A 101,457-nucleotide genomic window follows, 5' to 3' on the forward strand; every position below is an offset into this window, starting at 1 on the left:
GCTTTAAAAATTAAAAAAAGAAATATTTTTAAAAAGAAAAGAAAATTACTATAGTATCAGGAAAGATCAAGATACAAGCTAGCTACATATAGCAACAAACATGTACATATATACGTATAGCTACATACAAGATACAAAATATCAACATATGAAGCCACAAAGAAAAATATAAGTTGGTCTTAGGTCCAAAAAGAAATCCTGGAAGAACTTAAGGAGGATTTTGGTTTCCAGAGAAAGCTCTCACATTGCCATTGCAGGCACGTCTCTGATAAATTCTTGAAAAGTTCCAGCCATTTTGAGAATGTTCAGCACCAACATTGATGGACAGTAGAAAATAGTTTTTGCCTTCACAGTCATCAAGAGTGTGTATTGAAAGTATGCTCATATAGTTCTGAAGAAAGTAGATATTGACCTCATCAAGAGGGCTAGTAAGCTCACTGAAGATGGTGTAAAACAGGCAATCACCATCGTGCAGAATCCTCAACAATACAACTCTCTAGACTTGTTTCCTTAATGGACTAAAGGGAAAAAAGGATGGAAAAGATAACCAGGTTCTGGCCAATGATCTGGATGAGGATCTGAAATGACTGAAGAAGATTCAGTTACATCAAGAACTTCAGCATTTTGGAGATCTCTGAGTCCGAGATCAAGACTATAAGCCACAGGGATCACACTGTGGGTGTGTCCAAAAAGAAATAAACATCTTTACTGGCCTTTTCTATTAATAAATAATTTACATTTAAAAAAGAAGGATTTTTTAAAAGCCAATTAGAGGAGTAGAAGAAAATTAAGAAAAGAAATGAGAGTGATACAAGAGAATCATGGGGGGGGGGATAAACTTTATAAAAGAAACAAAATGGAAAAAATATGCAAAAATTCATCAAATAGTAATGGTCAAATGGAATATGAGCTACAAAAGCACACTGAAGAAAAGAATTCCTTAAAAATTAAAAGTGAGTAAGTGGAAGCCAATAATTCCCACAAAACATTAAGATAGGATAAAACAAAATAAAAAGAAGAAAATTTGAAATTTTTCAATGAAGAAAGTGCTGAGTGGAAAAAAGATCAAGGTCAAGGAAAAAATATTGCAAAACAGCCAGAAAGAAATAATGTAAATATGTGGACCCACAGTCAGGATTGTACAGAATTTAGTAATTTCCACATTAAAGAACCAGAGGGGTTAGAATATGATGCTCCAGAAGGCAGGCGTATTACAACCTAATACAATACATTTAGGGGTGAAGCAAGGATACCCATTTTCATCTCTTTCACTTAATATTGCTACTCTTTCCTGTATCACTTTGGTTTTTGAGAAAGGTGGGCTCAGTCAATGTAATGAATGTCTACATAACATTGATCCTACCGACTTCACTTTCAAATGTGGTATGGTTGATGGGTAGATAAGCCTTCGTTTCTATCGTTGTCTTAATGGACCATGTCTGAAATTTTGCTCCTCAGCTTTTGACTTCTAATAAATCTCAGAATGGACTCTGGCTTCCAGACCTTCTGATGGCTCATTCTCTGATGGCTCACTCTTTCAATTTTTTGAACTTCATAAAAACATACTCTTTCCCAATTTTCCCCCAATATAGGAAAAAATCAATGTGAAGAGGAAAGAACAGAAGTTCATACTCATGGCCAAAAATTGTTCTCAAATTGAGAAGACCTTTCCCCTTATAACAGAGTTATCAACTATATAGCCAATGTGCATGACTTGTGGCATTCCTTAAGGGAGAAGCCCAAACTAGATTAAAAGAAATTGAAAAATATTTATCAAATAAAAATATAATTAAACACAGATAATATTACATTTTAAAACTAAATCAATATGTGGCCTGCAGGAATCTTTACATACAGTTTATTGGCCCCCTTTTGTATTTTAATTGCCCACCACTGCTGTACATCATCATGTCTCTTTCTTGAACACAAGTTAAAGAGAAGAGTATCAAACCCAAAAGCCAAATTTTGGCTGACTAGTTCTGGTTCTGCTTATTAAGTGAATTGCAAAGGCTTCTGATCCCTCGTGGTTAGCTCCTTAGAATCCATTACAGAATGTCTGTAAGGGATCCGACTTGGGAAGCAGGGAGAAGACTTCGGTTCCCATTGTGCCTTCCTAGAAATAGCTCCCCGGCCTTTTCCATGTGTGAAATTGATCCACAATTCATTGTTACCATCTTTTTAATTTGTCTTTCTAGTGTAATGATTGAATACCATTGACATAGGAAGCCTGAGTGGACTGGAGGTTGCAGAATCAATAAAAGGAGTTCAAATTTATGACCTAGGAAATAAAATTGTCTATGCCAAATTTTTCTGAAAATTGGATCATTAGCTCATTCTTGGGAATTATTAAATTTTTTAAAACTTTCTTTATGCCACATAGTGTTAAAACTTTTCCTTTTTTTTTTCTCATAAGGTGGTGTGTAATGGAAACTTTTTACTGCCTCATCTGCCCCTTTTCCTCTTCCTTATTCACCAATCTTACAAAACTAATGTTTTCATTTCATAAGTTTCCATATTTACCTTCAATAAAGATTGTTTCCAGTGGAAACAATGACTAAAGTTGCTGAGTAAAGAAATAGTTTTAAATAATTTGTAGTGAAATTTGAATGAGTTTGGGGACTACTGGCCAAGAAGAGATTCTGGTGTTTTGACAATTTTTTTTCCTTGAATGTGTTTATAAAGTTTATAAAGTAAAATTTATAAAGTGAAAGTGTTTATAAAGTATAAAATTGGTCTCTCAGTCTTCTTGCTTTGCTTTTTTCTCTCATTTTCTTCCCCCTCTTCCTCATCTCCTATCCTTCTCCTTTCCTTCTCCTCCTCCCACCCCCACCCCTCTCCTGACCTAGATGATTCAGTAATGGAGATAGCTGAGAAGGCCACAAAGCCCGCCAAGGTGGACATCATGGGGCTGTACCAGGACATGTTCTCCAAGATGACCACATACCTGACCAGTGAGCTGACAGCCATCAGTGAAGACTATAATAGTTTCTGGAAAATATGAACAAACTAACCAACTTGAAGTATCTAGAAATAAAATTTCTAAATTTTATATAATATATAATAATATAATTTTATATCTTATATAAACAGAAACAGAAACCTAAAGGACCTAAACTAGAAATATGCAGCACTTCAGCCTTATCTGGATAAAATCATTTTAACTGAGGAGCAAGTAGCTGCTCTTGAGCAAGCAGCTTACAAGTAGGATGCATATTCAAAGAAATTAGAAGCAAAGTACAAGAAATAAGAGAGGTGATAAAAATTCTTTAGCACAAAGACTTTAACTCCATGAATATGTCATAAGAGCTGAAATGAGTGAGATGGAACTTATCAAGCTTCTATACTTCAGTTCCATCAAAGGTTGATGTACTGCAGGTCCACAAAGGCCCACCTTTGGTTGGAGGTATAACTTTAGTCACCCTTCACATCTTCCTAAAACTGTCCCCTGTGGAACTTCACCTTATTATGTGTTTCCTTGTGTGCCTTGGACCAAGATGCAGAAATCAGGATCAACCCCCACCAGAGCAGAAAGATGAGCCATTCTGATCTTCTTATTTCCTTTCCCTCTCCTCTTTCTTTGGCTCTTCTGAATGAGCCCTCACCCCCTAATTACTTGCTCTTGACCTTAAATAATAAATGCTGATTTGTGACCCCCGAAAACAATAAAGCATACCTTCATGTCTGAAATGAAAAGTTGTTAAGGGAAGGGGGGGAAATGTGAAGAAATCTTAACCAAGATACTCTAAAGGCAAATTATAAATTATAGATTTCAAGCTAGAAAGGATTTTAGAGTCATCAAAGTCAGCCCCACATCATTTTAAAAACAAGATAAGTACAGCCCAGAGAGAAAAATTACTTCCTTAGGGTCACATAGATAGTAAACAGTAGAACTAGGATTAGAACTTTGGTCCTTTAAATCTAAATCCAAAATTCTGTCCACCATCAGTTACTAATCAACACTGGACTGTTACCTCATTATAAATTCCCTCTTTCTCCTAGTCTTATCTTTGGAATCAAATGGAACAAGTCTTATTCTTGTTCCACATAACAATCCTTGAACTTCTTGGAGATGGCTGCTATACATGTCCCTTATTATTTTCTCCTTCACATTTCCAATTCCTTCAAGTGATCCTTCAACCAAAGAACCTTTCTTCCTCTGGACAGTCTTTAGATTACCAATGTCCTAACAAAAATTTTTACACTTAGAAATAAATCCATCGCTAGGGCAGAGTACGCAGGGACTATCACCTCAATTTTCTTGGATGTGATGCTTCTTTTGTTATAGCTCACATTGGCTTTCTTGTCTGCCTTATCCCATTATTAACTTATAGTGCACCAAAGCTGTTCCATAGTCATGAGATCCCTAATGCTTGCCAGCAAGTCTAGTAGCCGCTGTTACTTCATTACACTTAAATATTTCAAATTATCTATGATTTAATGCATTAATGTTCTTTATTATTTTATGCCTTATTATTTGTTTTTCATAACTAGCTATGGACAAAACAAGTCAACTAGTGGTCATTCTTCTGATAATGAACTTCTCTCAAACTAAACCATCTGAAAATGGAATCACTATATCATTAGGCCCGTACATGAAGTCTTTTTAGTCTTATAGGATTAGTTACAGTTGTGTTTCACTGATATGGTCTTCAAGTACTGAAGGCTACCTATTCCACATTTAGGTGCTGGAGTAGGATTTGAATGTATTCAGTCCTATTTTCTCTATGGAATTCTGGTCTTTTATCACCATCTGTCTGGTAGACATTTTCACCTGAGTATACCAAACAATAGGGATAGGGCTTGGAATTGAACCTGTAATTTCACTTGTATAAGGAACTACTGAATGAAGAAATTATCTCTACCCAAGCATGTCAGCATCTTCTCTGGGACCATCATTTTGGAGAGTTACTTAGAGCCCTGAAAGGTCAGACACCTTCTCTAGGATTATAGCCATCATGTATATGTTAAGAGGCAGAAATTAAATTCAGATTTTTCTGGCTTTCAGGAGATTTCTTTGACCATTGTGCCAGGCTATTTCATAGGTATCACAAATTCAATGTATATAAAATGGAAGTTTGTCAGAAAAACCCATTCTTTCCCTATTTCTTCTGAGAACATCACATCCCTTCCTCTAGAAATTCCTTGTACCTAATTTGTATTGACTTATTTATGTGCAAATTGTATATTCTTGGTAGAGTATAAGTTCCCTGAGAGCAAAAACTATTTTCCCTTTTTTGTCTTTGAAGGCCCAGGGCTTCAGTATCATGCACAGAATAAGTGTAAAATAAAATTTATTGAAGTAAATTGAACTGAATTGAATTCAGTGAGCTGAAAGAAAACAATGACATGGCACCTAACTTTTTTGCCTTTAATCAGGGTAAAACCTCTGGTCACAGTTGAGATTTGTGATCAATCCAGTGACCAACCCAGGACTTGGACTAGGTTTTTTTACTCCAATATCCTTTATACTATAATGGACTATTTCTCTAATGACTCTAGAAATATTTTGGGTTGATATTATATTAAGTATTATATCAAATAGTTATCAACCCTTTGTGTTTATTTTCTTAAGCTTCTTCTCAGGAGAGAAGTACTTCAAAAAACAGGTCTGTAAAGGATATTGGAAGAGAATTGATGTCCAAGTGGAGAAGGCCAGTAGAGCTTAGTTAGTAAAACAATTAATTTTGCAGCTGGCTCTTAAAAGAGATTTGCCTCCATACCTCTCACCCCTTCAAGATCTTTAAATCTCTCTTTAATTTCAGCCCCCAATTATAGATCATTTGTTTTAGAGAAACAAGATTTAGAATAAAGGTCTCAATACAGTAATTGCTTCAGAGTTTCTTTTTTTTTTTTTTGAGGCTGGGATTAAGTGACTTGCCCAGGGTCACACAGCTAGGAAGTGTTAAGTGTCTGAGACCAAATTTGAACTCAGGTCCTCCTGAATTCAAGGCTGGTGCTCTATCCACTGTGCCACCTAGCTGCCCCGCTTCAGAGTTTCTAAGAGTTAGCCTCTTATTCTAAACTCCATAATCAATTAACTTAGGACCATTTTCCTTGAGTTGTTTGGTCAATCAATGTCCTTCAGAAAACATTTTACAGCCTCATAGTGGTTATAAATAGAGACCAATGAAGACCACTTCTCCCTAAGATACAGTTAGCGGCTGTGGGGATGAGAGAATAAGTCAAAAGGAAAGTCTTTTACTTTTAAAATTTCACTAAGCAAATCTGGGCAGAGACAGAGACTTATTGCAGAAGGGATACCCTGGGGACTTTCATCCAAGGTTGGGTCTCTTGTGTAGGGAGGAACTATTCCCCCTGTCAGGTTGGTGCCCTGGGGAAATTCCAAATTGCTTTGTTTTAGTTATGACTCTGGTTGAACACCATGGTGGATTAGTAGCACAGCTTTGTCATTGCTATTCTGGGCACTCCTCATGCAACCCTAATTACTTTTGGATGCTGGGCAAACAGTCTGGATTCAAGGCGGATGGGTAATATAAGAGGCGAGGGACAATTTGGATGGCATCACGTCCTGGAAGTCTCTTGCAAAAAAAAAAATACTTTTAGAGGAAATTGAAAAGGGGAATTTTTGAAAATTTGACTAGGCTCACTAAGAAATCTTTTTTTGAACTAACAGGAAATGCAACAGAAAGCTGTTTACTCTGACTGTCTGACCAGGGGTGTGTGCTGAATGACTCGTGCTGTGCTTTAGAATGACCTCATTGATGCTGGCAGCAAATGCCCAAGTCAGCAGAGACCAGCCGCATTTGGTTAGTATGGGTTGCTGCCACTTTTCTCCTTTCCCCACAGCTCGATCTGGATCAAACCTGCATCTAGTCACAATGTCCTTTGTGCTTACTGTTTTCTCTGGCCCTTCCTGCCTTTGTGTTCAGCTTCTTGTCATTAATACAAATAATTCCTGGAAAGATGGACCATGAAGGATTAAGTAAGCACTAATAAGGAAGGCAATCTTCCCTCTGCCTTAAAAAAAACTAATAAAGCAAATCAGTGGCACTGTTTGATAAAGGATGAAAGGGGGTGTGTAAATGACTCAATATATCCTATGCTGCTTCTGGGAAAGTCACTTAATCTCTCTAAAACCCAGTTTCCTCATCTGTGGAATGAAGAGTGGAGTCTATGGTCCTAAGTTCCTTTCCAGTTCTAATGAGCTATGACTCAAAGCACTTTTATTCATTTTTTTTCTCCTTCAGTTCATTTTTTTCTTGGGAAAATTCATCTAGTATGATTTTTCTTGGCACTGTCATAAGTTGGGGGTGGGAACAATGAGAAAGACTTCCCAGTTCCCATGTAGTAATTGATTTAAGTTCAAAAAAGGTAAGTGGTATAAATAGGATAATGTTTGCCTTGGGGTGGGTTTTTTGGGGGGGTTGTTAGACACTTTTAAAATAGATACAAGAAGTTGTATGACATAGTGGCTGTCTTTGGAATCAGGAAATCCTGAATTCAAGTCCTACCTATGATACATACTAACTTAGTGACCATGGACAGGTCATTGAAGCTCTCATATATGGTCCCTTATAACTCTGTAACACTCAAAGTTTTAGACAAATTATACATCTTTGGCAGATAAGGGAGTTTCCTTGTTTGGAATATTTTGCATTGGTGAACTCATAACTCTTTGGCCCCTCTCTCCCTCAAAGACAAAAATTAAAATCTATGAACTTCTACAGTCTATTTTGCTTAACTTTTCTCATGTGGACCTATGGTGGAGTCATGTTCCCAGACTTAATATTATTATTATTGCTGTAATGTTTGTTATTACTAAATTCTTCAATTAGATTTCTTAGCCTACACAGAATTTTTACAAATTCTCATTTTCCCCCCCTATGGCTCAAATTTCTGAAAGCTTTCTTTTTAGCATAATTAAAATCTTTGTGCTTTGGCCACATATACTTCATGCATAAATTTGTTCTCTCCTCACTCATGCCTCTTAGCATCTATCTCTCATTTCCTTCAAATTCAAATACAGGGAAACAGAATTTAAGGGCTAGAAGAGACCTCAGTAGTTATTAAGTCCAACTCATACCCAAAAGGAATCCCAATGACAAATTGTCCAAATTCTACTTGAAAAATTCCAAGTGAGGTTCAGTCTAATTCTGGGGACACACCATTCCCCTTTTGGACAGCTGTAATTGTTAGGCAGTTTTTCAATGCATCATTAAAATGTGAACTCCTTAAAAGCAGGAACTGTCTGACCTTTCTATGTGTATCTTCTTAGTACATAATAGAGAGAAAACTGACTTCATAGTCAGGAAGATCTTGGTGAAAGTCTTTTCCTTGATATATATTGGCTCAACAACCATGAATAAAACAACCTCTCATGGTTCTAGGCTGGTGACATCAAGCTCAGATAGAAATAGGGGCTAAAAATCCCTGTGGCCTGCAGATTTACTTAGCTTGAAATATAATATTTATGTTTTATTATATTTATATTTATTAATTAAATATTTCCCAACTCTATTTTAATCTGGCTTAGGCAAAGAAACTTGTGAACTTGCAGGTAGCAGCATACTTGATACTTCTGCTCAAAGCAACTCTCCAAGGTTATAAATTACAGAGCAGTTGCCAGCCTATATTAACAGAGAGAGTTTCCTCATCTGAGAGTTCCCCATATCAGTAAAATCATAGTCCAGTCCCTATTTCAGTTCTTTCCTTTCTATATGAATATGCCATCTCCTCCACTAGAATGTAAATTCTTTTGCCTCAGCACCCACCCCAGTGCATGATAACGCAGGAATAGGTATCTAATAAGTGTTCAATTACTAATAAGTTGATTACTAGCTTCTTTTTTTGCTACTGGTTAGATTTGGATAGCATAACAACCTTATGTCTCATTGAGTTGTAAGGGTCATCAAGGAAAATTATTTACTATAGATGGGTATAAGTAAGCAGCTGGAAAAGATGAATACTTCAGGCTTATAATGACCTGCAAAATACTGTCTGTCTGTCTGTCTGTCTCTCTCTCTCACACACACAAACACACACACACACACTACTTTCCTTCCAGCCCCATCTTTTAGATTCTAAAAAAAAAAAAAAAAAGTATGGCAGGACAAGTTGTGAAAAGGTTAGAAAAAGCTGAGGTCCCTTCTACAGAAATGAAGATACATAATCTAGTGCACATAATAACTGGAGGGAAGGTTGGGGCTCCATGACCACTTGAAATATTGGGTTGAGGCATTAGGATGAAAAATAAAATATTCTGCCTTTTCAACTAGCAGATAGTGGACTTTGGATCAGAAATCTGTGTTTCAACTCCCAATTCTACCATGTACTAAGCTGAATGACTCCTAGCAAGACACTGAGAGAATCTCATGGAAGAGATCTCAGAAACCATCAAATTGATCTCTACTTGAATAAGAATGTCCTCCATAGTATCACCAAAGTGATTATGATATAATATAGCTTCTAGGGGAGCAATAATTTTAAGGTCCCCAGATCTTAGGGGGCTTCAGTTCTAACAATAAGTCGGTGATTCTAAGTCCTCTGGCTTTGAAATCTGACCCTGAGACCTCCCACATCCAACCTAAGAATACTATTGTTCTAACAATCTATCTGATTCTAAAGTCTTCTGGCATCAGGATAGTACCACAAATCGAACTCCTGAGACAATAGTGAACAGATCACTCCTCAGTTCATCACTGATTTTCAGATGGATAATCTGTTGGTCAGTGACAAACAAATTCCAGAGACCCCTCTTTGGTCCTACCTCTGGGCCATAAAATTAGCATATCTGTAACATGAAGAACTAGATAAATCTGTCTCCTTGCTTCTGTTTCTTTGCTAAATTATCTTGGAATTTAGACTGCTCCAATTGTTGTTATAATTACAATAATTACAATAATTCACTTGGAAATGGTTTCAAGCCTGCAAATTCTTATGAGAAACCTCAGAGACACCAGTCTGTGACCCCAATCTTTTGGGGCTTCTTCCCAACCTCAACAATTATCCAACCTCTAATTGAAAATCCCCAGAAACAGACCTCTCTACTTTTTTAAACTGTTAGAAACAGCCTAATTTTCTAATGTTATGCCTCAGTTTCCCTGAATTATTAAAATGCCCTGAATAAAATTATTATGGCCATGTACCTCCCTTCTTGGCCATTAGGACTGAGAGAATTAAAATCTCAATGATTGGATCACTTTACATTTCATTGTATTATAAAACTCTAGGTACCTTATCTCAAATCCTTGCTGGAATATTTCCCCCCTTCTTTGAGTATTGCCTCTCGCTTCATTGTCTTCTGCCCTCAACCTTCTTATCTTGTCCACTTACCCAGTGTCCTGGTCATCTTTACCATTATCCTGTCAGGATAAAGGATAAAAGATTCTTTCCTGGAATTATGGTTTGTCCCCCACCCAGTATCCTGATCCCACCTTATCTGCCTTTGTTTCCCCTAGCTATAAAAGTCTCCTGAATTAATTGCTTGCTGCTGAATGCGTTGAAACAAGAGTCCCATGCAGGCAATTAGTCTTGGCTAGTCTAAATTCTCCACAAAAAAATTATTAAAAATCAATCTCTGTCTTGCATAAGTTTCTTTAGCATTACATTAATTGTTAAGAAGTCTTCCTTCCAAAATGTTTTCCATTTTTCCTTTATAATTTTGGAAAATTTTTAATAAAGATTAATGAAAACACTGAAAAACACTGGTATTAATTGTGAGGCATTGGAGCAATGGCACAGGGTTGTCCAGCTTGCTATACATATATCAAAAAAAGGCACTGTCCTCAATAAGCAAAGGCAGCTCAAAAGAAACGTGAGATGCATTAACCTAGAGATACTTCCCTTCCAAATAGTCATATTGATGTGTGTTGAGGTCCCTTTAAGGTTCCTTTCTGATTCCCAATCCTCCCCCCCCTCCCCATGACTGAAGAAGCTAGCACCTTTGATTCACAAATCCTGGTCAAAAGCACCCTTTTGAATTCCAATGATATCCAGGCTTTCCCAGCCTCCACTGGATCTGAGCTAACTTGGGCTTTCCCAGACCCCACTCTAATAATCTGCTCAGGTTTCCCCTACCCCCACAACCCAATTATAAAAATGGGAACCCTGGAGCCCACTCTCTACAGGAGCCTCACACATGGTATTCTTCCAGCCATGTAAGGGTTCCTGTCTGCCCGGAGATCAGCTCTGGCCCTGGCATCTTTCTACCTTTACCCTTACTTCCAGATCCCTACAATAAACCTTTTTTTTTTATCAATCTAGGTTTTCGGGCCTGTAAATTCCTTTATAGGGGACTCTGCGCCATCACTAGACTGCATTTAACTATGTATCCTTGAGCAAACCAACAGGGGTTACCCCTTACCTAACTCTCATCAATATAAACAATTTCTGCTGAAACTATGGGTAGAGCCTTCTGAGCTCATTTTAATATCCTCAGCCACAACTGGACATACTATACATTGATCCTTATGCTATTTTGATCTTCTTTGAGCATAAAGGACAAACAACTTAGTAAGTACTTACTAGCTGATTGACTAACCTAGAAATTATGAATGATTTTATTAATCCTTGTTGGAATAGTTATTGTTGCTATTTACTTATTTCTTGCCAGTAACTTCAGAAACAAAAGTAATGATTCCAAAGCCGTTTGGGGAAGTCAGCACTCTATTCTGAGTTATTTTAATATTGTTACATATTTCTCCTCCTCCATCATGAAAATTTCCATATGGTTTGTTTTTCAGAAACAAAACAAAATAATATTCTTCCTAACTTAATAATGCTTATTGAATTAAATTAAATTTTAAGCCAAAACAAATTAAAATCTTGTGATTCAACACCATGCAACAGACATTTATTAGGTAATTAATATATTCAAAGCCCACCCCCATCTCTCTGTTGCTGCTAAGTGTAAAGAATATAAAAAAAAAATAAAGAAAAACCCAGTCCCTATACTCAACTGACTTGCTTTTCTACTGGGGAATTCTCCTGAGCAATATCCTGGGGAAATATGCATTCCTCCTTCCCACTTTGAAAAAAGACTACTTAAATGTATCTGACTATACATATCAACTTAACTTTTGTAAGCATATACCAACTTAAACTACACCTATGCAAGTTTCAGGGGCAACGTAGTGAATCTTATAGAAAAAGGACAAAAATCTTCCCCTTTATTATATACCAACAGATTAAGTGATTCAGCTTTGGAAAACTATTTAGTACAATAGGAGGAACAAAAGAGTAGAGAAGTGTATCAAACTAAAATTTCAATGAAAAATAGATAAAACAAAACAAAACAACAAGCCTGAAATCATAGTTTATCAGACCAATATGACTCTTGGGCAAGAAATATGAGATTAGTACAGTGCAGTGTACTGATTTTGAAACCTGGGGTCTGGGTTCCAGTCCTACTTCTGTCACTTAATCCTTAGCTTTTCTCAGGTGTAAATTTAGTTGAACTAGATGGGTTCCAAAGCTCTTCCAGTTCTACATCTATAAACCAAAGGAAGGGATGGAGTGGAGTCTGGAACGAGGAAGAATCCAGTGAAATTCAAAAAGATTTTGGGGAAGAGATTATTATCTTGGAGAAAAAAGAAAGTTGAAAAATCAAAATACCCTATTTATATACTAGTTCTTCTTTGTTTCTTAATTAATTGGTTTCTTAAAAAAAAAAAAATGGGCTTGCTCTATCCCCTGCTGCTTTGACTGGAAAAACCATCTTCATCTGCTCCCTAAAGGTTACCTGGACTTTTCTCCTGGGTTCCCAAATTCTGTATTTTGTATTTTACTTTTGTATTATACTGCCACTTCTCCCTGCTTCTTCCTTATATAACTCCTCTTCCCACTCTTCTTTATGTGTGTTATTGCTCAGTTGCATCTGGCTCTTTATAATTCATTTGGGGTTTTCTTGGCAGAGAAACTGGAATTGTGGCCATTCCCTTCTCCAGCTCATTTTACAGATGAGAAAACTGAGGTAAGCAAGCTAAATTGCCTAGAGTCATCTAGCAAGTAAGTGTCTGAATTGGGATTTGAACTCAGGAAGATGAGTTTTCCTGACTCTAAGCATTCTATGCACTATGGTGCCACCTAGCTACTCTTGCCTACTTTGTGTGTAGTCTTCCCCCCAAAATTCTTTTGAGTGCAGGGATTCTTTTGCTCACTTGTATTTGTCTTCCCAAGACTTAGCACAGTTCCTGGCATAGAAAGTACTTTAGAATGCTCTATAATCTACCTATCTTTGCATCTCTTTCTCTATTTGTCTTTCTCTATCTCTTCATCTCTTATCTGTGTATTCATGACTCAGAGTAATTGACAGCATCTTTTATAATGTTCTATAAATTGCAATGTATCATAGACATTTATGGAATATTCCTCTATGGAAATGGGATGGAAAGAGTTAGAGAAAATGTCAGGTTTGAGTGGGAGGTGAAGAGTTCCTGATTACACTTTTTGCTTCACAGAATTGACGACAGCAACCAAATGGAAGTGAGCTGCTTGGAGAAATAGGGGATTATAGCCTTTTTTGTAATTAAATGCTTCTATGTTTTCATTCCTGGCTTTAGCTTGTATTTGTTTTTCTTTGCTTATATTAAAGCAGCATGACATTCTCAGGAAGAGAGAAGACTTTCTTATAGTTGTAATGGAAATATTTACTGGCAGAAAACAGAAATACTGTATGTTCCTCTAAGCAAGAGGTTGTATCTATTACCGGGGCTGTTGGTTTTTTGTCCTCATTGCCAAGAATGGTTAGTTACTCTTAATTACCCCCCAAAGGTCAGCAACAAAAACATAAAATACCCATGTTATTTTTAAAAAATTGTTTCTGTCAAAAATTTAAATGTGAATGAGAATGACTAAGACCAATTAAATGGAAAATCAATACAAATGGTTTGGAAACTATTACCAAGAGTAACATCTGATGAAAAGAACATGTGCTTTATATCCCTATAAACACAGATGTAAGCTACATAGCATGGACTGCATTGTTTACAGCATCATGAAAATTCTAGTATTCACTGTAGGTTATGTATCAGACAAAACTTTGATTTTATGGGAAGGGCTTTTGGGAGAAGTGGAAATGCATGAACTGTTTGTAATAAATAATAAAAAAAACAATAGTGTTTATATAGCTCTTTAAAGTTTATAAAATACTGTGCCTATGTTACCTCATTTGATCCTCAAAACAAACTTGTGAAATAGATTCTGCTATTACTGTATTACAGATGAGCAAACTGAGGCAGACAGAGGTTTACTGATTTGTCTACCATTATATATATAGTAAGTATTTAGGGCAGTATTTGAACTCAGGTCTTCCAGTACAGATTGAACATTCTATCTATTGTGGTATGGCTGCCTCTGACATCATTTGGGTTTGGTAATGAACCCATAAGGACTTCGGCTTTTCTGCAAGTGATCTTATAAGAATATATATAGCACTCTATCAGGCATATCCATTAGTCTTCTCAATTTTCCCTGGGAGGAACTTTTTCTTCACTGTGGCTTTTGGTTGATCCCATCACTCTCTTCTCAGTTTCCTTCCCTTTTGCCTTCCCAGGGGAGCAGACTTGAGTGCATCATGCTAGAAAACTTTTGCAGGGAAGGATTCTAAGCTTTTGCCATACCCATGCTGAAATATAATGTAACATTCAAAAATTATCCCATCATCACCTCTCAGGGGTCTATTTATCATATTAGTTGGCTGAAAATAAGGGACCTTTGGGAATTGGGCTGTGTGAAAAGATGGGAAAGGGAGTGATGTTTAATAAGACAAAATAAAAAGGTAAATTTCAAGGATATTCAAGGAAAACAGGCCAAGGTATATTGCAATATCACACAATCTTTAGTCCTAAGACTAAGAGTATGAGAAAAAAAAAAAAAAAAGAATAAAGTATTGAAGGAGAAATGCCTGATTTGCTTTAAAACTTTGCCAAAGGTCAGCCCTGAATGCTATCCCCTATATGCTTTATAAGAATATTGTTCTTAAGTGATGGATGTTGTCTAAAACTTAGGATCCTTTTGCTACTTAGTCTTGCCATTTAATATTCAATCAGTATTGCAATAGAACTCTTCAAGAAGATAAATGCAATCCATATTATGTAGTCACATAGAGAAGCAGCATGCTGTCATGGATCTCAACTAGCGAGCCTCAATAATCATGAGCTTGTTTCAAATTCTATCTCTGACACACTGGCCAAGTCATTTATCCTTTTATGCCTTTGGCCCTTCTCTGTGACAATCAAATGGAGAGAAGGTAATTTGTATTGAGAGAGGAAGTTCCTCCTTGGTAAATAGATCACCAAGCAAATGAAGTCACAGGTTTCCCTCTCCTTTGTCTTCCCCCTTCAGAAATGGAGGGTAATATGCATTCTAGCTGAGCCTGGAGTCAAAATGAATATTCTTTGTTATTATCTTCAAACAACACTCCCTGTGACATCTTTGGCCAATGTCTGCCCAAGAAGTAGAACTGGGCGACTTCAGAAATCATTTGGCCTAGGTGGATGATTTTATGCTTAAGGGTTTTTTTTCCTTTTCACTCCATTATCAAAGTGTTTTGGAATACTAGGCTGGAAAGTTATTGTTGCTGTTGCTTGCTGGGTGAATCTTATAAGCACATTTTCTATACACAAAAATCCCAAAAATCTATAATCTTGGACATGTGAGCACCCCTCCCATGATGCTGAATTGGACCCAGCCATGCCTTCCTATATTGTGTGACTTTTGACCATGTCTTCCCATAAGTTCAGGACAGGGGGCTCACCCAATATAGTGGAGGTCATTCTTGATTTCTTTTGACAGATGTGTGGAGGTGAAGGATAACATGATCCCACTGGGCTTATTGTTTATTGACTATAAAAAAGCATTTGATCTGGTCTGGCAAAATTCCATCTTTAATCAAAGCATTCAGCCCAGCAAAACAAAGAGCAACCCAGGAAACAACTCTTATAAGCACAGTTTACAAAATTCAGGAACATTTTATTTACAAGTTTGAGGATACAAATAGAGCTCACAACAGAATTCATGGAAAATAATGACATCCACCAAGGGAGCCACCCTTCCCCAGAGACCTGTATAACCTTAGTCATGCACTAGATAAAGCTGCCAACAGATGTTGTCTCACATCTTCCCTCAGCAGGAAGCCCCTCCTGCAGCTCTCCACAAGTGCCAGTGATTGGGGTAGCCCCTCAGGTGTCACCAGCTCATTGCCCTAGAAAACAGTTCTCTTTCCAGCACTTTGTTCAAGTCTGGCGGATATGGCACATCAGCATTTGATGAGCTATCATTCTCCTGATTCAGATCAAATACAATGGCAGACAAAGGGCCCTACACTCTGAAGGACCCCCCCCCCCCCATCTTTATATTATGGTTCCCACTAAAGTCTCTTGTCCCTTGAAAATTCACTTTAGAGTTAATCAGGAATACAAGACCTTACTCCCATTTGTGAGAAGTACCAAAGAAAATTATGTTGTTGATCAATCATTTTGGACTCTTCATGACACTATTTGGGGTTTTCTTGGCAAAAATACTGGAGTGGTTTGTTGTTTCCTTCTCCAGCTCATTTCCTCAGCAAGGAACTGAAGTAAATAGGGGAAAGTCACTTTCCCAGGGAACCACAGATAGTAAGTTTCTAAGAGTGGCTTTGAATTCATGAAGATGAGTTTTTTGGATTGCAAGTCCAATACTCTACCCATACACCATCTAGCTGCATTTGGAGAAATGGTGGTTCTAATGAAAATGGGAATGGTGACTCCAAAGTCTAATCATTTCTCCCTCCAAGTACCTGAACAGCATGACTCTGATCCTTAGCAAATGCTCCCCCCAGGTCTAGAAACTTGGCAATCCCTCCAAAGTCATGCTTCCCACAGCCACCACCTTGTTTGTGAAGTCCATTCTCCTTTCCTCTAGAGGGGGACTGGTCAGGCTTATTCAACTTGATTATTGCACATTTGTTGAGGAAATAATTTCTGGTTTTCTGAGACTCATTATCCTAATCTTCACTAATGGCCAACTTGGATTCATTCTCACTGTGACTTAGAGATGATGACATATTCCCAAAGGCTATGCCGGGAGAGTACAAGCCTACTAACCTAGAAAGATGGTGAATGTAGACCCAGGAATGGAATAAATGCATTCATCATTTAAAATAGAAACTAAACAGTTTAGGTGGCACAGTGGGTAAAGCCATTGATCTTGGAGTCAGGAACATGTGAGTTAAAATGCTGCCTTAGACATTTTCTAGATGTATGATCATAAATAAATAATTTAACTTCTGATTACCTCAGTTTCCTCCACCTTAAATAGATACGACAATAATAGGACCTGATTCATATGGTTGTTGTGAACACCAAGTGAGATAAAATGCATATCAATTTGCCAACCTTTAAGAGTTATACAGAAGCTAGCTAATATTACCGGCGAGTTTTAATTATGCTCTCAGAACACTAGGTAACCTTAATTAATAATATCTATCTTCTAGGGTTGTTTGAGGTTTAATAGAGAGAATATTTAAAAATATATATATAACAGATGCAATATATATGCTTAGTAAAATTATTATTTATTTACACTCAAGGAAGTGAGCTGCCATTGATTAGATTAGACTTCAATTTGGAATTCTTCAGTTGGCTCTTGAAAATCATAAAAGATTGTGTATTTTTAAAGTCTTTCTGTTTTGCATCTTACTTTTTGTGATGTACCTCTATACAAATTTTAAATCTAGTGGGCAGAACCGTTGTGCTGGAATTAACACTAGAAAGGAGAGGAGTAACAAGGTTGGCACTCACTTTACTGTTCCTGCTACTTTTTCAAGGAAAAAAATGATTAAATCTCTGCCTCCAGTTTTAGTTTTTCTCAATTGGATAGCCAAGTGGCATACTGAATAGAATGCTGGGCCTGGAGTCAAGAGTTCAAATCTGGTCTTAGGATACTTCCCAACTGTAGGATCCTGAACAAGTCACATAACCCTCTATGCCTCAGTTTCCCCATCTGTAAAATGAGTTGGAGAAGGAAATAGCAAACCACTTCAGAATATTTGCCAAGAAAACCTCAAATGGGGTCATGAAAAGTTCCCCATTAGGATATAAGTCTCTGATGGCAGGAATTCTCTCTCTCTCTCCCTCTCTCTCCCTCTCTCTCTCTCTCTCTCTCTCTCTCTCTCTCTCTCTCTCTCTCTCTCTCGCTTCTCTTTACATAATTCCTGGAACACAATAAGAGATTAATAACTGCTTCATAAGGCTTTGCAAAAATTCATAGTTTAAAAGTATAGATAAGCCTTCTTAGGATGAAAGTTGATGAGAGAAATGAGAGAGATCACACAAGCAATTTGAATTTAACCTTAGATTCAACAGACTTTTGGTTAGATTTCCAGAAGGCCTGACCAAGGAGTTTTGACTGAAGTGATTGTTCAGTTCAATTCAATTCAGCAAACATTTGACATTTGCTGCTCTGCAAAGTTTTCTACCCATAAGAAGTTTGGAAGGAGATTTAAGTCAGACTTGCAACCTAGCATTACAGATAAGTACAAAAATAATAGTAAGTCATCCTTTCCCCAGGAAGTAAATGGGTAATAAATGAAGTCAAATCAATAGTCTCCATTATAAGTTCCACAGGAGTTCTCTCTGGCCCCAGGAAAATGGGCATGAAACTCTCAGCAAGGCTCATGTTGATTAAATAAAAAGTGGTCAGAGGAAATCTAATGTCACTTCACTGTATTAGCCACCAGTCCCCCATGGATAAGACCTAGCTGGAAATACCTTAAAATACATGCTACCCAGTCAAGAGCAGGAGCTGAAAGACAAGTATGATTATAACTTGGGAAAGTAAAATACCTAAAAGGAGAAATCACAAGTAAGATGTAAGAAGCCTTGTCAAAATGGCAGAGATCTATTTGGCAGTTTTAAATGGAAGAACTTTCCCAAACTTGGTATAGTTGGCTACATAACTATTAGGATGAAGCCCCAAAGGAGCTTGCTATAATCAAAATATAGTTGACCATTTGATCTCCATAAAATAGGCTGGACTAATACATGGCTATTTCAGTGTTACAGGTTCTTAGAGAAGTTCTGCACCCAAGAGTGATCATAACTGTGATCTAATGTTATAAATTTTACCTTTAAGAAAATTCAGATCCCACAGCAATAGTCAGACTCCTGCAAAACCAAATGATGTTGTTGGTTTTACTTATACATGTTGACAAATGGAATAGCTTCTCTCAAACTTGTTGTACATTAATAGGCAATCTGGAAATGTGCGCTCAGTCTGGAGACACATGTAGAAGAACAGTTCTGTACTTATAAATCCAGTTGTCTTCTCTTCCTCCAACTATTAACAACCACTTAAAAAAAGAGTAAACCAAGAATGTTTTTGCCTCATAAACAGCAATGTCCTCACTGAAACTACACAAAAGCTTGAAATAACACACTTGTCCAGAAAATGTTTTTCAGGGATTAGGATTTATTAGAAGATTCAGGCAAGTCCAAGATCATTTATCAGGAAAAAAACTAAAATAACTTTCCATTAGCTATATGCTCTTTGATCAAATATTTGTCCATCACCAACATTATTGTTAATTCTTTTCCCTTTATCCCACTTTATTGTTTGGTTCACTGCTATGAGATCTATTATGGGTTGTCCAAAAAAAAAGTCTTAAGGAAGCTTTAATATAGAAGTTAAAACTGTTCTAAGACTTAAGAAAAATATTGTTTTGAAAGGAACCATTTCTTTGAGATCTTTCAGTCTATTTGCTCTCCTCATCTGTGAAATGAGCTGAAGAAAGAAATGGCAAACCACTCTGGTATCTCCAGTGGGTCAGAAAGAGTGAGATAATTACTGAAAACGACTCAACAATAATCAAAGACTGTTTCCAAGATGGCAGCAAAGGATGTTTTGAGATTGGAAGTCCTACTCTCACCTTCTGCTTTACTTGTACATCTCTAATGCCCTTTCAGACAGCATTTGAGAGCTTAGTTATCAGAAGAAGGAGTAATTATTACCATTATAATACTTCACATATGAATATTACTTTATGTCCAGAAATGCTCTCTGGAAGATTTCCGTAGTTCTAATCCTGATCATGGGCAAGGAGTAAAAGGGCTGAACTCTTGAAGATGGTCAAAACAGGAATTCATTTATTCAAAATTCTCTCAGCCTTATATACTCTAATACCCTTACATAGCTATAGCATACTGCCCATGTGCTAACTATATACTGCACATGCAAGACCACATAAACAACTTGCTATTGTGTGCAGATATCTCTTTGCCACTTATATAACTCTGCTTTAATTATAACACAGCTTATCATGCCCCTGACTTCTTAGGAAAGCTGAGATGCCCCAGGAGTGATGGGGAGCCAAACTAGACACGTCAGCAGATTCCCTTGGTAGGCTGGAGGGTCTTATACTTCACCTAGAGTTTCCTCCACTTTCTGTGACCCTCTACAATTTTACAACTTACCAAGTATTTTCATAAGAATGAGTCATCTAATTTGAGTATCATATAAATTCTATGAAGCAAGTAGATGAGATTAACTATCCATTTTTCAAATGAGGAAACTGAGGCTTAGAAAAAGTTAAGGGATTTGTTCTAGATTCACATAATAAAGAAGTGGCAGAAACAGAATTCAGACCCAGATTTTATTTTGTTATAACACATATGAAGACCCATAACTAGAAAAATCAACTATCTGGAGAAAATAATGTGAAGTATGTCTTCAAATCTACATTATAATTCATGATGGGAAAATAATAATCAAAGTAAGAAATGAAGGCAAATTCGGAGGGAGAGTTTATTCCTATAGTAACTCTGGATTTAAAATCTCAAAGTTGGAAGAGACTTCAGATGTGACATAGTCCAATTCATAGAATTTGGGGTTCAACACTCTTTATATTCTGTAAGAGAGAACTTGGCAAAATATTCCTACCTAAAAGGTGAGAGGAATGATAGTTTCAAAATTATTCCTTCTCATTATTGTAGGGAAGTGTCTCTGCTTGCGGAGGGGAGGTAGGAGAAAGGGATTTGTTTCCTTGGAATTGAAAAGGGTAGCCCAATTAACAATAACAATTAATAATAATAATACTGATATATTACATACATTATACATATACCTTTATAATGATATAACTCCAACTATGTGCCAAGGGCTGTACTACATATGTTACAAATTATTATCCCATTTGATCCTCATATCAACTCTGCAAATTAGATGCTATTTTTTATCTCCATTTTACAGATGGAGAAACTGAAACTGAAAAAGATTAAGTGACTTTCCCAATCATAGGTAGTTAACTTACAGTTAGTAAGAGCCTGAGACTGGATTTGAACTTAAGTTTCCTGGCACTCTATTATTGTACCATCTAGATGCCTAAGAGAATGGGATTTCCATTTGGGATGTAGAGAGTAAATAAGCTACTGTATTATAACTTCCCAAGACTTTCACATTTTCTTCCCCACTCCTGGTCAATATTTGAACTTTAATTTTCATCACTTTAAAAAAAGCTGATGAAAGAATATGTATGTTATATTTTGTGCTTTGTAAATATCTTAGTCTGAGAAAAACTTTGGTGGCCCTGTGCTAGTTACTCATCTACTTCCCTACTTGTAACTGTTGTCAAAATATACAATTTTACCCCAAATTGGGTCATATTACATATTTGGTAAGAATTTCTTTTCTTTAAAAAGTTTTGAAATAACTAAATGTAAGTCAGACAATTATTTCTAGATAAGTAACTCAAAGTATATGCCCCATTGATAGTAATGGATAACAGCATCTCCAGAGGATGGACAGCACATCATTTTTCCCATTATTGGTGAAGAACCAGAGAATACAGAGAATTCAATCAGCTTCAATTTTCAAAGCTCTGTCTTGTTGGTGTTGTTATTCATTCTTGATCCTCAAAGAGGACTCTTCTTGCTAGTAAGGAGAAGGATAAGGATGAAAATTTCAGCTCTAAATTCTGAGGACTGATTGATTCTCCATAGATAAAAATTCACCTGCAGTAGCATTGGATTTTAGGTAGTTATCTTTGATAAGTTTTTGAAAAGTATCCAGGCTTTTTTGCTTTTTTTTTTTTTTTTTTTTTTTGAAAATGATCATGTCTTTAAGGTAGTTCTAGTCCAAGTTAAAAAAAAAAGAAAAATGAAAGTCTGGACATCTTTCAAGAAATGCTCAAAGAAAACTGCCCTGATATCCTGGAACTAGAGGGCAAAATAGAAACTGAAAGAATTCATCAATCACTATGTGAAAGAGATCCCAAAATAAAAACTCTCAGGAAGATTAGAGTCAAACTCCAAATTTCTCAGACCAAGGAAAAAGTACTACAAGCAGCCAGAACGAAAAAAAAATCAAAGATCATGAAGCTACAATTAAGATTACAAAGTGTTTGGCAGTTTCCACATTAAAGAACTAGAGGACTTGGAATATGATATTGTGGAAAGAAAAGGAGTTAGGATTACAACCAAGAATCACCTATTCAGAAAAACTGAATATGATCTTTTTGGGGGACATGGATTTTTAACAAAATAGAAGACTTTCAAGCATTCCTAATTAAAAGACAAGAGCTGAATAAAATATTTGGTTGAATATGAGACTCAAAGGAAATATAAAAAAGTAAAAATGAAACAATAAAGAAAGAAAAAAAACAGAAAAGATTCAGTAAGGTTAAACTGTTTATTTTCCTTTAAAGCAGGATAATATTTGTAACTTACAAACTTTAATACTATAAGAACTGTTAGAAGTATACATAGATAGAGGATGCAGACAAAGTCTAGTTAAAAGAGATAAGGAAGAAACTATACATTACTGAAAAAGTACCATAGACAATAAAGTAATATCAATACTAAGCATATATGTATTAAATGGTATTTTTGAAGGAGAGACAATGAGTTACAAGAAATAGACAATAAAACTATACTAGTGGGGGACCTTAACTTTATCCTCTCAAAACTAGATAAATCTAACTAAAAAATTAACAAGAAAAAAATGCTAAGGAAGTGAATAAAGTTCTGGAAAATTTAGATTTGAAGATGTCTAGAGGAAATTGAATGGAATAGAAAGGAATATACCTTTTTTTCAGCAGTACATAGCACCTACACAAAAGCTGACCAGGGCATTAAAAATGTCACAATCAAATGAAAAAAAAAACAGAAATAGAAATTCATCCTTTTCATATCATAACATAATAAAATTACATTTAATAATGGGCGATGAAAAAATAGATTAAAAATTACTTGAAACTAAATAATCTAATCTTGGAAAATAAGTGGGTTAAAGAACAAATCATTGAAACAACTGATAATTTCATTTTAAAAAATCATGAGATAACATACCAAAATTTATGAGAAGCAGTTAATGTGGTACTTAGGATAAAATTTGTATCTCTAAATGCCTATATCAACAACATAAAGATTGGACTAGTGAATTGCACATGCAGCTTAAAAAAAAACTTAAAAAAGACCAATTTAAATCCTGCTAATTGAGCACCAAATTAGAAATCCTCAAAATCAAAAGAAAGCTTAATAAAACTTAAAGAAAGTAAATCATTGAACTAATAAATAAAGCTAAAAACTGGCTTAGTGGATTTTCAGTATCAAAAATGAAGGAGATGAATTCATGGCCGGTGAAGAGGAAATTAAAACAGTTATTATGAGCTATTTTACCCAATTATGCATCAATAAATTTGATAATCTAAAGGAAATGGATGGATATATACAAGAAATATAAATTATCCAGGTTAACAGAAGAAGAAATAGAATATTTACCTAACCCAATCTTGAAAAAAGAAATTGAACAAGTCATCAATAAATTTTCTAAGAAAAAAAAAAAATACCTAGCATTCACAAGCAAATTGTACCAGACATTTAAAGAACAACGAATCTGAATAATATATAAACTATTTTAAGAAAATCGGCAAAGGAGTCCTACCAAATTCCTTTTATGATTCAAATATGGTGCTAATACCTAAACCAGAAAGAGCCAAAACAGAGAAAAAAATTATAGACTATTGAACTCTTGATATAAAAAATGTTAAATAAAATATCAGCAAGAAGATTAAAGCTGTATATCACAAGGATCATCCACCAAGACCAGATGGTATTTTCATCAAAAAATTCAGGGCTAGTTCAAAATTAGGAGAGCAGCTTGAGTGACCAAATTGGCAACAAAACCAATAGAAATAAAATAGTTATCTCAATATATGCAGAAAAGACCTTTACCAAAATACAGCAGCCATTCCTATTAAAAATATTAGCATACATAGGAATAAATAGAATTTACCTCAAAATAAGTAAATATTTATCTAAAAGCATCAGCAAACATCTATAATAAGCTAGAATAAGAAAGCTGAAGCTTTCTCAATAAGATCACAAGTGGACCAAGGAAGTCCATTATCAACACTACCCTTCAATATTACTAGAAATGTAAGAGAAGAAAATAAATTGAAGCAATGAGAATATGCAATGAGAAAAGAAAACTATCACCCTTTTTAGATAATATTATGGTATACTTAGAGAACCTTAGAGATCAAAAAAGTACTTTTTAGAGAGCTAAAAAACTGCTTGAAATAATTAAAAACTGTAGCAAAGTTTCAGAAAACAAAATAAAATCATATAAATCATCAGTATTTCTATATATTGCCAGCAGAGTTGAGGAGCAAGAGATAGAAAGAGAAACTCAATTTAAAATAACTCTAGACAAAATAAAATATTTGGGAATTTGCCTGACAAGACAAAAAACAGGAACTATATGAACACAATTACAAAATACTTTTCATACAAATAAAGTCAGATCAAACAAATGGAAAAATGTTCATTGCTCAGGGGTAGGTCAAGCCAATAAAATAAAAAAAAATGATATCCCACCCAAATTAACCTATTAGTTCCATACCAATCAGGATGACTATAAATTATTTTGTAGAGCTAGAAAAATAATAATAACAAAATTCATTAAGAAGAACAAAACAGCAAGGATGTCAAGGAAATCAACTAAAAAAAAGTGAAGGAATCTGGTCTAGCCATACCAGATCTCAAATTTATTATAAACAGGCAATTATCCAAATAATTTGGTACTGACTAAGAAATAGAGAGGTGTATACAATGGAATACATTAGTTATACATTACATTATACTAAATGACCGTAGTAATTTAGCATATGATAAACCCAAGGACCCAAGTTTTTGGAAGAAAAACTCATTCTTTGACAAAAACTGTTGGGAAAACTAGAAAACAATATGGCAGAAACTAGGTAATTCACACCATATATCAAGACAATGTCAAAATAAGTATATATTTTACACATGATACCATAAGCAAATTAGAAGAGGGAAAAATAGTTTACTTGAGAGATCTATAGATAAATGAAGAATTTTTAACCAAAGAAAATATAGAGAGCATTACAAAATAGAATATAGATAATTTTTATTATATAAAATTAAAATGTTTTGGCACAAACAAAACCAATGCAGCCAATATTGGAAGGAAAGTAGAAAATTGTGAATGGGGGAAGGGGAGTTAAACACGTATATCTGATAGAGGCCTCATTTCTCAAATATATATATAAAACTGAATCAAATTTATAAAACAAGTCATTTCCCAACTGATAAATGGTCAAAAGACATGAACAGGCAGTTTTTAGTCAAAGAAATAAAAGCTATCTATAGTCATATGAAAAAAAATGCTCTAAATCACCATTGATTAAACAAATGAAAAATAAAAGAACTTTGAGATATCACCTCACACCTATCAGATTGGCTAAAATGACCAAAAAAAAAAAAAAAAAAAAGGAAAATAATAAATGTGGGAGAGGAATGTAAGAAAACTGGAATATTAATGCATCGTTGGTGAAATTATGAACTCATCCAATTTGGAGAACTATTTATGCTGAAAGGGCAATAACATTGTGCATATCCTTTGATCCAACAATACCAACACTAGGTCTGGAAGGAGGGGAGGGGCCTATTAAATACAAAATATTTATAGTAGCTCTTTTTGTGGTGGTTAAGAACTGAAAATTGAAGAGATTCCCATCAATTGGTAAATGGCTAAATAAGTTGCTGCATGTAATTATGATGGAATATTATTGTATTATAAGAAAGTCAAGTAAGATGAATTCAGAAAAAAACCTGGAAAAACTTATGTGAACTGATGCAAAGTATAGTAAAGCAGAACTAGGAAAACATTGTATACAGTTATAACAATATTATATGATAAAGAATTGTGAATTTTCAGCAATATAATTATCCAGGACAATTACAAAAAACTAATGATAAAACTTATTAATGGCCTCCAGGAACAGAACTGATACTATCTGAATAGACTGAAGACTATTTTTCACTTTCTTTCTTTTATTCTTTTTTTTTTATTCAAGTCTTTTATACAAAATGACTAATATAGAAATGTTTTACATGCTTGCATATGTGTAAACAATATCAGCTTGTTTACCTTAATGAATGGGAAGGAGAGGGAAAGATAGAATTTGAAATTCAAAATTTTTTAATATTTAAAAATTGTTTTATCATGTAATTGGGGAGGAAAACAATATAATATAAAAAAATAAGAACAGATCTGAAAATACTCTTTGGAAGGAAAAAATCTTTTCCAAAGTTTCCTAGTTAAATATTGTAAATTGTGGTTGTTTGTCATTTATAAGGGTTGAATCAGCTGTTAATTGCTGAACTAAATAGAAATCCATTGGAAGGCTCTGAAATGGAACTAATGGACCTACACATAGCTTGTGTAATATTGATCCTCCCTTGTTTTCTGGTGCTGAGGCCCGGATAAATTGTTGATCACCGTCCATTCTCTGCTGCTTCTGCACTGCAGGAGCTTTGCCTCTGTTTTTCAAGCTTGCCTCTGCTAGTTTCATCAAGCTGTCTTTGCCAAAACTAAAAGGGGTCTAAGGTTTGGGTCATTTGGAACTCCCAAGTTGCACATGAAACTAATACATTTTTGTTTAGGAGAATAAGTAGTTAGGCTAAGATTTTTTGCAATGAATGTGATAACTTCTTGTCATGTTTTCCCTCATTCAAGGAATGAACTCAAATATTGAGAAACCCAGTAGAAGAAAGATGTGTCTCCCTTCCAAGAATTGCATACTTTATTTCTGCTTTCATTTCCTAATGATCTTTTGGAAAACTCCAGAATAATGAATATGCCCATTTCCTCAGTATGTGTTTTGTAAAAATGCCATTAAAGCATCACATATATGCTAACCACAAAACAAAACTAGACTTTGCACCATGCATCAGTCCTAGTTCCTTCTCCTCACCATTGCTCTGTAGCTGGAAGGAACTTCAGAGACTCTCTGGTCTTGCTCCTGAGGAGAGTGAGGTCATTCAGATTAAGTGACTTATCTGACACTGAATGGTCACAAAAGATCAAAAGTATAGTTTGAACCTGTCTGACATTAGAGCCAGTATAAAGATACTGAATTCCATATGCCCTCTTGTAGTCCTAGCTCCCAGCCCAAATTAGGAGAATCAAATCGAAGATATCACTTCTCTAAAATTAACAAATCACATATGTTCCAGTAATTCAATATCCATTGAGTTTTGGCTGGAGGCAAAGCCCTATCCCAGGAAAATGCAAAAATCTAAATGAGAAAAAGAGTAATCATTGGATGGGAGACAAGAGTGATGGGGCAGAGAGCAGGTAGACTTCAGATACCAGAACTGAAATATCTTGTCCCTTGGAGGTCTGGTGAAGAAAGCCCCTGAGAAGGACTATCCTGGCAATGGAAGGAAGCACACCCTTGGTACTCTGAGGAAAAGCTCTGGTTACCCTTATCCAGGTGTGGGACTGGTAATGGAAATGTCAGATTACAGAACCTGAAAAGCTAAGCAAGGAACTTGAGGGGATGAAAGCTGATTTAAAGTCTTGCTTCTTCTCTTGCAAATAGCCCATCTGTAACTCCTTGTACTTCCAGTTACTCTCATAATATACAGTAACAGATCTAATTAACAGTAGGCTCCTCCCCTGGCAGTGAGGGAGGGGCGGGGAGAGCTTCTTCTCCCTCTTATACTCTCCTCTAGGATGACCAACAACAACCAAAAAAACCCTACTTCTATACCTTGTACTTCTTCAATTTCAATATTTATTCTTGCACCAGTTCTAGCTCTTGCCCTTGACCAACAACCCCTAGAAACTTCCTGATGACCTTGAATCTTAGGAAAAGACAATCTGCTGTAAGAAGAGAAGAGTGTTTCTGGATAAGTCTGAGGGGAAATAAGTGAAGGAACACAACCTGTGACAAACACTGCCTTCCTAGAGTGAAGCTTAATAAGTCTGCCAGCTGAGTCAGTCATTCAAAATAGCATAGAAACTTTTGGCTCTTCTGTATCCCCAGCAATGCCCAAGATGTAGCTTGAAGAAGGAGCATTGCCAGCCTACCTGCCTTCCTAAAACAAAGCTGTCCCAGATTCAGATATTTCCTGAGGGTCTTAAGAGGCATCCCAATAGAGAAGACAAGGAGCTGAGACTGGACTTAGAAAGGCAAGTTCAAATCCCACGTCAGACCCTTAGCTGTTCAAACTTGGGCACTAGAGCTGTCCCATCAGTGTTTTTCCTTACCTACTCTCAGCTGATCTCACCAGGAGCATCTTCCCATCTTGCCTTCCCCTTTATTCAGGCTGCTTGACTGTGGAAGAGCCGAGATTTTACCATCTGCCCTGCTCCTGAGATCCTCTAAGCCATATCATCTGCCCTATCTCTTCACCACCATGGTTGTCCCTAGTGGATTCATCTCACCTGCTTATGTAGTCCTATGACTTCTTAAGCACTTTATTTCCATTTTCAAGATTCTTCCTCAGCTAGTTTACAACTTAATCAATGACTTTGCAATTAAAGTCCAGTTATGTGTAGTGTTTAAGCACCACAGTAAAGCCTTTTTCTCTGAGTCCATTTTTAGAAGCAGGGAGAGGATGGTTGCAAGTTTCAAAAAAATGACAATATATAGTATTAGCATTAGAAAAGTTTTTGGAAATTACCATGTCTAAGATACTTATGTTGATGACTGGAATCATAAAATTATCATTTGTTATGTTATATATGTCATATGTTATAAAGGACCTTAGAGATCATCTAGGTACCAGATTCTTAAACTTAAAATGCCCTCTACATCTAGAAAAAGAATTATGAAGACTAAATATAAATCAACATATGCTATATGTTTAAGTTTAAGACCCCCCATAAGGGGTCTCATAATTGAATGTGGGGGTTACAAAATTATGATTTGTTATCAGTGTAAATATTTGATTTGCACACCTATTTTATGTATTTAAGGTCATATAAAAATTTCTTGGGTGAAAAGGGGTCACAAGTGAAAAAAATTTAAGAAGCCCTGATCTAGGTCAATAGACCTCATTTTTTTTGCTGAGGCAATTAGGGTTAAGTGACTTACCCAGGATCATACAGCTATTCTGAGGCCAGATTTGAACTCAGATCCTCCTGACTTCAGGGCTGGCGCTCTATCCCCTGTGCCATCTACCTGCCCCAACCTCATTTTATAAATTAAAAAAACTGAGGTTCAGAGGGGTAATAACTTGCCAGTTAGTTTTTAAAACCGGGCTGAAATAGTTCTTCTAGCTCCCAGGCCAATTCTTCTCTCATCAAATCATTTTTCAGCTTTCTGCTCTTCTGAATCTTGACTTTTCCTCCCACAGAATATGTACTAGAATCTAATAAGCATGAAAGGATAATAATCAGTGCAACATTTTAGTTCTTCACAATTTGTATTTCTGATCCACCTGCCTTTAGGGAACTCAAAATTCTCAAAATTAAAGAAATCTAATTTCAACAACAACAAATCTGAAAAGGCGGGATGAGTGAGATTTACTTTCTTGGGGCCCAAGAGATAGCCTCTGATGATTTCCCAGTTTGCCTAAAATAAATGGTCTTTCTTAGATGCCTGCCCTTCTGCATATCATATATTATTTTTTACTGTTCAGTTTTGCCTCTTAATTTGTTTCATGGCTATCAGAATATGCAAGGGCTCATTTTTACCTTGAATAGACTGATCCTGATTTTTCATGGCTCTTTAGGTCATTTCTGAAAGTAATTACTTGTGGAAAAGAGGTGGAGATAACCAAATTAGGTATGAAATTATCCTTGCAGCTCCTATAATGGCATAGAAACTGATGATGTAGGGCATAAAGGTTCGGTTTTTGGGGTCTGGAACACCTGCGGTCAAGTCCTGTTTCAGACATATATTAATTGTGGGCCGATGGATAAAACCACTTAAACTCTCAATTTCCTCAGGCAATGCTGGCTTTAAATTACAGACATGTTAATAATCTACATCTGTGGAAATAGTTTCCATAGTTGGTCTTTCATATCTTGATTAAATTGTAGGTCAGACAAAAGAAACCTATTATATGTTGAATTGTGAGGTGTACATTTTCCATCCTTGTTTTATAAGAAAGCAAAGCCTTTTGAGGGCAGGTAAAAGTGGGGACATATTTATTTATCTCTATATATTTCACAGAACCTTGACGAGTAATTTTTATAGTGAACAGTATATTATAACTACCTAAAACTAATAGGGCACCTGCCCTCGAAGGGTTAGATTCTAGTAGATGAACAAATGAATGCTGACTATAATAAATACATATTTCAGAACATGTTCATATAACTTAGTAAAAACAGTAACAACATTTATATCTTCAAGGTTAGGTGCCTTAGGGAAGAAATAAAAGTAAAAGCACTGGCTTCATTTAGGATTTAATTTTATTTGTTGTTGATTCCTGAAGTGTGCTTGAATAGATATATGTTCCCATTGCCCAGGAATAATGAAATAAGAAGCTTCTCAGAGGAAATTGGGCAGATCATGTGGTTTAGATTAATAAGATTTAGAATTGGAAAGGATCTTAGAGAGCCAGTGATTCAACCTTCCCATTTTATAGATAAGATGATTGAGGCTCAAGTGATAGGACCAAGGACACAAAATATTGGGTGCATTGATTTTATTTGTACAAACTTTTTATTTTAATGTGATTGAAATGATCCATTTTATACCTTGCTCTGCTATTTCTTGTTTATTCCTAAATTGTTTGCCTGTCCATAAGTCTGATAAATGATATATTCTATGTTATTATTCTTTTTAACTCAGTAAAATAATTTCTGGTAATTTAATTGAGATGATATTGAATATATAAATATAGTTTAAGTAAAATTGTCATAGATGTTTCATACTGTCTAGAATTATTTTAAATGGCTATATATAATATGTATACACACACACAGATATGACTATCATTTGTTGGTGATACTGATGATTTATGGGAGTTTACATTCTGTTACTTTACTCAAATTAATCATTGTTTCAAATAACTTCTTAGTTCAGTTTTTAGGATTTTCCAAATATTATCATCATAGTCATGTGCAAAAAGAGATTGTTCTATTACCTTATTGCACCATCATCAGCATCAGGAATGCTAATTTCTTCTATTTCTTGTGCTTTTGAGCATCATGGCTGTCCCAAGGCACCGAGATTAATGTCATTTTCTGAATTCTGTCTGGGTGTTCAGCCTCAGGCCCTCCACTGCTCCCCTAAGCTTTGGCTGGACCCTACCCCCAATATGTTGTTCCATCTCTTCTTGGGCTTGACCAAGACACTGGATCATTTGCCATTTCCTCCTCTGGCTCATTTTACAGATGAGAAAAGTGAGACAAACAGGACTAGGTAACTTACCCAGGGGCATATAGCTAGAAAGCATCTGAATTCAAATTTGAACTCAGGTCTTCCTAGCCCCTCCCTTATGCTACCTCCTTTATGCCCCTGAGTAAAGTGAGGCCTTGAGTGCCTTACCCAGCCATAGAAACATACAAACAGAACATATAGAACCAGGAATATACTGTCCACAATAATAGCAAGAATGTGTGATGATCAACTATGAAAAACCTGGTTCTTCTCAGTGGTTCAGTGATTCAAAGCAATCCAGATAGATTTTGGACAGAAAATGCCATCTGCATCTAGAAAAAGAACTATGAAGACTAAATGTAAATCAACATATGCTATTCACTTCTTTTTTCTGTTTTTTCTCTCCTGTGGTTTTTCTTTTTGTTCTGCTTTTTCTTTCCCAAATGATTCAAAATGCAATTTGTATTAAAATAAATAAATTTAAATGATAATAACTTGTGTCTCTAAAGGACTTTAAGGTGAAATCATTTTGGGGGGATTTCTAGCAATATCAATCAGTTTTTATTTTTGCTATTTTATAATATATTTAATATCATATGATAATGATAATTATTTTAATTTTAATTTATTATTTTATTATTTAAAAAATATGTTGTATAGGACAGTTCTCTGTAAAGGATACTGAGGACAACAGTGATGATGAAGTAAGCAACAGAAGACATCAATACAAATTTATTTTTTAAAATCTTCAGTGAAATTGATTGCTCAAGCATCATTCTCATTTTACAGATGAAGAAACTGAGTCAAAGAAGCAATTTGCCTTCTCCACAGTCATGCTGCTCATAAGGATTAGAACCAGAATTGGAAAAAGGCTCCCCATGATCTGGAACCTGTTTCAATCACTCCTTCTTTTTACATGACTGACTTAAAATGCCATGTATTAACATTGTCTATGTTCCTATAGCACCTGGAACCTGACAATCTGGAAACCCTTTACATGATAACTAGAGATAAGAGAGGTGCCCAGGAACATGGAATGGGGCGGGAGGTAAAAGACTACTGAGGAACTAATGAAGATTCCAACACATTTTCCTTTGTCATGGGTTCAGTAAACCAAAGTTCAAAAAGTAAATTCTGTCTTCCAAGAACAAAGGATCATTCCAATACACAAAAGTTTCTCTTTTTTTCCATTTGTAGTTTAATTTTTTAAGCATAAGTTACTTTCAGGACTTATACATTTCTTAGTGTCAAAAGAGCTTTGATCCTTAAAAAGGATAGAAGGTCAGAACTACAATTCTAAGATTTTTAAGTGGGTCACCCAACTTGGCAAGTTGCCCACCCTGACTTCTGGCCAAAAAGTATTCTAAAGCTGCTTTAGCTCCCCTTGTCCATCCCCCAAACAGTGCGATTTATGACCAGATTTGATTTTTTTCAGTTCTCATTTTCCTGATGCTCTCTTCAGGTTGCCAGGGAAACAAATTGATTTGGTAACCTGCTGGAAGTCTAAGATTATCACCACAATGGAATGAAGAAAACCCTTTTCTGGTGGTGATGTAGGTCACTTTAGGGATTAGATTTTTAACTCTTTGTTACTGGGCAGAACTTTGTGGGGACAAAACATTCAGAAAGATTGACAAGGATAACTTTTTGAAATTATCTTATTAGAGAAACTTAGGGAGACAGCATGCTGCAGTGGAAAAAATGTTAGACTTGGAATCAAGACAGCCTTGAGTTCAAATCCTGCCTCTGCCTTTATCAGTTATGAAATCAGGGTAAATCATTTAATCTATGTCATCTTCAATTTTCCTGACTATAAAAGGGGGAAAGGATGGAAGGTGAGGCAGTGGAAAGTCACTTAATACTATTTTCCTCAATTTCTAATCTGTGAAATGAGCTGAAGAAAAGAATGGCAAGCCACTCCAGTATCTTTGCCAAGAAATGAAGTCACAGAGAGTTGCTCATGGCTGAAATGACTCAACAATGTATTCTTATATTGCCCTACCTTACAAATATCAACAAAACAATATGCATTTATTAAGGACCTACTATGTGTTGGAGATAGTAAAGCAAAAAAGAAATATTAACTTCCCTTAAGGAGATTCCATTTTCCTGAGGGAAATTACACATGTAAATAAGTAGATAGATAGATAGATAGATAGATAGATAGATAGATAGATAGATAATAGTTATAAATATATATGTGTGTGTGAATGTACATCTGTATAGCTATATTTGCAACTATTTATATGTAAAGTAAATACAAGATAATTTTAAAGGGAGGTACTGACATCTGATCAGGATCAGGAATGATCTCATTTAGAGGTGTCAGGTGAGTTGAATTCTAAAGGAAAAATGAGGATTCTAAGCAGCTAAGATAAGGAAATGATGCAGTCCAGTCATGGGGAACAAACTGCAAAAATATGGAGGCTAAAGATGGAGGGTTGTGTATGAGAAATAGTAAGAAGAACAGTTTGATTGAATTATAAATAATTGAAGGAAAGATATGCAGAGAGAGAGACACATGAACCAACTGTGTGAGCAGAGGCAAGGATGTGGGGATAAGCGCTGCACATTTGGAGGGCCAGAGAATAATCCAGTTTGGCCCAAGTGCATGGATGGGAAAAAATATTGTAAAATGGCAAAGTTAGGGTGGCACCAGATTTTGGAGACCAATCAAAGAAGTTTTGAATTTTTTTCCTCTGGAAATAGGGAAATAGGAAGTCCCCAAAGATTATTGAACTGAACAGGTATATGATGAGATCCTTGACTAAGGGATATTATCTTGGCTTTGGGCTGCAGCATGGATTAGAGGAATAGAGAAAGACATTGTTTTCCCCCATCCATAGTTAGCTGGTTGAAGTATGCCAAAATTTATGCTTCTTATAACCTAAAATGATTAATTAAAAATAGAAATATAATTATATAGTCATTAAAGCTCTTAAGGTTTTCATCTGAGAGATTTGGAACTCAGAGTTTCCCTTCTTTACATTTATACTCTTACAAAATAATTTTATCTGCTTTTAGATTTTGTAATGTGATAATAATGTTCTTTCATACATTTGGGTTATTTTTATGTAATTTATTTAATTTTTTTCATTTAACATTACTTTTTACTACTTCCCTCTGAACAAAACAAACAAAAACAAAACCTTTATAACAAATATTCATAATCAAGTTAAAAAGATCTAAATTTGGTCATGTCCAAAAAGCATCTGCCTCATTTTGTATCTGGAGACCATCTCCTTTCTGTCAGGAGTTGGTTACATTCTTTATCATTGATCTTTTGAAATTGTGACTGGTCATTCTTTCATGAATTTTGAAGTTCTGCCTCTTCTCCACTCTAATGGTTCTGAATTTGTTCCTTGGGATCCTTCTACATTTTTGTAAGCAATTACATAATTTTGTCAAAGTATTAGAGTTATAGTCTACAGCTAAGAAATCTCAAAACTTGTGAACTTTTCTCTCAAATGCTAGTGATTAGAAATATCAGTTAACTTTAGGACAGGGGTTCTTAATTACTTTTTATTGTAGTGCCCTATGGACCCTTTCTTAGAATAATGTTGTTAAATGTATAAAATTAAATACAAAAGAAACCAATTACATTCAAATACATTTATACCCCCCAATTTTTGAAGCTCATGAATCTCAGGTTAAGAACCCCAAATGCAGAGTCTAAATCATGATCCAAAAAAAGTGAACACAAGAGGCTGAGCAGGGTCAATAGCAAAATGATTGGGGTGGACTTTCGTTCATTGGTCACTGCTGAGTTTTCAAGCTAGGGAGACCTATACAGGAATTAGGAGACCTATGCTCAGGACTATTGGTGAAATGACTGCTTATCTGACATACTCTTTCACCTTCCTTCTTTTATGGAAATATGTTTATTCTACCCCCTTCTTTGTTCTGATGGGCCAGTGGTAAATTGTTGAGATTCCTTCTTTCTTTGTCATGTTGGTGGTTCCAAAACAAAACAAAACAAAAGGAAAAAAAGGCATCAGAAGAACTAACTCCATGGCCATCATGCCAATTATTTCAAAGGAAATTCAATCAACTGGCTGAAGCATTTATACTATGCAATGAATGTATCAGAAAATTATAGGATTTAGATTTAGAATTGGAAGGCACATTTTTATTGTTGTTCAGTTATTTTTCAGTTATGTTCAACTCTTCATGACTCATTTGGGGTTTTCTTGACAAAGATACTAGAGTTGTTTACCATTTCCTTCTCCAGCTCATTTTACAGATTAGGAAACTGAGGCAAATAGGGTTCAGCAATTTGCTTAGCATCATACAGCTAGTCTGAGATCAGATTTGAACTTAGGAAGATGAGTCTTCTGCACTCCAGGTCTGACACTCTAATCCACTGTGCTATCTAACTGGCCCAGAAGGAACTTTCCTTTTTTTTTTTAAAATTAATTTTATAATTATAATTTTTGACAGTACATATATATGCATGGGTAATTTTTTTTTTTACAACATTATCCCTTGTATTCACTTCTTTTCCAAATTTTCCCCTCCCTCCCTCTACTCCCTCCCCTAGATGACAGGCAATTCCATACATGTTAAATGTGTTACAGCATATCCTAGATACAATATATATATATGTAAAACCAAATTTCTTGTTGCACAATAAGACTTGGATTCCAAAGGTAAAAGTAACCTGGGTAGAAAGATAATAGTGCAAACAGTTTACACTCAATTCCCAGTGTTCCCAGAAGGAACTTTTTAAAGTCATCTATTCCAAAGGTATCAAACATGCAGTCTGAACCATAATGTGCTATATATTTTGTAAATGGGAAATACTTAACAAAAATTTTAAAAATACAATAGAACATAGATAATGTTAATATATGGCCTTCCTAAGTCAATCTGTGGTCCACAGAAATCCTTAGGTAAAGTTTAGTGGCCCCTCACTTTCTATATGAATTTGATACCATTGATTTGGTTCATTCTCCCTTCTTACAGGCTGTAGAAAGCTTTTAAAGGCCAAGCTAAGAATCATGTTCTATATCCTCAAAGCAAGAGGGAGCTGTAGAAGACTTTTTTTACAACAGAAAAAGTGAGATGATCAGGCCTACATTTTGGAAATATCAGACTGATGGCTTTGTGGAGGAATGATTGGAAAAAGAGAAAGCTTGGAGACCATTTAGAAGGTTATTACAAAATCCATCCTTACACTAGGGAGATCTAATCATGCCCATAATTCATTGCAAAAAGTTTGCAATTTTTGGAAATGTCATAGGAACATTTGTTACAACAATTGTTCACTGGGCACTTTTCTGCAGAGGAAATAGTTTTCTTTTTTTATGCTTTTCTGTGAGACATTTGTACAAAACTTTTGTGTGAGCAATTGAAGGCATCTATCTTTCCCATGTTTAAGTCCCTCAGCCTGAAATTCCTCATGGTTCGCCACTAAAGCCATGCTAATTAACTCACAAAGGTTAAAATTGAACACATTTACAATTATAGTCACACAGATGTTTTTAGTAATAAAAAAAATAGTTTCTAAGAAAGCCACCCATACTCTGCCAGGACATTAGACTGGGAATTTAGCCCCCAAGGCACAGCCCTAGTTCTTCAAAAACAGCAAGAGTCTCTCATGGGCAGCAATTATCATAAAGATTTATAAAGGTGACATTGGGGAAGACACTTAAATTCTCTGGGGCATTTTTTCTCATCTGTAAAAACAGAGATAATAATGGTTTTACGACTTACCTCATGGGTTATTATGAGAATTGTACTTTGTAAAACTTAAAATGGTATCCAAAAATAAGCATGGATAGGCTAGAGCAAGCTTGTACTGGCTCAAGGGAATTGCTATTGTTCAGTCATTTTAGTCATGTCCAATTCTCCATGACCCCATTTGGGTTTTTTTGGGTAAAGATAATTGTGTTTGCCATTTCCTTTTCCAGTTTATTTGACAGATGTGGAAACTGAGGCAACCAGGGTGATGTGGCTTGTCCAGGGTCACAGAGCTAGTAAGTAACTGAGTCCAGATTTGAACTTTGGTCTTCCTGATTCTAGGCTCAACATTCTATCCACTAAATTACCTATTTAATTATTAGATTAAACCATTTAGTTGTTAGTTCTAGCTAAAAGCTCTAATAGAGACATTAGATTCAATTGGGGCTCAAGCATAATTTTTTTTACTTCATAGATTGCACCAGAAGAAGACTGCAAAAGACTTGGATCTTCCAGAGGGATTTGATAATAATAATTGATATTTATTTAGCAGTTTAAGATTTATAAAGGACTATATATATAATCTCAATGATCTTTATGACCACCATATAAAGGAAGTATTTTAATTATTATTATTTTCATTTTACAGATAAAGAAACAGATTCAGAGAAATTATATACATAGATAGGTATAGATACAGACATAACTGAAAACTAAGAGGAGTTAAGTGATTTATTATGAGTCATATAGCTAGCAAATAATAAAGTGAGATTTGAACTCAATCCTCTTGAGATCAAGTCTAGTTCATTATCCTATGTTATCTCTAAGAGAAAAACAAAACAAAATAGTTATTTGTCCAGGAAATAGCTTTTAGGATGCACCTTACTGATCATCTTGTCCATTCTAATCCCCTCATTTTATAGATGAGGAAACTGGGGTTCCTTCATAGAGGGGAAGTGACTTGCCTCAAATTTCAAGGTCGAGTGCCCAGTTACTGTTGCTTATCTGCTTTGAAGTCAAGGGTTATCATGAATGAAGCAAATAAAAAAGAATGAGAGCAAAAATGGAAGGACCTTATGTTAAGAGAGGAAGAAGAGGCCTGAAAAAAGAGAAGAGAAGAAAACTGGAATGAAGCAAAAGAAGGAGATAGGCAGGTCAGAGCATGAAAACAAAGGAAGCAGAATCTTGAGGGTGAAAATACTTGATCTGAATTTATCTTGAATTGAAACAAGAAACCCGTTACTTGGGAGTTATTTACGTGAGAGGGATGGAGGGGGGTTGATGTGATCAGAGTCTTGGGAACAAGATAATCTTAGCAGCAATGGTTAAGACACAGCCAGGAGACTGCAGAATATTACCCTGCTGACATTTAAGTAGGGTGAGGTAGCAGACAGGCTCAGACGGCTGTAAGAAAGGTATCCAGGAGTGTTTCGGGAAAACCCTGAAATAGAAACGAGCACAGACTTGGTTAGAATGAAATGATATACCATTCTGGAAGGATTGCTGCTGAAATCATATGATTGGAGTACTTCCTTAAGCTGAGTGACTCTACTCCAAACATACCTCCTAGAAAGCTCCTAGAACAAGTTTGTTTGTTTTTTTTTTTCCAACTTTTTTTGTGTTATGTATATTCTGGACCCCTTTAACAGTTTGATGGACTTTATATGGACCCATTCTCAGAATAATGTAGGGATTTTTTAATTAATAGTTGAAGAAAATACTAAATTTCGATTAGAGGTTAATGAAAATAAAAATTTATTTGCATCATATCCAAGTCCATGGACCCTTGAATTCTATCCATATATCTATCAGTTCCAGTCTAAGGACCCTTGTTTTAGATAATATAATTAGGTGACTTCAGGCTATCTACTCAAGTAATATGTGGTATAAGTACAAAATTCTCATTACATCTGGATTAGATTCATCAGAGTTGTAGCAGATTGGCATTGTTCTGATTATTTCCATAAGTCTTTGTGGGAACAAGATATTCAAATCAATTGATCAGTAAGCAATTATTAAGTGACTATTATGTGCCAGACACTGGGCTAAATCTCAGGGCTATAAAGACAAAATTAAAACAGTCTCTTATTTCAAGTAACTTACATCTTACTAGAGAAGACAGGTATTCATTTAGAAGAAAAACAGTAGTCTGGAGATTGAGGGTTCCAGCAGGTAGGGGAATTAGGAAAGGCTTCATTAAAAAGTAGCACCTGAATGGAGTCAATCACTAGTCTCTTCTTTCTTCTCCTAGTTCAGGTGGGTGTAGGGGAAGCATAGAGACACAAGACCTGGGTTCAAATTCCAGCTGTTATTTACTGTGGAGTTCCAAAATTGTCCATCCTACAATAAAAAGATCCAAGGCAGTTCTGAGTCAATGGCATTTTGTTAAAGTGAATAAAATAAACCTCAGATCTTCCTCATCATCTGAGATGTCCCCTTCCTCCAGGACCTTAGTTTTACAGAGCTTGATACCTAGAAATATAAATGAAGCAAATAAAAATAAAGAATCTCATTGGTTGATTGATCTTGCCATTGATCCTCCAGGAGGGTTTACACAAAATACAGAGTGCCATTAGTTGACAAATGGGCTAATCTTGACCTTTCAGCAAGTCCTTCTAAGCCAATGAACAGACCCACAGACAGACTAATAAACAAACATCTTACATGGGCTTATGGGCCAGTGGATAAGAAGGCCAAAGGCTGGCAAACAGGGCTATTTGTTGGTCAATGCTTATGGACATCTCTATATATTGGGTAATAGAGAAATGATAGGGGATGGAGGACCAACAACAATAGCTGGGGTACTTTCCATGTAATTTAGTTACCTCTTCCATTCCGTGTTTCATCACCATAACAAGTAAAAACAAAGTCCTCTAGCTATTGTCCTATGATTGAGCAAGTGAACTTACAATACACATCTCACACCTTTGGGGCCTAATATGCAGAATTTATAATCACTACTCCTATGGAATCATATCAAATTGATTAATATTAATTGGAATAAAATAGGGGCCCAATTAATCATCTATCACATTACTACTTGTGTGTTTCAAAACAATTCAAGTCACTTCTCTGAGTCTCAAATTTCCTTATCTGTAAACATAAGAAAATTAAATTGGAAAGTTTTTAAGGTCTTCAATCTCTGACCTTTTCCCTCTTCTTAATCAGTTATTTTAAAAATCATCTTATTCATGTAATTTTTCACTAAATCACAATTGTTTAAATTTATCTCTCCAAATTGAGCCCTGTTTTATGAGAAAAAAAAAATTAAGTAAAATCAATTGCTACAGTTTCCAAATGGGCAAAACATAAAATATTCTATCCTATATACTATAACATATTTAATATGTATGGGAATGCCTGCCATCTGGGGGAGGGGGTGGAGGGAAGGAGGGGAAAATTTGGAACAACAGGGAATACAAGGGATAATGTGGTAAAAAAAATTATCTATGCATATATACAGTCAAAAATGTTATAATTATAAAATTAATTTTAAAAATTAAAAATATATATTCTATCCTAGAAGACCCCCACCTGTCTTAGAGGGCCTTTCAGCTGTTTTTCAACTATTTTAAATTTGACTTCTATTTAGTCATCAAATTTGCTGTACTCTCTATGTAAATATACATATTCCCACTTTTCTGAGAATCACTCACCAAACATTTAAATGTTAACTATGTGCCTAGCACTGGGCTCATATTCAACATATTCTGTTATATTCAATTGTTTTCTTCCAGTCATTCTCCAGTTGGTAGATACTTAGTTTCATTCCATTTCTTTGCTACTATAAGTTGCTACCATGAATATTTTAACATACAGAAGAATATCCTAAAAGTTTGAAGCTTTAATAACTTCAGCTACACTTACCAAAAAATCTGAAAGTTTCATAATCTAATTTATTTTTTCAAAGTCAATGTTTCTTATTTAAATTCAACATAACCATTTTCTCACCCTGTGTATTGCTCTAGTCAATTTTTGGACTTTGTAAAAATGTATTAATTGCTGCTCAATGAGTGATGAAATTACATTTGTAATTTAATATTCCATTATCTCTCCCATTAGATTGCAATCTCCTTGAGAGCAGATCTGAGTTATTTTTCATATTTATATTCCTTACCCCAAGATAGTTTTTTGCATGCAACTATTTAATAAATATTTGTTGAATTGAAATGCATTGAACTGAATCAAATTTCAATGAGTTAAACTTTGATTTTAAAAGAGGATCAATGACATGGGGTGATGTCCTGACTTATTATTAATAATAAAGATATTATTTGTGAGTATGTAGAAAGAGGAGATGATCACTCAGTGCTAGCCACCATGGCTTCATGAAGAAGAATTCAGGCTTAACTAACTTTATTTCCTTTTTTGACAGAGTAATTGGTTTCATAGGTTAGGGGAATAATGTGACAATAGTATACTTGAATTTCAGCAAAGTCTTTGGTAGAACTTATTGTCAAGATGGAGATGTGTGGTCTAAATGATGAAATAGCTAAGTTGACTCAAAGCTAGTTCAATAACTAATGACTGATTATTGACTTTCCGAGGTAGTCATTAATCAGTTAAAATCAACTCTGAAAATTGCCTCTAGTGCAGTGACCTAGAGATCCATGTTTGATCCTATGGTTTTTGAATTGTTATCACTAGATAGAATACTAACTCTGGAGTCAGGAGGACCTGAGTTCAAATCTGATCTCAGACACTTACCACTTACCACTAGTTGTGTGACCCTGGGCAAATATCCTAAAATTGCCTCTCAAAAAAAAAAGAGAGAGAGAGAGAGAGAGAGAGAGAGAGAGAGAGAGAGAGAGAGAGAGAGAGAGAGAGAGAGAGAGAGAGAGATTATTATCAATGATTTGGATGAAGTTATAGTTCAATTAAAAAGTATTTATCAATTAAGCATTAGATGGAATGTCATCAAATGTACACATAGTACAAAACTGGGAATAATAACTAAAATATTGGAACAGGATGGAGAAGTTAAAAACATCTCAACAGACTAGAATATTGGGTTCCTAGGATCAAATTTCATAGAAAGAAATGGGAAGTCCTAATTTAGCTTCAAAAGAACAACTTCAACAAGCTACACAAATTCAAGAAAAATGAAACAATGAACAACTTTTGTTCAAATGGAAGCTAATGCAGCTAACACAAATAGAGGGTAGATTAGGACATGCTTTATAACCAAAATACAAGAAGGACAAACCCACTGCACTCTGTCCTGGTCAAACAACATTTAGAGTCTTTGTTTTTATCTGTTTGGCCCATTTTATGAAGGACAATAATGGGGGGGGGGGCAGATATCCAGGTAAGGACAATTTCAGATAGTTTAAAGGAATGGGTAGTGGTTAGCCTGGAGAAGACAAGCCATGATAATTGTCATCAAATATTTGAAAGACTATTATATGGAAGAGGAATGATTAGATCCAAAGGTTAGAGGACCAATGAGTGAATGATACAAAGAGGATTTTTTAGCTTATTAAAAGAAAAAATCATCTTAATAATAGCACTGTCCAAAAATAGAATGGGTCATCTAAGTAGAGATGTATATGCTCCCCTTTAAACAGAGATCTAATGACTGCTTCTCATAGCAATATTAATAGGGATTCTTCTTCAGATCTCAACAAAGATTTATTAAGAGCATGTATTGCATTAGACACTAAGGATAAAAAGATAGAGAAGACAACACTGACCCCTCCCTCAAAGTCTCTTCTGATAACCAAGATTTTATGATTAGAAGATATAGAACACATAGGTACATATATATATACATATATATATATACATATATATATATATATATATATATATATTCCTTATTATCCTTTCCTCTTCAAAATCCAGTCTTGAACGTGAAATATTTAGTAAAAAATACTGAAGCTTAGCATCATTTTCTTATCTCTACCGTATACTTGGACCAAAATCAGCTCTTCCTCAAATCTTGAATTCATAAAGTAAGTGACTTAGAATCACAGTTATTGCTGTAAAAGATTTAGACAGAGGTCATGCAGCCCAACATCTTCATCTTACAGATGAGGAAAATGAAGCTGAAATATGTGAAGAAATATGAATATATATATATATATATATATACACACATATGATCTTTAAGGTTTTTCTAGGTTTAAACTAGAGTTTAGCTATGTCAGGAAAATGAAGACATGTTGGAAGAAAAACCATGTTTAATGGATCTACTATTACCTTAAAATAAAGATCTCAAACCTGGAACCAAATGGGATTTGTTTCCAACTCTTCATGAATTGCAATTTCTAGAAATCCCATTTTCTTAAACCCTTACTCTTAGAGGAGAATTTTTAAGTATCCATAATAAATATGGAGAGAGAATAAATAAATATAGGAGCCAAAGGAAGGAAAATAAAAAAAAAATAGAAGTCCAAATTACTTTTCTGCCTATCTTCTGGGATATTCCTCTTCCTTCTCTTCTTTGTTCTTTTCCTTCATCCCCCACTCCTTTCTGGAAAAAGAGGAGAGTAAATGAATTGGGAGATTGAAGATTACTAAATTATCTGGCCTGAGGGGTCTGGGCTAAAACCAAAAAGACTAGAGTTCATAACTCTCTAAACAAGTCCCAACATCCTGACCACAGCCTTGTACAAGTAGCAAAGGCAGCTCAAAGATAGTTATCAGTGACAAACCACCTTTGGCAAAACTGCAAGGCAACGTTCTTTCCCCAGAATTTCCCACTCCACCTACTTTATTCCCTTTACCCAGTTGCTCAGCCAAGTCACTCTCTCCATTCTAAGTTCCCAAGGCCCATCCTCCAAAAAAAAAGCCTCCTGTCTTTCAAATTCTCATTTCCTCTTCTCTTTTCATTCTTCCTCCACCCAAATCAGAACTCCCACTTGCTGAAGCTAATTGTAGGGAATTTCTTAAACACTTCATTTTCTTTCTCAATAACTTTCAGGATATAATCTTCCCAAGCTTTAAAAAATGACCCAATTCTATTATCCTTCCCTCTTCAAAGTCCCTGCAGTCTTGAATGTGAAATATTTAGCAAAAATACTGAGGCTTAGCATCATTTTCTTAGCCCTACCATATACTTGTACTAAAATCAGCAATTCCTCAAATCTTGAAATCATAAAGTCAGTGACTTAGAATCACAGAGTCATTGCAGTAAAGGACCTTAGACAAAGGTCATCTAGTCCAGCATCTTCATTTTATAGATGAGAAAAATGAGACTGAGAGAGGTAAAGAAATTTAGGGTACATAGTAGTAAATGGAAGCAACTCGATGGTATAGTTGATAGTCAAAAAAGCTCATCTCCTGAGTTCAAATCTGATCTCAGACATTAGCTGTGACTCTGAGCATGTCACTTAACCACAATTATCTCACTTTCTTCATCTATAAAGTAAGCTAAAGAAGGAAATGGAAAACTAGTCCAGTATCTTTGCCAAGGGAAAAAAAACTGAAAAATGACTTAACAACAATAAGGTACTAAAAGAAATGGGATTTGCGTTCAGTTTCTCTGACCCAAATCCAGCATTTTTTCTACTAAATTACACTGTAAGAAATTACTTCTAGACCTCCCCGTATAATCTGAATATTACAAACACACACACACACACACACACACACACACACACACACACACACACACACACAACTTCATAATCCACTCACAATGATAGCAAATTTTTTGTTAAACCTCCCTGGTCACTTCTTTGAAATCCCTTGAGTAGGGTTGATGTATAGAAATTATTAATGTTGGGGGGCAGGAGCAGGAATATGCTTATGTTGTTATCAATCTAAAACCAGGGATTCAGAAAATTGAGAGAAAATCCTTCCAATTCTAGAATCTAGAAGATTGAGAGATCTTTCTAATTCTAGAATCTAGAAGATTCAGAGAAAGTCCTTTGAATTCTAGGACCTAGAAGGCTGAGAGAAGAACTTTCCAGGTCTACAATATAGAAGATTGAGAGATCTTTCTAATTCTAAGAACCTAGAAAATTGAAAGTCACTTGAATTTCTAGGAACCTAGAAGGTGAGAAGAATAATCTTGCAATCTAATTCTGGATTAAAAGTGTCTTCTCAAAGCCTTAGGAATCAAGTTTCTTTAATTTACTCATATGCAATAGCTCAAGTTCTTAGGCCAGTCCCCTTGTAAGTATTATCAAGCCACAATGGTTCAAGACAATTAATTTTGTGAATGCATAGAAGTGAGATGTCACAGCCTGATGCAACATCCTTTCCCACTTAACTTTGTTTCTCAGCCATTCACTGGCAGAATCTTCCCCTACAAGTACAGTTACTATGGTTACCATCCAGATTGGCACAAGATGTGATCCAGATTGAACTTCAAAATATAGTACAACAAATACAATCACTCTCCAGTCAGAAGACCTGAAGATTTTCTTCTCCAAGCAATAAGTCAACATCAAAATACAGGAACCCAAGTTTCTGACAACCTCCCAGTCTCACAATGTTACAGCTGCCAAGTTAGGGAATTGAGAGAAAAGAAAGGATATAGAAAGGAAACAGCTGAGGGGACTGCTGACTACTTAACAATTCCTGTAGAAAACATCAGCAATAGTGAAATGAGAGAAATATATTCTGGCATTAACCCAACAGAACTAAAATAGTGAGGGGGAAAGGAAGAAAGGTGGGGAAGCTCAGAATGAGCTGCTAAAAGTACCCTATGAAAAGAGGTAAGAGACTCATTTATGATCTCTGACATCATCATTACTTTGAAAGGTAAAAAATCAGAAACCCTCCAAATTAAAGAATGGAACCAAAACAATTCAGGAAAAAAGGAAAAACCCACAGAGAATTGTTGAAGAAATAAGCAATATTTAAGATGAGATGTCAAAGCCACAATAAAAATAAATGGAGATTACAAGTGAAAAACTTTTTAAACATAGAAAAAAAAATCAGCTCCATAAAGTAAGTTGATATCCATGACTTAAATAATTTTTTAACAAATTCTACTTATTCAGTTTGCTTTGACAATGATTTGATTTTCCTATGAATCCATCCTTCCTTCAAGTAAATTTGTCATAAGCAAAGCTTAGTAATATGGCAGATTACCCATTTAGTTCTCCTTTTATTTTTTTCCCATCACTTCTGGGAATTCTCTGAACATTTCCTTATGATCTCTTTTATGCCACCAAATTTTGGCATTTCTTCCAACACTTACTACTTTGATATTTAAAGAAACAGATGTTAAGGATGACAGACAGTTTTACCTAATAGAGAGAGAAAGAATCAGGAATATCTTGATTTGAGTCTTGAGTTTGACACATTGAGTATGTAGCTAGCAGCCAAATCACTTACCCTTTCATTGTACCAAAATGTAAAATCTAGGACCTAAATTTTAAAATGAGCTATCAATTCCATCCTAATAGAAGGAAGTTCTCACATCTACATCTTCATATACCAAATAAATCAAAGGTCTGGTCACTTCTCTCATACCCAACCATCACCAAAAAAACAAAAAAACAAAAAACAAAAAACAAAAAAAAAACCCTTTGGATAAGTATTTTTATCAGTGTGGACATCCCATAAAATATAACTTTGGTATTATTAAACATGTTGAAGAATCTATAGGAAGCTCCATGTGTTCCAAGACTTGAATAATTCAGAGGCATAAAGACTAGGTCTGAGATTCTATTGGCACAGTGAATTTCTGGCTGAAGACCAGTCCTTCTACCAGTGTCCCTCAGAAAATTCTGTCAGTTATAGGCTTAGAGTGTTGCCAACAGTTCTGAAAAGTGAAGTGATTTATTCAGTTATATAGCCACTATGTGTCAAAGGCAGAATTGAAGGTAGCTTTTCCTGACATGAGGAATGTTTTTATAGCCATTGTGCTATACAGGATCATTTAGAACTTTTTTTATGTTTACATAACTTAGTAGCTATTTTTTTGAAAACTGCCTTAACTGAAAAAGTCATCATGCTGCAGTCAAATTGATGAGAAACCTCTGCAAATTTGGCCAAGTTGGCCTTTGGACAATAGGCATTTGGGCAGGCACCAAATGCCTACTTGAAGTCTCTGTAGCTTATTAGGAGCTGCCAGAACTTTCACTTCACTGGGTAGAGGGTCCCCTCTAAGTTACAATGAGTTCCAGAAGTAGGGTGAGTACTATAGGGTTGAAGGGTATTTAAACAAATCCTAAAATCTAAAATTTTTCTATGGAATTTTCCTAGATTAATCTGAGAAGACCAGATGAAAAGAGCTAACTAGATAAAGCAATGGACACCTAAAACCAAGAAGATCTGGGCATTTACTGTCACCATGAGCAAATCATTTATTCTCTCTTTGTCTTAGTTTCCTTCTTCATAAAATGGGGATAAAATGGCACCTACTTTCAGAGGATCAAATGAGACAGTATTTGTAAAGCACTTAGTATAATGCCTAGCACATAGTAGGTGCTAGTTATTATTATTATAAACATTCAGTGACTGAATTCCTATTTTGCTGATTGTTAACATCAGGGAAATGTCTTCATTGCTTCTTTAGAATTCTGAGAGTAATGAACAAATATGGACAGATGTTTGACCCCTTCATCTAGTACCATAGGCATCCCCCCTTCAGAGTCTATCATAGGCTTCTAGGAATAAAATGGGGTTTGAATAAAGCATCAGTTCCAAAGTGGAACACTCTAGGAAAAGAAAGAAGGTACCTTGTGGACATTAGGTATTAGGGAAGGAACATTTTAAGAAACTAAGAGATCTATTTTCCCCCTATCCCCTCAAAAATGACTGGGGACTGGGACTGTACAAAGGGTTTATTAAATCATAAGTATGATATCAAAAATGACTTTGTCTTCTTATTGCTACTTGGATAGTTGTTTTTATTTTTAAATTTTTAAACTGTTTTGGTAGTTGCCTTTAATATGATATAAGATCAGACTCCTTAGAGTCAATCTGGTTCCATTACTTTACAGATGAAGAAAATGAGGTCCAGAGAATTTAAATGATTGCCCATAAATCTCTGACTGGAGAGGAGAGAGATACAGTGAAAGAATTCAGTTGAACTGATGCTGCTGTAATGGATTTATGAAGCACTGGAGGGCTTTCTGTCTTTGTATCTCAAGCCCCTAACACAATGACTGATATGTAGCAGCCACTTAAATGCTGACAAATTGAGCTGAATTTAGAAAATTGCTTTAGAAAAGAAAGGAAGACTTCCCCTTTTGTGAATTGAGTTTGAGCAGCTCCAGAATGGAAAGGCTATGAGAAAGGTCTAAATATCAGAGAAATGAGATAGAGGAAAACCGGGATGATTTGGGGGCAGAGATCACAGGGACACTAGCTGAGTTGGTGAGGGATATCATTTAGGAGACAGTCATCCTAGCAAAAGACAAAAATTTTCCTGAGATCCAACAGGAGAGCAATTTATTCCTCCAGAGAGAAAAATCAACAACAACAAAAAAGGCAACAGCTAAGCTTGGAATAGAAAGTAAGAGTGGAACTGTAACCTGGAAGAGGGGCAAGGAACTGAAAGGGCAGTGGGTACATACAGAACCTGGAAGGAACCTATGCCAAGCTGATAACATGAGAATGTATCAGTGATTTGCACTAACTGTGTATAGTTTGAATTATAGAACTTCCTTGCATTTGTACTGCAGGTTAATTAATTGAAAGCATGACAGCTTGGAGTGAGGAAGACATACTGGCTGCCAGAGAACAATGGAAATCTGGTATAACCCACAAGTACAGGTTTGTGCCCAGCAAATCTTTTTTTGTCCCATTCTGAAGTGGCAGAAAAAGAATTGGCAGATTTAGGTTAGGGAATAAGACTAAGAATGGGTTCCATGCCCTCTGCTCCATTACAAATTTTAACTCCCAAATTTAGCTCAAGATGGACCCTTAGTGAATATTCATGTCTCAACTGAATGCTTTCTCCATCCTCCTCTCCACTGTTTTTATAATAATAGTTGCCACTCATAGAACACACAAAGTTGTTAAGTGATCTGTGTTTCATTTGAGTCACACAAGTGTACTTCAGAGTAGGTTATGTGATCCTGGGTAAGTCACTTTACCCTGTTTGTGTCGGTTTCTTCATCTGTAAAATAAGCTAGAGAAAGAAATGGAAAACCATACATCATCTCTAAAAATCACAAATAAGATTACAAAGAGCTAGACATGACTGAAACATTTTAATAACAAGAAAGGGGAAAAATCAGAAATCTCTGAGGCTTCCCACAAAAAAAAAAATTAAATGTACAACCAATCAAAAGTGTTCCCAAGTATTGTGCTAGGTGTTGGGGACACAGAGACCAAATGAACCAGTTCCTAAGCTTACATTTAATCAGAGAATGCTCAAAATTACTCCAAAGGAGGAATAATTGGCAGTGAAGACAAGAGAAGTAATATTCAATTTATTAGACTTGATCTGAAGTTAACACATTTTATAAGATGAAAATGATGGAGAAAAGACTTCTTGCTTTTTTATTACATATCATCTTGGGCACTTTAACTTGCAAACAGCTTGCCTTTAAAGTGTGAAACTAAGGCATGAAAGAAAATCTAAATTAAAAAAAAAAGAAATAAGCAATTAAAGGAAGATGGTCAATCAGTCAGCAAACATGTATTAAGTGTCTACTATGTGCTAGGCACTGTACTAAGAACTAGGAATACAAAAAAAGGCATAAAGTAGTCCCTGCTCTCAAGGATCTTGTAATCTAATGATGAAACTTTGTCGAGTTTCATAAAACTGAGTGGTGCTTATCTGCCTATTCTGACCTATTTGGGGGTATCCATTGACCTAGGGAAGCTCCAGGCTTCTTCTATTCTATTCTGGATCGCTTCCTCTCCTTCTTATTTTTTCTTCCTATCTGAGTTTGCCCTTCAATCTAGCTGAAAAAGTTCTCTTCTACATACTGACCCCATCTTGTCCCATCCCACATAGCCTCACAGAAGTTGCCCAAAGCCAACACCAATGACAATTAAAATTAAGATTATCAAGTTCTGACTTCAGTATCACTACACACTTTTCATATTGGCTAAGATAACAGGAAAAGATGATGATGAATGTTGGAGGGGATATGGAAAAGCTGGATCACTTGTTGGTAGGGTTGAGAACTGATCTGACCATTCTGGAAAGCAGTTTGGAACTATGCCCAAAGGACTATCTTTTCATCCATCAGTGACTCTATTGGGTCTGCATCTTAAAGAGATTATAAAAAAGGGAAAGGACCAACATGTGCAAATATATATATAAACGGCTTCTTTGTGGTGGCAAGAAACTGGAAATGAATGGATGCCCATCAGTTGGAGAATGGATGAAGAAGTTATGGTATATGAATGTAATGGAATATTATTGTTATATAAGAAACGATCGGCAGGTTGATTTCAGAAAAGCTTGGAAAGACTTTAATGAATTGATGCTAAGTAAACTGAATAGAACCAAGAAAACATTGAACATAGCAACAACAAGATTATGTGATGACAGACTCTAATGGAGTTGACTCTTTTCAACAAGGAGGTGATTCAAAGCAATTCTGATAGATTTGTGATGGAAAGAGCCATCCACATCCATTAAAAGAACTACAGAGTTTGAATGTGGATCAAAGTAAAGTATTTTCACCTTTTTGCTGTTATTGTTTGTTTGTTTGTTTTTCTTTCTCATGTTTTTTTTTTCCATTTTGATATGATTTTTTTTGCATGTGACAAATAAATATGTTTAGAAGAATTGAACATGTTTAATCTATATTGGGTTGTCTGCTGTCTAGGGAAGGAGGAAGGGAGAAGAAGGAAGGAGAAATATTTGGAGCACAAGGTTTTTCAAAGGTGAATGATGAAAATGCATGTATTTTTGCATATTATTTGAAAAAATAAAAAGCTGTTTGTTTGTTTTTTTTTTTAACAAGTTCTGACCTCAGCTCAACTTTTGCTGGTCATTATCTTTTTAACATAGCCATGTCCCAGTTTTATGACATAAAGCAGGACAGAACTTATTCCCATAATCAACTGTAATTTAGGCACTATTACTAATAAAGAAAAATCGTGGTGGAGATAATTCAAAACAGCAGCCTACTCTCCATCATCTGATTATTTTGAATTTACTATGGAATGTGCTTTATATGGGTAGTAATTATGTTTTGCTTAAGCAAATATTAAAATTAGTTTATATTCCTTGAGTCTGTCCAAGCTGAGTGGTATTGGGGTGATGTACCAAGAGCATGCTGAGTGGCAATGAAAAATGAATCTGGCTTTTGAAATTCCTAACTGCCACCCAGTCTTTTTGGTAAATGGAAAGACCTACCAGTGTGCATAGGGCAGGCTTTCCTGGAATCAAAATGGGTTTAGGCAGCATCACAGAGTTCCACTTAGGGATTCTGGAATTTAAAACAACACCCTTGCTCCTTCCTGGAAATCCAATTGAGTGTGAATAATAGAATGCCAGTGCTTGAAAAAATAAAGGTATCTCTATCATCCAAATCAGAATTGCTGTAACTGAGTTTAGCACAAATTATGTTTACTTGGAAGGAAATCAGGCAGTAAGTTGAGAAGCTGTGGATATCTAGGGGAAAAGGGATATAAAGACTAAGAATAGGCTGTCTAGTCTGAAACACTATGATAAACTTGGTCCATGGTTAATAGGGAAAGAGATTGTGTAAAAAGTTCTGGTGAGCCATTCTCCTAACTTTCAAAACTTACAAGGTTGTAGTCTCCAGGCTCCTTCACCTAAAATGAAAAAAAAAAAAGAATGCTGAGACATAAAATTAAGAATGATATTCATGATCCATATTTCAATATTAGGTTGGAAGGAGCAGAGATCTATCCCATTATAGCATTATCTCTTCTTTCATTGAAACTCCCACCTGGCAAGAAGACAGCGAAGAGAAAGAGTAAGATCTCTTCCATTCATGTTTTTTGAATGCTCCATCTTTAGCTACATCTACACAAGTGATCAAAGAGTATTTTCTTTACCATATAATTATCAGACAGTCACAAAATATATATTCATGCTCCAAAGTCCGCCTGGGGATTGCATTAAATAAACACTTTGGGCAGTTTCATAAGAACTGGGTTTATTAGCCCATTCTTATGGCAATCTTGCCCTCAGAGATTAAGACTCAAGGAGCACAGGGAATGTAGATCCCAAGTCAAATGATCAAGAAATTCAAGACATATGAAGGATTAAGCCTGTGGGCATGAGAATATCCTTTTCTTGTTTTAACAAGTTTGCCACCAAAGCAGGGAATTTCCTGCCAGGATTAGGAAAGTCTAAGACTCTGAAAAGAAAAATTCTGAGAAGGATTTCCCATTCTTTTTTTCCCTACCTCTCTCTAAGACTGCTAGTTTTATTGCTGAGAAAAGAACAGCTGCTTTTTTATTTTTTAAAGAGTTGGGCTTTCGAATTAAAAGAGCAGGGCAGAGTTCACTCTTCTCATAAGTTAAAACATGGCAGTATAATAAAAAAAATTAAACAAAGCAAGAAGTTGGAAGTAAAAACTCTACAATTATGTAAGTCCCAGTAATGCTCTGCCTAGCAATATCCAGCAAGACAGTATTAAGTGGACCAGAGATTGACAGAAACCATGTATCCAGCAAAGAAGCAATCAATAGAAATTATGAATCCAGTATATACTAGCATCGGGCACTCCATAGTAGCTTTTTATTTTCAAAACACATGCAAGGGTGGTTTTCAACATTCACCCTTGTAAAACCTTGGGTTCCAATTTTTTCTTCTCCTTTCCCCCTACCCTCCTCCCTTAGACAGCAAGTAATCCAATATAGGTTAAACATGTGCAATTCTTCTAAACACATTGTTCATGCATCGAGCACTCCAAATTTCACCAGCATGATAACATCTCTAGAAGAGGTATTGTATTATTGGAGGCATGAGCTGTTCCTGCAATAGCTTTCCCAAGCACATGGGCTTCCTCTACATATGTGTCTAGACTTGTGTGTATCCATACATCTTCCTATATATATCCACTCTGTTCACTGATAGTGTATTTGGGAGAAAGTATGTGGATTATAGGTTAATGAGAGAAATGTTTCATTGCTATTTTTGTAGATATATCATTTAACTAGATGCTGTTACCTAGAACTAATTATATTCTTTGTTGTTGTTCAGATGCTTCACTCCTGTCCCACTCTTCTTGACCCCATTTTAGATTTTCTCAGCAAAGATATTGGAGTAGTTGGCCATTTCCTTCTCCAGCTCATTTTATAAACGAGGAAACTGAGGCAAACAGGAGTAAGTGACTTGATTAGGGCCACACAGCAAGTGTTCAAAGCCAGATTTAAGTTCAGGGAAATGAGCCTTTCTGACTTCACACCTAGTGCTATAAGGTAAGGAAATTGATGATGGTTTGGAGTTTTGATTTGGGTAGTTATAGAGTCACAGAATATCCTGAAAATAATGGAATTTTCTTGGGCTAATAGCATTTTATTAATTGGGGATGTCTTGAAGCATAACATTTCAATAGAAGTTATCTCTTTCAGGGCAGCTATGTGGTGCAGTGGATAGAGCACCAGCCCTAAAGTCAGGAGGACCTGAGTTCAAATGTGCCTCAGACACTTAATACTTCCTAGCTGTGTGACCCTGGGTAAGTCACTTAACCCCAACTGCCTCAGGGGAAAAAAAGGAGAAGAAGAAGAAGTTATCTCTTTCTCCTGTGATTTATCTATTCCTTCTCATGTATCTAAGTTCAACTCAAAAAAAAAAAATTATCACCAGAAAGTGTCCTGAAGGATATTGGGATTTAAAAACCAATATGTTGTACAAGCATACCTCAGAGGTATTGAGATTCAGTTCCAGACTATTACAATAAAACAAATATCATAATAAAGTGAGTCACATGATATATTTTGGTTTCTAGTGCATGTGAAAGTTATGTTACTTATATTATAATATAACAATATATTTCATATACACTTTATTATGGCTTGTTATATACTGAAGTCTATGACTGTTGACTGAACAGTGTGGCTGTGATAATTTTTAAAAATAAAACAATAAAGTTAATGATTCTTCCTTTCACTTGAACACTTAGATCCTTGTAGGGTTAATTGCCCTAATTTCAATATTGTTTTGTCTCAAGGAAGGAGCCCTGAGGTGAAGGACAGTGAATGACCATTAGGTGGAGCAGTCAGAATATACATATTTATCAAGTAAATTTGTTATCTTTTATGGGTGTGGTTGGTGGCTCCTCAAAACAAACATAATAGTAGATCAGAGATGTTAAGTCATCATGACAAATGTAATAATAATGAAAAAGTTTGAAATATTGTGAGAATTATAAAAATGTGACAAAGAGACACAATGTAAGCACATGCTGTTGAAACAATGGTGCTTTGCTCACAGCAAAGTTGCCACAAAACTTTTAATTTGCAAAAAATGCAATATCTACAAAATATAATAAAATGAAGTATGCTTGTGATTTCTCTTCTTTCATCTATGTGGGGAATTCCTTTGTAAATGATTTCCTGGATTCTCACATTCTTCTCCAGTCTGTGGTTTGTCTCTATTATACACTGTTGCAAAGTTGAATTTCCCAAGATAGTCATATTTACTTTGGTCAAACTTGGCCTTAGTAGTTAATAACCTGTTCCATAATTATATGCTTCTTGGATTTTGTTGAATCAGTGAATCAGGGTGTTTGCTTTATAATAATAATAAAAAATATCTATCTATATATGGCTTACAAAATCTCTTTGTATGTTCTATTATTTCTTTTAAATAAGAAAGAAATGTACTTCAACTACTATGAAAATCTTAATTTAAATGCCACATGAAATGTTCACATTTATCATTGTTACTCTGGGACTGGAGCTTACCATCTGGGGAAGAACTGGCTTTGACTTCAGAGGACTCAGGTTTCAAATCCTAGCTCTGCTACTTACTCTCTATATGATCTTGTGCAAATCAACTTTGTGTTTCAGCATCCTCATTTTTATAGTTAAATATAATATAATCTATAAAGAAGAAGTTAGATTAGATGCTCTATAAGGTATCTTCTAACTCTTGATCTAGGAACCTAAAAACCAGTGAATTTGGTGATCTTTAAATTTCTGTCCAGTTCTATGAGCCTGTGACCTTCTATTATGATCAATGCCTAAATGGATTCTTTCTTTATGCTTTTTTTCTATATTTGTTACTTTTTCTTTTTCTTTTCTAATTTTGGTCCATTTATAATAGAACCTTTTCTCCCCTCTCTTCCATTAGTAAAGATTAGTTTCCTCTAGATAAAAAGTTAACATTCTACAAGGAGATGAGTTAAAATGTGACTATATAATAACACAGAAGCAACCAGTTCTGAAAGATGTAGTCATAAAATCATAAATAAAGACACAAAAACACTGGTTCAAGCTGGCTTTGTGATCCTGGACAAGTAATTTAACCTTCCAATGTTGCAGGTAGTTCTCAAAAGCTTTAAATTGCAGAGAATGTGCCAGTTTGTATAAGTAGAGGGAGTCTTTTTCATTTGAGAATTTGCTATAATAATAAAATCACAGGTCTCTATTCTGATTCAGTCAGGCCTTAAAAGTGTATGGATTTTAAATTATATTCAGACATTTAAAAAAAAAATAGAGGCCAAACTCTGAGATGAGCACACAATAACTAACTTATAAAATGCCATTTCATGAACAATTGGATCTAGTAATAAATATTTCACTTGTGTGGAAGCTGGGCTTAAGTCTCAAAGCCAGACACTACAAGTAAATCATGAGTTTAGTATTTCCATAACCAAGTTTGCTTTTGAGCAGTCAGCTATGATTGGGTTTCACAGAGATATGATGTCTTAGATGTGAAAAGACTAAGATACAATAGTTAAGTGAGTTATTCAAATGTCTGGCACAATGCCTGGCATTTAATAAAGATGTGTTAAATTGAATTGCAGGTGAAATCATATAAGTCAGTGGCAAGTGCCTGGATTCTACTTCAAGTTCATAAGGTGAGTATCGAAAATTACATTGGTCATCTTTTTTTTTTCTTTTTCCTACCTTCCTTGTACTCTAGAATTTAGTTTCCAAGGAACAGAGTAGAAATAAGATTTCCAATTTTTCTAATGGATGTATTTTTTGTTACTTGATGACAATGGGTTGTTCTTGCAAATTCAGGCATTAAATTTCTTTTTGGAAAGGTCTTTATTTTATAGAACCACTATCTGATCAAGGTGATACCATTAGTTAAGCTATCTTTTACCTTCATTAGAGAGGATGCCAAGAAAATCGTATCAATCGATAAGTGGCTCAATATTTATTGAGCACATGCAAGGCACAGTACTAAATATGGGGAGGGAAGCATGGAACATTGTCCTTGAACTCAAGGAAGTCATAATTGGAGGTATAGTTGGAGATCATAAAAAGATGTCTAACATTAAGAGAGTTATTTAACATGGGTTAGATAAAGTGTAATATCTTTACTCATATCCATCCCATCCCTGTGCTACATAGACTTCAAAGTGCTGACCCACATTCATAGAAGAGAAAACAATTTAGGTTTGCCCTTATTTCTTTACTTGATCATAATCTAATACTCAGCAAATGTTCTGACAACATAATAAGTTCCATTTTCTTCTTGTATTTAGCCCATGGAGAAGCAGTCTCTAATCCTCTAGTGTAGAAATTTGTAACCTGGGATTCATGAACTTGATTTTTAAAATATATATATTTGATAACTATTTCAACATAATTGGTTTCTTTTATGATTCTATGTATTTTATTTTATGCAATTAAAAACATCATCCATCATCCAAAGAGAAGGGTTCCTCAGGTTTCCAAAGGGTTCATACACACAGAGAAAAGATTATGAACCCCTGCTCTAGTTCTTAAACTTTTCTCATTCATGATCCCTTTTCACCCAAGAAGTTTTTATGTGACTCTGGATATATAGGTATATAAAACAAGTATACAAATCAAACATATACCAATAATAAATCATAATTTCATGACCCCCATATGGGGTCACAAATCAGAGTTTAAGATGCTGAACTCTAGGGGATAGACAGCTGGCCTCAGAGTAGGGAAGATCTGGATCTAATTCCCATGTCTGTTACACACTGCCTGGCCCCTGGCCTTTAACCTCCCACTGCCCCCATACTAATAAAATCACAGCTCTATTTTTAAAAATAGTCCATAGGGGAAAGAAGGAATGTGACTTGGAATTTGAGTCTCTCAGTGGTAAGATGACAATAATCTGAGATGTAAAGCCTGAAAGTTCCCCTAATATGAGATCAAATATATATGGCTTTATTGCCAAAATAAAAACAAAAGTGGCCAGTATTAATATCATAGTGACTGAGTTAGCCCTATTCACAAGCAGTCTATGGGACTGTATTATCTAGATTTACAGATAGTAATACAGAGGCCTAGATAAGGGAGGTGTCTTGGCCAAGGTCTTGCAAAACAGTCATCAGAATTAGAACTCAAATCCTCAGACTCCAAATCTAGGACTCTTGCCACTTCATCATGGTTTAGCTGAATGTGTTTGGCTTGTGACCACAAGGTCCTGCCTGTCACAGAATGTCCCCTCAGAAATGCTCTATAGTACTCTGCTACTTCTTACCTGACCTGAAAATCCCTTCATTAACCAGTCACCCCATGAAATGGGATTCTAGAGACTTGGGGTCTAAGCCATGCTCTGCAAAGACCTTACTGAGTGACTTTAATAGTTTTCCTTTCCTTGAATCTCCATCTGCAAAATAAGGGAAGTGGGCTGGTTGGGATCATGAAGTTTACTTCCACTCATAAAAACCTGAGTCTCCAAAAGGTCATTGTTGGAATGTAATGCTGCTTAGTCAGTGATCTCTTCTACCTAGAACTTATTAACACAAATTAGCTTTTCTAATTACCAAATAGTGCTTTGGAAGGCACAGATAGCATGGCCCCAAGGACAAAATATTCAAGGTAATTTCATGGTGAAAAGGGATAAAAATGGCTGCAATAAACCCTGGGATATTGAGTCAGGGAGTAAAGGCACATCTCTCTATGCAAGTGACTCTCCAAAACTATATAACCAGCCCTGACTTCACTCTTGAACTCCAGTCCTACTAGGCATCTAAATGTTCCATGGAAATCTCTAATTCAAAGTTTCCAAAAAAGAGCTCATTATCTACCTCTCTGAACCTCCCATACTGTTAACCTCCCATTTCTGTCAAGGATACCACTTCTCTTCTGATAACGCAGGCTTATCATAAAATCTTTCTTGATTCTTCTCATGACTACTTTCCACATACAGCCAGTTGCCAAGTCTTATCCATTCTACCTCCACAATATCTCTCACATCCATTCTTTTTCTCCATTCCCACCACAATGGCACTCATCTTTCATCAACTTCCTAATGGATCTCCATGCATCCAGCCTCTCTTTTCTCTAGCTTTTTTCCCCAGAGCTGCCAAATTGATATTTCTAAAGCATGGGTCTTACCAGGGCTCCCGATTGCCTTTAAGTTATATCCTCCTCTATTTGCCCTTTAATCTCTCTCCTATCACTACAAACTGATTTTACTTTACTTAGGTAAAGACCTGCACTCTCTGCCCCAACCAAATTAGCCTATTTCTGCTTTTCCTACAGTCTATGCCTTTGTCTGGTATGTTCTTTCTCTTTGCTTCTGCTTCTTGAAATCTTGAGCTCAAAGTCTGTCTCTTTCAAAAGATCTTTCCTGATTTTTCTAGTTGCTAATGTACCCTTCCCCACTTCACTTGGGGTGTGGGTAGAGGGAATTCGTATCTGCCCAAACAGTTGCAGAGTTTTATTTAAGGAGTTTAACATATTATCAGACAAGATCAACTTATTACTTTTCCTTTTCCTGAAATAAATTATTGTATATCTTCCTTTTATCTCATGAAGCTCAGATATTTTGACAGTGTCAGGAAAATCAATGATATTATAGCATGAACTTTGAATGATTTTTCCCATTAAGTTGGCAATGGAAGTCAGAAACAAGCAGTTCAGGGAGTACATAAATGAAGTTAGACTTAGAAGAATGAAGAAGGTTGAACCAGGAAAACAACATCCTCAATGACTAGGATGATACTAATACCAAAAGGCAGATAAACACATGTAACACATTATACATTGATCATGATTATTTACAATGAGAAGGACTTTAAAAATAGGATGATATAAGTTTTTAGATGGTTGCTGCATCAGTTGGATTTTCTGAAATGTTTTTCTTTGTTATAAGGAAGAGTTCAGTAAGAGTAGGAGGGTTAAGAGAAAATCTTCGTGGCATAAAAACTAAAGGCAACAATAAAACTTAGAATGCAGCCTGGGATAACTGAGTAAACAACATCTCATTTGAAGGAGATTCTAAGGTAAGTACTAAATGAGGAGGGAGGTATCTTGGCCAGAAATACTATGTGAGTCAGGATTTAGAAGGAAATGAATAGTTAAAATGAATAAGAAGAAAAAAATTTGGCATAGAACAAAAGAAAAAATATATCCACTGCCATTTTAATTGAATAAATAAAAAAAAATCAGTCATTAACTGGTTCCACAAAAAAAAAAAAAATACTAAACATTTCCTTGCCTTCATGCATCATTTTTCTTAGAATCTATTTGGTGTGAACTTTCCTAAACATTAAACATGTTAATAACTTCTAAAAATGTGTAGATTATGATTTAGTAGTTATACATATAGAATCTGTGTTCAGTTAACTTATGAATTTTTTCATATATATCTGTCTCTCTGTTTCTGTCTCTGTATGTCTGTCTCTCTCTTTCAAACTGTATCTGTTTCTTTATCTCTCTCCATATATATATATATATATATATATATATATATATATATATATATATATATTTCTCAATCAACCAAAGACTTTAGTGCTAAAAATCTTTGAAAGCCATTCAATGGAAATGACATTGATAGAAAGTCAGTTCTAGTAATTAAAGAGTAATACCTGAGAACTTTGTATAAAACCAGCATATAATTTAGAACCCATGAAACTCAAGCAGATTTGGAGAGCCAAGAGAAAACTGTTCTAGCCAAGCTTTAAAAGCTGTAACTCAATGGGAAAGATAGTACATTAATTGAGAGAGAAACTAGTGAACTTTGGAAGACCAGAAAATTTGGATGTGATCATGGTTGTCCTGGCATTGTCCACAAGACAGCAAGAGCTGTTGGCAGTGTCTATATTAGTAGCTGAGAACAGACTAGATATGATGAGGAAAGGAAAATTCGTGGTTTTATGCAGCATCCCTCAGAAAAGTTCTGCTGTGCCCCTTTGCTCTATGTACTTTCCCCAAACTCTATTTACTATTGGCAGAGTACATCATGAAACTCTGGGGGGGGGGGGGGGATGTTTTCTATCAACTATTTTTACTGTAACACCTTAGCAAATGCCTCTTTCTAAAAATTGATTGTCAGGCTGACTAATCAATATCAACTGATAATCAAAGAAGAAAACACATTTTGAGCTTCAGCATTAGAAAAATACCCTTCAAAACCCTTAGAATTGCGCCTAGGACCCTAAAGGGAAATATAGTATTCATATTCTGGGGGAGCCCTCTCAGTGTGAGTGGAAATTAATATATTTATCTCAGAGTACATGTTACATATACATGTAAAAAGTCAAGATATATGTAAACATATATATATATATAATAAGATATATATGTATATATACACATATATATATGAATGCTCATATATACTTATATCTTGACACACACATATAAATATAGATGTATATGTTCTAGGTGACTATCTCAACTAGCACTCAGAATCAGATCCCAGAGTTTAGCTACTATGTCTACCCTTAGGATTCTAAGGAGGTAACTCAAAAGGTTTTTGAAAAGGTTTTTGTACATTTTGTACATACACAGTTGGGTCAGGGGCTTGCGTCATTGATCTTTGCCCACTAACCTGTACAATGTGACGCAGAAAAACTACATTTTATTCCAAATAAAAAAAGTTATTTCTAAAAATTTTCTTCTAAATTTACTTTCCTCTATATTTTTTTTTAAAAAGGAGGGGACAATATAATTTCCTCTAAAAGTTAAAATGCACTGAAAATCCTGACATGATTTAGAACTGCAATAATCTGTCAGGCCGCTTAAGATGACCCCATTCTTCTTTCAGTAACTCTCTCTGCTAATGACAATGTTTTATTCTTATTGCTTGTTTTTCCACATGTAGCACATTTTCTTATCCAGAAAGAACATGGAATTGATTGAGCACCATTTATCAACATGGGAAGATAGTCCAGTGCCTGAGCCCTGCTTTTGGACTCAAAGACATTAAACAAGTGAGTAGGTAGACTTGTAGTAGAAAATGCCACCCACATCCAGAGAGAGGACTAAAGACTGAATATGGAACAAAGCATAATATTTTGTTGGTGGTAGTTGGTTGGTTGATTGAGTTTTTTCCCCTTCCTCTTGGGTTTTTTTTTCCCCATTTTGGTCTTATTAGGGGTATTTTTCTCAGCATAATGAATATGGAAATATATTTAGAAAAATTGCATAAAAATTGCAAATCTATATCAGATTGCTTACTGTCTTGAGGAAGGGGGAGGAGAAGGAGAAAAATCAAGAATACAAAATCTTGCAAAAGGATGTTAAAAACTATCTTTGCATATATTAGGAAAATGAAATACCATTTTAAAAAAGAATTTTTTAAAATGGGAAAAAAGAATGATTAGGGCACTAAAAATTGCCCTTCCCAAACCAATTTTTGGGTTTTCATGCTTTTATATGTGTCAGGAAGCAGCTCCTCTTGAAATTGAAATCATCTAACATCCAAGAGGCTGAGGTACATTATTTTTGTCTATATAACCTTAGGATAATTTAAAATGTTAACAATAACTGACAATTATTAAATATTTTCCAATTTGTAAAGTACATTGTATTCATTACCTTATTTAATTCTCTCAATAATCCTGCAAAGTGGGACTACAAGTACTATCATTCCCATTTAGGAAACTAAAATGCAGAGGTTAAGTAATTTATTTATGGTCACACAAGCAGTAATAGAGATGGAACATGCCTTCTGATACTATTTCAACAGCATTTAGCCTGCTTTTTTCTGTCTTGTTCTTTGACTATAGAGAGCTGCTTCAATAGTCCCTATCTAAATGGAAGTTGAAATTAACAAAAGGGTAGATATTTGAGACTGAGTATTCAGGAAACCTGGGTCAAAAAGTTAGGAAACAGAGAATGACAGAATATCAGAGCTAGAAAGGACCATAGTGGCAAATGAGTGAAGACTGAATGGGAAAGGGAAGTAGATGAATAGGGGATAATCATTTTACAGATGAGCTGACTGAAACCCGGAAATGACTGAGAAGAGAATTACAAATAAGATGAGGTATTTATATGTATGTCATTTACCAATTTATATGTTGTCTCCATCATTAGAGTATAGGTTTCTTCAGATCAGAAACTATTTTTACCTTTCATTTTATCCCTATTATATAACACAGTTATATAAGGGGAAGAAGGAAGGAAGGAGAAAAGAAAAGAAAGAAGAAAATATTTTAATATTTAATCTTTAAATTATTTTTAAAATTAATAATTTTTTTCATTATTTTATGAAATATTTCTTAAATGTTAATTATTAAATAAAATATTTAGATATGTTAGTAACTACTATGTGCCAAGCACTATAATCACTCTTGACAAATATTTCATTTAATCTTCATAAAAGTCCTGAGACCTAGATACTATTATCCCCATTTTAAAGTTGAGAAAACAGAGGTTCAGTGGTTTGCCCAAGTTCACTTAAAGTATTTGAGACTTAATATAAACTCGGATCTTCCTGACAACAGGTCTAGCAATCTGTTGCTCATTTTGCCACCTAGTTGCTTTTGATGTTTAGTAATCTTGCTGATTGACTGACTCAAATGTGGGAAACAATGGTGGAAAGATAATTTTGGATGATCATAAGCAGATAATGCGTCAGAAGATAAATTCCTCTCCGTTTTGGTCAGAAGCCATGGCTCCAACTGTTAATGCAAAACCCTATTTAAGGAATAAATAGAAGTAGGAAATGGGAGCTCTCTGGACTTATATAAGTAAAAGCTTACTTATTTTCCCAGCTGAGAACCATGGTTCCGTTGAGGCTTAAGAGCCATTTGCAGTTCTTGAACCACTTGGGACTGTCAAGAGTTTCCATGAGGAGATTTGTTTGGGCTTCAATAGTCACACTGGGATTAGTGATAGGAAGAACTCTGTGTGCTCTGTCTAAAGCATACTTTAAAATGTACTTATGTTCTTCTAAATGAATCTGTTGGTGGTTGATACTCTTATCTCATTTGGTTGTTTTTTCTTATTTTCTCTAAGGAACCATGGAGGAAAATTAACAAATCCTGCCTTTGTCTTTTCCTTTTCTCTTTCTTCCTCTCCTATTCTCTCCTAGAATTATAGAATCTTAGATTTCTAAGAGAACTTGAAAACACACAGTTAACTTTGTATCTATTAATAAAAGTTTTTAAAAAGTAGAATCCTAGAATTATTTTTTTTTTTGAGGCTGGGGTTAAGTGACTTGCCCAGGGTCACACAGCTAGGAAGTATTAAGTGTCTGAGATCAGATTTGGACTCAGGTCCTCCTGAATTCAAGGCTGGTGCTCTATCCACTGTGGCACCTAGCTGCCCCCAAATCCTAGAATGTTTCAACTGGAAGGTAGCTTAGAGATACTCATAGAACATCTAACTTTTCATCTTATAAATGAGGAAACTGAGGGGGGAAAATGATCACACATATTGGAAGAGTCATGATGAGAACTCAGGTATTCTTTCTCCCAAAACAGTGCTATTTCCCCTGCTTTTCCATCCTCTGATCTACCTCATTAGTACTGACTTCCTTTTCTGAAAACCATGTTCAGGATATATGTCAAAGCAGGAATCAAGATCTCATGGCTGAGTTTTACAGACATGTCATCAATCACCCAATCAACAAGCATAGATTAAACAACTCCTGTGTGAAGCACTGGGAATGAAAAAAATGAAAATAAAAGCAGATTCTGCCTTCAGGGAGTTTGAGTTCTAGTCACCATACAATACTGAAGAACTAACTTTTCAACCCTCAAGTATGAGAATAGGATCAGAGGGTCAGAGATTTTTTCCCCCCCCCTGAGGCTGGGGTTAAGTGACTTGCCCAGGGTCACACAGCTAGGAAGTGTTAAGTGTCTGAGGCCAGATTTGAACTCGTGTCCTCCTGATTCAGGGCTGGTGCTCTATCCACTGCGCCACCTAGCTGCCCCCAAGGGTCAGAGATTTAGAAGTGGAAGGAGATCTTAGATGTCATAGCTATCCATTTTTTTTTTTTTTTTTATAAATAAAGATGCTTCAGCTCAGAGTTGAGATGACTTGCCTAAAGTCATATAGTTAGTTGATGAGTGACAGAACTACAATTTGAATTCAGGTCCCATGATTCCAAATTCCAAGGACAGAGCATTCAAGGAATACTGTCTTTGGTCAAAAAGATCAGAATAAATTTGGTAGTTCCTGAGCACAATCCCAATATAAAAAAGAGAGGGTTTGGTTCTTATCATTGTAGTTATTTTTTCCAAGAACTTTGTGCTTGCTCCATATGAACAAAAAATACAAAACAGACCAACAGTGCCTCCTTTTGAGCCTTGAATAAGAAGAAATGGGTTTTTAACTCCAACTTGAAGGGTTTAGTTTAGCCAATAAGACAGCTTTCCTGACTGGTCAGGAATAGGTTACCCAACTCCACCATAATGGCCTATGTAAGACTGTCTACATGATTTAAATCATTTTTTAGAAAGCCAGCAGTCTGACCATTTTGACAAATGGCTTGACTTGCCCACACAGCAGGAAAGTGTAGAACTGTGAAATAGAAACTAGAGGCACATTGAAAAGACCATTATTTATGATTTATAAACTCTGGTGCTTTTTTGAATCTCTTTATTTTTCCAAGTTTAGTCTGTTTTTTTTAATCTATAAAATGGGTATACTTGGTTGCCTCCTTCACAGGATTGTTGTAAAACTCAAACAAGGAATTTTTTCATGTTTTCTGTTTATATCAACAGCATCTAGGGTAATGTCTGGAACACAGTAAATACTTTAAAAATGCTTGCTGATTAATTGATAGAAAGTGTAAATCATTATGTAATGGAAAGGCTGTTAGAGAGTAAAATAAGCAGAATCAGGAAAATAATGTACACTATTGTTACCAAAATGTAAATGGGAAGAACCTCACTAATAAAAAGCAAATGAAATTTATTATAATAAACAAGTTTGGCTCCAAAAATGAAATGAGGAAAAAGAATCTCTCTCTCTCTCTCTTCTCTCTCTCTCTCTCTCTCTCTCTCTCTCTCTCTCTCTCTCTCTCTCTCTCTCTCTCTCTCTCTCTCTCTCTCTCTCTCTCTCTCTCTCTCTCTCTCTCTCTCTCTCTCTCTCTCTCTCTTTCTCTCTCTGTCTCTCTCTCTCTCTGTCTCTCTCTGTCTCTCTGTCTCTCTTCCCTTCTCTATCTGTTTCTCTCTCTCTTTCTCTCTCTCTCTGTCTCTCTGTCTCTGTCTCTCTGTCTCTCTCTGTGTGTCTCTCTCTCTCATTTGCAGAGGTAGAAACTGGGGTATAGAATATTACACATGCAATCAGGTTCCAATGCTACATTTACTGAACTGTTCTTTTTCCCTTTTTTATTTTATTCTTTGTTCCAAAAGGATAACTCTCAGGGAAGGGGAAAGGGCTTGAAGCTGAAGGTCATGTGAAAATAAAAGATAATAACAAAAATTGAACATTTTTAAAAATCATAGTACAAATGTACAAATGAGAGAAACTATCTATCAGAACTAGAGCATCCACTGCCTAGGAGACAGAGCACCCACTAGCTCTAGAGTCAAAGGAGCTATCTTTAATGCACTTCTGAAGCTGTGTGAACTTGAGCAAATCACTTTGCTATTTATTGGTTTTCAGTTCCCTCATCCGTCAAACAAGGTTAATGGCCTAATGGCCTTCTGAGTGTCTTCTTAATCTATGGTTTCTATGACTTGAGATAGGAACTTTCAATTTATTGATATTGTTGGCTATTTTTCATAATGTCACACTCTTAATGACCCCATTTGTTGTTTTTGTTTTCGTTTTTTGTTTTTTTTGGCAGAGAGACTGGAGTGATTTGCCGTTTCCTTCTTCATTTCATTTTACTGATGAAGAAACTGAGGCAGACAAGATTAAGTGACTTGCCCAGAGTCACACAGTCAGTAAGTGCCTGAGGCTGGAATTGATCTCAGGAAGATGAGTCTCCTGACTTTATTCCCAGCATCCCTCCACTGTGCCACTTCGGTTTATTACAATCCTTCTATTCTATAGGATTCCTCTTACATTGTTTGGTTCAGCCTTAGCCTCAGTATCTTTATGCTCCTTCTAGGAGCCTACCATATGTTTACGTGGCCATTAGCAGATTTGTATATTTGTGTCTGATAACAGCCACATAAAAAACCTGATTCAATTGTTTAAACTCTGAGAGTCCTAAGGGAACAGAAAAACTAGCCTACAAAACCGTTGGCAGCTGTTGGGTGGAAATGGGCCATAATATGTTCTGGGAGGAGGTAGTTTCAGTGCATAGACGTGGGAGATGGATGGGGACTGTCAAGAAGAATGCTTGCTTTCTTAACCCAGAGTCTTTTTGGATGGAACGCCCTCTGGATAAGCCAGATGTCAAGTCCACTTTTTTTTTTTTTCCAGACCATTTCTGAAGTCCTAGCCTTGCCTCCATGCTCTGATTCCTGGCTGTCATATCAACCCAGTAGCTTCTAGACATATCACCCACAACCTTCCCAGTTTCATCCCAGCTTGGCCTTCTTCCAAATGACATTTCCCTTGCGTCCACAGCTTACTTCCTGCTTTCTCGGCAATATCTTGTCCTTTCTCCAATGGCTCCATCATTACTCAGCCTGATCTCTTACATGATTAAAAATAAATAAACCAACTTCCACATTATTTATTTTCATTCATTCTTGAGCACTTCCACTTGGAGGATTTTTTTGTTTTTGTTTTCAGAAAGTCTTTATTGTTGCATTTTAAATAAAGTCCAGACTAAAGACACTTAGGTGTCCCTAAGCGCTGCCTCCCAGCTTTGGAATTTTCCTTCAGCCCCAGTCAGCCACCCCCTCAGCTTCCTGTCCGCCCTGGCCTGAAAGCCTCACCAGCTGGAGGAGCTCTCTGATTTTCTTAACCCCTTCTTACTGCAAATATGGATGTCTTCAACCACTGGAGCTCACAGTACAAAAACCCTGGTTCTCATCCCCAGCTTCTCTCAGGCCCCTGATTCCATCCTAAACTTTGGAAAGGCTTTCCAAATCTGCCTTTCTCACTCCTTATTTTTTTGGGGGAAAAACTGAAGGAAGAGAGGAAGAAATTATTATAAACATTTCTAAAAAGTGAAAATATAGTGAGGAGATCATCTTTGGAAGGAAACATACTAGGAAAAATAAGCATTTGTCTCTACTCCCATCTATTCTCTAATTTCTCCCCTTTTGAATTCAGGCATACCCCATATAGCTGCAGAAGTAGTTGATGATACAGTGAATAGTGTGCTGGACTTGGAGTCAGGAAAACCTGAATTTAAATCTAGTTTAAGACACTTACTAGCTATATGCTCCTGGCCAAGTCACTTAATCTTTGACTAGTTTTCTTTATGTATAAAATGAGAATAATAATAGCATCTACCTCATTGAGAAAATTAAATGAGATATTTATAAAACACTTAACATAGTGCCTGGCACATAGTAGGTGCTATAGAAATGTATATTTCCTTCTGTATAAGTTTACACTGACCAGTCCTATTTTTTTCATAAAAGTAATAATATTTTGTGAATCTCACTGCTCTCTAATAAAGCTAATAATTTTATATAACTCTTACCCTTCTCCTGATTATATATCTATTCAGATGTCAACTTAACCAACAGATCAACCATTGACAGATTAACAAACTTACTAAATATTTGCTATGTGTAAGATTTTTTGTTGTCAGGACATAGGAGGAAGTGAAAATGTAAAGATGAATTGTACAGGATTCTCTCCAGCAAAGAACTGAGAAACTAGTATAGAAATGAAGACCCAGCCACTTATAATTATAAGACAAAATTGAATATGAAAAACCATTAAAGATGTACAAAGTTGTGTGGGAATTCTGGGGAAGAGAAGTAGATTGTTAGCCCTCTGGGGATATCAAAGAAGGCTTCATGGGACAAGTAATATTTGACTTGTATCTTTAAAAATGAATAGAATTTCAAAAGGTAGAAAGACTGGAAGGATGGGAAGCAGAGGGAAAGCACATTCTCAAAGTCACAAGGCAGGAAATCACAGAATGCACCCAGGGAATAGCAAATAGTTTTGTTTGGCAAGGTCACAGAGCGGGAGCTAGGAACTACTGAGAGATAAGGCTATGAAGGTGGTTGCAGAGAGATAGCAGGGGTTCCCACTGAGCTTGTTTTGTATATAGCAAGGGACTACTAGAAGTTTTTTGACTTGGAGGTATCTTGATGAGAGCTACAAAGAAAGCAGGGATTTCTGTCCACCTCTTTGCTCTAGTGAATTTGTATTGGACAAATGTTTATAACTTGTCCTCCATGATGGAAAGAAATGTTTGCAGATCTCTGTTGGTTGGCAGAGTTCCATTTGCTTGGTCCCCACCAATTTCTTACCAGTCAGTGCTAGCTGAGACTTCTTAGCTCTGCATAAGTAATGCAGCCTGAAAGGCTGATGATTGCCAGCAGTCTTTTGGAACTGATAAAAGATTCTAACAATTCTAGAAAATACCCTGTTCCTTTATTGGCACTTTGGCAAGAGTTTTTCCTTCTTAAACACATATCCCTAAACTTTATTATCCATATGGACTATACCCTTTATAGGAATATCTAGTATTGTCCCATCTATCCATGTAGGGATATGTCATGGACCCTTTGTGGCAATCTGGTAAAGCTTGTAGAGTCCTTCTAAAAACAATGTTTTTAAATGAATAAAATAAAATACAAAAGATTACAAAAATTTACCAAAATATAAATAGAATTTTCCCATCCAAGTTCATGGACTCCCACAAAATATACTTATGGACTCCATATTAAGAATTCTTGATCCTAAGATGGAATGTCTCTGATTGGTTGACCTACTTGTCATTCAGGGAAAGAAGGATGTGGTCAGGATTGGTAAATAGTATGCTATCACTATTCTGGGAAGAAATGCAGAGAGTATTTATGAGTGTTTTCAAAGTGGCTCATACTGGAAAGTATGGGCTGGGCAACATAATGAAAGGATCCTTTTGAAAAGCATATGTTGATATTTAACATGTATTGGTCAACCTGTCATCTGAGGGAAGGGGTGAGGAGAAGCAGAGGAAAGTTAGAACAAAAAGTTTTGCAATTGTCAATGCTGAAAAATTCCCTATGCATATATCTTGTAAATAAAAAGTTATAATAAATAAAGAAAAACATATATTAAAATCTATCAGCTTAATCCAAATCCAAGCCAGTTAAACTTTTAAAAATATTTGACCTTATGAACTACCATAAATAGTACTACTGGAAGATTTGTCATAGAAAGTACAATCAAGCATTCCAAGTTGAATTCATCATTTTATCACTGACTCTGTTTTTCAGTTTTCTCATCTCTAAAATGGGAAGATGGTATTGAGTTGTAGAGAGGGATATCCCCAGAAGGATTCTATGTTCCCATAATCCTTTAGGTCACATGAGATTATCATTCATTCTGAGATACTCTCTGGACTATGTCTTCAAGAAGGCAATTTGTGAACCCTCAGCATGATTACACTACTCAGAATATATTGAAGTGTACTAGGAAGCAATTTGTAAGAAGCAACAAGACTTTCTTAAAATTAAAAAGAAGAGGAAGCCAAAAGGGCAGGCTAATGGTAAAAAGTGCAGCTTTTCCCCAAACTCCTCTTATCAAATATAGAAAATGTAATGGACTAAGTCCTAATTGCAAAATATAAGAAGAAATCACTGTTTGTCATTTTCTATCCCAGGTTACTACCAGGAGGTCTCCAGATATCGAATATAGGTATGAAAGAAAGACTTAACAAGAAATATTCACATCAAACATTGTAGTGCAGGGAGAGGCTGTGTACTAGGACAAGAAACCTTGAATCCAGAACAAAGGGGCTTGTGCAAAGTAGAATAATTACTAACTCACAGGTAGGAGGTGTCATGGTGCAAAGAATGGCAGATCTGAAATCAGGAAAACTCATCTTCCAGAGTTCAAATCTAATCTCAGAGACTGGCCAAGTCACTTAACTATATTTGCCTCAGTTTCTTCATCTGTAAAATGGATGTGGAAGGAAACGACAAACTTTTCCAGTATCTTTGCCAAGAAAACCCCAAATGGGTTCACAAAGAGTCAGACATAATTGAATGACAAACCAGTTCCAATTCACAGATCCAGGGCAGACAAAGAATAGGACATCAGGGGGACATTATAAGATAAGGAAGGCACAGACCCGAGGCTATATAGCAAACAAGGAATGAGTAGAGAAGGATGTAGTAGCAATGTAATTCTGATGCCAGGAAATAGATTTCCAAGAATTCCTGATAAGAAGACCAGAATTGCATATAAATTGCAAAATGCAAACATAGGGATCAAGAGAAACAAATATATATATATATATATATATATATATATATATATATATATATATATATATATATATACACATATATATATGTATATATATATATATATGAGTATTCAATCATAAGGGACTTTTTAAAAGAATAAAATGTTTACATGCTAATATGAATAATGACCCTCCAGAACCCTATCATCATAAGGTATAATGGAGGGAGTTCAAGGTTACATTTTGATGATCTTAAAACATAATTAGAAAGGCAAGAGAAAAAGAATATACTAAGTGGGAAAAGGAAGAGGAAGATCAGGGAAATTACCTCACATACTAATAGAAGCCCATACAAACAAAGAAGAAAAGATAACAGGCATTTTGGAGGCTGGGGGGAGACTACTGATCCTCCAACCTCACTCTTATCTGAACTGATCAAAGGAGGAAAAATTATACAAATGCAATACATTTGACTCAATAGAAATACATTTGACTCAATAGAAAAACAAGAGATGAGGGAGAAAAAGGAAAATAAGAAAGATTGTAGATTAAGGGAGGTATTTGTCCTAAGCAAAACTAACTCTAAAGTAAAAAAAAAAAAAAAAATTATAACAGCTCTTTTTGTGATGGCAAAGAATTAGAAACTAAGGGGATACTTAACTAGGGAAAATATATGAATATGATGGAATACCATTGTGCTATAAGAAATGATAAAAGGGATCATTTCAGAAAATCTGGAATGTATATAAGCTGATGCAAAGTAAAGTGAACCAAATTAGGAAAATATTGTTCACAGTAGCAGAAATATTGTGATGATAATCAACTGTAAAAGACTTAGCTATTTTGATCAATGCAATGAACTATGACAATTCCAAAGGACTTTTGATAAAAAATGTTATCCACCTCCAGAGAAAGAACTGATAAACTCCAAGTGTAAATGATAGCATATTTTTTCACTTTATTTTTCTTGATTTTCCTCCCTACAACATGGCTAAGGTGGAAATGTTTTGGATGATTATATATATAATGAGTGTCATATTTCTTGCCTTTTCAGTGGATCAGGGGAAGGAGAGAATTTGGAACTGAAAACAAATATTTAGAAATTTAAAAAAGAAATGATGAAAAGAATGATTTTAGAGAAACTGGGAAGACATATATAAATTGATACAGACTGAGGTGAGCAGAAACAGAAGAATGTTATAGACAATGACCACAAAAGTGCAAAGGAAAACAAATGGAAGACTTAGGAATGCTGATCAATATAATGATCAATCAATTTCAGATAACTCATAATGAAACACACTACCCACCTTCTGATAAAGATGTGATGGACTCCATGCAGATTAAGAATTTTTTTTGGACAGCTACTGCAGGTCTCTTTTTTTTCTTTTTGCTTGACTATACATGTTTATAACAAGAGTTTTATTTTTTTTTTTCTATCAGGGTAGGAGGAGGTAGAAAGGAGAGATGTTGGATTGTTGTTGATTTTTAAAAATAAAATTTAATTAAAAAAAGATTTATGTAGGGTTTAGTCAGAAGCTGGATGGCATTAATCAATAGACATGAATGAAGCCCTGGGGAAGGAAAGATCAGATGATATGGCATCCGCAGTTGAACTGTATAAAGGATAAAGATGTAGGAGATGCTCTGAAGCTCTGGTTTCAAAAAGTCAGTCCTTATTAGCTGCTGTGACAAGATAGAAAGGAAAGTGGCTACACAGAAGAATAGTTTTAGACAATGTTTTCTAATCTCTATGCCATAAGATTAAAATTAATGTGTCCCACTGCCTATGTGTTGGTTAGAAAGAGGAATTAAGTGGGGATATATTTATGACTTTTTCAATTCCTTATTATTTATATTACATGCTGCTTTAATTAAATGACTCAGGTTTGATTCCAAATGTCATCTGGCTTGGTCTGGCAAAGAGTCATTGGGTAAGGACTTAGAGCTATAGATTAAATACTGAATTAAAACAACACATTGGAGCTGAGAATTAGTTAGAGGGCTCCAGAGCCATATGAAAAATCTATGGGAGACTCATTCTACAGAATAATGAGGAGAGACAATGTAGTATAACAGAATGAGTATTACAATTTGGAGTCAGAAAATCTAGGTTCAAATCTTAGCTAAACTTTATTTCTTTTCTTTTAAGGAAAATAATATTTCCACTACTTACCTCACAAAGTCATTATGAGAAAAGTATTTTGAAACCTGTTATTTAATTGTAAGTTATCAGTCTTGTTATTAAAGAAAGTAACACTTTTCTCTTATATTATTGATTGGGAGGTAACCAATATATGCTAAAGAGGAATAGTGAGGGTAGGCAATGAATTCTACCCTTCCAAAGTGCTGAACATATTTCAAAACTTTTCCTTCCCTGACTACCAGCTCCTAAAACACTAGTTCTAATTACTAATGATACTATGTAATGGGAATATTTAAGCTAGTACCCATGTGAAAGTCTTGGGCTATGATTTGGGTTAGCTAGATCTCAATTAATGTAAAGACTAAGTAGTTGAATTATTTGAATTTATAGTGCATATTTTCATTGGGCTAGACCAAATTATAATATTTTTATGTAATTATAACTTCAAATAGCACTAATTTAAATCTATGAATGCATGCAACCACTTCACTGGATTCTTTATTGACACTAATCAGGACCTAGCTGTAATTATAGTAGTTAGTTATTAATTCCCAGAAAAAGTACTAATGCTAAGATCCTTACTTCATCCATAACCTCTTTGAAGGCTATATTTCTATTTTTTTAACCTTTTTATTATTATTTAGTAGCTGCTTTTTATAGAATAAGTGCCTAATAAATATTTGTTGATTGACTGATTACAGAAAATTAAGAGGAATGCAAATGTAGGTATATTTTTTCCTCTGATTTCCATTTTGGGTATTTCTAAGAAAGAATGTTTTCTGAGGATCCTAATAATTAGATTACTTAAGACAGATCACATCTCATTTTTCCACTGTGTCTAAGAAATGATTGCTATTATTGATAGTAACAATAGCTCATCTAACAAGGAAGGTAGAGTGTTGCTTTTTTTCAATGAATGATTGAATTTAAATTTCATCTCCATTGTTTTTTCCCCATGAAAATGAAGCATTCATTCCTTTAAGGTTCAGCTATGATGATGGCCAATCATGGCACACAAGAAGGTAATCGTGGATTTTTGAAAATGATATTTTGGATAGTAAACTGACACAACCCTAATTGCCTCAGCCAAAATATGAAAGAGAGAGAGAGAGAGAGAGAGAGAGAGAGAGAGAGAGAGAGAGAGAGAGAGAGAGAGAGAGAGAGAGAGAAAGAGAGAGAGAGAATAAAAGAGAATAAATTTTATTTCATGATGTCATAACAATCTGATGAGTTTAAGAATCATGATACCCATTTTACAGAAGAGGGAGGAAACAATGGGATTTGCTGTAGCTAATAAGTGAATCAAAACTTAGAATATAGGTCTTTTAACTCTGAGCCAGACTTTTTTACATTAAAATCATATTGCCTCTAATCATCTTCAGAGTCACTAGAAATAATCTGGAGAAATCAAGACAAGATCCTCAAAGGAGCATGGAATGAGCAGCTGAAAACAGAAAGGATTCATTAGTTTTCTACTAGTAAAAGTTTAGTGGATAATAAAAACTGAAGGTTGAATTTAATTCAACCGACATTTATTAAGACCAAGACACTGTGTTGAATGTTGACTATTCAGATGGAGGGGCCATGTGCAAGTGGACAAGATTATGTTTTCTAGTAGAGACCACTGGGGGATACTTCCAACAAAGTTTTGGTACCCATAGCAATGAGATCATCCACAAGACTTAGGAGGTAAAAAAACAAGAAAGCTGAGACTGACTAGTAAGATCTTAATCACAACAAAAAGAACTACTATAAATATTTTTGTACATATGATTCCTGCTCCTCTTTCTTTGATCTCCTTGGCCTAAATTCAATTGGATGAGGGATATAGGAGAGGGAGCAGTAGAAAGAGAGAAAAAATAAATTTTTATCAATGGAAAAAATAAAATTAGATTTTCTTAAGATAAAAGTCTGGGCAGGAAAAAAGCAAGTCAGCGGCAGAAAGAATAAATATGATTGCTGTTGCTCAGGGATTTTTCCTCATGATATGCTCTGTACTGTCTTACATGCTTTCAGTTGCTTCTTCACTTGATGGTGACTATAGCAACTACTATCTAGACAACATTGTTGCTTTCATACATGGCTTGATTATCTGCTTCCAGATCCTGGGCAGACCTTACTTACCCCATTAGCAACACCCAGTCGTCTACAAGGTGAAAATCACCTGTGAGCCAGATATCAAAGGTACAACAAATCTTGTCATCTCAGAAGAGTAATAGTAACAGTGATAACCTCTTTCCTCAATGGGCCTCAGGAGGTTGCAGGGTTGGAACTAATCTGGACCCACAAACTTTGTGGGATGTATAAGATTGGGGAAGCCAGTTGGTCTGATTGGAAAGACAAGTATTGATGGTGATTATTGTAATGTTATAGCATAAGATTTCATTTTTTGAAAACTTTTCACTATAATTTGAAATAATTTATTAAAAAACTGACTGTTCTAACAGAGGAGGTTCAGTGAATAGGATCTCATGAGCATTCTTGCAATATCCTTGAACCCAAAACTGAGTATTTACTCAGAGGGAATAGAAAGAGGCTGTTAACCAAAGATAAAATATAGCACAGATTCAGCCAAATTAGTTTACATTCTATTTGAAAGAATAAAGTATGTTTGCTGATAAATATAGTACAAGGCAGAGAATTATAGAGCCAAAGGAAAGACCTAAACAGAGCAAACTAGGAAAATGGAAGAAAGGAGAGAATCAGGGATTTGCTGTTAAATATTTTACAACCAGCTCTTGGGGAGAAGAATATTCCATGTTACATTTTTAAGTTTAATCAGCCTTACTCACATTTTTTTCTACTTTATTTCTTTTTTTTTTTTTTTTTAATAATAGTTTTTTCTTTTTTTTTCTTTCTTGAGGCAATTGTGGTTAAGTGATTTGCCCAGGGTCATACAGCTAGGAAGTATTAAGTGTCTGAGACCAGATTTGAACTCTGGTCCTCCTGACTTCAGAGTGGGTGCTCTATCCACTGTGTGGTATGGAAATGGTGAGGGGTCATCATTTAATTAAAAAAAAAAAAAAGCTGGAGAGAGCTCTAGAGAAAAGCAAAGTTTATTGTACATTCTCGGGAGAAGGTCGTCCCACTCCTCAAGCAGACAATGGAAGAGAGGAAGCGCCTCCTGTGGGCAGGACAGCACCTTTAATCCCTAACGCATAACATCCCCTCCCACCACTGACCCTCCTCCTCATTGGCTGAGAGTCTTACATTCTAAATGCAAGATCTACCCACGAAATTGAACTTGACCAATAAGTACATAGTTGCCCATATTTAGCTGAAATAGGGAGGAGATATCATGAGAGGGGGACACAATTATGCCCTTGACTCATGTTCAGAGTCCTTCAGGCCTACTCAAACACTGAAGTAGATGAAGCCTTACTCGATTTTCACGACTGTCTTGAAAGATCTCGCCTCATCTCATTCACCACTATGCCATCTAGCTGTCCCATCGTTTTTTGTTTTTAACATATATACAAAGAGTTTCAACATTCATCTTGCAAAACCTAGTGTTCCAAATTTTTCTCCCTTCCTTCCTCCCATCCCCTTCCCTAGAGAGCAAATAATCCAATATATGTTAAATGTGCAGTTCTTCTATACATATTTCCATATCTATCATGCTGCATAAGAAAAATCAGATCAAAAAGGAAAAAAAAATGGGAAAGAAACAAGCAAACAAACAATAACAAAAAAGGTGAAAATGCTATATTGTGGTCCACATTCAGTCCCACAGTCTTCTCTCTGGGTGTAGATGGTTCTCTCCATCACAAGTCTATTGGAATTGGCCTAAATCACCTCATTGTTGAAAAGAGTCACGTTCAACAGAACTGATCATCCCATAATCTTGTTGTTGCTATATACAATGATCTTCTGGTTCCATTCACTTCATTTAGCACTAGTTCATGTAAGTCTCCTCTGGCCTCTCTGAAATCATCCTACTAATCATTTCTTATAGAACAATAACATCCCCTAATATTCATACACCAAACTTATTCAGCCATTCCCCAATTGATGGGCATCCCCTCAGTTTACAGTTCCTTGCTACAAAAACTACTAAAAGGGCTGCTACAAACATTTTTGCACATGTGGGTTCTCTTTCTTTTTTTATTATATCTTTGGGTTACAGACCCATCTATTACTTAATTCTAATCGTTAAAATAATAAATCAAGCCCTGCTTTGTAGCATTTGCCCATTTCTGAGGTCTAAATGCTTACAATGTAAGTGATAACCATTCTAAGGAACCATAGGAACTGATTCTCACAACTCACAACTCCCAGAAAGAGAAAGGGGAGAGGGGAGTCAGAGATCAAATAAAGCTCCAAGAGGATCATAGATATAGAACTGGTCCAAATCTCTTATTTTACATATGGAAACTTAGCTAAGCCATAAAGGATGATAAGAATTTTGATTAGTTTGCATTTATTCTGGATGAATTTACATGTACAACAATCCCTCATCCCAAAGAGCTTTTACTTTCTCTCTCATTTGAATATAAATCCTTTGAGATTAGGGACTACTTCATTTTTTTGTCTTTGTACCTCTGAGTAATTTAGCACAGTTCCTAGCATGTGGTCGTTTCTTAATAAATATTTGCGGATCGATTAATTGAGTCCAGGCATGGAGGACAGCCTGTTCTAAACAAATGTTCAGAAGTGGCAGATGGTATGAAAGGATTGTTTTGATGTTAACCTTTGATTTAACTAGGATATTGATAGAATTTAGTGGTAATGTTAGGGTAAAGAAATATTTTAAAACATACATAACAATAAATCGAGAATGATCTAATCTCAGGCAGTTGGCACAGTAGAGGCAGCAGAATGTCAAGAGAAAGAGCATTGAATGTAGAGCCAGGAGAGCTAGATTTAAATCCCTGCCCCAATATTTACTAACTGTTTAACCATGGGCAAGACACAATTGCTCACACATGTGAGCAGTTATCCACATCCAAAAAGGTTTAATGATTGAGTTAGTCTAATCAGACACCTCATCTCTCTCTGGACTGTACTACTCTAGGGCTTTCTCTGACATCTTTACTAAGCCCCTACATCAGGTATTGTCATGTCCCATTCCCCTACTTTTCAGAAAGAAGGAAAGAAAAAAGAAAAGAAAGAAAGAAAGAAAAGGAGGGAAGGAAGGAAGGAAGGAAGAAAGGAAGGAAGGAAGGAAGGAAGGAAGGAAGGAAGGAAGGAAGGAAGGAAGGAAGGAAGGAAGGAAGGAAGGAAGGAAGGAAGGAAGGAAGGAAGGAAGGAAGGAAGGAAGGAAGGAAGGAAGGAAGGAAATGAGAGAGACAGAAAAGGGAGGGAGAAGGAAGGAAGGGGAAGAAGGAAGAGAGGGCAGGAAGAAGGAAGTTGCCCAACTGACTAGCTCCAGTTGGTTCCAGTGGGGCAGATCTACTCAAAGAAGTTGTCTTCCACCACTAGATTGTAAACTTCTTAAAGGCAGGGACTGCCTTTCTTTTTTTGTATTTGTATGCCCAGTGCTCAGCACAATGCTTGGGAAATAATAGGTGCTTAATAAATGTTTGCTTACTATTATCATCAAATGGAAGTTTCCATTATTGAACCTCTAGTATGGAAATTGAGCTAGAGGGGATAAAAGATTCTGAAGCTAAGATGCTGAAATAAAATTGTGTGTCTTCAATATGATGAATTTTTAATAGATTATCACATGACTGACAATCTGGCATCAAGAAGGGGAAGAGCCCACTTGATGCCTTTACTTCTACCTACTTTATTAATCTTATAGCAATAGATAGCTATTTGGTAGGCTCAATCATATGATCAGTTCATAGAAATATTTTAGCTTTAAGTAAGAATTGAGCCATCCAAAATAAAGTTTTAAATTCTTTATGTCCTCTTTTCTGAATTAATTTCTGTTTTGCTTGAGCCTTTTTTATGCTTTGGGGTTACTAAGTGCTATAGGAAATAGAATAAGTTACTAAGTGCTATAGGAAATAGTGCCGGACTTAGAATCAGAATGGACCCAAGTTCAAATCTTTCCTCAAATACCAGTTGTGTGACTTTGGGCAAGTCATTTAACTACTCAATCACAGTAGAGCTAGATAGTGCAGTGAATAGCTTATCAGACTTAGAGTCAAAAAGATCTGAGTTCAAATTCTGCCTCAAATGAGATAACATATGCAAAGTGCTTTATAAGACTTAAAGTATTCTATAAATATTATTACATATTATGTTACATAATTATAGATATTTATTAGATTTATTATAGATATATTATAAATCATGTTTATAACTATATTTATTAGTTATTATGTTGTATATTATATTATTTGATATGTTATAATTATATTATTATTAAATATTACATGGTATATAATTATATATTATTTTATACTCTATATTAGAAGTGATAATTAGAAAAAGGGACTGACTTGCTCTGCTTGTGCCCCAGAGGTAGACCTAATAGTAATGGGTGGAAATAGTAGGACACAATTAGGCTTAGGAAAAACTTCCTAAAATATTTTTGTTTTTCAGTTATTTCCAACTCTTCATGACCCCATTTGGGGTTTTCTTGGCAAGGATACTTAGAGTGGTTTGACATTTCCTTCTCCAGCTCATTTTTATAAACAAGGAAAATGAGGCAAATATAGTCGCTAGTTTGGACTCACAAAGGTGAGTCTTCTTGACTCCAAGAAATGATTTTTCTTTTATTGGAGCTCTCCAAATGAAGGCTGGATGACCACCTGTCAAATAAACTGTCTAGGGCATTCTGATAAGGCTCCATTTTAGACAAGATTACTTTTGATGACTTCTCAATGAGCTTTGAGCCACTATTGATGCCAAAGGTCTATGTAGATATTCAGTTTCCTTTACAGAATGAAGGTTCCTCTGATCAAAGTTCTGTCCTCCCCCAACTATCAAATTCTGTCTGGGATTTTGGTCTCCTTTTACTTAAAAAGGAAGTGGGATGGGGACACCATTTTCCTATCTCTCCCTCAACTACTAGTTAGTTTTCCTTTTTCAGGGAAAATCAAAGAGTCCCTAGAGTGCTCAATTCCTTTAAATCAAATTCCTGGTGGGAAAAAAAATGAAGGAGGAAAAACCACTACTGCTCAAAATTTTTCCTCTCTTTTCAGTGCTACAGATGTCTTTCCTCTCTTCTCATTTCTTACAATTTTTCCCATCTTTAATAGTATACCATCATTTTTGGTAATAGATGCTTATTCTCCTCAGCTACTACAATGGGAAACAGGCAAGATTCCTATCACATCTACTTGAATAATGCCTGGCTTTTGGCCAAAGAGAGAAAAGTGAAGGAGGAAATGAAATGGCTTTTGATTGTGGTTTTTCATAGTACATGACAGGTTACCTCAAGCCTGGGAATCTCAAACATGATAAGCATGTTTTCATAGGATTTACAAAGCTGGAATGAACTTTAGAAGTCATCCAGCTCAATCCATTCATTTTACCAATGGAGAAACCAAGGCTGAAAGAAGTCAACAATCAAATGAATAGTAAAGAGTTGAGTGAGATCAGCCTCTAAAGTGATTTGCAGGGATCTTCCTATTTTATCTTTTCCATACCTGTCGATACTGATGAAACTGATCTCTTAAGAACGTTGCCCAGTTTCTTGGGCACCTGCCATTCTAACACCAGATGGATACATCCACATACTACCAAAAAAACTTCTCTCTGCTCATTCCCCAGAACAAAAATATATTGTAGATCTGTGGTGATGCAGAAAGTGCACATGGTTTTATTTCATTCGATTATCTGGGAACCCCAGAGAACTGTTTCCATAGCAGACACTGGTGACCATCACTAAACAATGGCATCGGGGGACCCAGCTTGATGATTCTGAGGCTGCAAGTACATTTAATTTCAATGGGAATCACTTATGCCTCAATAACACTAATTGCTGAGGAGTAAACTGAGGTTCTAAACCGAGATAAGTCAGTTCCTTTTGGGATGTCTAATTATCTCTCTCCTTCCCAAAGTCCCAACGGGCGGGCTCAGTAGCGAATGAATTCGCTACTCAATGCTATATCAAAACAAAGTCTTTATTGATAGTAAAGGGATAGACAGGCATTTGGCCTCTAGGATGGCCAAACTGCCTGCAAGGAGATGCCAGTTGGCAGGCACAAGGCTGGTGTAGACTGAGTGCAAGGATTCCATTTTTTAGACCTGCCTTTTATACATAATTAGGGTCATCAAAACAACATTTGCACAGAGATCTTATCCAAGAGGTTCCCGAGATATTTGTAAATAAGACAGGAATTCTCTGTTGTAAATAAGACAGGAATTCTCTGTTGTTATCTCCTTCCGCCGCTCCCAAAAGGGAATTTCCTGCTGGTATTTGGCCTATCTCTTTGGATCTTAAACTATCTCCTTTCCAGATCTCATCATAATGACTAAGTACATGCCCAATAAAGGGATCCCCTCACACAAAGTAAAAGGGGAAGAAATGGCAACCTTCAGAATTCTTCCTATTTTAAACCAATTGTTACTAGAATTTCACATAAAAATCTTACTCTTCTTTGTAAAGTATTTCAGAACTTCTTTGCTGTCTTTCTCCTCAATGTTCTTAGGTGATTAACTGAGAGTGCTAGCCTGATTTATGGACCAAGAAATCTTGTTGCATAAATTGCTTTGAATCATGCAATTAATTCAGAGAAGAGCCAGGATTAGAGATGGGAGAATCTCAATTAAATGGCCTGCTTTTCAATAAGCATTAGCATATGCTATAATAAAGTGGGTTTTCACTCAGACTAAAAGAATAAACCACAAAGAACTGCAAGTGGCAATACTCAGTAGCAATTCCTCAAAAAAGTCCCTGATCTCAAGGAATTCACAATCTAATTGGGTGAGAGGGAGGTGGGGGGAAAACAAATACTCATATGACCATGAGCAATAGGTTAAATGACTTGCCCACAGTCACACAGCCGGTATCAGGGATCAGATGTGAATTCAGTCCCTCTGAGTAGGATGAGTTTGAGGTTCAGTATCAAATACTGAGATTGAGGTGAGCAATTGGCACCAAATGATGGCGTGGGCGTCAAATGTGGGGGTTCAGTCATATGGAGAACTCACAATGGCCTTTCTCTTTGGCAAAAGGTAGGTTTATTTACAAGAAGAGGTTACAGATAAAATGAAGAGGTAAAAAAAAAAAAAAAAAAAACAGGAGTAGTAAATATGAAATAATTTGGGAGAGCATTTAGTTAGGAAGGAAAAGAGTAGAAAAATAGAAAAGATAAGTTCCCTGGTGGAACTCACAATTAACTAGGTGAAAGGAAATATTATATGCAGTTGAAGTAGACCTTTGACTAGAAGGTTAAATCCTAAAGGGGATTTAGAACTCTGAAAGAGTTAGTTATTGGGTTTTTTGTTTGATTGTTTGTTTTTGCTGAGACAGTTGGGGTTAAGTGACTTGCCTAAGGTCACACAGCTAGAAAATATTAAGTGTCAGAGGCCCAATTTGAACTGAAAGGGTTAGTTATAACAAAGAGAAAGACACCATGAGGTAGAATGCTGCGCCAGGCTAACCCAAAAGGAATTCAGCAAAGGTGATAAGAGCCAGGGGCAGATTTACTGGGAAAATTTAACCTCAGGGGTTTGACATCTGACTGGATACAGTAAAGTAGGGATTGGATACAGGCTTTGGACTGTGAGGAACCCTTCCTTGCTTATCTCAGAGAATAATCTGATCAGTACTTCAGGCCTTCTCAACCAACTCTACCTAGTGACCCAGGACTTCATCAACAATATAGTGTTCTATCCACTCTGCCACCTTGTTGCCCCAAATCACCAGACTTCTATGTATGTCAGGTTCTTCATCTGTAAAACAAGATGAGACTAAATATTCTTCAAGGTCCCTAGATGTGTTACCCTAAGCAAGTCATTTAATCTGTCTCAATTTTCCCATTCACAAAATAATAGCTATATTTTGCTAATAGCTATATATTTTATAGCCATAATAAAAAAATAACATAATAAAATAATGAATAGTGCCTATCTCTAATGGTTGTTTTAAGGATAAAATAAAATTTATAAAGTGCTTTCCAAACCTTAAAGCACTAGGTAAATGTTGCTATTTTTGTAATTGCTATTATACTATTAGGGTAAGTTCCAAAAGAGAAGCTACTATATCCCAAAGAACTCTAGGGTTAACCCTGAGTGATGCAGAATGATATTCTGCTACTATTAAAGCTCAGGAAACTTGACTAGTGAGCGTCTAATCACGATTATCCACTGCTATCAGTGAGTTATCCAAACTTATTAGCGTTTTAAAAAAATTATTTTTCAAAATACATGCAAAGATAATTTTCAACATTCACCCTTGCAAAACCATGTGCTCCAAATTGTTCTCCCTCCTTCCCTCTCCTCCTCCCCTCCACAGCAAGGAATCCAAAACAGGTTAAATATGTGCAATTCTTCTAAACATATTCCCCACATTCTACACAATTCTACACAAGAAAAAATCAGATCAAAGGGTGGGAAATGAGGGGAAAAAAACAAAACCCAAGGAAGCAAACAACAACAACAACAAAGGTGAAAATGCTATGCTGTGATCCACATTCAGTCCCCATAGTCCTCTCTCTGGATGTAGATGACTCTCCATACCAAATCAATTGGAATTGCCTTGAATCACCTCATTGTTGAAAAGAGGCAAATTCATCATCACATAATCTTGTTGTTGCTGTGTACAGTGTTCTTTCTCTTAGTTTTATTCATTTTACTTAGTATCAGTTCTTGTAAGTCTCTCCAGGCCTCTCTGAAATCATCCTGCTGATCATTTCTGATAGTTCAATAATATTCCATTACATTCATATACCATAGTTTATTCAGCCATTCCCCAACAGATAGGCAGGCAGCTACTCACTTTCTGTTTCCTTGTCATTACAAAAAGGGCTGCTACAAACTTAATTAGCTTTTTGAAAAAGATATTTTTTGAGTTGCTTTTGTAAGACAGAAAAGAAAGAAGGAAGGAAGGAAGGAAGGAAGGAAGGAAGGAAGGAAGGAAGGAAGGAAGGAAGGAAGGAAGGAAGGAAGGAAGGAAGGAAGGAAGGAAGGAAGGAAGGAAGGAAGGAAAGAAAAATTCACAGGTTATCGAGAGCCCTATAATTCTTCAAACACTGCAAACAGAAAGAAGTGACCCTAGAGTAGTTTTACCCTCACTCTTTAGTCAATTTAGTTTCTCTTCTTTCTCAGACATATCTCTTTCAAGTCTATCACAAATGACCTTATAATACATCTCAGATACTCACTAAACCTACTTGTTATTCAAATCCTTCCACTTTCACAACTGTGTATAAATTTCTGTAAATGTGTTTTAGGTTAAATATGTACATTTTAAAATGATAGCTTTTTATTTTCAAAATACATGCAAAGATAGTTTTTAATATCACCCTTGGAAAACCTTGTATTCCAAATTTTTCTCCCTTCCTTTCCCCTACCTCCTCCCCAAGACAGCAAGCAATCCAATATGAGTTAACCATGTACAATTCTTCTATACATATTTCCAGAATTATTATGCTGCACAACAAAAATCAGATCAAAAGGGGGAAAAATGAGAAAAATAACAAAAAGCAAACAACAAAAAAAGTGAAAAAATATATGTTGTGATCCACAATCAGTCCCAACAGTCCTCTTTCTGGATTGGAATTAGCCTGAGTCACTTCATTGTGAAAAGAGCCACATTCATAAAAATTGATCATCATATAATTTTGTTGTTGCTGGGTATAATGCTCTTTTGGTTCTACTTGCTTCACTCAGCATCAGTTCGTGTAAGTCTCTCCAGGCCTCTCTGAAGTTATCTTGTTGGTCATTTCTTACAGAACAATAATATTCCATAACATTCATATACCATAATTTACCCAACCATTCTTCAACTTATGGGCAGTTTCTAGTTCCTTGCCACTACAAAAAGGGCTGCCACAAATATTTTTGTGCATGGGAGTCTCTTTCCCTCCTTTAAGATCTCTTTGGGATATAAACTCAGTAGAGACATTGCTGGATCAAAGTGTATGCACAGTTTGACAGTCCTTTGGACATAATTTTAAATTGCTCTCCAGAATGATTGGATCAGTTCACAACTCTACCAACAATGTATTAGTGTCCCAGTTTTTCTACATCCCTTCCAACATTTATCCTATCTTTTCCTGTCATCTTAGCCAATCTGAGAGGTGTGTGATCTCTAATCAATAATGATTTAGAGCATCTTTTCATATGACTAGAAATGGTTTTAATTTTTTATCTGAACATTGTTCATATCCTTTGGCTATTTATTAATTGGAGAATAGCTTATATTCTTATAAATTTGAGTTAGTTCTCTATATATTTTAGAAATAAGATCTTTATCATAACTCTTGGATGTAAAGATTTTTTCCCCAGTTTTCTGATTGCCTTCTAATCTTGTATGCATTGGATTTGTTGTACAAAACCTTTTAAATTTAATATAATCAAAAGCATCCATTTTGCATTTCATAATGTACTCTGCTTCTTCTTTGGGCATAAATTCCTTCCTTCTCCACAGATCTGAGAGGTAGACTATCTAATTCTAATTAATTCTTCTAATTTACTTACAGTATCACTCTTTATGTCTAAATCATGAACTCATTTTAACCTTATCTTCTATAGAGTATTAAATGTTTGTCAATACCTAGTGTCTGCCATTCTATTTTCCAATTTTCCCAGCAATTTTTGTCAAATAATGAGTTCTTATACCAGAAGCTAGGGTTCTTTGGGTTGTAAATGTGTTTTTTAATATGTCTTACCTATTTTGGGCATGGCACAGTAATAGGCATCATAGGAGTCTTAATGAATAAACTCAAATTGTATGTTGAATATGTATAAGTATATACCTACATATGGGTATACTTTTATACACACACTTATATTTTGAAAGGAAATGTATTAGAAAAGGAAGCAAGGCCATGTAATTTAACAAGGTATGATCTGGCCTTGTGAGGATAGTGTTAGAAGGGCCAAAGCTCATGATGATACTTTAGCTGATAATGAAAGTCATGGACACCAGAAGCAGAGAGGAAATATTTTTAGTTACATTTGGAGGAAAAGCAGAATTAAACAAGGTATTGGACTATTGCTTAGGGTAGATAAGACAATGATGAGGGACAACAAAGAAAAAGCAGAGTAGTTGTTTTCTCTGCTAAGGAGGATGACTTTTACATTGAAAACAAAAACAACACCACCAAAAAAAAAACCTGATAGAAAGCTAATGTCCAAGATAAGAGAATACTTAGCTGTCCTTGATGTTTACATGTCATTTGGGCCAGATGAACTGCTCCTTAGGTCCCCCCCAAATACTACAAGACATAATTGCTGATTCGGTATTTTGTATCTGAGAGGTCATGGACAATAGGATAGACATGACAATATTGGAGGTCCCAATTTTTTAAAAATTAAAAAAAAATTTTTTAAGGGGAAAAGAGAATAGAGTCTGCAGACTTGACTTTAGTTCCCAGAGAAAATCTATAAATGAATCATTAAAGAAATGGTTAGTGAACATCTAAAAATAATAACTAAAACTTATATAGTATTTAAGATTTATAAAGTGTTTTACATAAATTATCTCATTTGATCCTCACAACAACTGTGTGAGTTAGGACTGTTATTATCACTAAAAAGGAAACTGTGATCACCAAAAGCCAGCACAGTTTCATCAAGAATAGGTCATTCCAAATTATCAAAAAAATGAAATAAGAATGAACTAATAGATGATAATACTGTGGGTATAGTTTATATGCATTTTAGAAAAACTTTTGATAATATATTTCATAGTATTCTTGGGGAAGGACAAAGGAATAGGAATTAAATGTTAATAAAATCAAGTGGATTCACAGCTGGATGGATGGCCAGATTTAAAGAAAAGTTATTAATGATTCAATGTCAAGTATAGCAGGGGGTCTCCCGTGGAGTGCCCCAGTGATCTCTACTTGATCCTATGTTGTTTAACACTTTTATCAAAGACTAGGATAAAACATTGATGGTATGCTTATCAAGTTTGCAGATGACATAAAATTAGGAAGGATAGCCAAGATACCGGATGACAGTCAATAACAAAACTCAAACAAACAAACAAAAAACCTTGATAGGCTTGTGCATGGGACTGAATTTAATAAGAGGAAATTCATTAGGGAAAAATTTTAAGTCTTTTATCTAGATTCAAATAATCAGTTTCACAAGTATAAGGTAGGAAAGACATTGCTAAACAACACTTGTTTTTTTGTTTTGTTTTGCTTTGTTTTGTTTTGTTTTGTTTTGTTTTGTTTTGTTTTTAACCAAGGTTGAGAAACTGAAGATAATGGATACAAGTTCAACATGAGTCATCAGCGTGATGTTTTGTTGCAGTTGTTCAGTTACTTTTCACTCAAATATAATTCCTCAGGATCTCCTTTGGATTTTTCTAGGCAAGGAGCAGTTTGCCACTTTCTTCTCCAGCTCATTTTACAGATGGGACAACTGAGGCACTTTGTGAAACTCTGGGCAGATGAATTTTGAGTAGATATTGAAGCATATTTTTAAACTAACTTTATTTTTCTTCCCTTTTTTTCACAACAAGACTAATATGGAAATAAATACATTTCACATAACTTCATATATATTATGGGTATTGTATTTTCTGTCTTTTTGATGAATAAGGAGAAACATAAAGTGAGGGAGAAACTTTGAAATTGAAAATAAAATTTGTTAATTGTTTAAAATAAAATAAAACAAACAAGAATTAAGTAATTTATCCAGGGTCACACAATTGGTAAATATAGTCTGGGGGAAAAAAGATTCAGGGGGCACAGGAGAACTGTGATCAAATATTTGAAGAACTTCCTCATGACCTTCATGAGGAGATGTGAGTAGAAGGTATAAAGAAACCAATTAAGGTTTGATATTGGGAGTTCTGTGTGTGTGTGTGTGTGTGTGTGTGTGTGTGTGTGTGTGTGTGTAGTTATCCAAAAATTAAATGGTCTGCTTTAAGAGGCTATGAGTTTCACTTCAAAGGTCTTCAAGCAGAAGCTGGAGAACTTTTTGTTGCTGTATGTTATGTGAAGGACTTCTTTCATGTATAGGTTGAGCTAAATGACTTCTGAAATTTCCTTCTAACTCTCATATTCCTCCTCCAGCCTCTGCTTGAAGACCTTTGAAGTGAAAGGAGGAGGAACTTGTGATCAAGAACTTATGGAAATGTCCTGTGTCTGACACTTTCAAAGGATGCCTTGAAGAAGCAGCTAGGTGATAATAGTAAATAGAGCAGTGAGCAAGAGTCAGGAATATTCAAGATCAAATCGTGCCTCGGACATTTATTAGCTGTTTGACCTTGGATCATACCTAATCTCTGTCTGTCCCAATTTCTTCATACATAAAATGAGAATGAGAGTAGCACTTATCTCCCACATATATTGTAAGAATAAAATGTGATAATATTTTAAAAATACTTTGCAAACCTTAAAATGTTATATAAATGCTACCAATATCATTGACTAGTAATATATCCCTCTTCCATCTGTAAGTATGACTGAACAATTAGGCTAACATTTATGTTATTCTAAAGCCTTTCCCCCCAAAACAGTTAAATTTCAGTTTTTTCTTTTATATCTTTCCTCCAAGTAAAACTCCCTCCACACATATTTCTTTTCCCTTAACTGCTACAATTAATCCTTGAACTTGTAACCTTGATCCCTTTCTATCCCAGGCTCTTGAGATAACTCATGAATATGATCATTTCACCCTCTCTCTGATCTTTTATATTCTTTTGTGCCTGGGAGATTCACTTCTACACAAATGTCCAGATATCGCCATCGTTCAAAAAAAAAGTTTTGCTTAAGGAAAGGGCCTAGCAGTACAAATTTCAAACTATACTATAAAGTGGTACTCATCAAAACAATCTGGTACTTATTAAGAAATAGATACACAATCCACAGAAGTAAGTGACCATATAATAACCTAGTGTCTGATAAACCCAAAGATCCAAATGGAATAAGAAAGAAGTCACCATGTGGCAAAAACTGCTAGGAAAACTGGAAAGCAGTAAGTAAAAACTAGTAGAAATCAAAAACTCACATTGTGTACTAAAGCTTAAAACAGGCACATGTTGTAGACATAAAGGATTTCACAAGAAAATTCAGAGAGTTATAGGAAAAATGATTTCTTAGATCTATGGATAAGGAGAGTTTATAACTAAATAAGAGATAGAAAGGATCATGAGAAATAAAATGGATAATGTTGTTTACATTAAATTTTAAAGTTTTTACACAAACAAAACCAATGTAGCCAAAATTAAAAGAAAAGCAAGAAACTTGGAGGAGTAGATTTTATAATAAATATCTCTAATAAAGTTTTCATTTCTCAAATATATAGGAAACTAGGCCAAATTCATAAGAATAAGAGCTATTAATTACCCATGCATAGAATGTTTGTGGCAGAACTCTTTGTAGTGGCCAGAAACTGGAAACTACATGGATGCCCATCAATTGGAGATTGGCTGAATAAATTGTGGTATGTGAATATTATGAAATATTATTGTTCTATAAGAAATGACCAACAAGATGATTTCAGAAAGGCCTGGAGAGATTTACATGAACTGAGGCTGAGTGAAATGAGCAGGACCAGGAGATCATTATATACTTCAACAACAATACTATATAATGATCAATTCTGATGGATGTGGCCATTTTCAACAATGAGATGAACCAAATCAGTTCCAATAGAGCAGTAATGAACTGAACCAGCTACACCCAGCAAAAGAACTCTAGGAAATGACTATGAACCACTACATAGAATTCCCAATCCCTCTAATTTTGTCCACCTGCATTTTGGATTTCCTTCACAGGCTAATTGTACACTATTTCCAAGTCCGATTCTTTTTGTACAGCAAAACAACTGTTTGGACATGTATATATATATATTGTTTTTAATTTATACTTCAACATATGTAACATGTATTGGTCAACCTGCCATCTGGGGGAGGGTGGAAGGAGGGGAAAAATTAGCACAAAAGGTTTGGCAATTGTCAATGTTGTAAAATTACCCTTGCATATACCTGGTAAATAAAAACTATTAAAAAAAAGAATAAGAGTTATTTTTCAGTTGGAAAATTATCAAATGATATGAACAGGCTGTTTTTAGAAGTAATCAAAGCTATGAATAGTCATATAAAATGCTGTAAATAATAATTAGAGAAATGCAAAAAAAACCCAACTCTGAGTTATCACATCATCCCATCAAATTAGCGAAAGACAACAACAGGACAGAAACAGAAAATGACAAGTGCTGAAAGAGATGTGGAAAAATAAGTACACTAATACATTGTTGGTGGGGTTATGAACTAGTCCAACTATTTTGGAGAAAAATTTGAAACTACGCTCAAAGGGTATAAAATTGTGTCTTTGGACACAGCAAAATCATTGCTAGATTTGCATCCCAAATAAATCAAGAAAAAAAAAAGGAAAAATATTTATGCACAAAATATTCATAACAGAGGTTTTGTTTGTTTGTTTATTTTTGTTTTTGTTTTTGTTTTTTTGCAGCCACAAAGAATTGGAAACTAAGGACATATCCAGCAACTGGGAAATGGCTGAACAAATTGTAGTATGTGATTGTGATATAATACTATCGTGTTGTAAGAAATTACAAGAGGGATAAGTTCAGAAAAAAACTGTAAAGATTTGTATGAACTGATGCAGAGTGAAGTAAGCAGAACCAGAAGAACATTGTACATAGTAATAGCAATGATTATCATCTATGAAAGACTTAGCTGTTCCAATCAGTATAATGATCCATGATAATTCCAAAGAACTCATGATAAAAAATACTATCCACCTACATAAAGAGAACAGATGAACTTTGAGTACATATTGAAGCATATTTCTAAACTATCTTTATTTTTCTTCCCTTTTTTCACAACAAGGCTAACATAGAAATATGTTTCACATAACTTCATATGTATTATGAGTATTGTATTTTCTGTGTTTTTGATGGATGAGGGGAAACATAAGTGAGGGAGAAACTTTGGAATTGAAAATAAAATTTAATTTTTTTTAAAAAAACAAACCTTTCTCTTGACCAGGCCATCTTATTTTGCTTCATATCTTTCTTCCCGTTCATAGCTCAGAAAATGATTTATTGGATAAACAGGATTTCTTATAGGTATTTAAATAAAATATGTTCATATTTTTTTCTTCCAAAAGTCCTAATTTCACTATTTCTGTTAAAATTACTATCATTCTTCTAACCACCTAAAGTCATAACATTATGGTTATTCTCAACACTTCCCCTCCTATGTTGAATAATTATCAAGATTTCTAAATTCAACCTTCAAAGTATTTCACATCCAATCCCTTCTTTGCACTCACAAAACTGCTATTCCAACTTAAACCCTTATAATCTCTCTCCTGGACTATTGGAAAAACCTCCTAATTATTATTCTTTCCTCCAATTCTTTCCTTTATCTAATTCAAACTATAAACAGCTACAAAATGCCAAAAACATAGCTATAATCATCTCTCTCTCTCTCTCTCTCTCTCTCTCTCTCTCTCTCTCTCTCTCTCTCTCTCTCTTTCTTCCTCTCTGTCTCTGTCTCTGTCTCTCTCTCTGTGTCTCTGTCTCTCTGTCTCTCTCTCTGTCTCTCTCTCTTTCTCCCTCTCTCTGTCTCTGTCTCTGTCTCTGTCTCTGTCTCTGTCTCGCCCTCTCTCTCTCTCTCTCTCCCTCTCTCTCTCTCTCTCTCTCTCTCTCTCTCTCTCTCTCTCTCTCTCTCTCTCTCTCTCTCTCTCTGTCTTCTCTCTGTCTGTCTGTCTGTCTGTCTGTCTCTCTCTCTCTCTGTCTCTCTCTCTCTCTCTGTCTCTCTCTCTCTCTCTCTCTCTCTCTCTCTCTCTCTCTCTCTGTCTCTCTCTCTCTCTCTCTCACACACACACACACACACACACACACACACACACACACACACTCCTCAAAAAAAAAAAAAATCCAACAGCTAGTTCCATATTGCGTTTCTCTCACCTCTGTTTCTTTCCAATGGTCATCCCCTCTCCATGTGTGAAATAGTCTTTCTTCTTGTCTTGTAGAATCCCTAACTTCCTTCAAGGCTCAGTTCAACTGAGTTCTACCTCCAAAGTGAACCCTTTCCTGATTCCTCATCCTTCCACTCCCCCAATTGCTAATGTTCTTCTCCTTATTGTCCTAGAAAAGTATGTGGGGGAAGTGAACAATTAAATAACTTAGGTTCATACATCATGTTTTAGTGGAAGGACTTCAACTTAGATCTTTCCATTCTAAGGTCAACCCTTTTTCTGCTACATCATATTGCTTCTGAGAGAATCCTAAACACTCAAATTAAGTACTCTACTTGATGGGTGCAGATTGGAAGAAGTAAGGTATATTAGTGATGATCATACCATATTAGCTGATGAATGTCACATACCATATTAGCTGATGAATGTCACATATTCTAAAATATCAGGCTATTAAAGGCAGAACTTAATGTGATGAATGGTTCTTGGAATGAAATAAGCTGATACCATTACTCTATCGGAATAGGCTGGAGTAGAAATTGTGCGTCACCATGGCCAAGATGACTCCTGTCTGCCTGGGTGTGTCTCAGAGAGATTATGAGTTGTTACTTCTTAGTGGTCTTGGACCATAAACCAAGATGACTGAAAAAAAGTTCTGGCAAAATAGTTGAATTTTTAGGCCTTCCAGCTTGGAGGCTGGATGTGAGTAACAGCAGCTAAAGTCATAAGTCATAAGAATAACATAGTGAATGGATTTTCAGTTGTTCAGAATCATCAGAGAATGCAGTGTTCTGCTTAATCAAATCTGCTTAACAGAAAGCTGCTACTCAATAATGCATATGTGGCTCACTGAATTTCAAAGAAGTAGAATACCATAACATATACATAGCATCAGCTCTTACTAGCATCATAAGCGCATAGATTATGAGTTTAGGGGTCACTTAGTCCCTTGTTCTCATTTTGTGGTTAAGGAATCTGAGCCTCAAACAGTAGGGATATAGCATGATAGGATGCCTAGAGAACTAGTTTTGGAGACATAAGAGCTGATCTGAAATCCTACCTCAGCCACTTACCTCCAGATCCTGAAGAGATTCACTCAAAGTCCATCCAGGAGCTGATCAGCACCAACAGGACTTTAGACTCCACTAAGTATTAAATTGCTTGATTCTCAGGAAGCCCAAGGCATACAGATGCTAAGCACTTTGGGATGTACTAATCTGAGCATGCTGAGTTAAAGATAAATACAGGGTTTGGTAAAATTCAATTGGTGCTCATTGCATTTTAGAATCATTGGTCCTTTAAACTATTTCCATTTTCTCTGGGGCAACGGGGCCTAGTTTGACAGAATGGCTTATTTTCCTTAAGCAGAGTATCAAGTTGACAGATATTGAGCTAAGCATTAATCTAAAAGTGTTTAAATATATTTTTAAAATGTCATCTCTCTACCACTTCTCTAATCTAGGAATATATGGGACAATTATTTCCAGAATACTGGAGTAACAACTCCCACAAAAAATACCAAAGCTGGCTAAGAGAATCCTCCTATCCACTCTCATTTAACCATATCAAAGGTAGAGCTGGCTCTAGAACTGAAGTCTTCGCATTTCTTGTATGGCCACTTAGGTATACTTTCTGCCCAACAGTGAATAGAAATAAATGAAAAGGAAATTAAGATACCTGGGTCTTCTATTCTCAGCTGCACCATGAAATTGGGCAAGGCACATCCTCTTCTGGGGACTCAAGCCTCTTCACCTATAAAATATTGACATTGGAATAATTGATCCCTAAATGCTAACATTCTATGGCTCTCAAAGGCCATAAAACTATCTCATACAAACTCATATTATTCTATGTCATTGATTCTCATGGATTAAAACAAACCTAATTTTAGGACTAGCCTAAGTGACCCAGAACGTCCATTGTTTTTCACTAGCAACTTATTTTGCTAGTTAAAGAAGCAGTTGTGACAACAATTCTGTGACATGGGTTTAAACTTGAAATCTTCATTTAAAGACTAAAAACTAATAGTATACTTATTTATGTGGGTACTCAAGGAAAATGGATCTCCCTATTGTGAGAAAAAATAAAATAAAAAAGGCAGTATCATCTGAGAGTAATGCCCTGATTTGGGCAATGGAGTTCTAATAAATGGCTTTCAAAATGAAAATTAATTCCAAGTAAGTTGCTAACCGCCAGTACTGTTTGTTCTGAACACTGATGTAAACATATGCTTTGATTTTTTTTTCCTGGCTGACACTCCCTACTTGAAGTAGTCAAAGCCTTCTGTTTATGTATTTAATTCTGTCCAACAAAACCAGACGACTCTCCTACACCCTGGTCTTCCAAGTGTTTGGCAATAGAATGAAAGTAAACACACACACACACACACACACACACACACACACAAGCACCCAAATTTTGTTGGCAAGGTAGTATGTTTGGGTGATGATGAGAAAATTATATTAGGAAATATAGTAATTTCATGAAAATCACTAGACTGGAGAGTTTAAAGCAACCACAGGGACTATTCATCTCCATATTTCTCCAATTGGAAGTCCTAAACTATTATATTTCTATGCTATACATTTCTGTTTCTATTCTATAGTAACAATTTACATTTGCGTAGTCCTTTTTTACTTACAAAGGGTATGTATTGGCCCTTTGGATACTCCCAACAGCCCTTGTGAGGGAATGCCAATTATTATTATCCCTGTTTTTCAGATGAGGAGTGTAAGGTTCTGAAAAGCTAGATCACCCAAAGACATACAATTAGAAAATGTTCCTATTAGTATTTGACCCAGGTTTTAGAACCTCATGTTCATTTCTAATGGGCTACTTTACAAGACCTGAGTCATAGAACTAATAATTTGTTTGGTGACCATGTTGGTATAAAGAGGGAGAGAGAATGAGAAGAAGGAAGAAAGGAAGGAAGGAAGGAAGGAAGGAAGGAAGGAAAGAAGGAAGGAAGGAAGGAAGGAAGGAAGGAAGGAAGGAAGGAAGGAAGGAAGGAAGGAAGGAAGGAAGGAAGGAAGGAAGGAAGGAAGGAAGGAAGGAAGGAAGGAAGGAAGAAGAAGGGGAGAAAAGACTAGAGAAAAAATATCTTCATTTTCACTAATTAAAATTTAATTGACAATTATTTTAAAAATGTGTTTCTGAGAAAGAGTCCCTAAGCTTTGTCAGAATACCAAAGGGGTCCATGACACAGAAAAGGTTAAGAATCTCTATGTTTGATGATTTCTCAAGGCTTTTCTAGTTCTAAGACTTATTCTTTAACAGATTATTATAATTAGCATTTAGTATTACTAATTTTCCTGGATTGGATTAGTTCACCTGAGGAAATTCCCTATCCCATAGCATCGGTATCTGCATTTTGAATTTATAGTGGGGGGTAGGGAGATGAGGGAGACATTAAGAATAGAATAGAATTAAGAATAAGAGATATTAGGCAGAGTCACACAAGCCCCATGTGTCAGAAGTAAAAGAGTTGAATTCCCATCTTTTTACCTAGGGTGCTGGCTCTATTCACTCTATCCATGCTATCTCTCTCAAATGTATCATTTAAAAGACAATTCATAATTATGTTAACAAAACAAGCTTCTTAGACATCAAAATTATTTTCTTTTTGGCTATCAGGAGCAATAAAACTTTGGTATATAAATTCACATTTGATAACCGTTTTCATTTTGACTCTGGTTTGCAATGGTTTAAAATAAGCCTGAAGGGAAGCAGCCTCCTAATCTGCCTTCCTCCTTAAGGATTCACCAGCCCACCAAATAGTTAGCATCCACCCAGTGTCAAAACAATGAGGCATCTGGTAGTGAAGCATTAACAGCCGGAAGATTCTTGATTCTAAGGCTGAAATGCAATCCATGAGTCATGCTTTTTAACATTTCCCTAAAATTCTTACTTGTCATCTGATTACTTATAGACTTCACTTGTTTGATGACATCTGATTACTTACAGGTCCAATTATCCAAGTACTTTGCCTATATCACCACTTCAAAGTATCTTGAGCAATTAAAGGAACTTCTAAAGCAAATACCTGTCAATGACTGTATTACAGTTAGCATTGCCTCCACCATTTAGACCCTCTTCCCTCTTTCTTCTTAATGATATTCCTACCACATGAATCTCTCAGGAAATGTTTGGTAAATATCCTACTAAATTCTGAGAATTTAGGCCTGAGAAGAACAAACACACAACCCTCTAAAAACTCTTTATTAATGCTAGCATGCATCCTTCCAGCCACTTAGTAATTTAACTAGGCTTATCTGTCTAAATGGGTCAAATCCTTCCCTCAAGATTGGATCCCCTTCATGTACTTGCAGGGGCGAATCCAAACCTTATTGGCCAAATATATGTTTTCTCAATAAAAATAAGTAATATAGAGCATTAAAATACAATAATCTATGCTGGAAATATAGAATGAAGATGGGGAAATAAGAAGCCTCCATCAATGTAAATCCATTGCAGTTAAACTGTTTTTATCCAAATCATTCTATCCTATTCAACTTCATAAATACTTAGTGGCCATCCAATATGTATTAAACACTGTATTAGGCCATGGAGGACACCAAATTTTCATTAAGTATAGGATAGAATGTTTGCTCTTAAAGTGCCTACCATTTCATTAAAAAGAAATTATTTTGTGTTTGTGGCAGCCCTTTTTGTAGTGGCTAGAAACTGAAAAATGAATGGATGTCCATCAATTGGAGAATGATTGGGTAAATTATGGTATATGAATATTATGGAATATTATTGTTCTGTAAGAAATGACCAGCAGGGTGATTTCAGAAAGGCCTGGAGAGACTTACACGAACTGATACAGAGTGAAATGAGCAGGACCAGGAGATCATTTTATACTTCAACAACAATACTATCTGAAGATCAATTCTGATGGATGTGGCTCTCTTCAACAATGAGAGGATCCAAATCAATTCCAATTGATCAGTAATGAACAGAACCAGCTACACCCAGCGAAAGGATACTGGGAAATGAGTGTGGATCACAACATAGCATTTACACTCTTTCTGTTAATGTTTGCTTTTTCTTCCCATATTATTTTTATCTTCTTTCTAAATCTGATTTTTCTTGTGTAGCAAGACAAGTGTGTAAATATGTATACATAAATGGTATTTAACATATACTTTAACACATTTAACATGTATGGGTCTACCTGCCATCTAGGGGAGGGGGTGGAGGAAAGGAGGGGAAAAGCTGGAATAGAAGTTTTTGCAAGGGTCAGTGTTGAAAAATTACCCATGAATATGTTTTGTCAATAAAAAGCTATAATGAAAAAAAGAAATCATTTTGGACTTAAAGTAGTTAGGGGAAGTTTAAGGAAACTAGGATTTGAGCTATACTTTAAATGATGAATATCAATCAATAAGTATATATATGATTATATACACATATACATAAAAATATTTATGAACTGCCACACTGTTCTACATAGGAGACACAAATAATAAAATAATCCCTACTTTCAAGGAGCATAAATTCTAATGAAAGAGACAATGTGTACATGCATAATTATATACAGAATAAATAGAAAGTAAATAAATACAATAAATAAATAAGTATGCACATAAGTACAAAATAATTAAATACAAGGCAATTCAGAGAAAGAGGACTAGCATTGAGATTGGGGGGTGGAATCAGGAGAGCAAGAGCTGCCTCTTAAAGGAAGAGAAGAATTCAATGAGATAGAGAAGAAAGAGTGCATTTATGGTATGGGAGAATGACCATGCAAGGACAAATCTTTGGGATATAGACTCTCTCATCTATGAAAACGGAGAAAAGGCCAGTTTGAATACTTCAGAGGGTATACCATGAGACTGGAAAAGCTAAACAGAGAGTTCATATTCAATCCTAGAAGACCTAGGGAACTATTGGAGTTTACTCGTCAGAGAGGGAAATATAGTCAGATCTGTGCTGAAGGAAAATCACTTTGGCAGAACTTCAGAGGATGGACCAGAGTGGGGAGAGATTTGAGGCAGAAAGACTAATTAGGATGCTATCGCAATTATCCAGGCAAGAGATGATGAGAGGCTCTAATAACAGTGGTTTTGTGAAAAAAGCAAAGGAGCTAAATGAAAAGATTTTCACAGAAAAAGAAATGGTAGGGTTTGGCAACTGGATATATGGGATGAAAAAGAGTGAAAAATTAAGAATAATCCCAAAATTATGAACTTGGTATTCTGACATACTATTTGTTGGTACCTTTGAAAGAAATAGGTAAGTTTGGAAAAGGTGTGAGTTTGACAGAAAAGATTAATTTTGTTTCAAATGTGTTGTGAAGAGACTGAGAGACAGAATCAGAGAGAAAGAGAAAGAGAAAGACAGAGAGACATACAGAGACAGAGACAGAGAGAGAATAGTCTTGTAACATAGAAATAGTCAAGCAAAACAAATCAATCCTTTGGCCATGTCTGAAATGAATGCCTCATTCTCCATCACTAGTCTACCATTTTCTCTATCAAGAGGCAGCAGGCATGCTTCAGCAGCAACCTTTTGAGGTCATGATTGGTCAATACATTGATCAAAGTTCTGCAGGCTTTCAATGTGTTTTCCTTTCCATTATGTGATCATCATGTACATTGTTCTCCTTGTTTTGCTTTGTTTGCTCTCTATTTTTTCATATAAAACTCTCCAAATTGCTCTGGATTCTCTATGCTTATCATTTCTTACAACGAGATTTATTGTTGTTCAGTCATTCTCAATCATCCCTTATTTTTCATTAGCCCATTTGGGGTTTTCTGGGCAAAAATATTGTAGTGATTTGCCATTTATTTCCCCAGCTCATTTTACAAATGAGAAAACTGAGATAAACAGGGTTAAGTGATTTGCCCATGGTCACACAACTAATAAATATCTTAGGAAGTAAAAAGAGAAAAGATGGAGGGCTAGAAAGAAGGAAAAAAGAAAGGAAAGAAGGAAGCAAGGATTTGAATTCAGGTTTTCATGACTCCAAGCCCAGCATTCTACCTACCTAACTGCTCTTACAACAAAATATTCACTATATTCCTATACCACAATTTGTTCAACAATTCCTGATTTGATAGTAACCTATATTATTTCTAGTTCTTTGTTACAAGAAAAGAGCAGTTATAAATTATTTTTAATATGTTTGGGACATTTCTCTGTATCTATGAACTCCTTGGTATATATGCACAGCAATAAGACTTTTGGATCAAATTCTATGTGCAATTTAGTGACTCTGTGAGCAAAATTCTAATTTGTTTTCTAGAAGTGATGGTTCAATTCATAACTCCAACCTCGGGGCATAAATACGCTCGGCTTCCTACAGCTCCTCCAAAATTTATCATTGTCACCTTTTAGTCATTTTTGCCAAAACTATAAGTTTGAGATTTAAATTTCATTAATTAATTTACTTGTGCTCAAGCTTAAGGTTCAAAATCCTCTAAGTTGTAGGTGAAGAAACTGAAGTTTAGTAATTTTTACAAGATCACACAGAGGACTGTATTGGAGTTGAAACCTTGGTCTTCTCATTACAAATTCAGACCTCTTTCCTTGCACTTAAACAAATAGGGATCAGCCAAAAATGCTCAGTCTTAAATGAAGGGAAGATAGAAAAAAGCAGCATTCAATTGTACTTGGTGCCAGTATCAGAGTAGTAAGAGTGATGAAAGAAACTGATGCCTCCAAAGCAACATTAATATGTATTTTATCTGTAAAGACTTCCTGCCATCACCGCCTCCCTGGGGGCTCACAATCCCAGCTTCCTTCTCTTTGCAATGTTTGTGAAAATGATATCCAATCTTTCAAAGGAGGCTGGAGCCCAAAGCCCAGCAGGCAACTGCAGTTTTACTGAGCCCTCTAGGTCATTACTTTCCACCACCCAGTCCTGACATTCAATTTTCTGTGGTTTCCAGTTGGGCTTTGGGCTGAAAGACATCTACAATACGATATTCCTCTTTTGTCATCACCACTTAGAAATAGAGAGAAGTTTCACAATCTCAAGACTGCTCTGCATGAAACATAAAAGGGCAGGCTAAGACTATAGGACATGCCCTCATTTCTTCAAGCATTTGGAGTATTTGAACAAACAAAACTGTTGAATTCTCAACTTGTTTAAACTTTTTCAAAGAGAGAATACATTTTAATGTATATTGATTGTTTCTGCATTGGTTGGTCTAGAGTCTCTTTGAAAGAAATATCTAAATATTAAATTTAATGATGGCACTTTTACATTTCTAATAAATATAGATTAACCTATGATTATGGAACTGCCTCTGGAAAGAAAATTTCCAGGTCAGAAATGTCAATGATCTGAAAAATAAGGTTATAAAGTGATCTGAAAACTCAATTCTTGACTTGAGGTCACAAATTGTGAATTCTGAGCCCCCATACTTTCCCTTCCCCCTCACCAATATTGTATTTAGTTTTAATATAATTTAAGCTGAAGAGCACTTTAGAGGTAGTAGATCTACCTCTAATACCATCCCAGTCATTTTAACTGAGGCCCAAGAGATATAATGATTTTATCAATGATAAGCTGATGGCAAAGCCAGGTTTAAGCTTTACATCCCAGCTTGAAATTAAAGTTGCCCCCAAACCTATTGCCACCAAGCCATCTACAATTGTTGCATATGTATGAGGACTGATTTGTCTCCTTAGTCTCCTTCAACAAGAAATGCGCTTATTATTTTAGGGAGTGAGCAGCCTGGCTAGGCCAGGTACAGAATTTATTCAGTTGTTTATTTAGCTTATCTTCATGGGGCTCATTTCCATAAGTAAAGAATTCCTGTCCCTTATAATATTTAGCCTCTATAGGCCTTCCTCTGATAGCACAAATAGATTATCTGGCAATAGGAAAAGAAGATATAAGTGTATTTGCTGTCCTCAATCTTGAATCAAGATTCCTGATTAATTTTAGAATAGACTTTTTCCAGGCCAGTAAAAAACAGAAGATTTAAGAAAGCATTCCCATTATTATTACAAAGACCCTGACTTCACTTGAATCAATCAGCAATGTAATTTTTATATGAAAGCAATGAATTTTCAATTTATTCAGATAATGAATTCTGATAAGTTATATGAATGATTCAGATTAAGTCAGGGTTATTTTACTCTCATAATTCCTTCACTAAATTCTGAGGATCATAGCCTTGGAGTTGGCGTAGACTTCAGAGGTCACCTAATCCAACTCCCTCATTTTACAGGTAAGGAAACTGAGACTCTCATCCTAAATGACAGCTAAATCGTGCAATGAATAGAATGTTAGGCTTAGGATAACTTGAATTGGAACTCTGTCTCAGGTCCTTGCTGATTATATTACTCTGAGCAGATCATTTAACATCTCTTTCAGTCTCAGTTTCCTCATCTGTAAAGTAGTGATATTCATTTATTTCACAAGATTTTTGTGAGACTCAAATGAAATAACACACATAAAGTGCTTTGCATACCAAGTTAATTATCATCATCATCATCATCATCATCATCATCATTCTTAGTATAGGTATCATCCTGGGCTCCTAAAGGCAATATCAGTATAGAAAACAAACCCTAAATGACCTTATTATCATTGATATTTTTGTTATCATCATTATTATTGCTCTATATTCCTGATCATAGTGCCAATGGAGCACACAAA

At 35.5% G+C, this 101,457-nt stretch overlaps 1 long non-coding RNA gene and 1 pseudogene across 2 annotated transcripts; one reads left to right on the forward strand and one right to left on the reverse strand.

The window, feature by feature from the left end:
• Positions 1 to 2,920: 2,920 nt before the first annotated feature.
• LOC141564834 (biogenesis of lysosome-related organelles complex 1 subunit 2-like) lies at positions 2,921 to 3,256 on the forward strand (annotated as a pseudogene).
• A 34,657-nt stretch (positions 3,257 to 37,913) lies between these two features.
• On the reverse strand, positions 37,914 to 91,964 carry LOC141564835 (uncharacterized). Of its 2 annotated transcripts, XR_012488752.1 has the most exons (5): positions 91,831 to 91,964; positions 51,887 to 51,913; positions 43,668 to 43,739; positions 39,368 to 39,604; positions 37,914 to 38,705 (listed from the first exon to the last, which is right to left on the reverse strand). It is a non-coding gene; the product is annotated as an uncharacterized LOC141564835 (long non-coding RNA). The 2 variants fall into 2 exon arrangements; XR_012488751.1 differs by lacking the exon at positions 51,887 to 51,913.
• Between the last annotated feature and the right edge of the window lie 9,493 nt (positions 91,965 to 101,457).

This window comes from Sminthopsis crassicaudata, chromosome 3, assembly GCF_048593235.1.
Source record: "Sminthopsis crassicaudata isolate SCR6 chromosome 3, ASM4859323v1, whole genome shotgun sequence".
In the NCBI taxonomy this organism is placed as follows: Eukaryota; Metazoa; Chordata; class Mammalia; order Dasyuromorphia; family Dasyuridae; genus Sminthopsis; species Sminthopsis crassicaudata.